This window comes from Mixophyes fleayi, chromosome 8 (assembly GCF_038048845.1).
Source record: "Mixophyes fleayi isolate aMixFle1 chromosome 8, aMixFle1.hap1, whole genome shotgun sequence".
Lineage (NCBI taxonomy): Eukaryota > Metazoa > Chordata > Amphibia > Anura > Limnodynastidae > Mixophyes > Mixophyes fleayi.
Genome location: NC_134409.1, coordinates 100,285,400 through 100,402,228, shown reverse-complemented (window position 1 = coordinate 100,402,228; position 116,829 = coordinate 100,285,400). Strand labels below are relative to the sequence as shown.

Sequence of the window (116,829 nt, the reverse complement as noted above, 5' to 3'; positions counted from 1 at the left end):
CTTCATGCAACTTTTTCTTTTTCCTTGGTTTGTCCAGTGAGTGTGTTTTTTAGCGGTTCTCATAGTGATCGACTGTTCACTACTTTTAGGTTCACATAGACTGCATTCAGTGAAAGGCAGTGCGAGTACAAGCCTTACAGAGGCTGCCTGCTCTCTACTTCAATCAAAATACTTTTAGGAAGTCACCTATGATCAAAACTTTATCTTAAATATTTTCACTTCTGTTAAGCTCTTGAAATGTTTATTTGCTAAAAGTGGTTAAGAGAATTTAGATACTATGTGCTTAAATAAGAGTAAAAAAACCTGCAAATTTGCTTATCCTGCGCTCCTTCAGATTTGGGAAAGGGAATTGGGGTGCAGCCATTAGACCCTTGGGGTTGCCTAAATCCCCCCCTCATTTTTGCAATATCTAAAATAGGGAAGGCGCATTGGGATGGGATATGGAAAGGGGGAGGGATAAAACCTGTGCCAGTAGAATCAAATGTAAATCCTGCACAGTGTTGACCCTATATAAAAAGAGTGTATAGGCAATATAGGCATTCAATGTGCAAACAAAAGTTCACTAGTAATGCAGGTTTCCAATATAAACATCAATACCATTTGGTTGGTAAATTCAATGTTGCATACTAAAAACAGTGTCCAGATTCAAAAGAGTAGCATGTTCCTAAGATTCCCCTGGTTTCTCCATGGTGTCTCAAGCAAGAAAAGAGAGAATAGAGAGGGACAGGAGCACCAATGGTGTTATAAAGCTTGAACATTTATTCTAATAAACAATTAAAATGAACTTGCATTACCTAAGTGCTGCAGTGCGCATATAAAGGTTTCTTCTCCATCTCTCTGGCTCGGACGCTTGCGCTGGTATTTCGGGGTTAGATCTCACGCTTTCCCCTTACAGCTTGTCAGTTGCCTCCTCACCGCTTGGCGTCTCAGCTACTTCCGGATTTTTGTTACTAGGTTACAGCCTTTCATTCTCATTGACCCTACGCGTTTCATCATGTGACTTCGTCAGGGGATAACCAATGAGCAATCTTATACCTCTTATATAGTGTCCAAATGCTAAAACATATGGCTACTATTCATTAGGCAATCAGCGTGACATCTACTAAAAACAATCTGCCAATACAGAGAATAAATTATCCCTTATAGCCACGCTTGTTAAATAGTTACAAGAATAATGTTCGTACATGAAAAGCTTCATCTTGGAGAGGCCAAACATTCCCAATATCATATATATATATATATATATATATATATATATATGCAAATTTTATTAAAATATCAAATTTTTGAAGGTGCAGATGTATGAACCACTCTTAAGGGCTAGTATGCCACTTAGCAATATAGAGATAAAGTGGAAAAGCTTTAAGAAATGCTGGTATATATATATCACTCTTGGGGGCTAGGTTACTTGTAACAATGTAGGAATACATTGGAAGTCTACTCATCTTGCCAGATATAAAAATATTAAAAAATGTTTTTTTTGTTTTTTTTTATTTTTAAGTCAAAGAAATAATAACGACCACTTATGAATATATGAATGACTACAAAAAGGGTTTCAGTTCAAAATCTATATTAAGCCCTGAAGGTGTTAAAGTGCCCAAAGTATATATCCATTTAGATTCCTCTTTTTTTCATGATGATGCGTTTTAAAAAGGTTTGACAGATTGTGGGTCTCCAAGCTAATTCTAATATGTGTTGTGTTCATTTATCCGTGTTTTTAAATTCCTAAATGTCCGGCCCACATATTGAAGACCGCAGGGACATATTAGAAGATATATGACTCCCATGGAGTCACATGTAAGATGGTCCTTTATCAGGTATGAAATGGATGTCATTCTAGATTCAAATTGAGTTGTTGGTTTTGTGCTCATATTTTTTGTGGTCTTGCATGCTTTACATTTTGTGTAGTGGACAAAACCTTTTGTCTGCCGTTTCTCTATAAGCCAATTCCCTGCAGTTATCTTCCCTACTGATAAATGGCTATTCACCATTTTTTGTTTTAAATTCAGGGCTTTCCTAAAGATGATTGTGGGATTTTCTGGAAGGAATTGAGAAAGAACTTCATCTTTTTGGAGGAGATGCCAGATGGTTTCTCACAATCCTTTTTATCTCCCTCACTGATTCTGAATATTGTGTTATGAAGGGAATAGAGATTTGTCCATCTTTGTTGTTTTCTTTGTGTTCTAATAATTTTTCCCTATTAATTTCACTTCCTCCAAAGCTTTGACTTTTTCATAACCTTTTTCGTAAAAACGGGACTTCAGGATTTCTCCCTGTTTTCTATAGTCTGTACAGTTTCTTCTTATACGGGTGTGAATTGTCCTTGATGGATATTATCTTACCAGTTTGAATAGTGATGGCTGGTAGTAGATATAAAACTATTGCAATCAACCAGCTTGAAATGCGTCTGTGTCTCTATTTTACCATTTTGGATATAGATTTCCAAATCCAAGAAGATGACCCTCTTTACTTGTGTTGGTGACAAACTCTATATTTCTACTTGGGGTATTCATATTTTGAATGAATGAACTAGATTCATCTTACACATATGAATTACTCACCTTGGCAGTACGCTTATCCTGCAATTAAGATTAAACAATCGGACATAAAATAGGATATAAGATCAGATCCCAGGATAGAGGATCTGCCAGTACTTGGAACTGATAGTCCCTTGTTTTCTGTGTGTGGCTTATTTATATGTTCTGTTACATTTATAACAATTGTAACAAATGCCAATTTATATCCTACAACATGCATTAAATATGATACGGACACGCCAAACCTAAATGCTAGAGATTTATTTCTAGCTATATACTTTCACACAGTTGATACTACGAAATTGAGGTCTCAAATTGAAATTGCACATAAGTGAGGATACGTTATTATTATTATTATCATTTATTTGTTAGGCGCCACAAGGTATCCACAGCGCCGCACACAGTACTAACAGTAGACTATACAGGGTGAAACAATACAGCACAATGAACAAAAAGTACCAATACTTTAGAAACTCCGGCCAGTCATATGCAGTAAAGACGGAGCGGAAGAACAGGTATGGAGACAGGAGGGGAGGGGGCCCTGCTCATACGAGCTTACATCCTAAGGGAGGGTAAACAGACCAGGCACAAGAGGAGAGAAGGGAGGACGAGCTAAAGGGAGAAGATGGGGGTTAAGTAGATGGTTGATAGGCTTTGAGGAAGAGGTGAGTTTGAGTGCACGTTTGAAGGAGCACAGAGTAGGAGAGAGACGGATGGAACGAGGGAGGTCGTTCCAGAGATGTGTTTAATATTTGTAAGCTGGAGGTTTATATCTAGCCATACAATCCCACACAGTTGGACTACAAAATCAAATTCTTAGACTGCAATTGCACATTATTGAGGAGACTGCATATATGCAGTGAGATAGAGATATATATAAATATATATTAGTCACCATGTTTAATTGGTGATACTCACTTATATGATTACTTTTGCCCCCAATAGTATGTGATATAGACTTTATTGGGTGTAATCGGTTTTTATACACAATCTTTTTTCATTTTTATTTTGCTGCAATTTTTAGAATTTATAATAAAGGCTAAGTTTTATATATATTTTTTTCAACTCCCCAACATAATTGAATGTTTTGTCATTGTGGAGTGATTAGTGCATTGCTTCTGAACCACCCTCTTTCTCTCTCCCTTTAAACCTGTTCAATTTATACAAGGTACATCTGAACCCATGAAGCCTATAACTGTTAACTGTTAACTTAAATACAAAAGGCTGGGAGTGCGCACCTCACTCTGTAGCATATGGTGGAGGGTGAGTGCATCTGGCTGTAATCTGTCAAGTTGTATCCAGACAAACCGAATCTACAGTCAGCATTACAACTCCTGACGCACTGCTTAACTATGGGATTGCTGCTCAGCTACATACAAGACTGTAGGATAAACACCCTTCAGCACCACTGCAAGGTAATATATATTATTTTTTCTCCTAAAATTATGGGCAAGCATTGCCAGTCCGATGCAGCAGGAAAGTTGGAGCATTTTGCCCGCTCTTCAACCACTGCCTCTGGCTTTGGAAATGCACTGCACTCGAAGCTGTTGCAGACCTCCACTTCTCCTCCCTTGCTGGTTCCTCTGGCTGACCCTGAGGTCACGTTACAACAGGTCTTACAGGCCATTGGTATCTCTGAAAAATGTATGATTGAAAAGAATAGGAAGGGTGCAGGTCAACCTCTCCCTTCTCCAGCATGACGCAGAAAATCAGGGAGAGAGTGGGGGAGGAGGAGGAGTCACAAGTTTGCCTGTTTACTCAAAATCTAACGGATACCGAAGGGTGTTTACGCTGAAATAACATGCTTGGTTGGGCTGCCTGAGAAGGCGGCAGGTGCTACCCCTGAGTCCTTCCTGGAGAAGTGACTGGTTCAATTGTTTGGTTTAGATTCATTTGTAGCCCAATTTGTGGTGGAGAGGGCTCACCGCATTCCAGCCCAGGCATCTCCACCTGGAGCTCCTCCCCGTATTTTCATAGCCAAACTCTACACTATTGTGACAGAGATGCTGTGCTGCGCTTAGCCAGACAGGCCCTGTGGAATACAATGGCCAATGAGTAGCGGTGTATCCTGATTTCGCTTTAGATGTACAAAAAAATAGACTATTACGAGACTTACAGATTCCATGCGCTCTGATCTTGCCCACCCGGCTGAGGGTGGTTTTGGAGGGGCGCACATCCTTTTTTGATATGCCCCAGGAGGCTACTGCCTGGATTGACTATCTGTCTGTTGGCACAAGCTGACAGATGATGCCTGATCTGTGTCGTTTGTTTCTCACCCTTGTCCTAGGGACAGTTTGGCGCTGAATCTCCCTGTGCATCATGTGTTGGAGCTGTCAGTCAAAATGCATCCTCTAATGTTCATTTTCTCAATGCTGTTTGATATCTGTTGATAAGATATATTATGTCAATGCCACTACAAGATGTAATGGGCTGGAGGGCCCATGGCTTTAAGGTCGATCTTTGTCTCAATTTGCCCCTTCCCTTTCCCTTCCTTCTTATCTCTTGATTTTCCTTCTGGTCTCCCTTGGGATCTTATCTCCTTACTCCGCTGATTGGCGGTGGGCTTGTCTTGTTGGTCCTAAGCTGTTTTGAGCTGTACGGGCTCGGCTGACGGTCGTGTGCTGGCTTGCTGAGTATCCTAAATTAAGTGTATTTAGGGATTAAGGTATACTTTAGTTTTGGGTGGAATATACATGGTGGGGGTGTGGGTTTTAAGTGACAAGGTTAATCATATTCCGTTTTGATTGTAGCTATCATGTTATCGCAAAAGTATCACCAATGTTTGCGTGTGCTTAAAATGATAGATGATGATGTATGCTTACTTATGAGGGTTACAGACAGGGGAAGCTGGGGATCTGTTACAATGGTATGTGGATTATGTATGTATACTGGCACATCTGAAGGAGTTAAGACTTCTCATGGAATGTGCGGTTTAAATAATAGTGTGAAACGCTCTCTGGTTATCTGCCAAATTAGGAATAACGACCCTGGCATTGTTTGCCTGCTTGAGACCCACTTACATGGTGAAAGAATACTCTCCTTAAAAAAAATCATGGGTGTGAAAGGCGTATCACTCCACTCCCACCACCAACTCTCCAGGGGTGTCTGTGCTGGTGCACAGGCGTCTTGGTTTCTCCTTGGAATACCTTCAGGTGGATTCTGGAGGGAAGTATGTCCTAATGAAAGCCATCATTAACTGGGCTCCAGTACTTCTCCTTGTGGTTTATATATATATATATATATATATATATATATATATATATATATATATATATATCCCCACCATACAAAGGTACAGAGGTACTAAAGAAATGTGAATTCATAGCAATGTTTCCAGAGGTGCCTATTATATGTATGGGGAATTTTAATAATGTGATGAATAAAACTGTTGATAGATGGCGGGAGCAAAGTGCTGTAGTTAATCTGTCTCAGCCTTCTCCGCCTTGATAGACGAGTTGGGCCTGGTGGATGTCTGGCTCCTGTGGCGTCCAGAGGCTGTTTAATTCTCCTGTTTCTCCATGTCATATAATGCATTCTCAAGAGTTGATCTTGCTCTGTTGTCCTGCTCTCTGGTGCCGGCTGTGCGTGTAATAGAATACAAGGCTAGAGGGATCTTTGACCTCTCGCCTCTCCTCCTGTCTATTGACTTTGCTATTACTAGGGGTCAGTCCTTCTAGAAAATGAATCCCTTTTGACTCTCCCTGATGGGCACGGGAGCGACATTAGTGACTCAGTGGGAGGGATTCTTTGCGGATAACTCTGAGCAGTAAGGCCTATGATAGTCTGGGATGCCTTTTAAGGGGACACTGATTACCGATGTGGCAGAAATCAAAGTCGTCTAGACATAGAGAAAATAAATTGGAGATAACCTGTAAATCATTAAAAGTGCAATATATAAATGATAGAAACGAATCTACAAAGCGAGCATGGTTATTAGTACAGAGGGAGTGGGTTGACTACATATTTGACAAATTCACGCGTAAGCTCTTCTCAAAACATGTGTAACATAGTAACATAGTTGATGAGGTTGAAAAAAGACACCAGTTCATCAAGTTCAACCTATTTTGGATTTCCTGCGATCCTGCACTTATATTTAAAATTGATCCAGAGTAAGCAACCGCCAATCTGTTTCAATTGTGAAATTCCCCCAGACTCAATATTGCAGTCCTATTTTTACCCTATATCCACTACTATCCTTCATTTTAATTAACGGTCATATCCTTGGATACACCTTTCCGCTAAAAATTTGTCTAACCCTTTCTTAAACATATCTATTGAATCTGCCATCACAACCTTCCCTGGCAATGAATTCCATATCTTGACTGCTCTTACTGTAAAAAACTCCTTCCTTTGCTGGTTGTGAAATTTCCTCTCCTCTAACCTTAGGGGATGACCACGTGTCCTGTGTATGGTCCTTGGGGTAAAAAGTTCCCATAAAAGTTCTCGGTATTGACCCCTAATGTATTTGTACATAGTAATCATATCTCCCCTTAGATGCCTCTTTTCTAAAGTAAACATGCCTAAACTGGCTAACCTTTCCTCATAACTTAATGACTCCATACCCTTTATCAATTTTGTCGCCCTTCTCTGAACCCTTTCTAGTTTCAAATGATCTTTTTCATAGAGTGGTGCCCAGAACTGTACTGCATATTCAAGATGAGGTCTTACCAACGATTTATACAGTGGCAAAATTACACTGTCTTTCCTTGCATCTAAGCCCCTTTTTATGCATGCATGACGATACTTTGTTTTCCCTTGCAGCTGCTGCTTGACATTGAGCACTATTGCTAAGTCTACTGTCTATGAGCACTCCCAAATCCTTTTCCATTATAGATTCTCCTAATATAATATGTAATATGCTCAGGTTGACAGAAACAGGAGGTTTTTGACATACCTGGCAGGGGTGGAGAAGGCTGACGCGGCTGTACCTGTCATTTGTGGTGATTGTGGTGTTAAGTGGTTTCTGATCCAGATATTGTTGAGGTCTTCTACAATTATTATGCTAACACATTGTTAGGCTGTTAGTGGTCAGGTAATGAACCTGCAGAACAGACTGGCGGAGGTCTTCACCTATAGCAGCCGCCTTTCCCATAGAGCTAGACGCGCTCACTCGGGCAGCACAGAGAGCAAGCCGTGGCGACTGTGAACACCGCAGCTGCTTGTAGCAGTACCCCCCCACCCCCTTGAGGAGGGGTCAGGAAGCCCTGACACCCTGGCTTTCTGGGAAACTGCTTGAAGAAGTTTTTAATAAGTATCAGCATGAAGAATGTTTTGTGGAATCCAGGCACGCTTCTCCAAACCACGGCGCTTCCATTGTACCAAAAAATTAATTTGCCCCTGGACTTTTTTTAGAATGAAGAAATTTTCTGTATCACAAATTCCCGATGACCTTCCACATTAACAGAGTGAGACCTCCGGGGCTAATTACATTTAAATTAACTAGAGAAAATTACAGGTTTGAGTAAGGAGCAATGAAACGTGTTTGGAATCTTCAAGGAGCGTGGGAGTTTCACTCTAAAGGCCACCGGTTTTACTTGCTTGATGATGGAAAGGGGACTGATAAATCTGGGACCAAGCTTTTTACAAGGTTGTCTAAGCCTGATATTACGGGTGGAGAGCCAAACCTTCTGACACACTTTAAAAGAGCAGCTCCTACGGTGTTGATCCGTAATTTTTGGGAGTAAAATGAGGCCTGTTTTAAGGCAGCGTGAAATTTTTTCCAGATGTTCTTCAGAATCGCAGCCGTAGAGCGTATGCCAGAGAGCTCAGAAGAGTTAAGCACAGCCAAAGAGTTAGATCTAGGATAAAAACCAAGATTTCAGTAGAACGGAGAGGTACAAGTGGAGGAATGACAGGAATTGTTGTAGGCGAACTCCGTCCAGGGTAACAGCTGACCAGTTGTTGTGAAAGTCAGTGCTGTATAACTGTAAAAATTGTTCTAAAGACTGATTGACCCTCTGTTTGTCCATTGGATTGTGGATGATATGCTGAGGAGAGACTGATGTTTGTTCCAAGGAGACTACAAAAGGACTTCCAGAACTGAGCAATGAACTGGGAACATGGTGGGCCACCAAACAGAACGTGTGAGATTTTCTGTGGTTTTACTGATACCGGGATGTTCGGCGGTTTTTTGGTTGTGGGCCTCAGTGAGGACAGCCTTTTGAAGATGGACCGGTACAAATAAGCGGTTTGCAGGTGTCTCTGAGGGAGCCAGTTTTTGGAATCTGAAGGGTTACCCCCAAGTCCTGCGCTAAACCGGCATGGATAATCTAAGGGGGTAAAATAGGCAGTGGTTTCGTAACCGACGCATGATGAGTAGTAAAGCTTCTGGATAAAGCATTAGCCTTAGTGTTCTTAGATCCTGGTCTATAAGTGATAACAAAGCGAAAACGAGTAAGGAACAATGACCAACGCACTTGTCTTGGATTCAATCGCTTTGCTGTTTCAATATATTGGAGATTCTTGTGATCAGTAATAACTGAGATGACATGGATGGCCCCTTCCAGCCATTAACGCCATTCCTCAAAAGCCCATTTGATGGCTAAAAGTTCTCAATTACCAACATCATAGTTGGCCTCTGCAGGAGAAGAAGGCGCATGGAAACAATCAGTGGTTACAAAGATCCTTCTGAGAGAGTACAGCGCCCACACCAATGTCAGAGGCGTCCACCTAAACAACGAAAGGCAGCTCCGGATTAGGATGCCTTAAGACAGGAGCAGATATGAATGCTTTCTTTAGAGCCTCAAAGGAACTGATAGCCTCTGAGGATCAATTACCAGGAACTGCACCTTACCTGGTGAGGGCCACAATGGGAGCCACCAAATCAGAAAACCCCAAATGAATCTGCGGTAGTAATTGGCGAAACCCAAGCATCTTTGTATGGCCTTCAGATTAACGGGTTGCACCCAATCTAAAATAGCTTGCACCTTATTTGGGTCCATAGAAAAACCGGCGGAGGAAGATATGACATATCCCAGGAAAGATACACTCTGGACCTCAAACTCGCATTATTCAAGCTTGACAAATAAATGATTGTCCCGTAACTTGCGGAGTATTTGTTGGACGTGAAGCCGATGTTAAGACAATGAATGAGAGTATATCATCAGAGTATATGTCATCTAAGTATACCACAACGAACTGATCAAGGAATTCCCGGAGAACTTCATTAATAAGATCTTGGAAGACTGCTGGTGTGTTACAGAGACCGAAAGGCATAACTAAATACTCGTAGTGTCCAGACTGGGTATTGAAAGCCATTTTCCACTCATCTCCATCCCTAATGCGAATGAGGTTATATGCCCCACGAAGGTCAATTTTGGTGAATATAGTAGAACAGTACTGAGCTGGTCGAACAGTACTGAGATGAGAGGAAGCGGGTAGGTATTTTTAACAGTGATCTTGTTGAGACCCCTAAAATCAATGCAGGGACACAGTCCACCATCCTTTTTGGAGAAAAAGAAGCAACCAGCTCCCACTGGCGATTTTGAAGGCCTAATAAAGTTTTTATGTAGGTTTTCTTCGACATACTGCTGCATGGCTTTGGTTTCAGGACCGGAGAGTGTGCGTACAGTCTCCATTTAGGTAATTTAGCACCTGGAATTAGGTCGATGGCGCAATCGAAGTCTCGGTGAGGAGGCAAGGCAGCCTTTTTAGAGAATACATCCCAGAATTCATGGCACTGCGGAGGTAGTAATTCAGAAGCAGTCTGTAACATTCGAAGGGGTAACTTTAAACAAGACTGAGAACATGAAGGCCTCCACTGGGTAATCTCCCCTAGTGCCCAATCGACTACAGGATTAAGAAGCCGCAGCCAGGGATGCCCTAATATCACCGGTACAGACGGGCAGTTAATCAGGTAGAAGGTCAGGGTTTCTGTATGAAGAGTTCCTACTGTTAGATGTAACGGTGGAGTTTCATACACCTTGCCACCTGGTTGTGATTACCCGTCTAATCCGCATACAATAATAACTGTACTGACGTTCTGCAAAGGAATTCCTGAAGACTTAGCGAATCAAATATCCAGAAAATTCCCGGCGGCACCGCTATCAATAAAGGCTGAGGTGTTGACAGAATGAGCACCATAATTGAATTGCACGGGAACCAATAATGCATTTCTAGAGGAGATAATCTGCAGACCTAGGTGGACCTCCTCTATATCCCCTAGGCCAAATCTTTTCCCGGCTTGTTAGGGCAAGTACGGGAAAAATGTACTTTGGTGCCACAGTAAAGACACAGACCATGAGTCCGCCTTCTAGCTTTTTCTTCCGCAGAGAGACGATATGCTCCTAATTGCATAGGTTCTTCTGGATCCAAAGGTGCAGACGTGAAGGCGAATGATGGACCAGACTGTGTCTTTCTCTGGTTTTCTCTCCCTGATCCGCCTATTGATTTTGATAGCGAGCTGCATCAGGCCTTCCAAAGATGTTGGTGAAGGGTACTGTACCAAAGCAGCCTTGATCTGTTCCAACAAACCCAGGCGAAATTGAGAGCATAGCGCAGGATCGTTCCATTCGCTATCAGTAGGCCAGCGCCTGAACTCGGCACAGTACTCCTCGGCAGAGCGATGGCCCTGTTTCAGGGCCCTAAGGTGAGCCTCAGCTGAAGCCAACCGATCTTGGTCATCATAAAGTAGGCCTAAAGTGTCGAAGAATGCATCCACGGAGAGAAGCAAAGGGCTTGCAGAAGGTAAACTGAATGTCCAGGACTGGGGATCACCTTGGAGAAGAGATATAATAATCCCGACCCTTTGCTGCTCAGAGCCCGAGGAATGAGGTTGTCAGGCACCGTCTCCGCACTGACACTTGGTGCAGGAGACGGACGCCTGCACCTTCCAAGCAACCATGTCATGTTGCCTAGCAGCGGGACGCTATCTCTGCTCACCTGTCTGCAGCCAGCATGTCTTACCGCCAAAATCTCCCTAACCCTATCAGGAGGTACCTTAGGGTATATAAGGCAGCCTCTGACACATGTCTAGTGCCAGAGTATTAGGTCTTCAGCCTTGCTCCAGCGTTTGTTCCTGTGTTGCTGTTATTTGGATTCTGACCCCGGCTTGTTCCTGACTTCTCCTTGGTTCCTGATTCTGGCTTAGACTGATATTTGGTATTGACCCGGCTTCCTGACCATTCTCCTGCTTCTGATTTGGCTATATCCGTTCCTCTGGTTTTGACCCGGCTTGCTGACTACTCTTCCATCCTGCATCCTGGTGGGCTCTCACCGTTGCCTCAACTGTTACCTCGCCAGCTGACTGATACAGAGGGCCGCGACCTGCACGTCCCTTGCATCGAAGTCCATACCTCCTTGCGGGGGTTCCTGATGAAAACCAGGGGCGTGTTAGACTCCGCGCCTCAGTACTCAGTAGCGCCAACTGCTGGCAGGTATCCTCAATTCCACCTAGTGATTCTGCCAGAGGTCTTAATCGGAAATAAAGCTTACAGCTTTCTTTGAAGTTTTGAAACAAGTTACTTTCCCCGTAAAAACTGTCTGGCAAATTCAATTTTGGTTCTAGAGCAGGTGCCAATGAATCTTGTTTGAACTTGTAAAGTCCTGGAAACGTCCTCCTGTGTCGATAACCGGTACGACAGCCCCTGGACCATCTGAGACAGGGCTTGGATCTGTCCTGCTAGAACTTGGGCTGGAGAGAGGTTCGTCCCATTTCCTTCCATGAAGAATCCTCTCCAGAATTTCACTGGCCGTTTATAGTGTTAGGCTGCTGGTGGTCAGATAGCGAACCTGCAGAACAGACTGGCGGAGGTCTTCACCTATAGCAGCCACCTTTCCCGTAGAGCTAGACGCGCTCACAGGTACTCGGATGCCCCCAGGACTTAACACCAAGTAGTGTAGGTACGTTATACTAAACTGCAGCTGCAGACTAGGAGACCGTAGAGATGGTAATGGATGGTCAGACGAAAGCCAAGGTCAGGGGTCACTAGCAGAAAGAGTAGTCAGTAAACACGCCAAAAGTCAAGGTCACTGGCAGAACAGCAAAATCCGAGGTACAGACTAAAGGGTCAGGGTCCAAGGAACAGGCAGAGGGTCACAACGAATAATCAGCAATTCAAGGGTCCAAAGCAGGTCAGCACAGTACACAACTGGAACGCTATAACCAGCAGGAGGCTAAGCCCTCCCTGTCTTATATACTAAATGCAGCCAATCAGAGCCTAGCTCTGAAAGTATCCACAGCTCCTGCTTAATTAAGGTAGGAATTAATTAGCCAGCAGGCTAGAGGACAAACTGCGCACGCGCCCGGCTTCTCTGCATTTCCGGGATGCGGCGCTGTGGGAATTGGCGTCCGACCGTTACGGCCTGGAAATGATGTCCCGGTCGCCAAGGAGAGTCAGCGGGGCAGCACAGAGAGCAAGCCTCAAGGGGAGGGTATGGTTACAAGTCGCAGCGGTGTTCACAGCCGCCGCGACTTGTAACCGTACCACCACCATGAGGAGGGGTCAGGAAACCCCGACACCATGGCTTTCTGGGAAACTGCTTGAAGAAGTTTTTAATAAGTCTATCAGCATGAATACTGTTTTGTGGAATCCAGGCACGTTCCTCCAAACCACGGCCCTTTCATTGTACCAAAAATGAATTTTCCCCTGGACTTTTTTAGAATCAATAATTTTCTGTATCACAAATTCCCGATGACCTTCCACATTAACAGAGTGAGACCTCCTGACCCACTTTAAAAGAGCGGCTCCTATGGTGTTGATCCTAGATAAGACCTCCGGGTCCTCCGAGACCCAGACGTCCTGGTCATCAAGGAGACGGCCAGGACGTCGGGCAGCACAGAGAGCGAGCCACGGTGGCTGTGAACAGTGCCGCGGCTCGTAACACACATACAAGTCCCAGGTTCAATACAATTTGGATGCCTTGCAGACATACTTGGGACTGCCTCTCTCATCCCGTGCTTTCTACAGATAGTAAGCAGTATCTAGATGCACCTTTCACCTTAGAAGAAATTGACATGGCTATCATGTCATTCCCCAATGGTAAGGCCCCTAGGGTGGATGGCATACCTATAGAACTTTATACCTATAGAACCTATTATGTATCCAGGTTGTTGGACACATTCAGTGAGCTTTGTGAGGCTGGTTTCCTCTCTTCTTCAATGCGGCAGCAATAGTGATTGTGCTACCTAAATCAGGGAAAGATCCATTATATCCCTAGTCTTATCACCCTATCTCATTGCTGACAACTGATGTAAATGTTTTGGCTGAACTACTGGCTCTGAGGTTGAACAGGGTGGTGCTGAAACTGATACATTCTGATCAAACGGGATTCATGCTAGGCAAGTCCACATCTATTAATTTTAGGAGGCTGTTCACCCTCCTGCAGGTGTGGTCGCCTCCTTTAGAGGTCGAAGTTGTGTTCTTGGATGCGGCCAAGTGATAAACTCCTGTATTCTCACCAAGTAGCACGCGTGTGCGTTAATGGTTATCTATCTCAGCCATTCCAATTGGAGCGGGGCACTAGACTGTGTTGCCCATTGTTGCCAGTGCTGTTTGCACTGGCAATAGAGCCTCTTACTTGTCTGATCCATCATGATAAATTAAAGGACTTAAATCGGCACACAGGGAGGACAAGGTGCCATAATACGCCAACAATATGTTGTTGTTCCTTTCGGACCATGATGTTTCCCTAAGAGCTCTCTTGTGGGTAGTTGACAGTTTTGGGGGTTTCTCCGGGTTAAAAATCAATTGGGGGTGCGTGGCTTGGTGGTCAATATAGCCGGCATCTATTCTGAGGGCTCTTCTCACGACCGTTAAAAAATAATTTTTTCCTGGCTGAATCATCTGCTATAACCACCACACCAACATCAAGGGACAACTGATTCCACAGGCTCTCACCCAGCGGGGGCATTTTGGTGAAATCCGGTTCAGAAGCCTCGTAATCACAGCTCAACAGGTCCCTCCAAGTTTTGGTTCAAAAGGCGCCCATCCGGCTTGGAGATTACCGAAAGATGTGGGGACACGGCTTGTAAAGACCCCCTTTAGCAGATCCTCCTTGTCGGTCTCAGGATCACTCGGCAGTTGTAGAGGCGAGACAGCTGGCGAGTTGCACCCACTCCGCTTCCACGCTGATGGTGTCCCAGCAGGCGCCCCCCTTATATGTACCACCACTGTCTGCCCATTCGGTCCACTGCTATAGAGACACAATATATGTTCCAGACACTGAGCGTAATCTGCAGTCAAGTTAGGGCTCAGTCCACGTAGCATCATCGCTGCACAGTGTACAAAGGTCAGTCCCGGGGAGTCTGTTCACATCTCCCTGCACGGAGCTCCGTTAAGGCATCAAGTCACACTACGTCTCGTGACCTCCTCAGACCCAGGGCAAAGGACACTCTGACCACAATTATAGAGGGCTATCTATTTTTATGTGACTCGCATATCCCACCCGGCAATGCCATTTAATTGTTTAATAGCCACAGACCACCACAATCATTGCCTCTCTTTTGTTACATCTCAGAGTGAAGACCTCTGAAATAAAGAACTATGACAGACAAAACAATTTTATAATAACCTCCTTAACGAAAGTGTTTTACTCGAGAGCATCTGTATTATACTCTGTCAGTTTATAAACAGATTCTTAACCAATAGATAGCTACTGAGGAGTTTGTCTATTGCAGCAATACTGCCACCTGCTGGTAACTTATTAGATCCCTTTTACTGCTTTTCAACCCAGAATTATTTTTGCTGTAACGCCGCCACCTAGTGCTGGTTCTACAAACTGTTTCAACATACGGGTCCCAACAAGTCCCACTTAGCCCTGTTCTCTTTAACTCAAGACCTGCTGCTATTACAAATGTAGCTATCACACCTGCTCACTGATACCCCTTGCAGGCCATATACATTTCCAACCAATGTAGTCCCCTAGCATTCAATTGCTGATATGGCCGCCTAGTCTACAGATGGGAGGAGGTGGCCAGTGACAATTCTTTTATTCTTCAATGCACTGCTACTGATTGATGATCGATTCTTTTGCAACTTATGGAAAATCATCGACTTCCCAACACTCTGACCTGCGAACGAACATTCCTGAAATCATCAACGGCCTCTGATATGAATGACATGGCCTCGTCAAATAACTCATCCATCCACATCTGAATCCCAATCAGCAAAGAACCAGTCAGCTGCCTCATCACCAGCCAAAGATCAACCTGAGTTATCACAGGTTCTGCAAATGCTCCGATCTCTAACAACTAAACAAGAATTACCATCTAAAAAAGACTTTGGGACACTGTGACAAATGATTTCTTACAGTTTGGCCACCAAAGTCACTACCTTTCAGACAGACATTGCACATCTAGGACACCGACTGGTGGCCCTGGAAGAGAGCAAAGAATTAGAGGAGGAATGCTTTGCCGCCTTACAAGCCCAGGGATGTCATATGCTGCCTGCAATATTTCACACAAAAAGATGAGATTTTGCAGAAAGGCCTTGAATTCAATGGCCAAGAGATTTAATTGTTCCAGGAGCTTTCATGGCACAACCTCCAACAATAACATATGCTTCATCCCCTTACAGAGGAATTACGAAAGAAAAACATCAAATATCGCTAGCGCTTTTTCTTTTCCAATTACAGGTCTCCCTTGAAGGGAAATCGGCTGTCCTTAGGGAACCATCATAAATTACAGCCTTTTGCTCCACTCTGGATATTCAACTAATCTCCCTCCCAGATTGGCAGGAGTCCTATTCGTGCCTGATCCTGGCTGAGGCCACACAGAGGTAGGAGAGAGTTCATCAATTGGGAACATATATATGAATTTGTGCTTCCCTTTTCTCTTCTCTATGAATACCTTTTCTAATTTGCACATGTAGAAGTGCCTAAAAATCTTCATTGTCTAATTGCCACTGAACCTCCCAGTACCCCCTGTACCGCACAAGTATTTTCTGGGGCATGTTTGAGCTACGCCTCTCCATGTCTCTCCGGAGCAGTCTATTTCAATTCTTCACCACATGTAGTTCTCTTATTCAGATGTTATCACCATTTGCAAGTTTATTCTTCCTAACCCCCTTTTCCAATACTATCTCCCTCCTTCTACAGATCGTTATGTTTACTGCTCCACTAGCCATGCTGTGTCTGCCATCTGTTACTTTTACATTCTGATGATGCATTATAATCTCAAGTGTGTAACCTTTAACGGTCTAAATATTCTAGAAAAAAAGATCCAGATTGATTAGAGATCTCAAAAAAGATAGACGTGGCATTCTTACAAGAGACTCATTTCAAACAAGGGTCAGAACCCCATTTACACAACCACCAATACCCTCATTCATTCACATGCAATAATCCTGATAGCAAGGCACTTGGAGTGGCTTTACTGTTTTCTAGGCGTTTACCTGTCAAAGATTGTCACCCACAAATTACAAGCAGGCAGAGGTCTGATAGTGAGTTGCAAAATCTTTCGTCAGTCGTTTACTTTGGTAAATGTGTATGCTCCAAATCATACCCAACCTGCCTTTTTAGAAACCCTTCTGTGGACCCATTAAGGGAAGGTATCCTCATTCTGGGAGGTGATCTCAACTGGGTTTGCCACCCTGCCATTAATGCGTCTTCAGGGGCAGGTAGACACTGAGGCAAGCTATACCGCAAGGTGAGATGCACCATGCATGAACACCAGCTGGTCGACACATGGAGGCTCAAACACCCCACAGAACGAGACTAAACATTCTTGTCACACCCACAAAACATTTACTCACAATTGGACTCATTTGTACTATCACTTAATCCTGATCAAAGAAGTCACAATAGGCCAAGTCACCTAGTCTGACCATGCTCTGTTATATATGTCCCTTTTGCTACCTCAGCCAGGTCACAGACCATACACATGGAGGCTGAATGAACTCTTGATCCAAGACCCTTATAGCAAGTCACAAGTTGAAATGGCAATAGATGAATATATATTCAACTTAACAACACCCTTGACGTCTATAATTTCTCTATGGGAGGCCCACAAGTGTGTCATTCGGGGGAAATTTATAGAACTAGGCACATTTATGAAAAAAACAAAAGATAGCTCACAGAGATACACTCCTTTAGAAAATTAAATCCCTTGAAATGAGACATAAACCTTCCCACGAGACAACCACCGTAGCCGAGCTGGCAGAAACAACAATGGCGCTGAACAAATTAATGTCAGACAAAATAAAGCTTAATTACTTCAAGTGCCGTAATAAGTTTTACCAGTGGGGAGACAAACCGGGAAGAATTCTGGCGCAAGCCCTGCGGGCTCAGAGAGCACAATTATTCATACCACACATTAAATCAGAAGTTGGGAAATTGTGTTACCTCATCTGACATAACTGCAACATTCCATGCTTATTATTCTAAACTTTATAACCTCACCAGCGAATCCCACCCAGTGGAACGCTCAATCAAACAGGAGCGTGTAGCCAACTATCTTAAACAGATTAACCCTCCCACATTAGAAGCAGAGAATATACAAATGTTGGATGCACCATTTTCCACAGGGGAACTAGAGGATGCAATTAAGATTGCGCCCTCAGAGAAGAGCCCAAGTCATAATGTTTTTACAGTACCATACTACAAAACCTTCAAAACTAAATTGGTCCCACTCATGCTTCAGGCCTTCAACTCGATATCCGCACAATTTCACTTCTCACATCATTCTCTGACAGCCCATATTACAGTTTTGCCTAAAGAAGGGAAGGACCCAGCGCTATGCCTAAGCTATAGACTCATATCACTGCTCAATGTGGACATAAAATTATATGCAAAACTTATAGCCAACAGGTTGAAACCACTCTTGCCTAAGATAATCCACTCTGATCAGCTGGGGTTTGCCCCAGGTCGAGAGGCACGCGACAATACCACAAAAATATTTGACTTGGTTCAGTTTGCTACATTTACCAACACCCCAACTGTTCTGCTGTCCACAGACGTAGAAAGAGCATTCAATAGAGTAGACTGGGACTTATTCCTGGGTATACTGAGTCACCTGGGTTTAGGACCATTGGGCCTGGAATGAATTCGAACCTTATATACACATCCGACGACTAGAGTCAAGGTTAATAAAGACATGTCGGAACCCATTGGAATTACAAATGGAACGAGACAGGGCTGTCCCTTGTTTTCAATGATTTTTATCCTATGTATGGAGGCATTAGCACGGCCCATTAGAGCAAATTCAGATATCTCTGGATTTTCTTGTCCATCACTGCAACCATCCATAAAAACCTGAGAGACTGGCTCCCGAAGGACTTTTCCCTTATAGGTACAGTTAAAATAGTGAAAATTAATTTACTACCTAGAGTCCTCTCTCTACTACACACACTTCCAATTCACATTCCCACCTCATGGTTCAATGAACTTCATAGGGCCATACGACTTTTTGTTTGGAAAGGTAGGAGACCCCACTTCAAACAGGATATTCTGCCTAAGCGCAAACATGCCAGGAGTTTACAACTACCACATTTCTCTACATACTACGATGCCGTATAGTAATTTAGACGCAAAAAAAAAGATTGCTAATATTTAGACACGATATATTAGCTGACCCAGTCAATTAAAACACTATTAAAACACTGACATTTAAATATGTCTACAATGAAAATCACGACACATATATTTACTACATATGTAAAACACCTAAACTAAACATACCTCCAAAAAAAATGAATAAGCCATTATAATACATACTAATACAAATCACGACCTACTTAATTCCTAACATGCCAAAATAACTACACAAATACCGAAATATGTATTAACATGACATACATAAATATCGACACAAATAAAGCAGACATCACCCAAAAAAAGGCATTAAAAATGACATATATACTATCCCGCAATATTAAATACCTACACCTATAAATCTTTCAACAGTATGCCCATAAGTCAAAATAAACAATGCATCCATTTTTTTAATAATTCAGGAATATAAGTCTCATTTTCTCAGTTAAATTAATTTTTATTTAGCAACACAATTATTAATGAAACAGGCCATTTAAATTGTCTTTTCAATAAAGTCACATTTGTTCAAATAAATGAACAGGTACTTGTAGTCCTAATACACTGATGACGTCTCCAAAATACGAATATATTAATGCCATCCTATTAGATGCATATGATTAACATAAAAATGATACATTTCGCGCCTCCGAACCCCTACTATAAAAATCTTTGGCGCGAATATGCATACTGCCAGTTCTACGATTCTGATGAGCTTGCTGGTTGTTGTGGTGGATCTGGCTTTGCTGACCCCGTTCCAGGTTCCTGAAATCGTGTTCCAGTGCTGCAGAGTATCCGTTTGTATAGCGGTTCATTTGCGACTGTATTCCAGAGCACAAATACTGCTTTTTTCAAAACAAAACAAATTTTTGAATCTGTAGAATGTCTAGGGAGCGTAGGAGGTGTGTTTCTTCACAGGACAAGTCTGAGGAAGATCGACGACTTCCAGACTCTAGTGAGGAGGAAGCAGTTGTCCTGAGTCCTGAATATGTTCCAGCGCCATCAACATCCACCATTCCTGAGGCAGAAGAGATGCAGGACATGGCTGACCAGGATTCGACCGAGGATGATGATGTTGGTGGTGAGGGCCCCAGTACATCAAATCGCAGACCCTGGTTTAGTGATGCTGAAAATAAAGTTTCGATTTCCAAGGTAAGAGGGTAATCTTTTTCTTTAATCTCCTAAACACCCCCCACTCCACCGCCCACAGACATCATTGTCAATGTCCATGTAAACCAGGCCTGTCCAACCTGCGGCCCTCCAGGTGTTGTGAAACTACAAGCCCCAGTATGCTTTGCCGGTAGACAACCAGTTGATAACTGGAAGGGCATGCTGGGACTTGTAGTTTCACAACACCTGGAGGGCCGCAGGTTGGACAGGCCTGTTGTAAACAGTCAGGTTTAATATAAAAAATGTCCTAGAAAAACCTACAATTTAAGTTACCTCAGTATTAATGCTCACATATGTTTACTTTCATTAAACTTCATTTTAATGTTGTTTAAAGCATATTGAAATATAATTTGCATATACAGTGTACATGTATAATAAAGTTACAAGCTGATGCACTCGACATCCAGGTATAGGAGCTTACATGTAGCAAGGGCTGGCATTTGATCCACACCCAACTAATCCTTAAATACTATTATTTCACAGCTTATGTGTTTTACTTCTATTTAGACTCCTATCATATACTGTCTACTATTCCAAAAATAACAAATAAGCCATAAACATACATCAAGCGCTTCCTCCAAACCACATAGAGAAATAATCTTCTTCAGATCCCCCAGGTCAATATTGCTGGATCTCCTGATCTTAATAACTGTATCACAGAGTGAGATCTATAAGATACTTATGTCATAACATAGTGTAGTATTGCTAAAACACAATTGTCGAACATAAAGTCCTTTCCACCATCAACAGTGAGGATGAATTCCCAATGTGTCACCCGTGATCACCACACGTTCATAACCCATATGGGTGTATGCTTACAAGAATTTCTGTTTATTCAGGCCTTCAGATCAAATCATCACTCCCGATGGTTGGTCATCAAAGTCAATTAGCCAATTAATCATGAGACCAAAAAACATAAGTGAATAGGATCTAGTGCATTAAAGCTTTTAATTTAAAGTTCATTAAAACAAAGACCGCCTCATAACTGAGGCAATGATAAATAAAAACAAGATAAAAGGTGGACTCATAACAGAGGATCACATATAATGAGCGCTGAAAATGTTAACAGGTCCTGTTCGTATCCTCCATTCTCACATTCTCCTTAAAGTCCACAATGCATTTCCAGGCTATAACCCAGGGGTAGGCAACCTGCGGCTCTCCAGGTGTTGTGAAACTACAAATCCCAGCATGCCTTGCCACCTATCTGCTGGTTATCTACTGGCAAAGCATGCTGGGACTTGTAGTTTCACAACACCTGGAGAGCCGCAGGTTGCCTACCCCTGCTATAACCCCATTTGGTATTGCACTTTATGGAGAATGTGAGCCCTCAGTCTAGGAGGCGGTCTTTGTTTTAATGTACTTTAGAGTAAAAGCTTTAATGCACTAGATCCAGTAATATTGACCTGGGGGATTTGAAGAAGATTATTTCTCTATGTGGTTTGGAGGGAGCTCTTGATGTAAGTATATGTTTTTTTGTGTCTTTGTATTGTGGTACAGAGGGATAGTGGCCCCTCCATATATTTATTCGGCAGCATACCAAGTGAAGCGCCACAGACAATTCCATTTTGTCTGAATTTATATTCCAATTTCTTGTAAATCATGTCTTTTTAATGTCACCATAGTGAAACATTATGAATTTGCAAATGTTTATATATATATATATATATATATATATATATATATATATATATATATATATATATATATTTGTTTTTTGGGTTTAACATGTTAATAGATTTTTATTTAAACTAAAGTAAAAAAAAAGATCTAGAGATGATTGATTTTCCTTGCAAATCGTTATTCCTCTGTTGAATCACTCTGTATGTCTCTACACTGGTTGCCTGTTTTCTACCAAATCCAATATAAAATACTCTTACTAACCTACGAGGCCATCAACAAAGCTGCACCAACATACATCTCCTCTCTTGTCACAAAATATCTCCCAACTCAGCAACTCCGTTCTGCACAAGATCTGCGTCTCTCATCCACACTCATTACATCCTCCCATTCCCGATTACAGGACTTCTTCCGGGCTGCACCCATTCTATGGAATTCTCTCCCTCGCACAATAAGACTCTCCTCTAGTCTACAAGCTTTCAAGCGTTCTCTGAAAACCCACCTCTTAAGACAAGTTTATAATATTCCTCAATCACCCTCTTAATCTCAGTACATTACCCTATTACCACCTGTTATACAACTACCCCTTGATCACCATTGTTGTGTGACAGGATCATTTAGCTTATGAGTCACTTTTACCTTTGCAGTCTGGCTGGGCCGACTGCAATTGTAGACTTAACCTCATGTGTCAAACTCCCATTGTCCAATAGATTGTAAGCTTGCGAGCAGGGCCTTATCACCTCTTTGTCTCTTTTACCCAGTTTATTAGTTTACTATGTTTGTCCCCAATTGTAAAGCGCTACGGAATATTTTGGCGCTATATAAATAAAATGATGATGATATATTGATTTAGTTTGGTCTTTATAAAGTCTAGCTGTTATTTCTGTAACCACATATGACAATGAAATATTTCCTAATATTTTCAGTTTCATGCAAATTTGAATTGTAAAATATTTTATTTTAGCACCCAAAAACTTTTTTTTTTTACGATATTTTCTCATTGACATTTACAGTACCTCTTGTACATGCCTGATCCACACATATAATCCATATCCACCTGTTGAAGAAACTTAATGCAGAACATGTAACTAATGATGCGGAGAACTAGGAGTGCCCGACTGGTTTGCCCGGTTTAGCAGTACCCTCTTTGAGGTGCAGAGTTTAACGGAGAGGAAGGTTTTCACCAGAGGCTCCCACAAGGGAGTATGGGCTTGGCGGCTCTCCAACCGCAGGTCGCGATCCTCTCAGAGGGCAACGGGCGAAACCTGTAGGAGAGTCTGAAATATTGACGAACAGGGGGACAGAAGAGGATGTTATGCAGTACTGGTTACTGAAGTGGTCCAGTGAATCTAGGCACAGCCTACAAGCCAGAATACAGTAGAAAGAGATTTTGCAGCGGCAGCTGCGGATGAATCCTGTGGAGCTTGGAAACGCCTTTGAATCAGGAACACAAGAACTAGACACGAGTCATGCTGGGCAAGAGGCTGGCATATATATATATATAATTTCAGTATAGAAAAAACTACTGATAATGTCACTATGTACACAAGCATCACGTCTAGGGTCTTCATTGGCTCAGGGTTTAATGATCTAGTTGCCTGCTGGTCAAAGGTTAATTCAAAGGATTACTCTGATAAGGTGTTACCACCTCACCCCCAACTGCTGAACACATGTTATGCTTAAGGAAACTGACCCAAACCAGTTTCCAAACAATGTCATTTTGATCATTAATCTTTTATTTTCCATAACTATTGATCGCAGGAAGCGATCGCAAAGCTGAAAGTAGTGGATTCAAGATGGTAATATGCAGATCAAAATGGCACGAAGCATGATACATTTCTATATCCTGAGCCTTATATACTTTTAATATATTATCATTTACATATAAACAATATCTAATACATTGTACTAATAAATAAATGTGGATTATTTACAAGTATAAGTGGGAATGTAAATGTGTGTGTGTTATTAACCCATTGCGATTGCATCATAACACGTGGCGTACTAATCGCAATCGCACGGTAAAACAATATTAAATCATTTTGGTTTACTTCATCCAGTTATTTGACTTTCACAGTACTTCAGCCACTTGCCTACGGTGAGAAGATATATCTTGAGAAACCACCAAAATATCATCCAGATACACCACAGCGCAGGAGTATAATAAATCTCTGAAGATTTTGTTTACAAAACCCTGGAATACCGCCGGAGCATTACAGAGCCCGAAGGGCATGACGAGGTACTCGTAGTGACCGTCCCTGATGTTGAAGGCGGTCTTCCATTCGTCTCCCTTGTGGATTGTGATCAAATTGTAAACTCCCCGCAGATCTAATTTGGTGAATATTTGGGCCCCCTTAATCCGGTCGAAAAAGTTCTGTCACGAGTGGAATAGAATAACGGTTTTTTATTGTAATAGCGTTTAAACCTCTGTAATCGATGCATGGGTGTAAGGAGCTGTCCTTTTTTCTTACAAAGAAAAAACCAGCGCCAGCTGGAGAAGAGGAAGGCCACACACTGGAGGTTTTCTGACACGTATTCCGTCATGGATTGGGTCTCGGGGATAGACAGCGGGTACACCCGACCTCTAGGAGGAGTTTTGCCAGGCTGGAGATCAATAGGACAGTTCTACACCCGGTGAGGTGGTAAGGTCTCGGAGCATGCTTTATTGAAAACATACGTGAAGGAGGCGTAGTGAGGAGGCAGTAACATCTTGGTGGGCCCAGAAGAAGAGGAGATACATGTTGCAGAAGCTTCACAAGAGCAAGACCGTGGGGAATGGCAAAGAGGACAACAGGCTAATATCTGGGAGGTCATTATGAGGGGAGTGTTGTTGGAGCCAGGGAAGGCCCAGGATGACTGGACTGGTGACTTGAGGAAGGATAAAGAACGACAGTGTCTCTGAGTGCAAGACTCCTACCTGAAGAGTTAGAGGCTTGGTTTGGGAGTAGATAGTTCCGTTGGCAATTCTACTTCCATCAATAGCCGTGATGACAGTGGGCTGAGAAAGAGATTCAGTAGGTAAGGACAGATGTTTCACTAAGGTAGCGGAGATTAAATTGCCGACCGCTCCTGAATCCAGAAAAGCAGAGGAACGAACTAGTCCAACGGGTCCAGAATGGTAATGGGAATTAGACAAGTAGAAGATTTGTTTAAGTTTCAAGAGGTTTCTGATGTCCCGAGCCTGAACTCTATGGAGTAGGTTAGGGCCTGGCGTTTCCTTGACTCTTGGGGTAGGAAGCAATCAGGTGTCCAGGTTCTGCATATTAGATACACAGATTGTTAGAAATCCTTAGTTGCTTTTCCTCAGGTGAGAGCTTGGACCAACTAATTTGCATTGGCTCCTCAGTGAGAGTTGGTGGCAGGAATCAGGGTTCCAATCTGATGGTAGGGCAACGAGGAGCAACTTTCTCGGAAGACCTCTTCCTGAAGCGAGTATCCACCTGTAGGAGAGCTTGAAATATTGAGGAACAGGGGGACAGAAGAGGATGTTTTGCAGTAGTGGTTACTGAAGAGGTCCAGTGGATCTAGGAAGAGCCTTTAAGTCAGAATACAGTAAAAAGAGGTTTTGCAGTGGCAGCTGCGGATGAATCCTGTGGAGCTTAGAAGCGCCTTTGAATCAGGAACACAAGAACTAAAGCAGAGATACAGGAGCCAGTACAGGAACACGTCTAACCTGAAGGAGAGATCTGAAGATCTGGCGACTTGGTAAAAGAGCAGGTGCTTTAAATAGGCAGAGCTGACAGGCAATTAGCCAATCAAGAGAGTGCAAGAAGTAATGAGAAGACCAGGGGTGTGCATGCTCAGTTCAGCCCAGCAAGTGAATGCACAAAGAGGGAAACGGGTGAGAACAGACCATAATGCAGGTTTAGCTAGTGCAATGTGTGACAGTAACCTACTTTTGACAATCTGTCAATGTAAATCTCAATTTTGAACATATTTCCCTTATAAAAGATTGCTTAGTGCAGTGGTTCCCAAACTTTTGCAGTTCGTGACATCCTTAGAATTGCCATAATTTTTTCAAAGCACCCCTCCAAAATTATTACCGAGTAGTCCCGTTTTATAAGTAGTTGGGTCAAAAAAACGTAATAAGTACTTAGGTCAGGACAGACATACTTATTTAGTTGTATGCAAAAATAATACACATAAATCCAACAGAAAATAAAATTTTTATATATTTTTTTCAATTATATTTCTGTCAAAGAATAATTTACATGTCAGAACAAAGAGAAGAAAAGAAATGTGCTATTGGAGGCACTCAGTGATCTTCTTGTTAATAAAATATCTAATTCTTTATTAGTTACACTTAAAATTGAGAATTAATCCCTCCTAATGCAATAACATAATATAAAAACAATAAGGTGACAACTAAAGTGAATTAAAATAGCAAAAATAATTGCTAAGCCCCGCTACTTTGTATGCTTAAATTATTATATCAATTAGTCATAAATTCTAATGTATTGTAGTATGAGTCACTCCATTGTAAACGTAATTGTCACGGTTCTCAAACAGAAGTACAGCTAGGAGTCATGAATTCGGTGAAAACACTCTGTGTTTATTTGCAGAGAGGTGATAACAACAGGTAATAAGGAGCAGTGATAAATACCAGGTTCCAGCTGATGTAGCAAGTAGCATGAATGTCCAGAAACAATCAGGTAAGGACAACAGGAAATGACATCACAGGATGGGACAACAATAACCAGCAATGTGAGCTGGGGGAAACAGGTTTAAATGGACCACACCCAGGTGCATAGAATGATTGGTGAACAGGAGGGTTAACCCCTAATGCACACAATAGCAGCACCTCTGGTGAGTGGAGGTACTGCCAATACAAAACAATAATAGGACAAAAAGGCAGGAGCTGCCATGCAAAGCAGCATGTAGCACATAAGCTGAGGGCAGATCGTGACAGTATCCCCTCCCTTAAGGGCGGATTCCAGACGCCCAATTATCAAAAATGTCTGAATTCATCGGAATCATAATCCAGAATTGGGGGCCCGGCAGAAAAGTCCTCGTCCAAGGGCGGAAAGGCAAAGGAGACCATGCCAGTTGCCAGTTCAAGAACTGCAGAACCTCCTCTTCTCTTACGTCCTCCTCTCTTACGGGACTTTCTCGGAATTGGGGCCTGAGCCAACTGAGTGGAGCACAAAGGTATCTCTTGGCCAGGTGAGATGGGTGGACCTGCTGACAATACAGAGGCCCCGTAACAAGGCATAGCGGGAGGTGTTGGTGAAAACTTGTTGATCACTGCCTCGACAAATAGTTGTAAGTCAGAAAGAATGGGGTGATCAGACTCAACAAAAGGGTTTGCCCATTCCATAGCCTCTCCTCTAAAATGTGTTAACAAAAACAAAACTTGCCTCTTTGGGTCACTGGCAAGGCTAGGTACTGAGGGGAAATAAGAAGCACAAAACCTCAGTAGAGCACTAAATTGAGAAAGGTGCCCCTCAAAGGTAGATGACAGCTCACACTTGGCACCCTTGGCAACGGATGGTTCGGACTTGGCAGCAGGCTTGACAGGAGACCCGGACTGGGTGGCAGACTTGGGAGCAGGCCCGGACTGGGCGGCAGCCTTGGGAGCAGGCCCGGACTGGGCGGCAGCCTTGGGAGCAGGCCCAGACTGGGCGGCAGACTTGGGAGCAGGCCCGGACTGGGCAGAAGGCTTGTCAGCAGGCCCGGACTGGGCAGAAGGCTTGCCAGCAGGCCCGGACTGGGCAGAAGGCTTGCCAGCAGGCCCGGACTGGGCAGAAGGCTTGCCAGCAGGCCCGGACTGGGCAGAAGGCTTGCCAGCAGGCCCGGACTGGGCAGAAGGCTTGCCAGCAGGCCCGGACTGGGCAGAAGGCTTGCCAGGGACAGCGCTTTGAGAAGCCTGAGGGCAGACAGCGCTTTGAGAAGCCTGAGGGCAGACAGCACTTTGAGAAGCCTGAGGGCAGACAGCACTTTGAGGAGCCTGAGGGCAGACAGCACCAAGTGGTAACTCGGGCTGAACCGCATGGACTGGCAACTCGGGCTGAACCGCATGGACTGGCAACTCGGGCTGGACCGCATGGACTGGCAACTCGGGCTGGACCGCATGGACTGGCAACTCGGGCTGGACCGCATGGACTGGCAACTCGGGCTGGACCGCATGGACTGGCAACTCGGGCTGGACCGCATGGACTGGCAACTCGGGCTGGACCGCATGGACTGGCAACTCGGGCTGGACCGCATGGACTGGCAACTCGGGCTGGACCGCATGGACTGGCAACTCGGGCTGGAGGGACAGAACCCCCTCTGGAGCAGACTGTAAGAGCAGCGCCCCCTCTGGAACAGTCGATAAGGGCAGCGCCCCCTCTGGAGCAGACTGGAAGGGCAGCGCCCCCTCTGGAGCAGACTGGAAGGGCAGCGCCCCCTCTGGAGCAGACTGGAAGGGCAGCGCCCCCTCTGGAGCAGACTGGAAGGGCAGCGCCCCCTCTGGAGCAGACTGGAAGGGCAGCGCCCCCTCTGGAGCAGACTGGAGCTCAGGAACAGAGACAGCGGCTGAAGACTCAAAACGGGACACAGCGGCAGGAGACTCGGAACCGGACACAGCGGCAGGAGACTCGGAACCGGACACAGCGGCAGGAGACTCGGAACCGGACACAGCGGCAGGAGACTCGGAACCGGACACAGCGGCAGGAGACTCGGAACCGGACACAGCGGCAGGAGACTCGGAACCGGACACAGCGGCAGGAGACTCGGAACCGGACACAGCGGCAGGAGACTCGGAACCGGACACAGCGGCAGGAGACTCGGAACCGGACACAGTGGCAGGAGACTCGGAACCGGACACAGTGGCAGCAGGCTCCAAGCTGGAGGCAGATGATGTGACCTCAGAGCTGGAGGCAGATGATGTGACCTCAGAGCTGGAGGCAGATGATGTGACCTCAGAGCTGGAGGCAGATGATGTGACCTCAGAGCTGGAGGCAGATGATGTGACCTCAGAGCTGGAGGCAGATGCTGGCACCTCGGCACAGGAGACAGATGCTGGCACCTCGGCACAGGAGACAGAGGCTGGCACCTCGGCACAGGAGACAGAGGCTGGCACCTCGGCACAGGAGACAGAGGCTGGCACCTCGGCACAGGAGACAGAGGCTGGCACCTCGGCACAGGAGACAGAGGCTGGCACCTCGGCACAGGAGACAGAGGCTGGCACCTCCGCACAGGAGACAGAGGCTGGCACCTCCGCACAGGAGACAGAGGCTGGCACCTCCGCACAGGAGACAGAGGCTGGCACCTCCGCACAGGAGACAGAGGCTGGCACCTCCGCACAGGAGACAGAGGCTGGCACCTCCGCACAGGAGACAGAGGCTGGCACCTCCGCACAGGAGACAGAGGGAATGGGTGCCTCAGGACAGGCGGCTGGAGCTGGCAGGTTGGGTCTCTTCGCAGAGAACAGGAATGCTGGAGCATAAACAGATTTGGAGTGCCGAGAGGAAACAACAGGAGATGGTTCAGTAAGCTGACGTGGTCTACGGACAGGACAGTCCTGCAGGAAATGTGCATTGCTGGCACAGTAGAGACACAGTTTGTTGGTTACTCTGCGCTGTCGCTCCACTTCGGTCAGATGGGGGCGTGGCCCACTTGTGAACCGGGCATTAGTTAAACTGCAGTTGTTAGTTAAATGCAAATTTGACATGGTATTATTGCAAGGTGTTGGCGGCACGGATTCAGCAGCAGACAGAGTTGGCTGGGTCAAATCAACAGCATTAGATTTCAGTGAAACCGTCTCTGATAGTCTCCTGAGTGGGTCCAAAAGCAAAGCGGAAAATCCGGCCAGCTGGGAGCGCAACAATATAATGTCCATTTGTAAGGTTTGTAGCAGGGGTAATTCCATGATTGATAAAACAGACATGTTGCAAAAGACAAATGAAAACTTGATTGCAGCAAAAAAAGTCCCAGCATAAAACAAAACTTTCACCTGACTCCAAAGCTGTTTTTTGTGCTGGTTATACTGTCACGGTTCTCAAACAGAAGTACAGCTAGGAGTCATGAATTCGGTGAAAACACTCTGTGTTTATTTGCAGAGAGGTGATAACAACAGGTAATAAGGAGCAGTGATAAATACCAGGTTCCAGCTGATGTAGCAAGTAGCATGAATGTCCAGAAACAATCAGGTAAGGACAACAGGAAATGACATCACAGGATGGGACAACAATAACCAGCAATGTGAGCTGGGGGAAACAGGTTTAAATGGACCACACCCAGGTGCATAGAATGATTGGTGAACAGGAGGGTTAACCCCTAATGCACACAATAGCAGCACCTCTGGTGAGTGGAGGTACTGCCAATACAAAACAATAATAGGACAAAAAGGCAGGAGCTGCCATGCAAAGCAGCATGTAGCACATAAGCTGAGGGCAGATCGTGACAGTAATGAGGTTTGGTTCTACTCAGTTAGTGATGTGATCGTTATATAGTTGGTATTAACCAAACTGACCGCAGCAGTTCCTTATATTGTAACGTTGGTGGATGGTAATCCTACATATTAACTCAATAAGGTCTCTCTCTATCAATTACTCTGCTAATTCGTTACTCTAATAGTGCCTTATCCAGGTAATCCTATCTGGTTGCTTTATATAACTATTGTAGGACACCTAATATAGTACTTGTAACTGCTGCAAAGTCTCAATCATCCCATTCCACAATCTTACACACACGCACTGATATATCAAGCCCAACAATGGTTAAGCGCTATCTATAGTCATTATTAAGTTAACCAAAATAGAAAGGAGTGAAGATATGCAGTAGTGAGGCAAACGCCAACGCGCATTTCGCTACTCGCTTTTTCAACGCAACCAGAAATGAGGAAGAATGAAGGTATATATGCAGTAAAACACGCCTACCCGTCTGACGTGTAACACTCCAATAGGTGGGGCCCCATGTCATGTGATTCCTATGATTGATGGTGAGTATAACCTATCCTGTTAGTGAAGTTAATGTTAACCAGCCCCCTGGAGTTGATCATTGGTAGATCAGACCTCCAGACTGCAGCATGTAAACAAAGGGATATATGAAGCATTACATAGAAGCCTATTGATCTTATTATTGATCTATATAATCCTACCTTGATCTAAACATAAAGCCAATCCCCATATAATAAGGTAAATATTTTTTAAGTGAAATTATAATAATAATCAACCAAAATATAAAATTAATCATAAAAATAAAAGTGAAAATAGATAACAATTGTGAAACTGGTGAACCTAAACAATAACAAATCAACAGATGTGCAGTATAATAATGCCCATATAGACCAAAATTTAAGAGGGCATTAATGTGTAACATAAAACTTATTATGTATTAAATTATTAACCATACCTTTTCCATTGACCACTATTGAAAGTCAATGACACAGATTATGTGTACCCTACATCAATAAAAAGTGATAAGATTAAATTAAGTACCTAGTACAATACTTCTGTACTGTCAAGGTATATAATAAACAATGTGATAATGTGAAAAGTGTGAATATTATCTCATATTGTGAAGAATAAATACTCAAAACCCAGGATAATATGGTTCTAATTTATAGATAGACCAAAAGATTATTGAAGTCATTCAGGCCATATGGAATCAGACTATTCATCATGAAGATTTGTCTAGCTTCTCGTTTATTATTATTATTATTATTATTATTATTATTATCATTTATTTGTTAGGCGCCACAAGATTTCCGCAGCGCCGTACACAGAGCAAACAGTAGATTATACAGGGTGAGACAGTACATAACAATAAACAAAAATACCAATGCTTCAGAAACTCCAGCAAGGTTAATGTACTAGCGGTGGAGTAGAAGAACAGGTATGGAGACAAGAGGGAAGAAGGCCCTGCTCATACGAACTTACATCCTAAGGGTGGGTGAAATGAAACAGACACAATGGGAGGAAGTTGAAGTATGGGGAGCAGGACCGGGAGGAGAGAGGGTAGAACGTTAGAAGAAGATGCTGGGTTAGGTAGAAGGTTGGTAGGCTTTGAGGAACAGGTGAGTTTTGAGTGTTTGCTTGAAGGAGCACAGATTGGGAGAGAGGCGGATGGAGCGAGGGAGGTCGTTCCAGTGAAGGGGGGCAGCACGGGAGAAGTCTTGGATTCTGGAGTGGGAAGTGGTGATTAGAGTGGAGGAGAGGCGGCGGTCATTGGCTGAGCGTAGGGAGTGGGCAGGAGTGTGAATGGAGAGGAGGTTAGAGATATAAGGGGCCGTAGACTGAGAGAGAGCCTTGTACGTGGTGGTAAGGAGTTTGAAAAGGATTCTGTGGGGAAAAGGGAGCCAGTGTAAGGCAAGGCAGAGAGGGGAGGCAGAGGAGGAGCGGCGTGAAAGGAAGATGAGTCTTACAGCCGCATTGAGTACAGAGCGGAGTGGGGGAGGCCAGTGAGGAGGAGGTTGCAGTAATCCAGGCGGGAGATGATGAGTGCGTGAATGATAGTTTTGGTGGCATCCTGAGAGAGGAAGGTACGGATGCGGCCAATGTTGCGGAGTTGGAAGCGACAGGCTAGAGCGAGGGATTGAATGTGGGGGGCAAAAGAGAGAGAGGAGTCTAGTGACCCCAAGGCAGCGGAGTTGGGTGACAGAGGAGATGGTGGAGTTGTTAACAACGATAGAGAGGTCATGGTGGGATTGGAGTCTAAGTGGGGGATTGACAATGAGTTCAGTTTTAGATATGTTAATTTTAAGAAAGCGCGAGGACATCCAGGAGGAGATGGCTGAGAGGCAATCAGAAACACGAGAGAGGAGGGAGGAGGAAAGATCAGGAGAAGATATGTAGAGTTGAATGTCATCAACATAGAGGTGATACTGAAGACCGAAAGAGGAGATGAGAGCGCCAAGGGAGGAAGTGTAGAGTGAAAAGAGGGACTCCAATAGGAAGAAGGGAGGGGGTGGAGGAAGAACCAGATGTGGACACAGAGAAAGAGCAGTTAGCAAGGTATGAGGTGAACCAGGCATATAGAGAACCAGAAAGGCCGAGAGAGAGAAGAGTTTGCAGGAGGAGGGGGTGGTCCACGGTGTCGAAGGCCACGGAGAGGTTCGAGGAGGATGAGTAGGGAGAAGTGACCCTTGGCTTTGGCTGATAGGAGATCGTTAGTGACTTTGGCCAGGGCAGTTTCAGTGGAGTGGAGGGGGCGATAGCCAGATTGGAGGGGGTCGAGGAGGGCGTTGACCGAGAGGTGTCTGGTGGGGCGGCTACAGACAATCCGCTCGAGTAATTTGGAGGCATAGGGGAGAAGAGAGGGCGATAATTCGCAAGGGAGGTGGGGTCAAGATTGGCTTTCTTGAGGATAGGAGAGATAAGAGCATGTTTGAATGAGAAGGGGACTATGCCAGAGGAGAGTGATAAGTTGAACAGATGAGCCAGGTGAGAGCAAGCAGTAGAAGAGAAAGAGCGAAGGAGGTGAGAGGGGATGGGATTAAGAGGGCAGGTAGAGGGTGGAGACGAAAGAATAAGGGAGCGAAGGTCCTCTCCCAATGTAGGTGTGAATGTGCACCAGAGCTGATTAATAGAGGGCGGAGAAGCGATGGTGGTGGCTGGAGAGGGATTGGAGGAGGAAATATTCAGTCTGATAGCCTCAATTTTGGAAGAGAAAAAGGTGGAGAAGTCAGAGGCGGAGAGGGAAGATGGGAGGGGGAGAGGGGGAGGGGGGAGAGAGGATGGAGTTGAAGGTGGCAAAGAGGCAGCGGGGATTTCAGGACTGAGAAGAAATGAGGGACTTAAAGAATGATTGTTTAGCAAGGGACAGGGCAGAGCAGAAAGAGGAGAGCATAAATTTATAGTGGAGGAAGTCAGCCAGGGAACGACATTTCCTCCAGAGGCGTTCAGCAGTGCGAGAGCACTTTTGGAGGAAGCGGGTGAGTTTGAAGTGCCAGGGTTGGGGAATAAGGCGTCGGCGGCGGATAGAAGAGGCCTGGGTGACAGCATCTAGGGCAGTAGTGAGGGATTTGTTGTATACAGAGGACACCTGATCGGGGCAGGCCAGAAAGAGCAGCGGTGATAGGAGAGTTTCAAGAGAGGAGGAGAAAGAGATGGGGTTAATTGCATCAAGGTTGCGCTTAGTGAGGGTGGCTTTAGGCAGGGTGGGAGCAGGGGAGGAGGACAGCGTGAAGGAGAGGAGTTGGTGGTCAGAGAGTGGGAAGGGAGAGTTGGAGAAGTCAGAGAGATTGCAGAGATGAGAGAAGACAAGGTCAAGGGAGTGACCAAGACAGTGGGTGGGGGAGGAGGTCCACTGAGTGAGGCCAAGGGAGGTGGAAAGGGCGAGAAGTTTGATGGTGGCAGGGTCAGAGCAGTTGTCAATAGGGATGTTAAAGTCACCTAGTATAATGGATGGAAGGTCAGAGGAAAGATAATGGGGGAGCCAGGCGGCGAAGTTGTCAGGAAAAAGAGAGGTGGGGCCAGGGGGACGGTAGATGACGGAGACACGAAGGTGGATGGGGGAGAAGAGCCGAATGGAGTGTACTTCAAAGAAAGAGAAGGAGAGGGAAGGTAAAGTGGGGATGACCCGAAAAGTGCAGCTAGGGGATAGGAGGAGGCCCACTCCACCTCCTGGACGCTCATCTGTTCTGGTGGAGTGGGTGAAAGTGAGGCCCCCATAGGAGAGAGCAGCAGGAGAGGCAGTATCAGAAGAAGTGAGCCAGGTTTCTGTGATGGCAAGAAGATTGAGAGAGTTGGAGATGAAGAGGTCATGGATGGAGGACAGTTTGTTACGGACAGACCTAGAGTTTACCTACTTTTTGCATTATCACATTGTTTATTGTATACCTTGACAGTACAGAAGTATTGTACTAGGTACTTAATTTAATCTTATCACTTTTTATTGATGTAGGGGACACATAATCTGTGTTATTGTCTTTCAATAGTGGCCAATGGAAAAGGTATGGTTAATAATTTAATACATAATAAGTTTTATGTTACACATTAATGCCCTCTTAAATTTTGGTCTATATGGGCATTATTATACTGCACATCTGTTGATTTGTTATTGTTTAGGTTCACCAGTTTCACAATTGTTATCTATTTTCACTTTTATTTTTATGATTAATTTTATATTTTTATTGATTATTATTATAATTTCACTTAAAAAATATTTATCTTATATAGGGATTGGCTTTATGTTTAGATCAAGGTAGGATTATATAGATCAATAATAAGATCAATAGGCTTCTATGTAATGCTTCGTATATCCCTTTGTTTACATGCTGCAGTCTTTAGGTCTGATCTACCAATGATCAACTCCAGGGGGCGGGTTAACATTAACTTCATTAACAGGATAGGTTATACTCACCATCAATCATAGGAATCACATGACACGGAGCTCCACCTATTGGAGTGCTACAGACGGGTAGGCGTGTTTTACTGCATATATACCTTCATTCTTCCTCATTTCTGGTTGCGTTGAAAAAGCAAGTAGCGAAATGCGCGTTGGCGTTTGCCTCACTACTGCATATCTTCACTCCTTTCTATTTTGGTTAACTTAATAATGACAATAGATGGCGAATAATCCTTGTTGGGCTTGATATATCAGTGCGTGTGTGTGAGATCGTGGAATGGGATGATTGAGACTTTGCAGCAGTTACAAGTACTATATTAGGTGTCCTACAATAGTTATATAAAGCAACCAGATAGGATTACCTGGATAAGGCACTATTAGAGTAACGAATTAGCAGAGTAATTGATAGAGAGAGACCTTATTGAGTTAATATGTAGGATTACCATCCACCAACGTTACAATATAAGGAACTGCTGCGGTCAGTTTGGTTGATACCAACTATATAACGATCACATCACTAACTGAGTAGAACCAAACCTCATTAAGTTTACAATGGAGTGACTCATACTACAATATATTAGAATTTATGACTAATTGATATAATAATTTAAGTATACAAAGTAGCGGGGCTTAGCAATTATTTTTGCTATTTTAATTCACTTTAGTTGTCACCTTATTGTTTTTATATTTCGCTATTGCATTAGGAGGGATTAATTCTCAATTTTAAGTGTAACTAATAAAGAATTAGATATTTTATTAACAAGAAGATCACTGAGTGCCTCCAATAGCACATTTATTTTCTTCTTCTCTTTGTTCTGACATTAGAATTTTTGTGTGTGAGTGCACCATCCAGTAACAATATTATGTATAGGACCAATAGTTGCTAATTATCTGGATATTCAAATAGCGATTACCTGGTGCAGTGGTACCCTCTCTTCGAAAGAATAATTTACAGCCAACTCACACTGTGCCCTCCTTCATTTCCACACACTCTGCGGCCCCTGCATCCACGCACTCTGCGGCCCCTGCATCCACGCACTCTGCCGCCCCTGCATCCACACACTCTGCCGCCCCTGCATCCACACAATCTGTGCCCTCTGCATCCCCTCACTCTGCCTCCTCTGCATCACCCACTCTGCCCCCTCTGCATTCCCTCACTCTGCTTCCTCTGCATTCCCTCACTCTGCTTCCTCTGCATTCCCTCACTCTGCCCCCTCTGCATCCCGGGGGCCAGGAAGTGAAAAAAACAAACAAAAAAAAAAACACGTACCAATCCAGCGGCTCCCGGGACCCAGCATCCTCCTCTCTCCTGCCGCTTGTCACTGAATGTCGGGCGTGAAGACGTCACGCCCGACATTCAGTGTGAAGCGAGGAGGGAGGATGCTGGGCCCCGGGCGCCTTCGGATTGGCGGATTGGAAAGTTTTGGGTTTGTTTTTTGTTTTTTTTTCCTTTTCTTGGCCGCGGCACTCGTGACAGCATAGCGGCACCCCTGGGAGCCGTGGTGCACACTTTGGAAACCGCTAGCCTAGTGTGAATATTATTTCAAAAACATTTAATGTGACAAAATCTTATTTATTGTGGTACATTTAGGCATACTGTTCACCGCAGCATGTTTGTCAACCTTTAACACAGTAATATTTTTTTTTCTTCTTAATTTCTTACAGTCAAAAATCAAAGTCAAGGCTCTGCAACCGAAGCATATGGAAGAAATCCACTGATACCTCAAGAGGTAATTGTACCTTATTTATTATTTACCTGTAAGCTGCTAATTATATACCCTCGAAACTAAAAAACATTATCATTCGAGAAACGCCAACTATAAGGATCATTAAGGCAACAGGGAACAACAGGGAAGTCATTGGACATTAAGAATCGTCTGGTTCTTCAGTTTCATCTGTGCGACGTATTACAAGTAGTACATTCTACTTTAAAATTTGTAATGTTATAACATATCTTGTGACAAATTTCCGTTGTTAAATAATAATATTTCCTCTCTTTGATCAGCTAAGAGAAGAAGACTTTTTGTCCAGAAAGTACCTGAGCATGGAAGTACTGAAGACACTGTGATGGATTTGGAGAATGTGTCCATTGAAGTCCATCCAACAGAAAAAGTCTGTACATTGGAAACTGAAGCCCACACAGCAACAATAGACACAGAGTACGCCACTCAACCTGTATCTGAGCAAGCCAAAGTTTAGTTTCCGGATACCATGCAACCCGAAGAGGTGGACCCCCCCACAGTTGAGGTCACGACACTACTGAAGAAAGATCAGAACAGATGAGCACACCTCCATCAGAAGCTAAAGTTTGAAATATCTCACCTGAACCAACACTTCAGGAGGAAGAAGGTCATGACTATGCATGATCACAGGAACAAACCACTTGTTTCTCTGTGATTCGCATGTTTCTGGACAATTAGAGACAAATTTTGGCAAATCAGAATCTCTTTGCCCAAACACTTTTGAACCAGGGAATGCATCAAATGAAACATTCTACAGCACTCGGAAATCTCCAAATGTCACAATATCAAAAGTGGGCAACTTTAAATGAAATGTGGATCGCACAGCAACATGTAGCAGCAGCGAGCATCGCAGTTTCCACAAGTCTGCAACTCATCGAAAATGACATGATGCAAACAAATGTCTAAGAGAATGTTACGAAGCATTACCGACATGCTCGGGTACCAACCTCGGAAATTAGCAATGAAAACAGATGAAACAGAAAGTGAACACCAGACAACTTCCACAGTAGAGCTGCCTCATCATTGAAAAGAGAACAATCTACAGGCCTGTGGCACAGCACCACATCAGGTAATTTCACTTGGGACCATACATATATCTTTCCTTTACTCCGTTATTTTTATTTTTATTTTGTTCATTTCTTTCTTTGACTGTCTCACCCCTATCTGGCCTCTCACAGGCTTCTTGTCTTGTCTCCATTTTTAATTACCTTCTAGTATGTGTATCGTTATTTTTCTTTTTGCTTACTATCTATTGACAGACATTGGAACTTCAATTCAAGACTGTGTATTAAAGAGTATTCTAAGATAATCTCTTCAACTCACAAGATATAGACTGTAGACAAGTTTAATTAATCAGCATATAAAAATGTAAGTATATTTAAATAAAACGTAGTTCTAGACATTGCTTTCAGAACTAAAAGTTATTATTTTAAATTGTTATCCGCCATGTTATAATCTTTTGTAATGTTAGCTAAAAATATATGATATACTAATTTTTTTGTTTTCATTCTTTTTTACAGATGTTACAAAGTCATTTCCACCGTGACAGCAACAAGTGTCTGACAAGAAACTAAGAAAGCTTCTAATTAACAACATATAAACTGAATATCATAATAAAAATAATATGCAATAACTTATATATGGAAAATGTCTACAAACTACAGATTTATCCTGCACATGTGTTGTTTGAGCCATTGAACTTGTATTTGAAAATCCTTAAGACCAGGGCCGGGCTGGCCCCGGGCCGCTCAGTCAGACTGCTATTAGGACCGGGGGGTAGGCCGGCTGGCCGCCCCCCGGATGCAATATACCACATTTTCACCGGCGGCCGCATCTGATGACATGGAATGCGGCCGCGTCAGCGCACAGGCGGCCGCATAACATGACAGGCGATGCGGCCGCGTCATCAATGATGTGGCCGCATCCCATGTCATACAATGCGGCCGCCTGTGTGCCCCTCGGGCTTCCCTCTCCCAGCCCGCGCCTGCTTAAGACACACTGAAATTAAAAGACACAGGCAGAAATTTGTCACCATCCTACAAAGCTTTGTTAACCCCTTTTAACTCGAACATAAGAAAGTTTTATGCAGCAAATAATCAATGTACAATATTATTAAAAAACACAAAATTATTATAGATATAGTCTACATGGCTAAATGTTGGTTTTAGTATCTATTAGTATCTATTGTTGTCTTTAAAATAAACAATCTTGGTTTTTCAAATTACACTGTCTGTACATTGAATTCATTCTTGGTTATATTTAATATGCAATTTATACAGTCATGGCCAAAAGTTTTGAGAATGACACAAGTATTGGTTTTCACAAAGTTTGCTGCTTCAGTGTTTTTAGACCTTTTTGTCAAATATTGCTACGGTATACTGAAGTAAAATTACAAGCATTTCATAAGTGTTAAAAACTTTTATTGACAATTACATTAAGTTTATGCGAAGAGTCAACATTTGCAGTGTTGACCCTTTTATTTGAAGACCTCTGCAAGTCGCCCTGGCATGCTGTCAATCAACTTCTGGGACACATACTGACTGATGGCATTCTTGCCTAATCAATGCTTGAAGTTTGTCAGAATTTGTGGGTTTTTGTTTGTCCACCTGCCATTTGAGGATTGACCACAAGTTCTTAATGGTATTAAGGTCTGGGGAGTTTCCTGGCCATGGACCCAAAATTTAAATGTTTTGATCCACGAGCCACTTAGTAATCACTTTTGCCTTATGGCAAGGTGCTCATCATGCTGCAAACGGAATTGTTCGACACCAAACTGTTCTTAGATGGTTGGGAGAAGTTGCTCTTGGAGGATGTTTTGGTACCATTCTTTATTCATGGCTGTGTTCTTAGGCAAAATTGTGAGCAAGCCCATAATGTATGACTGGCCAGAAGAGGAAGACTTGGGCATGAGTTGGTCAGTATAACATGTATTGCAATATGGGGAACTAACAATCCGTGTTTTTAATAGAGAACACAGCTTTCAGTAGCTAGAATATCAATATTAATGTATTTAATGCAGAGGGATCCAGTGGTTTTTTTCTTTACACAATGCCAGCCAGTTTTCAGTTCTTTGCATTTATTAAATACAATACTTTGTAGCCTAGATATAATATGTTTGTATATATTGTACATAAAATAATGTAACTAATTGTAGGTATACATAAATATATCTTTGTAGAACATATACACACTGTTATGACATTGTAGCATTCCATCCAGCAAAATGTAATGCAGAGGTAATGTATCCAATAACATTATTATTATTATTATTATTATTATTAGTATTTCTATTATTATTATTATTTTATTCTTTATTTATATGGTGCCACATGGTTTCTGCAGTGCCGTACAAAATACTAATACAATACAAATACAATACAAACTGTAGACCAAAATAGGTATAACAGTACAGAACAAAACGAGTAAAACCAAGACTCCAATAGCTCCAAGCATAGGAAGTACAGTGATGTTGTAGATAAAGAGATGGTATTGAGACAGAAGGGAAGAGGGCCCTACTCATAGGAGCTTGCATACTAAGGGTAGGGGAAACAGACAGCAGACACGAGAGGAGTCATTGGAGGGGAACAAGCGCAAGAGGAGCGCAAGCAGGGGAGTAGGAGGTGAGGAGAAGGATGGAGAAGGTAGGGGGGGTGGCTGATAGACTTTGAGGAACAGATGGGTTTTAAGAGTCCGTTTGATGGAGCTTAGAATAGACAGACGAATGGAGCAAGGGAGATCGTTTCAGTGGAGAGAGGGGCAGCATGGGAGAAGTCTTGAATTCTGGCATGGGATGAGGTGATCAGTGCAGAATAGAGGCGACGGTCAATGGCCGAGCGCAGGGAATGCAAATTAATAAGAGCTGCAGCATTGTGTAGCGGATATGTTAATATTAGTAGGCTAGTATACAGTTTCGGACTGGGGCATGAAGGGCCCACTGGGAGACTTCAACGCTAGGGGTCCACCAGAGGGGGTGTGGCCAGCCATCATAGAGGCGAGACCAAACACTAGAGGGGGGAGTGGTCATCCCACGAAGGACAGCTAGCACCATAGTGTAGTATATAAAGAGTGCACAGTCTTGACCTGCCCCTTAGATTAGGCAGAACAGTCCCCAAAAATCGGGATTGTCCCACTAGACTCAGAATAGACTCAGAATATTTGACAGACTGTCCTACCTGTTCTTGTCTGGATCCTGGAATGTTGAGGGCCCTATTTGGAAAAAAAATGGGTACATTTAGAAAATTCCAAACAGCCTCAGCGTTAAATCATTAGGACCCACAATTAATACTTAGGCCTTCCTCCAGCCCCAACATTAAATTCAATTAATAGCCCCCAAACCACCCCTCTTAAATTTATAGTCCCCACTATAAAATTAAATTGCCCCACCGTCACTCCACAAACAAAATAGCACCCATTTGTGAGCCACCACCTACCACACACACATTACATTGCCACAAGCCCGCTGTGCCATCACACACACATTACTGTGCCCCTTCATCACCATGCTGTGCCTCCTTATGATCACACTGCGCCCTCTATACTGCTTTGGCTCCCCTTCACACTCTGCCATGCTGCTTTGGCCCCCCTTCACACTCTGCTATGCTGTCTGTGCTCCCCCTTCACTCTCTGCCATGCTGTCTTTTCTCCCCCTTCACTCTCTGCCATGCTGTCTGTGCTCCCCCTTCACTCTCTGCCATGCTGTCTTTGCTCCCCCTTCACTCTCTGCCATGCTGTCTTTGCTCCCCCTTCACTCTCTGTCATGCTGTCTTTGCTCCCCCTTCACTCTCTGCCATGCTGTCTTTGCTCCCCCTTCACTCTCTGCCATGCTGTCTGTGCTCCCCCTCCAGTCTCTGCCATGCTGCCTTTACTCCCCCTTGCTTCCGTTCCTTCAATTACCTTTTCTATTGGCTTCTTTCTTCACTTCTTCTCTTCTGTCTTCTTGCTGATTCCTCTCTGAACATCTGGTGTGATGACGTCACGCCCAACATTCAGTGGGAACGGGGCAGAGAGTAGGGGCGCTGGCGCTGTGGTGACGTTAGTATTTTTTTTTCTTTTTCGCTTTTTTTTTTCTTCGCTAGGAAGTGGGAAGAATTCTGCCAGATACAGGAAATTGCCACACTCTCCCGGGAGTCCGTGAGACTCTCGCAAAATGCGGGAGTCTCCCGGACATTCCCGGGAGAGTTGGCAAGTATGCATTCATTGTAGTTAAAAGTAAATATTAATTATAGTTATAAGGTAACATAGATAATATTAGTTATATGAAAAAAAAATATTATTTGCTGCAATGTTAAATTTATCACATAAAAAATAACAATTAAATGTAATTTCTGTGTATGCACTTTGTAATTCCTGTTTTTTTGTATATTTTTGCTTTTGGTGTGCTGCAGAATTCTGGGAAGGGCTTAGGTGTGCTGAGGGTGAGAAAAGGTTGCAGAGCACTGCTATAGATCATAGAGTAGCTGAAACCCAGCTAAGTTATTCAGTGTACATTGTGGCACCTGACATACAGAAAAGGATCCTTCTGAATTCTATGAACTCCACAACATTACCAGAAAGTTCTTGTAAAACCCTAAGGGGCATATTCAATTGTTAGCGACTTTCGAAGTTCGAGCGCGTTAAGTCATTTTTTGGCTATTTTTCCTTATTTTCGAGCGCGGAAACTTCTCCCGCAATGCTAATCTTTTTTTTTTTTTTTTTTTGCCGAAACGGTGTTATCGCGCTCCAACCGTTTGTCAATGTTAAAGTATAGGCTGGATGCGAACCCTCAGCGGAAAATCTATTCAATTGTTTTTTAACGCTGAGTGTGAAACAGGCAAATCTGCAGTTTCATCTCGCATTTTGGTCTGCTCAAAGAAAATTTTTTTTTATTAAGTTAAGAAAAATATACATTAAACTGAAAATATAGGTGTAAAAGTTACCTAAAAACTGAGAAGTACTTAAAAAATTGTAATAATAATTAATAATTTTTGGAAAGTTCCTCCTTTAGAAAAAAACCATTTAGTGGTGCATGTATTTAAACTTTTTTATATAATTTTTTTTAAGGGGGGGGAAGTGGTTGTGCCTGACCTCAGTCAGCTCTCGGTGAAAAGTAGCATGTTATTTTTTTATTTTTTTTAAAACCAAAATCTTTTGCTCCCCACTCTATTTAGTCTTAGCCCTAGTGCTGGCAGGCTATTGATGTGCGAGTTAAAATCTTTGAAAAATTTGGCGTAGGGTTCCCCCTATTTTAATTGAACCAGCACTAGGCAAACCAGCCGGGGCGATAGGCACTATAGCAGGGGGGGAACGCAGTTTGGGTCCCACGGCCATAATGACTAAACACCCACAGACTGTTCAGCGAGTGTGGTCCGCTGAAAAATGTAAACGGGCCACCCCCCTAGGGACACCCAGCCCAGTGCCGATAGCACTAGGGCTCTTCCTACTACCCCTGGGCTGTGAGTAGTAGGTTAATAAATGGGAATTTTGTATGAAAAAAAAACAAAAAAAAAAGTTTGATTTGTGGAACTACATGTCCCAGCCAGCCATGTTGGCCTAAATAGTGTGGGCATGCTGCTACTTGTCTAACTACAAGCACCAGCGTACCCATGGCACCCAGGGCATGTTTGCACTTGTAGAACCACAAGTGCCAACATGCTCTTACACCCACGGCTGGCTGTGATCTGTAGTTCCACAAAGTAAAATGTTAAATAAAACCACAACACCCTCATTCCAACCACAAATCTTTCTTAAAAATAATAAAACCCCAAGAAATAACGTAAACACCCCCATGTACACCATAGATTTTAATTGAAAAAAACCCAAAACAAAATACTTACCATTGACGAACGCCTCAGTTTTATGATGCTTTACCTACACACACTCATTTATGCGAAGTTCCAAAAATTATTTGTACCTTCGAAGAAATGTCTGGCTTGCCCACTGTGCCACAAATATTTGTACTTTACAAATGTCCATGCTTGGCCAGTGTTCAAGAAATGTTTGTAAATGGCTAAAAATTTACCTCCTTGTGAAATCTTTTAATCTGCTGTCCGGGAGGGGGGGGGGGGGGGCATTGTTGCTTGCAGTGCTGGGGCCCTTCTTGATTGCAGTGTGGGGGCCCATTCTCTTGTGCAGTGCTGGGGCCATTCTTGATTGCAGTGTGGGGGCCCATTCTCTTGTGCAGTGTTGGGGCCATTCTTGATTGAATTAATTTGCATTCATTTTTTTATACTAAAATGACTGCCTTAACCACTCCTCATTTCAAACTCGCTAGGACCAATAATAGAGCGCGAGGGGATCGATGCAATATAACAATTGAATTGAGCGGGGTTTTTTTTTTTAAAACGCGCGCTCAAACAGGAAAAAATGAGCGCAGGTTTTTTGGGTTTTTTCGAGCGCGGGATTTTCACCCGTCTCGCTAACAATTGAATATGCCCCTAAATCACCATTCCACTTATCCCTCTAGTGGTGAGAGTATGTGTTTACATAATTTAACAGGCTTGGATGTCAGCAGAATCCATGCCCATTGTTATGGCCTGGAAACAGATGCTTTACAAATCAAAGGTTTAAAAAAAGTATGTGTAAAAAGATGAATGTATGCATATACACTGTATACATATATACTGTATGATGTAACAAAGAAAAAACCCATAACAAAGGGCAAATATTTTCTAACCCTGTGAACAGTAGATATTGCAGAGCACATTTGGGAGCACATTTTGAAAGTTAATATATATTGTGAAAGTAGAAAGGAGAATCCAGAATTATTGCAATTTTTCTAATTTATTTCCTCCAAAAGTTGAAACTATATTTACTGAACTGTAGTACCAAATGAAAGCCTTATCTGACATTAAAAAATAATGCAAAATTTGCTTATGAAGAAGAGCAAAAATGTAAAAAAGGTATTTTCAAGGCGAATGTGATCCGAAGCAAAAATGTGGAAAATGCTGGGTCTCCCAAGATACAGATTTTCATAGCCCTCTGGCAGAAAACAGGTTGAGGTTGAAAAAATGCCACAAACGTGGCCTTCAAGTTCAGTGGGAGTCAATAATTTAATGTTCTGGAGATGCAGTTGAGCTAAAGTGATTTATTAGTTTGAAGTTTTCTTTTTTTTATCTCATATTTCACTGCTTCTTAAATCCTCAATTGTATGTTGTATAACTAAAGACATTTACAATGGTGCATATAAATTGCATGTTCTTTATAAAATGTGTTTAGTCTGATCAAAAGGAACCTCTTTGAAATTAGGGTCCGAGTACTGATTACTGGGACCCTAGGTGGAAGATTGTTTTGTGTGGTTAAAAAGCTCTGCTAAATTGGAAACCTCTATATACACTCAGGAACTGATTCATGTTCGGATGTAAGCAGGCGAGAGCTGGCAGACTTTAGCCCGGGGGGCAAGCACACAGCACTGGCCCATAAGTAGCAGTCCATTCTTAAAGGATGGTTTTTGGTACAATATCTGTTTATCTATATAAAACGAGGCTATTTTAGTGTTGCTTAATCCACATATATATTTTTATGCCCAGGCCCAGAGCTGGATTAAGGCTCTGGGAGACCTGGGCACTTTAGACAGGGTCACCCCCTATGATGTAGCATGGTTATCATTTTAGACAAATACACAGGCAATACTGTGTGCACTACTGTTAGGTGCACACAGTTCTGCCTTCACGAGCAGTACACGGTGACATACCTCCCAACTGTCCTAAGCAAAACAGTCACTCAAATTCGGGACTGTCCCACCAGATTCAGGACAGTTGGCAGACTGTCCTGCTCTCTCCTACCTGTTCTTGTCACTGTCACCACTTGTGGCTGCTGGTTACTTTAGCTCATTTGCTGGTTGTCGGGATCCTGGAATATTGGAGGCCCTATTTGGAAAAAAAATGGGTAGATAAAATTTAGAAAACTCCAAACAGTCCCAGTGTTAAACCAATAGCACTTATGTTTTATAATTAGGCCTCCCTCCAGCCACAACATTAAAATAATAATATTCACATTTGCTAAATAGATCTCTGTCCCACCAACCAACCCTGACATTAGCTAGCAAACACATTTAATATATAAACCTATTTCCTTCCCTCCAAACAGCCCCAGCAATAATTTAAATAGCATTTATATTTAACAAATATTACCATTTCCCACAACAATCACAGGCATTAAATAACACATAATCACATTTAATAAACAGACTTCATTTTCCACAAACAGCCCACAATCAATAAATAGCTCCCAAACCACCCCAGCATTAAATTATAGGTCCAATTACCCCATTGTAAATTCATAGGTCCCACTATTAAATTAAATTGCCCCACCATCACCACAAATGAAATAGCACCCAATAATTAGCCCCCTCCTGCACTCCACGATTAAATTAATAGCCTAACTCCCTCCCACACTACATTCATTTACTGGCCCCAACACACACAATGCATTCATTTACTGCCCCCCCCCCACACCAACACACACTGCATTAATTTACTGCCCCCCCACACACACACACTGCATTCATTTACTGCCCCCCCCACACACACACTGCATTCATTTACTGCCCCCCCCCACACCAACACACACTGCATTAATTTACTGCCCCCCCCCCACACACACACACACAGCATTCATTTACTGGCCCACACAAATACACACTGCATTCATATGCTGCCCCCTCACACACACACTATTATTATCATCATCAGTTATTTATATAGCGCCACTAATTCCGCAGCGCTGTACAGAGAACTCACTCACATCAGTCCCTGCCCCATTGGAGCTTACAGTCTAAGTTCCCTAACATACACACACGCACACACAGACAGGAAGAGAGAGAGAGAGACTAGGGTCAATTTAGATAGCAGCCAATTAACCTACCAGTTTTTGGAGTGTGGGAGGAAATAGATCGTCCCTTACCTGTCGATGCCCCACCTTATTATTCTCAGCTGCAATCTGGGAGACCTGCCGACCCCATCTCAATGTCCTGATTTCTTCCCCTCTTGTTCTGCCTCTTTGGGGTAATCCTGCCTTTCCTCCTGAGATCTCCTCAGCCTTTCATAGTGCCTGGTCTACTGCGGGTGTTCGATTTGTTGGAGATCTATTATATCAAGGTGCCTTTATCTCCTGGGATGACCTGCGTTCCAAGTATCCAAATCTCCATCCTAAATTTTATGAGTATTTTTAGTTGCGTCACTTTGTGGGCTCTCTCCTAGGGGGTGCTCCTTCCCCCACTTCTGTTTCCCCCTTTGAAACCCTATGTCTCTCTTTGCCTTTGCATAGAGGTACGATTTCCTATATCTACAGCTTAATTCTTGATGTACTTTTCCCACCCGGTGGTAGATATGAGAGGGAGTAGGAGAGGAATCTGCCCCCCCGGAGGAAAATTATTGGGAGATCATAAGGGAACAGGTTTTCACCAGCTCTAGTTCCACTCTAGTCAAGGAGAACACATATAAAATACTCTATTGGTGGTACTACACCCCCGACAAAATTACTAAAATGTTCCCCTCTAGTTTTCCACTATGTTGGCGGGGTTGTGGCCAGATGGGATCCTTTTTTACATATTTGGTGGACCTGTCCCAGAATATCCTCCTTTTGGGACCGAGTTAGGGTCCTCCTCTCCTTCTTTTTTCCGTGTCCCGTCCGGAAGGACCCATAGTCCTTTCTTATTTGCTATCCCCTGATTGATGATAAGCAATCCGCAAAATTAGCTTCCCATATCCTTGCTGCAGCGCGATGTCTAGTGTCTAAATCATGGAAACAAGCTGAGCACCCCACTATGGCGACCTTGCGCTCCTATATTTGGTTTATTGCCTAAATGGAACAGATTACATATCATTTACATGATAAGGATGATAAATTCCACCAGATTTGGGCACCTTGGCTTTACTTATACTTATAACCCCTTAATTTATACACCATCTCCTTCCTATTATGTAAACCCCCTGTGGTCCTTATTGTTGAGCGACTCATAGGTGATCTGATTTTTGAGGTTGTCCCTCCTTCCTGAGTATTTGGGTAGTATTTTCTTATGTACTTTTTTTTTTTTTTTCCACCTTTGGCGATGACCAGTGTAATTAAAATATTCATTGTGCAGTGCTGCACTGATTGCATAGGGTGAGAAAGATTTAAGCATTCAATTTCCGTAATGTGCAGCTTATAGATAGCACTAGTTATCTATGGTTTTAAGAGAATGGAAGGGATGTTTGCTTGAGCTACACATTTTATTATGTCATTTGTACAAAATTACATCATATAAACTTATTTAGTTGCTTAATTTGTTTATATTTGCTATATATTATTTTCCATTTGTGAACATATACCGTGTGGGTTCATGTACAAGGATACTCTTGCCCCTACTCCGGAGCAGAATGCATTTATGGTACTTTATAAAGGCACCGTTGATGCATATGATGATCCACTGACTTGACTGTTTGGGGCAAGGCAGGAAGAAAGAGGGATGAATGGACTATCGCTGCTTAATTATTGTCCTTGCCTTAGCCTGATTGTCCTTGTTAATAGTTCTTATAATTCTTATGATCCATTTAAAACTTGTTAAAGATCCTTTGTATTAAATCTTATCTTAGGCTGGGTACACACTCAGAGGCGGGCTGGCGAATCTCAGCCCGGGGGGGCGCACAGGCGGCCGCATCGCCTGTCATGTGATGCGGCCGCCTGTGCGCTGACGCGTGTTTTGCGATGCGGCCGCAGGTAAGTATTAAAAAAAAAGTGCATTCACGGGGGCGGCCCGAACAGTGGTCAGACGGAGCGGCCCGGGGGACTGATGCCCCCCTGACCCCCGGGCCAGCCCGCCCCTGTACACACTACAGAAATTTGTTCCAGATGTGTTATCTATAACAATTTTACCAACGTTTGTTAAAAAAAAAAAAACAACCATTCCGATTCTTGTGTACATACTATACACGTTTTACATGATTTACCTTCAGTTCTGTGCTCTTCATCTGTCAACCATTGGCTGAATAGATGTGACTCTGTAAACTCTATGGAGGTCCTAGTTGTGAGTGTATACACACTGCAGAATTGGAATGGCATTGTTCCATCGTTGAACAAGATTTTTAGTTTGGTTTAAAAATCAAATGAAACGATATGATAATCTTTAGAATGATAATCGCTCATCATTGCAGTGTACATGCTAATGCAATATCGGGCTGAACAGTCGTTTATCATGGGATTGGCTTGATAATCGTCTGAAAACTCTGTAATGTGTATACAGCCTTAGGCTAGGTACACACTGAAGCATTTTCGTCCAATAATCAGGCAAATCAGCCGACATACGACCATTCGGTTGGAAATCGGGTCAGTGTGTATATTGACATGATTGTCGAAAGTCGTGCCAAAGTGTCGATTGTTGGCTCATTTGGTTTGTCGTACTGTTAAATATTTTCCGACCAATCCACCTAACGATCATGTAGTGTGTATAATGTTGAATTTGAATATTGGCGATTTTATGGATCCGCTCCTTAATATATTTACTCCCAGGTCTTATTTTTCTAGTTCAGGAACTGATGCACCTGGTTTGGTAGAATTAGTGTGGATAGGTCCAGGGGGAATTGGTCATAGGCGTTACTGGGAATTCTCCCGGTAGGTCGATGACCTAATGAGGCCACACGTGTGCTGCTTGACGGTTTTTTTTATTATTGCATACTTTTTTTTTTAAAACAAGGAAGATGGCTGACCCCCTCCCCCGGACCAGTGACCTTCCTTCTAGTGGCCGCGGATCTGAGATGTGTGGGCTATCCTGTAGGAGCCAGACATCACATGGAACGAAACATGTGACAGATGCCGTCCCATGTGAACAGAACAGAAAGCACAGGTGGAAGCAGATGACAGGTAAGTGTGAAGTGATGTCAGTGTTGTGTGTGTGTGAAGAACTGGGTGGCTGATGTAAGTGATGTGTGTGTGATGACAAAGGGGCTGATTCAGTGTTGTGTGTGTGTGAGATAATAAGGGGGCTGATGTTAGTGTGTGTGTGGGTGACGACAAGGGGGCTGATGTCAGTGTTGTGTCTGTGATGACAAGAGGGCTGGTGTCAGTGTTGTGTGTGATGACAAGGGGGCTAGTGTAAATGCTGTGTGTGTGTGTATTAAGAGGTGTGGTGGGCTGATGTCAGTGTTGTGTGTGTGAATAGGGTTGGCTGATGTCAGTATTGTGTGTGTATAGAGGGGGGCTGAAGTCAGTGCTGTGTGTTTGAAGAGGTGGGGGGGCTGTTGTCAGTGCTGTGTGTGTGTGTGTGTGTGTGTGAAGAGGGGGAGGCTGATGTCAGTGTTGTGTGTGTGAATAGGGGTGGCTGATGTCAGTAGTGTGTGTGTGTGTGTGTGTGTGTGTGTGTGTGTGTGTGTGTGTGTGTGTGTGTGAAGAGGTGGGGGTGCTGATGTCAGTGCTGTGTGTGTGTGTGTGTGTGTGTGTGTGTGTGTGTGAAGAGGGGGAGGCTGATGTCAGTGTTGTGTGTGTGAATAGGGGTGGCTGATGTCAGTAGTGTGTGTGTGTGTGTGTGTGTGTGAAGAGGGGGGCTGATGTCAGTGCTGTGTGTTTGAAGAGGTGGGGGTGCTGATGTCAGTGTTGTGTGTGTGTGTGTGTGTGTGTGTGTGTGTGTGTGAAGAGGGGGAGGCTGATGTCAGTGTTGTGTGTGTGTGTGTGTGTGTGTGTGTGTGTGTGTGTGTGTGAAGAGGGGGAGGCTGATGTCAGTGTTGTGTGTGTGAATAGGGGTGGCTGATGTCAGTAGTGTGTGTGTGTGTGTGTGTGTGTGTGTGTGTGTGTGTGTGTGTGTGTGTGAAGAGGGGGGCTGATGTCAGTGCTGTGTGTTTGAAGAGGTGGGGGGGCTGATGTCAGTGCTGTGTGTTTGAAGAGGTGGGGGGGCTGATGTCAGTGCTGTGTGTTTGAAGAGGTGGGGGTGCTGATGTCAGTGCTGTGTGTTTGAAGAGGTGGGGGTGCTGATGTCAGGTGTGTGTGTGTGTGTGTGTGTGTGTGTGTGTGTGTGTGTGTGTGTGTGAAGACGGGGGCTGATGTCAGTGCTGTGTGTGTATGTGAAGAGGGGGAGGCTGATGTCAGTGTTGTGTGTGTGAATAGGGGTGGCTGATGTCAGTATTGTGTGTTTGTGTGTGTGAAGAGGGGAGCTGATGTCAGTGCTGTGTGTGAAGAGAGGGGGCTGATGTCAGTGTTGTGTGTGTGAAGAGGTGGAGGGGGCTGATGTCAGTATTGTGTGTGTGAGGAGGTGGGGGGCTGATTTCAGTGCTCTGTGTGTGAAGAGGGGGAGGCTTATGTCAGTGCTGTGTTTTTGTGAAGAGGTGGGGAGCTGATGTCGGTGCTGTGTGTGTGAAGGGGGGGCTGATGTCAGTGTGTGATGACAAGGGGGCTGATGTCAGTGTTGTGTGTGTGATGACAAGGGGGCTGATGTCAGTGCAATGTAATGTGGGTTTGAAGTAGGTAATTTAATTTACCATTTAATTACCATTTAAATAATGGTTTGGGGGCTATTGTGGGGGTGAGTTTGGGGAGAATGAGATCTATTTATTAAATGTGAATATGAATTATTTAGTGGCAGTGATGGTTGTGGGAAATAGATATTTTTACACGTAAATGCTTTTACTACTATGACTATCTCTACTCTAATTTGGGTGGGAGGTAGGCTATTAATTTAAAGGTGGACTGCGGATTGGAGCTAATTATTTAGGTGGGTGCTATTTATTTGTGGGTGATGACGGGGTAATTTAAGTTAATAATGGGGCCTTTTAATTTAAGTTGAGGTGACAGGACCTTTAATTTAATGGTGGGGTAGTTTGGGTCAATTTATTGAATGTGGGGCTGAGTTTGGGAAGGAGGACTATTTATTAAATGTGAATATAAATTATTTAATGCTGGGATGGTTGTGGGAAATGGTTATATTTATTAAATGTAAATGCTATTAATTTATTGCTGTGGCTTTTGGAGGGAGGGTTATTTATTCAATGTGAATACTAGTATTTTAGTGTTGGAGCTGGAGGGAGGCCTTATTATTAAATATGGGTGGTTTTGATTTAACACCGGGGCTCGTTGGAGTTTTCTAAATTTCATGTATTCATTTTTTTTCCAGATAGGGCCCCCGACATTCCAGGATCTAGACAAGTGGCAAACTGAGCAAGAGACACCAGCAACTACATGTAGGGAAAGCGACAAAAATAGGTAAGAGAGACCAAGACATTCTGCCAACTGTATTTTTCTATATTGGAAGTTCCTCTGCACTATGTTATTAAATAAACACAAATATGTATATTGTGATGACATTTTCTGTTACTGGTTTACTACTGCTAAATTTAGTTACTCATATTGTCCTACTTTCTATGTATTAGTCAAACTGTACCCATCACTCATACACAGAGGAGGCAGCGATTATGTGGGTGAACCAGTAATCATATCACCCAACTATCCTGATTTCAGCTGGACAGTCCTTATTTAGAGCTCTGTTCCACCCAGGGATATGTTTGTCCCATGGTTGGGAATTTTGGGGGAAGGGTGATATGTAATGGGCAGTCTAGCACTTTACAGGCCTCTGGTGACATAGTCAACTTTGTACTAATCCCGCCTTCTTTTGTGTTCGACCTGCCTACAGTTGATATGGTCACACCCACATGAGGCCACTTTCAGAAATTTTTCCAGGGCCACTATACCAGAAAATATAGTCTGAAAATATAGAACTAGAGGTCTGAATAGCACTGAACAGGATGCATTGAAATGAATGACTGTTATTATTACTATTCCTATTTTACATAGCTACTACTAACAAAGTAAGCAAACTGGAAACAAAGGTAGAGGTTTGTATCAGAAAACAGGAAGATTTGAAAAACTGTCTGAAAGAAGTCAAGTCAATGAAGGATATGAATGTGAAGTATGTGCATAATGCACTATTGTCTTAAGTTGACAAGATTTTCAGTGAACTTGATAATTGCAATAACGCCGTGGTCCAGAAAAAAATCTGTTTTAAAAAAATGAGTTAGGTGAATAAATTTTCTTTGTATCACTGATTATTGACTAGCTATGTGTAGGATAAATGTCATCAGATACATTATACATGAGGAAATACTGGAGCAAAGGCAATATAGAATGGGATATAGTCTTATCCATCATTAATTGGGTTGTTGGAGCAAAGTCTTTTTGCATAGGCAGGAAAGCTAGCCTGCATAGACATGTAAAAACAATGCACAGGGTTTGACTGAAGTTAGAAGGAAAATTCACTAAGCTTCTCTACTCATTGTAGCTTAAGCTGTACACCAGAGTCCTCATGTAGAGTTGGCAGCAGTTACCATCTAAAATGCAAACGTAAATTGCATCCAAGGAAAGGACACATTTTACAGGGGTATTTTGAGCCAGGCTCATCTAAGCCGATCGTCATCATTATCAGTTTGTAACTTACACCAGTGGTCGAGCAACAGCAAGTTTCCCGTATGTGTGTCTAAATCTCAGTCTACATAAGTCGCATTTGCTGCAACACACCCCCTCCTCTTCAATAGTACAGGGCCATAAGTGCAAGATGTGACTCAGTCTATGTGTGGCCACAGTTATCTAGTGCTTTGTGGCCAACCGCAGAAGTAAAAAAGCATATTATATGCCAAAAACGCCACATGTGTCTACATGAGCCACAAGGCTCAAAACATGTGGCTGAGCTCACAAGTATTAAAAATAAGAACTGGTAAAAGATCAGACAGTCTTCCAGTGAGCCGCACATCTGCATTACTAGTTAGTTATTAATCCCCACTGGCCCAGGTGATACAAGTGAAGCAGACCATCCATGTTTTCTAGAATTCATAAAATGTGCCAGGACAACTCCTATCATCAATAACAAAGTCTGAGAGAGGGGATGTCCTTAAATTTGTGATTTAACAGTTTCTCTAAGCTAGATAAATAGCTATACAAATAATACATAGGCAAAAGCAATGCACCAGACAGCTATTGGAAATGCTTATAGACTGTTGTTTGCAATTGCACTGAAGAGAATATTTTAAAATTCATCCAAGCCTTCACATTGCTGTGTTTTTGACCCTTTTCCATGATATACTTTTCGAATTGTGTTCTATGTATGGTTATGTAGGTTTAGAATGCCGCTACTAGCTTTAAAATCCACAACCTATCTTACACTGACTACTAACTAATAGTGGGATTTGTTTTACTCTATGTGTATTTTACAAAATTTTAGTTTCAGTGTATAAACTAATTGCAGTCATCCCTGACTATTATACCTCCCCCCCTCCTCTAGGGAAAGCCCTGAATCTTGGGCTTGCAGGATGTTGTGGCACAGTGATACTAATAGCACATAGGTCAGTAATACATAGATCAATCATTGTAATCCACCAACTAGCCCTGTGAGGAGTTCACACTATCATCCATGTGGTTGTGTGTCCCCACACCCCTGTGCAACATTTTATTTAATGACCCATTTGATTTGCTCTGCTGGTGCATTGCCTGGTATATAATAATGTAGATATATTTGAAATCTTTAGAAAGACAAAATGTTTTCCTAGTGTTTAAAAGTAGAGCTAAAGTGATGGGAACCGAAGCAGCCGTCGCACTTCAATCCACTACGGTATCCGCAGAACAGTGGTCTTCTCATTGCACCTGTTGCAGTCAACTGAATCCAGGAAACACATTGCCTCCTGGAAGTCCCAGGAGGCAAAGTGCGACAATAGAGACCTGAGCGCTTCAGAAGTAGCAGCAGGGAGACTTCTGCCCTAGAGTTCAAACCTCTGAGCCAATTTCAGCTTAGAGAGGGCACTAGACCCCAAATCAGGGATCCTGGAAGGTAGTTTCAAAAGGAGAATTAAATAAAAATTGCCCAGACATTTGAGCCAGAGTGGAGAGGGAGCTTACGAATCCCTCACTCACTGGCCGTACGTGGACAGGGGGGAGAACAACCCCTTCTTTAACCACCCCTGAGTACAATATTAAATTAGGTGCATGGTCCAGGCTGATTTGTGTGCAAGATAAGTGAATCAACCTGGACAGGATAAAGAGACAGAGGGCTTGATTATCCCCTGCCAACCTGTGTGTGTGAAATGCCCTTTTTAGTAGGTGTAACATGTATTACCTTAGAGGGGTGCTGTTTGCAACATCTTTTTAATGAGGTATTTAAGAGCAAATAAACATTACTATTCTTAAAAATCCTGCTCTATTCCTGCAAGACACCAGTACCTATTATGTCCCTCTTACCTAGAGAGAAGAGCTAACGTTCTTCCAACCTCAGATGACCTGTGTTGAACCCCCAGCGTCAACATGCTTCCTGCAACCCAGCTGTCCTTATTGAAAGTAAGTGGTCAGGAGGATCCAGCCAAACTACCCAGCAAAGAGGCGTTGCAGCAGCAACACGCACCTCCCAGAAGCAATAACAAATATTATCTGAAAGGGAGTAAGAAATCCTGACGCAGGTGAATAAATCCTTCCAAATAAAATAGTGAGAAGAAATTAGCATTGCATACCTCAGTACATTATTGAGAAAAAAAATAGGATACTATTGTCCAATCCCCCATCCATACCCACATTCTACAGAGGCCAAACACTCAACTTTGTAATCTCTGTCCCTTATGGCCATCATAAATCGGGACAGCCCAGTGAGAATTGGCACTATTGGAAGATATGTAATTATCTAACACCTGGGAATTTACCAGTTCTGTAACAATGAGAGGACTGGACTATGTTATGTAGAAATGTATGTTTTTAGTGTTAAAGCAAATTTTCTGCTAAAGTTACATCTACTTCTTATGGCTAACAACTACGATTATGAGCTTGTAGAACAGGATGTAGAGGTCTTCACCTATAGTAGCCGCCTTTCCCGTAGAGCTCATTGCACTCACAGGTACTCCGATGCCCCCAGGTCTTACATTCAGCGTAGTACAAGCTTATGAAGCGCAGCGTGGGATAGCGGGTGATGACAATCGAAGCGTGGTCAGAAACAGGCCATTGTCTAGGATCCGAAGTAGGGAACGTGGTCAGGTACAGGCAAGAGGTCAGGGTTGGCAGCAATCAAAGGGAGTCAAGATAACTAAGCAGATGTCAGGGCAATAAGCAAAGAATCCAAAATCCAGGAAAACAAACAGAGGGTCATGCACAGAGAATAAATCCAAAGTTTTCAGCAAACAGACAGGAGTAGGCAAACGAACAGGAACTGGACGCTATAACTGGAAGGGAGACAAAGCCCTATAAACATAGATGGACCAATAACAAGTGAGAGGCACAGCAGGATTAAATCAGCTCAGAAGGCTGTTAATTACTAATTAAGCAAGTTTTCGCACGCGCCTGGCTGCCCCTAATGCCGGGACGCGGCATCTGCACACAAAAGTGTCCCAACCGTTGCCTTGGCAAAGGCCGGGTCGAAAATCATCATGGCCATCTCCATGATGCGGACAATGAGTGGCAGCGGCTTGAGGCACCGCTGCGGCTCATAAAACTATTAAGATGTTTTAGAGCAAGCACAAATGGCCAGAGGTTGAATGACTGATATAGATGAGAGGGGATAGAGGGCAGCCTTGTGAGTCTTTATGAATATAAACAGATATGTTTGTAGTCCACCTAATAACACACTGTTTAGCCTTAGTACAGTAATAGTATCCTATTAACAAAACTATCCCTCTGCCAAAGTTCTGCAATAGGACACATTCGCATATTGATACACAGGTTTTTTAATTTTCATATCTGTGACATATAAGAGGAAATGACATAATGAAGAAGTTAACTGTTGTACCAGCTAGCCACAATTTGGGCAGAATTTACTATCTATTTTCAATAATGAAATAGGATGGGAGGAGTTACAGTGAGTATGGGCTCACCTAAGCCAATATTGTTTTATTTTATTTGATAAGATCACTGGTCCCACTTAGAGAACAAGACAATAACCTCATTGGATTTTCGAAAACAAGATTGGTTTCAAAATGTTCAAATTTAAGTCAGCAAGATAGGAGATTTCAGTAATGGAATGCATGGAAGGGTAGAAGTATAATAACGGATGAAATAACATGCTATGTTCAAATAGTTACTGAACTCCCTATCTTAATCATTTAAAAAAAAGTATGCCTGGTAATTACTTTCATTTCTAAGTAAATTCAAAATCATCTTACAATAAAAAACATAGAATTTGACGGCAGATAAGAACCGCTTGACCCATCTAGTCTGCCCATTTTTTATCCTATTGTAACCTCAAACCCTAATTGATCCTTTATTCTTTGTAAGGATATCCTTATGTCTATCCCAAGCATGTTTAGGTTTCTTTACTGTATTACCCTCTACCACCTCTGATGGGAGGATATTCCACTTATCCACTACCCTTTCTGTGAAGTAGTTTTTCCTCAAATTTCCTCTGAACCTACTTCCCTCCAGTGTCAGTGCACGTCCTCATGTTGTAATATTTCTCTTCCTTTGAAGAACGTTTCCCTCCTGTACCTTGTTAAAACCCTTGATATATTTGAAAGTTTTTATCATGTCCCCCCTTTTCTTATCTGCTCCAAACTATAATAATAAAAGTTCTCTTATTTAATATTAAAATGTTTTAGTCTTTTTGGGTAAGATTTTTGCTGTAGGCCATGGACCATTTTAGTTGCCTTTTTAAACAGTCTCTAATGTATTTATATCCTTCTGGAGATATGGCCTTTTGAATTGAACACAGTATTCTAGATGAGGCCGTAGCAATGACCTATACAGTGGCATTATTACTTCTTTCTTTCTGCTACTGATTCCACTCCCTATGCTACCAAGCATCTGAATTGCCGTCCTCATTGCTTTGTTACATTGCTTACCTGCCTTTAAGACACCTGAAATAGTGACTCCTAGATCCCTTTCCTTCTTAGTAGTTTCCATTATAGTGCCTTTAATACTATATTTAGCCTTTGGGTTTTTGAGACCCAAGTGCATGATTTTGCATTTTTTGGCATTAAACTGTAGTTGCCACTCTCTTCACCATTCCTCTAGTCTACATAGATCATCAATTATTTGTTTTACCCCTCCTGGTGTGTCTATCCTGCTGCATATCTTTGTGTCATCTACAAAAAAGCATACTTTCCTCCAATACCATTTGCAATGTCACCAATAAAGATATTAAAAGGCACTGGTCCAAGTACAGATCCATGGAATACTCCACTGGTAACTTTTCCTCCATTTACTATAACTCTCTGTTTTCTATCCAGCAACCAAGATCTTATCAATTCAACCATCTTAAAATCCAATCCCAAACTCCTGACTTTATTTAATAGCCTACAATGTGGGACAGTGCCGAAAGCCTTACTAGTCTAGATAAGCTACATCTACTCCCCCCCCCCTTTATCTATTACTTTGGTCAAAAAGGTCAATAAGATTTGTTTGACATGATCTCCCCCCAGTAAATCCATGCTGATTAAGATTCTGTAAATTACTGTATTTGAGATATCCTACAACTCATTATTTTAAGAGTGTTTCCATCAATTTCCCTACTACTAATGTAAGGCTCACTGGTCGGTAGTTGCTTGCATCTTCCTTGCTTACACTTTTGTGCAGTGGGACTACATTTGCTCTTTTCCAGTCCTCTGGGACTACTCCTGTAACTAGTGGCTGGTTGAATAATTCTGTTAATGGTGTTACTAGCACCGATTTAAGCTATTTTAGTATCCTTGGATGTATCCCATCTGGCCCCATTGATTTATCCACTTTCAGTTTTGAAAGTTCTGTTAGGTACAAGTATATTTACAGAAGAGAAGGTCCTATCTAATTTTTATGAATATACTGGCAATGTAACTGTGGCCCATTTCACTCTCTTTCTATAGTGAATACTGAGCAAAATCAATTATTAAGATGATCTGCTATTTCCTTGTCTCCATTAACAAGACTCTCAATCTCTGTATTTAGTTTTATTATTCCTCCTTTTGCTTTTCTCCTTTCACTTATGTACCTAAAAAAAGTTTTGCCCCCTTGTGCCTTTACACATCTGATTACATTCTTAGCCTCCTTCTGTCTAACAAGATACACCTCTTTGGGCTAGATTTACTAAGCTGCAGGTTTGAAAAAGTGGGGATGTTACCTATAGCAACCAATCACATTCTAGCTATCATTTTGTAGAAGGTACCAAATAAATGAAAGCTAGAATCTGATTGGTTGCTATAGGCAACATCCCCACTTTTTCAAACCCGCAGCTTTGTCTTCATTATTCTGAGTCTGCTTATGTTTCCTAAAAGCCATCTATTTTGCTTTCACAAAACTTGCTACTTCTCTTGCAAACCACACTGACTTCCTTTTCTTTGTGCTTTTCCTAACCCTATTGATACAAAGGTCTGTTGCTTTTAGTATTGCACTTTTTAATTTTTCCACTCTGCCACAGAGTCACTTACACATTTTCCCATCTCTACAAAGTCAGCCTTCCTAAAATCTAACACCTTTGTTTTTGTGTGGTATGAGTTGGTCTCTGTCTTTATACTAAACCATACTGCTTGATGGTCACTGGATCCTCCGTTCTCTCCCACATTTACATCAGATATTCTGTCACCATTTGTAAGTATTAAGTCTAATATTGTGTCTTTGCGAGTGGGCTCCCTGACCATTTGCGTGAGGGATATGCTCCCTGCAAGGAATTCAGAATGTCCCTACTTCTACTGGAACTTGCAAAAAAAACCTCCCAGTTCACATCAGGTAGATTAAAGTCTCCCATGATTACTGCCACTCCAGTAGTGCTTGAATAATACTGTTTTCAAAGTAGTCTACAGTATGCTCAATTTCTTATTTTGTTTTATGTAGGATATAGGTATACATCTGTCCTTTATGCACTATGTATTTAACAATTATCCCTGTGGTGAGTAAAATCTCCTTAGAAAACCTCATTGCAGTAAAATAGTTTGGCTTTCTTTAACCTACTTATTTTACAATAAAATAAAAGTGCCAGGAATCAACCTGTGTATGTGGTCCATTCTTCCCTATACTTATGATGCACAGTATTAATAAGCTTCTACATACAGCGTCTCTGATTCACAATTGTATAATTTTAGAAAAGTTACTAGAAATTTATTAGAAATGACACAACAAATTCTCACACACAGCAACTGGACAGGAAAATATGTTTCCTAATACTTTCCTGTCACTTTTCCTCACTGAGATGAACTCCTGACAATGGCAGGAAGAGTACTTAGTCATTCCACATCCTTTTTACTTCTTCTGTTGGCACGCGGTAGGAAAACAAATCTGGTTAATGACACTGTGCTTTCTGTTCTAAAAAGAGCAGAAATTAGACTCTTCCTCAGACTGGCTGCAAAGTTCCCAAGCAGAACGGTTTGCACAACACAGGTAAGGACTATCGAAAAATAGATTGTAATATTATAAACATCCACACAGCTCAATATCACTATAGTCTCCATTTATATGAATGATAAACGAAGACTCATGTCTAGTTAAGTGACTTAAGTGTTGATTACCGTAATATATGCTGCATTTCAATCTTACTGCATATACCCTGGTCCTAGACAAAACATGACATGTTAAGGGAGGGAGAATACTTGAAGCTTAAATGGGGTTATCACATACAACCAGTTGTAACTTTTATATTACAAGATCATAGTTATAACAGTTTATACAGTTTTTAAAACACTTAATTAGCACATTTCTATAAATAATATCTTAGTTCTAGTAATATAACCTAAAATGAAACATGTTTCACAAATCAATAAATTACTAAATTGGTGCTTTGCCAAACTTTATACATACTCACATATTGCACATTAGGGGTAGTTATGTTCATTTGCCGGGTGTATTTCGCATTTTTTTCACTGTGCATGCGCAAAACAAACATATGCCGAAGAACGCAATTCATGATCACAGGTAAATTACAGACTTAAAGAACAGAACGGAGAGGGGAAGGGTTGTATGCACCTAGTCAATGTACAGAAAGGGCGTGCCAAGGTCAAGCGCACGCTGCGTCCGATACATGCTTTGGGCATCTCTAACATACGTGTTTTTCAATCGTATCATTTGTACCGGTTACAGGTAGGTGTAAGTGCTGAGTGATAGTGATGACAGTCGCGAATACATGATAGAACATGTGTTTGCAATCAAGAGCAACTGTAAAAATGCATTTTATGTACAGTAGACATTAATAACATCCTGATAAATGTGTTTCATAAAAAAAAGGGAAATTTTTATTTTTTATTAATGACTATATTATTAACAGGTGACAATAATTGAATCATTTATTCTGTGGAGATTCATATTGCACATATGTATTGTACATATCCTGCACTGTCTTTTGTCTCTCTCAATACAGCAAGTGCTGTATATGCAGAACGTATCTAGACCTGTATTCTAGTTGATTACGGACGGTCATATGCCTGAATTATGTGCGTTTTTTTCAAAAACGGCACAATAAGGTTGTTTTGCCTGCCTTAATGAATAAAGCCATATGTCTGGTAATATTACCATATTTATAGTATCAGTGTTAGGAACAGCAAAACCCTTTCTTATAATATAATTGTATTGTATTGTTGGAATCCAACTGCATATACTATCAGTTAAGTTTAATCAAAATTATAATTACAGTTAACTTGAAAGTAAGCAATGTACAGTAAGAAGAAACATCAAAATTGCTAGTACTAGGTGACACATTAAAAAATGAAAACTAACATAAAGAAACAAGAGGCATAATCATGTAAAAGCTTATCAGATTCTGCAAATTATAATTAATATAAAGGAATAAATAAAGACTAAATATATATTTTCCCATAGATTGTAAGCTTGCGAGCAGGGTTCTCTTACCTCTCTGTCTGTATGTATTACCCAGTATTGTTTTATTATTGTTTGTTGCCAATTGTAAAGCGCTACGGAATTTGCTGGTGCTATATAAATAAATTATGATGATGATGATGACATTTTGGATCCCGGTAACCGGAAAAAATGTAATCCAGGGTAAGGTTAGACCTTAATGCTTATGGTTTAATTCTGGAATTTGTTGGAACTCTGTATAACAAAACAGTGAATTAACTGTAAGTAAATCCCCTGATTAGAAAATAGTCTATCCTGAAAATGCTTTAATTAGCTTTGGAACTGCAATAGAAAGTGGGCAGACTTTTCGCCAGTTTGTTCTTTTCTGTAGCTATGTGTTACCATCTACGATTCTATAGATAGAAATGTTCTATATATGTATGTGTGTATATGTATATGTGTGTATATATATATATATATATATATATATATATTGCAACAGAAGAACAAGCAGGGTACCTCTCAGGATATCTGGTACGCAGATTTAAACGTTTTTGCACTTATATGGGTGTCATTTATATTGGTAATTTTGGGATACTATTCCCACACACCCCATAGGATAGTGGGGTTATTGGTGCTATTGTCCTCACTAAGAATACTACAGAGCTATACTATGTTTGCTTTTTCTGCATTTTTGTACTGATCGGTGGAGATCTGGAGGACTACAAGTACAGCAAAGACTACTCCACTATCTCCTAAAAGACTCATCGCTGTTTACCTCACGGTATGCATGTTATTGCTCTATTCCATGTTGTATATTTGATATATCACTGAGAGGCGCCCTGCTTGTTCTTCTGTTGCAGTAATCCAATCCGTCCGGACTAACCATCTGGCTTCAGGCTATCGAGGCTGCCACTCTTATAAGAGTCAAGTGTGTGTTTTTTATGTATTGTGGATACGGGACTCAATTGTTATATATCATATATATACAAATTTCATCTTACTAATTTGAAGTGGTTACGCTGTGGTGATTAGCGCCAGATATATCTTTTATTTGTGTATAATATATATATATATATATACACACAGGGGCGGATTGGCCACAGAACCTACCGGGAGTTTTCCCAGTAGGCTGATGGCCACAGGAGGCCGCTGAGTTTTTTTTTTTTTGGGTGGGGGCTGAAAAAAAAAATTGAGTGCAGCCCGATTGGGGGCAGAGGGCGGGTGCGGGACATGGGACCCCCCCAAACCGGTAGCCGGCAGGGGTAATTGTGGTAGTGGGTGGCTGGCCCTTCCTCTGGGACCAGCCACCTTCCCCTATGTGGTCACGGATATTGATCCATCCCCCCCTCCCCCCAGCGTAGCATCCTCCATTCCCCCTAGTGTCTGATGTCACATGGGACGTGCACCACGTGACAAGTGCCGTCCCATGTGTGCGTGGAGAGGAGTCTCCAGGGCTGCAGGTAAGTTTGAATGACAGGGGTGGCTGCTGTAATGTTTTATTAAAAGTCGGGGGGGTTGCTATAATCTTTGAATGACAGGGGAAGGCCTGCTGTAATGCGTTAATGAAAGAGGGGGACCTGCTGTAATGTTTGAATGATGGGGGTGACTGTTGTAATGTTTAATAGTGGCGCCTATTACAAGAATTGGGTGAAGGAACCTTTAATTTCATGCTGGGGAGGTTTGGGGCTATTAATTGAATGTGGTGCTGAATGTGGGGCAGAGGGTTATTTATTAAATGTGAATATTAATTATTTAATATTGATGATGGTTGTGGGAAATGGTAATATTAAACGTAAATGCTATTCATTTTTTTGCTTGGGTTGGTTGAAAGGAAATAAGTATTTATTAAATGTGTGTACTATTAATTTAATGTCAAGGCTGGTTGGCGGTTTCTAATTTTGATGTACTCATTATTTTTTCCAAATAGGGCCTTCAACATTCCTGGATCCAGACAAACAGTAACTGATCTAAAGAAATCAGCAGCCACAGGTGGTGAAAGTGACAAAAAACAGGTTGGAGAGAGCATTTTTTTGTTAAACGCACAGTACACATATTTATATATTATATATAGAGAGAGATTTGACTGGTAGTTTGCATCTCATGACATCAGGGAAACATGCAACAGTGTGTGAGGTGCTCATATGCTGCTCCTGTAGACTGATCAAATACAATTGTGCTAACATGTTTCTTAAACGTTTTAAACAAAGTCGGATATGTTTCTCTCAAGGGAATTTTGAAAGGATGTATTAGTAGACAACTAAACAAGTTTGAGCTCAGAGGCATGAATCAGTTGCAGATAATGCAAAAGGTTTCATGTAATTTTATAGCACATGAATGGCAGCTTTTGTCCTGCATTGCATTAGAAATTATCCACTGTGTCTTAAGTCATCACACCTAGTTTTTCCTAAATGTTTCTACAACCAAATTCCAGTAGTTGTAAATCCCACCTACTTTTCTGTTAGCCCCACCTACATTTGTTTTAATCCTGCCCACATGAGGCCACTTCAGTTATTTTTTCCAGGGCCACTTTAAGTTCCCAATCCGCCCCTGTATATATATATACTCTACAGTACTGATTCCACCATACTGTAAGAAAACAAAAAATAAGTTTCCAAGCAGCCAATCAAATGTGGCTAACTAGTGATGTGAATTGCTGCACCAGCACCCACAAGAGCTATGCCTCCTAAAAAGCATGTCTGCTGATTGGATCCACATTTAACTGTCGCAGTTATGTGAACATGCCCTTACTGAACTCACCTACACTTTATCATTACTCTTCCTTCTCTCCAGCATCTGGAGATGCAGCCTCGATATACAAATACATGTATACAGGCGTAGGAGCACACACTTTTTGTACGTATGCACAGTACGGAAATGTGTATCACATGAAAAAACAGATGTACTGTAAATTTAACTCTAAATGACCCCCTATAGGTACATTTTTATATAGCCACACTGTAAGATACTGCTCTCTGTGTAATGCCTCCAGTTATCTTATAGGAAGTCTGGTGTGCATAAGAAACAGAGCCTCTTGAATGATAGAAACCTTATCTCAATTCTGATAGTCTTTTAAAACTTGGCATGTGAAATTGTATATTTGCACAGTATTCAAATATACCTGCTGAGTGTAATGTTTTGGAAGCCGTTTAATCAAGTAATTGTTCATAATGTTATGACTGTTTTAAACTACAATAGAAACATCTAACTTATGTTATTTTAAAATGTTTAATTTTCTTGTTGTTATTAGATCTACCATTTCTATTTGTTCATATCTTCGATAATAATTAGTAAGGGCTCATTAACACCAGCACAGTCCTTTTACACGTGGTATGTTCAGTCTAAGCTACTTTTACCACTTATTGGCTGAATCATAAAACACACTGCAAACAGTGATCAGTTAATCATGTGAGTAAAGTGCTGACAGGACACAAGGTCATAGTGATTCTGAAAGGAACATGGACACAAAACAACAGGACATGCTACATCAGTGTTGGCTAACCTGTGACACTCCAGGTGTTGTGAAACTACAAGTCCCAGCATGCTTTGCCAATATATAGCAGCTTATTGCTGGAAGGGTATGCTTGGACATGTAGTTTCACAACCCCTGGAGTGTCACAGGTTAGCCAACACTGTGCTACATCCATGTCAATCCAACATTCACTCTGAACACGACTGTCTATAATCAGCTCTTAACTAATCATTACTTACAATGTCAGATAAGCAGTGTTTGTGGTGGTCGAGTATTGATGGGAAATCCTTCCCTTACCTTGTCTCCCAGATACGAGTCAGGTTCTTTTCTCTTTTGGATATCCGGTGGTCAGGAGATAAATACTTCAATGAAAGGGACAAAGATTGGTCACACAACTTGATTTTATTGAGAATGTGGTAAGGATAGTTTTGGTAAGCCACCGCGCCACTGACCCCTTCACCTCAATAGTAATGACAAAATAATGCGTCTGATCAGCATAGAGCACAATAGCATTTAACATATAACATACACCTGGTGAGTATAAGGCAGAATAAGGATAACATCTTCAATACACATTGTCTAATAAGGCACACTGGTAATCACAGTTACTACTTTTACGTTAACAATATCTGACTGGTGATGATGCAATAACCATCAATAATAACCCATCAAGACTCTTGCGGTCACTACCGCGCCCACAAGAGGGCTACTTCTTATTCAGGTGTTTGGGGTACCGTGCTATTCCCTATGGGTCAGGCGCCCCACTTTTAGCATCTACTGCTGAGTAAACTTGAATTGCAGCGGTACCACTAACACTGAATGTCACACCTTCAATATTAATAAATCAATTCTTAGGTAAATCACATAACATTAACATCATCTAAAACATTTGGTGCACCAATATTATCCCCGGTAACGTTACCATATTTTCCACTCAGTCCTGGGCTAAACTGTGCACAGGAATTTGGGTAGTGTTCCAATGTCCTGCAGAGGTTTCCATCAAGGGTTAAGTATTATAGTAGAAAGCAGGGCTGTTGCTCATTTCAGCCACAAGATGGCGCTGTTCTCTCAACAGTCAATGAATATCAGCACATGTGCTCTGCAGCAGGGTATAATGTCCAGATATCCGCGCGCGCGCGCACACACACACACACACACACACACACACACACACACACACACACACGATATCGCTGAAACGACTGTCTTAATTGTTCCCTGCAGCCTGTGTATAGGTATGATCTGGGGGAAAAGCTCTCACAATCCTTCCTTGTACAAGAATGCAATGTCAGTTTTGGATAGATTCTCTCATCACTCTTCCCTCTGACACTGGGGTGTGTACAATACACTGCAGGCTAAGGTTTTACCTTGAAAAAAGTTCTGTAGTTAGTGAATACTCTCTTTGGCGCCCCACTGCGTGTCCTCAGCTGTTCTCCGTCCGCTTTGCTGGCAATGTCACAGTTCTGGCAGCAGCTTATCTTCTCTCTGCTCGGCTGTACATCCTCCCCCTTGTTCCTTCTACCATGCTCTCTCTCTCTCTCCTCCTTCCTGCACAACCTCTTCCTGTTACTCCCCCAGCCAATCAGGGCCTTCATCCTCCTCCTGTCAATCACTCCTGGGCACAAGTTTTCAGGAGCACAATTAACCCCTTGTAGCCGTGCATTTTAAAAGCGTTTATGCACTCCTCTGTGCTGTTCAACAGGGCTTTGGGGTACCACATGTTCACCATCGCAGCTCAGCCTCCATGTACAAGTAAGACAGGGAAAATGCCCGAATTCTTTTCAGGAGCTACTGTTAGATGAATGGGAGCCTATGTGAAAAACAATATTATGATCCTCATAATATCATAGTACTATTATAATATTACTAAAAATACTACATATTTAAGAAAAACGAACTTTCGGAACAACATTAATCATATTGTAGGACAAGATTTTATTCTTCATATTAAATTATTCAGTTTTAATATAGTTTAATTGATTTATGTTTTCTTTCCAGTCATTTAGTAACCAATGAAATATACAATCTGAAAGTAATCTTTAAACGGTTTACTGAAAATGTATATCACTGCTATTTTTTTATTACGTCAATAATTTTTAATTCAAAAGGCTTCCATTAGGATGCTGGTCACCACTGGAGATGTGCAGCGTTGTGGCCCGCAGTAGGTGGGCCGATGCACTGTTCTGCCGGGTATTCAGCTGTGGCAGCTTCAAGTGTATGAATGAGAAAACATAAGCTTGGAGATTAGACTCAGGCATGCGATCACTAGTGAACTTGCTCTGGGTACAAACACTTGCTGGAGCCAGAGTCCTGCTGACTTTAGCTAACATAAACAGTTAAGAAATATAGAGTTGTGTCAGCTTGTTAACTTTGCCCTTCAGGTGCAATCCAAATAGACACGTGGCTTGTGACCTCAATTCCAGTTTTTTTTGTTTACAGTGAGTGACCCTGTGCTAGAAAGTTTGTATCTGGGGACACTCCCAAAGAAGCCAAAAGCTACCAAATTCTGAGTTACATTTCAGGCAATTATTAAGTATTGTCATTGTCAGAAGTCAGATCAGCCCTTAGGGCAGTTAGCATCTGGTGTAGAGTGCGAGCTGTTAGTGGGCTGTCCAACGTTCTGTCAGATCCCAGATGGGGAAGAGGAGTATGTGGAGGAGGGACTTCTGGTTCTGGGGTCCGAGTCGGAGAGGGAGAGCCTTTTGAAGTAGAGGGTGAGCTTGTCGCTGACTTAGACTTAGGTTGACAATTAATTGAAGGAGCCAAAACATTAGGCTTAAGCTTTTTAGGAGGCATGGGCATCTGCAAAGTGGGCTAAAACTGCAAGATCTGCTGATAGACTCCGCCTAGTGATCTGTTACCTAGGGTGCCATGTGGGAGGGATAGCCTACATATTAATTCAAAAGGCTTCCATAAGAATGCTGATCACCACTGAAGGTGTGCAGTGTCGTGTTCAGTAACGTTGCAGCAAGTGGGCCGATATACTGTAATGCCAAATGTACAGCTGTAACCGGAATAGTTTCTAGGCAGCTTCAAGTATGTGAACAAGGGAGCAGAAACATGCCGGTCCATAAACCGTGCTTAAACAAGACTGTAGAAAGCACTGCAGTGTCACATATGGTACAATGTGGGATGGTATATTACAGTTTAGGCCCTATGCAGGCAAAAGGGGTAGTACAAGTGGATACTACAGAATGGTGGGCAGCTGAAGACCTCTAGGGGCTGTGCCATCCGGCAACAGGGCAATCCTGTGTATGATCATCACTGCTATTTTTAATTACATAAGTAGTACAGTTTTAAAGGTTATCAAACAAATAATACATTGTAAGTGTTGCAGTGTTGGTTTTATATTTCCAAATAATTAATGTGTAAATAAAACCTTAGAAATACAAAATGTAGCTGGTTTACTGGTTAAGCACTAATGCTTTATTTTTATCAGCATCTTGAAAATGCTGGATTTTCAGGAAGTCTTCGCTCAATCTTTTGCTGCAGTTCTTCCCAGTAAACATTCACAATATGCCTGTGCCTACTCTGCAACATTTACTGTACATGTGCTTATTTGGTATTAAAGGAAATGGAGGCAATATCAACCTATTGATGGAATGTGGGGGAGAAACAGCAGGGGCAATTTACTGTCTTATGTCAGAGGTCTGATGCATAATTAAAAATTAGTGAGCACTTGCATGTGGCTCATATTTATTTTACATTTTTGCCTTTAGTTTTTCTCAGTTTTCTATAAGGGGATGGATTTAAGTATAAAATATTGAACTTAATTAAAATTATTCAAGTGGGTTTATTGATGTGCAATGTTTTGCAGATAGATCACTATGGGACGGTCAATTCTGATGCTTATGGCGATATTGATAAAGACCTGGGTAGCTTCACAGTCAACTACCCTGTGCCCTGAAAGATGTACATGCCTTCCTCTTCAGCGGCACATCCTGTGCTCCAATGCCAGCCTCACATCAATACCATCTGTATTACCCAACAACACAATAGAACTTCACCTACAAAACAACAACTTCTCGTTGCTTCAGCCGAATTTTCAACAGAATCTGTCAGAGCTCAGAGGCCTTTATCTGAGCAATTGTAACATCAAAAACATCCAGTCGGATGCTTTCGTAGAAGTTACTGGTATACAACACCTGTACTTGGACACCAATGAGCTACATGGATTTGAGGAGGGTGCATTTAGCAATCTGAGTAACGTGCTGTATCTACATCTGGAGAAAAACAAAATCGTCTATCTGCGTCCAGGTACTGTAGAAATAAAAATGGATGTTACTAGTGAATCCTCTGTTGTGTAAACCACGTCTTTCACCATTCTACCACATTTGATTTTTCAGCTAGTTTGAAATTAGAAATTAAAAGTTAAAAAAGCAAAACACTGCAATATATAGCCAGTCAGTCAACATTTTTCAGGTTGCAAGACTCAAATGAGCTTCTCTTACATAAAATAAAAATTGACTTTGTCTTTTACTATATCATTAAATGCAAATACATAATTTTGCATTTATGAACTATGAAAATAAAAGCCAGTGACTTTACAAAGCAGTATTCTGTAAACAAAATGTGATAAAATATTTTTCTGTTATCCATTGCAAACAATCCACAGCCAGTAATCACTGATTTACGGATGCTGATATTAGGCTGTATATTACAATGTGCTAGTCAGCCACCAAATATTCCTTTGTTCTATATTCAGAGAATTGAAACATTTGGAATCAGGTTAGAAGCAGATACATGCAGACAATTTTGGAATCTACTTTCCCGCTGTCTGCTATTTATTTTGTCTTATTCTTTACCTATGTGCATCATGCACCTTGCCTGATACTTTTCATCCATATACTGTTCATTTTGCCAGGTATGTTCCCCAGGCACTGGGGATATGAGAATTATCAAAGGTGTAACAAGGAATAGTAATTGCTACCTAGTGTAGATGAACTATAAATCAGTGTGCACGTATACTCAGACAGTTATTGAATACAGTTTCTCAGACAAGGGTGGTAACATTATATTTAATGAAGACTTGGGCAAAATGGATACAAGTAGTCTAACATATTTTTAAACAATGATTTTCTCTTCCAGGTATATTTTCAGCTATGAATAAACTTGTTGCTCTATATTTGAATTTCAACTTACTGACTGAACTGTATGATGGCTCCTTGAAAGGTCTGAACCAGTTACGTTGGCTTGATTTAGGGTTCAATTTGCTCGCCAACATATCTCGCAAAGCCTTTGATGATGTGCCCTATATTCGCAATCTGAATTTGGAGATGAACAACCTGACCAGTGTTCCTTCCTCCATTCGCCCTAGACGCAACCTTCAGATGCTGCGATTGAGTGGGAACAGAATCAGAAAATTGGGCTCTTCATCCTTTAGCAGAAACCTGAGGTCTGTCAAAGAATTGTATCTGGACAACATGGGACTGGAAAAAGTAACAAGCTTGTCCTTCAATGGAATCCGCATGCTTCAAGTGCTTGACTTGAGGAACAATAGCTTGACGTCTCTCCCTGTGTCTCGAATTAAGAGCAACACAAAAATCTATCTTACTGGCAACCCGTGGAGTTGTGACTGCTCCATCATTGACCTTTACATTCAATTATTGTTGAGGGGCAGAGCGGACCCTGAGCAGCAAGTGCAGTGCCAGAGTCCCAAGGCTTTCGAAGGCCGAAGTCTGACTACATTGAATGTAAGTAAAGGTTACACTTAAGTACAATTTTCACATACTATTTCTTATTTTAAAAAAAGGCACAAAAACCATTTTTAATCCAATTAATTTATATTTTATCAGCATTTTATGTAGTAAATAACATCTATTTGTAGATATGATTATAATCATTATTACTATCATCACCATCATCATGATTTATTTGCAAAAGAAACATGCGTGTTAACAAAAGCAATAACACATAGAGCTAAAGACCCTAAAATAAAATGCATGTTCAGCTGTTTTTATCATCAAATGTAACAGAGAATTTGGAGCACTTTAAAATCCACTTTATGTGAAATGTCATAGTCAAGCACAAGTAAAAGAGATGGTGTATAAATGCTGTTGATGTTAAGACTAATGCCATAGGAACAGGGGAGGGCTGACAAATTGTAGCCTGGGGGGCAAGAATCGACTCAGCAGTCTATTTTAATGGAAAAAAATGCAGGTGGCCCAGTGAACCAGCCCAAGGTAGCCCACTATGGGACCAGCCCAGCTTGCCCCTGCATAGGAAGCATAGTATGATTCATTTTATTTTTGGGAGGTGAATCTGGAGGATGTGTGTAAATATATTAGCTCTCACAAATAAAGCCTTCTCTCTTAGTGTTTTCCTTAAGTAATTATATGAATTTGATTTTTTGTGTTTGCTTATTTTTTTATTGTGTTGTTCTAACAATATGGTCATATACCAACTATTGGTATATTACCCTATTAGTATAGTACCCTTTAGTGCAAACTGTTTGATCATAGGAATTACTCATGTCATTGTTGATCCCATATAGCATAGTGTATGATGTCAGTGATGTAATGTGTAAAATGTTCTGTGATATCATCTGTGATATTATTAGTAATGTTATTTTCTCATATGATTTTATGAACGGTGTCATTTAAAAACAATCTTGGGGGTGGTGCTATAGAAGGATGTGGATTACATTTTCAAGATATTATCAATCTGAAGATATAAGTTGTGATCGTGGAAATGGTTTATTGCTATGCATTATAGACTTCCTGGCCTCATTTACACTTTGCAACAAAAGAAAAAAATGTGATTAAATTTGTACCTTGTCAAAACCACGTGGCATTGCAGGGGGAGACCATGTAAAATGTGCAGAAAGACTTAGAGTTGGGAGGAGGCGTGTCCCAACTCAACTCTAAATTGCAGTGTAAAGTAAAGTTGTCACGTATTTGTGTGCTTGATGCAAAAAGCAGCCAGTATTTTCCTGCATACAAAAGAAAAAAGAAACAAATGCATTTGCACCCCTTGCATTGCAACAAGGTTTGTCCAGGAGCAAATTTGCTCCCTTTTTGCTTTGTTCCTAACTCTAACTGAGCCAATCTGTCTTTAAGCCCATTGCAGGCAGCTTCTCTGTATCCCAAATGGTTAATGATAGAGTACAGTAACTTTTACCCAACTGCATAGATATGGTAAATTGTACATAGCCAAATGCTCAAGTTGTGCGAAAGGTATGGGGAAGATACTGGGGCTGTTCATTCGTAAGAGGTAATATGTACATTTTTGACATGTTTGTAGAGCTGCAAGAGTTGTGGCAGAATTTTAGTTCTTTTTTATATTAAAGCAAATTTGACACCTAGGGGTATCTACTATATAAATGCCTAGTGGCGTGTGTGAAAAAAAAACCAACAAGCTGCAGCGCCACCTGCTGGGCAAAGTTATACACTGACCTATATATTTCTTGAAGGAGAAGTGACAGTTGGGAGTGGTTGGTGGTTGCCGGGGGTGACAGTGGGGAGTTTTTAACACCTTAAGTAGCTTGATAAAGGATGTGGCGATTAAGATGAAGGATGAGGTGATGGAGAAAAATGATGAGGTGGTGACATGTGGACAAAACCACGTTAAAAAAGGGCGCTTGCGTCGGGAAGTAACGCTCTTCCCCTGAGGAGGCCTGGGCTAGGCCCAAATGCATGACAAGAACCTTTTTAACACCTTAAGTAGCTTGATTTAAATAGAATGCATGAGTATCATGCACGGGTTAACTTGTTATAAATATAACCAGAAAATGTATTTTTTTTTAGCAGATATTACACCTCAAATGCAAATTTTTAACTGAAGATGCCACAACTTCTACTCCAGTGAACCAAACTGAAGGCAAAGTGGAGAATTCATCCCCATCGGTGGCAGTTACCACTAGAGCAATTACGCCAACATACAAAACATCTACACCTACAACATCCATTTCCACTACATCAATCAATATACTGGAGGAGGATCCGTGTCTTGCAGATTATATATCTAACATTCTGGTGAAACCAATGGGTGAGGAGTCTCTTGAAGTTTCATGGTCAGTCTCCAGAAATTACAAATACTTCCAAATTCTTTTCTCTGCTGGTGAACACAGGGATACAGTGAACATTTCAGGTGGGCCTATGCTTGCCCATCTTTACCATCTTAATCCTGGTACAATCTACACAGTTTGCATTGTGCCCAAAAATATAGGCATTATGACATGTCAAAACCCCAAACCCAGGCAGTGTGCAAATGGTCAAACAGATGGAGTTCTTGGGCAGACATATCATGTCTCTTCTCTGCCCAAAACCATCAACTCTCCATTTGTGATTATTGGTTCTTCTGCGGCTGCAGTGCTGCTTGTGGCAGCTGTTGCTTTCATTGTATATGCTAGGCGCTCAAATAACTTTCAGTTCCAGCGTTACCATGATGAAGATGGAATGGACGGCATCAGGAAGCAAGAAACTGATCCAGACAAGTGGGATAATGCCTATGAGAACTTAGATGAAGATAGACATATATATGTCACTGCATCCAGCTTATGGGGAATGGATAATGAAAAACTAGACTGTACTTTAGCTGACCCACTACCCTTACCTTCAGCTCCAAAGTATGTTACTCTTTGATTCTCATTTACACTACACATGTTATTTAATATATATATATATATATATATATATATATATATATATATTTATTAAGAGATTTGCAGAGAATACTGGAACAGTGAATGCAAATACAGTTTACACTGGAATTTTCAACATTTTGGACATAGTTGTACAACTATTGGACTTGCTCAAAGAAACAAAGATAAGGATATTAGTGGTTAAAATGCAAGACCACAAAAACATTACCCTCTCTCCCAACCCTAACAGTCATAACTGGAGATCATCTGGGCTTAAAATTACATGGGAAAAACCTGCAAAATGTTTTTAATTTCATTTTATGTATTGCTGAAATAAAAGTTTTGCATGAAGCACATCTTTAGAGTTATTCTTTGGAGCGGATAGAAAAACACATTTATGACTTCTAACCCCTTCGATTTTCACAATCTATAAAATAACTTATACAAAGTTAAAAATAACCTAATTTACAAAGTGCAAAATGTCCGAAGCGCAGCACATAATGACTCGATTACCACTGATGTGCCTACAGAGGTAAAGCAGAATCAATATTTCATTTTGTGGAGCAATGTTATTGAAATTAGATAAAGGGGTGGAATTGCCAACTCTTATAGGCATTCCTTCCTGTCCACAAGGGGCTGCACCGTAATTTCTACTTTACAACAGGACTTGATTTTTGCACCAGCTCATAGCTGGTGGAGATCACTGCCCTGGCAGTTGCACTTTGGTGAAGTGGCACACTCTAGGCACAGTTTTCCCAATCTAAAAATAAGCTTCAATAACCAAAGCAATATGTCATAAAGGCACTTCCGGTGTCCCCTAACTGTTATAATTAATTTAAGCCATAAATGAGGCAAAACCAAGCAGTACTTTAGGTCAAAAACTGAAGAGTTTTATTCAGTTAAAGGGACGATACGAAAGTGGGTGGACTATTGATATGATGGATACACTTTTTAACTATCTCCCCACAAACCTAGGTACACTTTTCATTTGCAGATGGGCACCCCCAAAGTGGAGAATAAGCGTGCATCTGGAAGTATGCTGGTCAGATAATCTAGGTGTAACAGTGAAAGACTAAGGGGTTTTGCATGGCAAATTAGTATACCTATTATTGTTATTTTAATTACATTTTTAAAGCACTGACATATTATGTAGCATTGTACATTGAGGGGATCATGACTTGACACAAACAATTTACATAGAACGACATGAAACAGAAAATAAAGATGCCCCTACACAAGTGAGCTTACAATCTAAGAGATGTTGAGAACACTGGATACTTAAGATAGTGGAATAACATTTGGTTGGGAGAAGTGCAGGTGGCAATTGTTAGGCCACAGTATTATCCAGTAATAAATAATAAAGCAGTTATTGGTGGTGGCACTTCGATGCAGGTGGTGTTGTAACTGTAATGCCTCAGAGTATTACATATGTGTGTATGGTCCCTTTAAAAAAAGGGTCTTTGCAAGCTTAACAAACATAGGACCCAGGAGTTTCCCTGTTCCTGCTGCTCATTGGTTCACTGAGCTGTCAATCAAGGAGGGACATACTGAGAGTGAGATTACAGCCAAAATCCCACAAGATTTGGGGTGTGTGTTCATGCAAGGAACTTCTGTGGAGAGAAAGAAGAAGTGTGATGTGAGGTGCTATGTAAAGTAAACTGCAACAGAAAATAGACAAGCAAAAGGCTGGTTAGAGTTTAACAGCATCTATACTGACAAGTTTTCCTGACAGACAACACAGCGACAAAGATATCAGCAGCCCATTGTGCTGGGGTGAGTCTATAAACTATAACCTATAAAAGTGGGACTTTGTAATGTTTGAGGCATAATAGTAGTGAGAAACAACTGTACAGCTCTAAGTATAAATTTTCTGACTATATGTGGAACACTTGTATTATTAATCAGAGGAACTAAGAGAGAGAGTCACAAAATGATAGAATCTGTGTAACAGCGGGGCACTACAAGTCACAGCCAGCTTCAGGAGATAAAAGCACCTAGTAATTTAAGTTTTAACAGTACATCACAAGGGACTACCTCACTAGCAGTAAGATATCCTTGTTCCAGAACTGTAATTAAGACTGCCCACCAGTTAAAAGAATTGTGTTTGTTAACAACCACCATTTTGAGACAGTGAATGCAGCATCAAGGATCACACATTTTGTTTGGTACAGAGACTGAATTATCTGTTACAACTTTATTCAGATTAGTAAGATTAAAAGACTCAGCCTGCACTGGAGTACCATTTAAACACAAAAACAGTAACTTTGTTATGGAAACCAGTTTACTATTGGATACTGTGGAACTACAGATCCCAGCCAGCCCCGTAATGTTATTTGTCCTATCACCAGACTATTATGTTACAATCAGGGCCGGACTGGGACTAAAAATCAGCCCTGGCATTTACAGGCCCACCTCATTTACAGCAGGAAAAAAACTGAAAAGGGCGTGATCGCATTGTGTTGTGGGTGTGGACTACATGGGGCAATGATATATACATTCAAATAAAACATTACATTTATCACGCCATCTCCCCAGGCACATTATGACACCTCCAGCCCACTGTACTTATCTATGCTTCTGGTGCTGCTGACATCCATCAGGGTGTGAACTTCCTATAGAGTGAGCAGGGAAGCTCTTTGTCTCACGAGATTACCAAATCTTGTGAGACTTAGAGCTCCTCGGCTTGCTCTGCAGGCTGTGTCCTATCCAGGGACTGGGAGCAGCTATCCGCTCCCTCCTGCTAACCAGAGCTGGATTAACGGTTGGGGGCCTGAGTTATTTAAGACAGGGGGCCCCTATTATGTAACATGGTTATCATTTTAGACAAATACACAGGCAATACTGTGTGCACTACTGTTAGTTGCACATAGCTCTGCCTTCACAAGCAGTACAGTGTGAAGTGGGACTTACCTCCCAACTGTCCTTGTAGTCGGACCAAATCTCACTAAATGAGACAGTCACCAAAACTCGGGACTTCCCCACAGATTCAGGACAGTTGGCAGACTGTCCTGCTCTCTCCTGTCTTGTTACTTTCACCACCTGTGGCTGCTGGTGTCTTTAGTTCAGTTGCTGCTTGCCTGGATACTGGAATGTTGGAGGCCCTATCTGGAAAAAAAATGGGTACATATAATTTAGAAAACTCCAACCAGCCCTGGCGTTTAATCAATACAACCCATGTTTTAGAATTGGGCCTCCCTCCAGCCCCAACATTAAAATACTAGTATTCACATTTAATATAAATAGCTGCTGCTGATGATAAATAAACCTATTTCCCACCTTCCAAACAACCCTAGCAATAAATGAAATAACATTTACGTTTAATAAATATACCTATTTCCCGCAACTATCACTGCCATTAAATAATTCATATTTACATTTAATAAATAGACATTTTTTTCACAAACAGCTTCACTTTCAATTAATAGCCCCCAAACCACCCCAGCATTAAATTAAAGGTCCAATCACCCCATCTTAAATTGCTAGGCCCCAATATTAAATTAACCCACATCACCCCACAAATAAAATAGCACCAATTAAAAAAAATAGCCCCCACCTAAACTCCACCATTAGTTTAATAGCCTACATCCCACATTATATTAACATTCTCCTCCTTCCCTCATGCCTGAGTACATGCCCCCAACATATATTATACCGCACAGTAGTGCCCCCAAATCATATTATAAGACACAGTAGTGCCCCAAAATCATATTATACCACACAGTAGTGCCCCAAATCATATTATACCCCACAGTAGTGCCCCCAGTTGATATTATGCCCCAATAGTGCCCCCAGTTGGTATTATGCCCCAATAGTGCCCCCAGTTGGTATTATGCCCCAATAGTGCCCCCAGTTGATATTATGCCCCAATAGTGCTCCCAGTTGATATTATGCCCCAATAGTGCTCCCAGTTGATATTATGCCCCAATAGTGCACCCAATTGATATTATGCCCCAATAGTGCCCCCAATTGATATTATGCCCCAATAGTGCCCCCAGTTGATATTATGCCACAAAAGTGCCCCCAGTTGATATTATGCCACAAAAGTGCCCTCAGTTGATATTATGCCCCAATAGTGCTCCCAGTTGATATTATGCCCCAATAGTGCTCCCAATTGATATTATGCCCCAATAGTGCTCCCAGTTGATATTATGCCCCAATAGTGCCCCCAGTTGATATTATGCCACAAAAGTGCCCCCAGTTGATATTATGCCCCAATAGTGCACCCAATTGATATTATGCCCCAATAGTGCCCCCAGTTGATATTATGCCCCAATAGTGCTCCCAATTTTATATTATGCCCCAATAGTGCTCCCAGTTGATATTATGCCCCAATAGTGCACCCAATTGATATTATGCCCCAATAGTGCCCCCAATTGATATTATGCCCCAATAGTGCCCTCAGTTGATATTATGCCCCAATAGTGCACCCAATTGATATTATGCCCCAATAGTGCCCCCAGTTGATATTATGCCCCAATAGTGCTCCCAATTTTATATTATGCCCCAATAGTGCTCCCAGTTGATATTATGCCCCAATAGTGCTCCCAGTTGATATTATGCCCCAATAGTGCACCCAATTGATATTATGCCCCAATAGTGCCCCCAATTGATATTATGCCCCAATAGTGCCCCCAGTTGATATTATGCCACAAAAGTGCCCCCAGTTGATATTATGCCACAAAAGTGCCCCCAGTTGATATTATGCCACAAAAGTGCCCTCAGTTGATATTATGCCCCAATAGTGCTCCCAGTTGATATTATGCCCCAATAGTGCTCCCAATTGATATTATGCCCCAATAGTGCTCCCAGTTGATATTATGCCCCAATAGTGCCCCCAGTTGATATTATGCCACAAAAGTGCCCCCAGTTGATATTATGCCACAAAAGTGCCCTCAGTTGATATTATGCCCCAATAGTGCACCCAATTGATATTATGCCCCAATAGTGCCCCCAGTTGATATTATGCCCCAATAGTGCTCCCAATTTTATATTATGCCCCAATAGTGCTCCCAGTTGATATTATGCCCCAATAGTGCACCCAATTGATATTATGCCCCAATAGTGCCCCCAATTGATATTATGCCCCAATAGTGCCCCCAGTTGATATTATGCCACAAAAGTGCCCCCAGTTGATATTATGCCACAAAAGTGCCCTCAGTTGATATTATGCCCCAATAGTGCCCTCAGTTGATATTATGCCCCAATAGTACCCCCAGTTGATAGTATGCAACACAGTAGTGGGCAAAATAATATTACACCCCCCCCCCCGTTTCCTGTGTGGCAATCTTTCTCTTCTCCCCCGTTTTCTGACTGGCATCTTTTCTCCCACCTCCCCTCCCGTTTTCTGTACTTACCATCTCAGCTTCTTGCCTGTCTGCTTCTCTCCGCTCTTCGCCTTCCAGGACCTGTACTGGTCACATGTGACTAGGAAGTGTCAGTGCACAGACCGGCCCATCTGACCATCGGCCCTTCTGGCATTTACCAGAAGTGCCAGATGGCCAGTCCGGCCCTGGTTACAATACTATGGCTGGCAGATAAAGAGTATTAATCTGTGCAAATATTGTGCTGATAAAGGAGCAATCAGTTATTTACTGAAACTGCTTCATTTCATCCATTTGTAAACAGAATTAAAAACTGTTTTACTACACCTTTAATATCAAGTAAAAGACAGATATTGTGGGAAATCTTATTTTTAAGGGACAGAGAGCAGAGGAGGGGGACAGCGGGACAGAGGGCAGAGGAGGGGGACAGCGGGCAGAGGAGGGGGACAGCGGGCAGAGGAGGGGGACAGCGGGCAGAGGGGGACAGCGGGCAGAGGGGGACAGCGGGCAGAGGGGGACAGCGGGCAGAGGAGGGGGACCGCGTGACAGAGGGCAGAGGAGGGGGACAGCGTGACAGAGGGCAGAGGAGGGGGACAGCGTGACAGAGGGCAGAGGAGGGGCACAGCGTGACAGAGGGCAGAGGAGGGGCACAGCGTGACAGAGGGCAGAGGAGGGGCACAGCGTGACAGAGGGCAGAGAAGGGGCACAGCGTGACAGAGGGCAGTGTGCCTGGTTGGAGAGGGGGCAGAGTGTCTGGATGCAGAGGGACATTTTTGCATACAACTAAATAAGTATTTCTGTCGTGACCTAAATACTTATTACAATTTTTTGACCCAACTACTTCTAAAACAGGACTGCTCAGTAATTATTTTGGAGGGGTGCCTTGAAAAAATTTGGAGACTCTAAGGGTGCCGCGAACTGCAAAAGTTTGGGAACCACTGTGTTAACCAATAAAGGCATCACTCCTATAATACATTTGTCTTTTTTTGACACGAAAGTATTTAACATTGTTAGGAACCCCTCTAGCCGGTACAGCACAACCCGGAGTCTGCTCTGCCAGTTAGGTGTTCACTGGAGCCCCTGGTGGTGGGGACAGACTTGGCCGCAGACTAGCAGAGGGTCATAAAGTGCGTACCGGCTAGGGAGAACCCAGGAAAGCGGAGTGAAGTCAGGCAAGGGTTGAGGGCCGGCAGGAGACAGGGAATCCAATAAACAAGCCGAGGTCACGGGTCACTTGCGAGCAGGAACAGCCAAGGGCCGGGGTCACAGGCACGGTAGCGAAATCCAAAGTACAGGCTGAAAGGTCAAGGGTCACTGGCAAACAGGCAGAGTCAAAGTCCAAGCAGGGGTCGTACACAAGAAATCAGTCCACAGGTTGTCACCACCACAATACAGGAGCAGGTTAGCCGACAGGCAAACTGAACGCTATAACCGGCAGGGAGGCTAAGCCCTCCCTGCCTTATATAGTGACATGGGCCAATCAGGGCTTAGCCCTGTAATGATTGACAGGGTGGGGGGGCCAACTGAACCAGACTTGATGAGCCTGTAATAACAAATTAGCGCCTGCACCCGGCCTCAGTAGTTGCCGGGGCGCCGCGCTTCGTACACTCGGCGTCCGGCCGTTGCCTTGACAATGGCCGGGCCCGAGTAACAGGAAATGACGTCCCGGCCATCTCCATGACGACCGGGACGCTAGTATGGCCAGGAAATGAGTCGCGGTGGTGCCCACGGCCGCTGCGGCTCCTGACAAACATCCCATAGATTTTTCTGGCTAACACGGTACTGCAATAATAATTAAAAAAAAAAATTGCTACACATTTTAGCTCTATTAATTAAAAGCTGAGGCATCCTGTTGTTCATCTTTTAAATAAGCTTAGTAGAATAAGACCACCTGAAAAACTAACATTCAAATGTGTGTGTATGTATATATATATATATATATATATATATATATATATATATATATATATATATATATATAATGTAAACACTGGCGCTCAAAACAGTATTGTATATATAGATTAGTACAGTTCAAACCCACATAACCACCTCTTCCACGTAAGGAGGCAGCCTTCCTACAAAACTCTGGCTGGTAAGGCCGGAAATAAAAATAGAGAGGTGCAACTGAAGGATGGCGCACTGGTGAGGTTTAGCGGACTAGGGCTAAACAAGGTGGGAACAATTAAATGAGCATGAGGATCGAATATGGGTCTCTGGGTTGGTATCCAACAATCTATGTAATAAATCCAGTTCTTAAATCCAAATGCTAGACAGGATGGATAACCATAACAGACTCTAGTGTATAGAGAATTAACTCCAATGTCACAATATGCATATGCAATAAATGTTCAAACGGAGCTGGCTGAACCAGTACAACACAGCCCACAAATTTTCCAATTGTATAGCAGCTGAGGGAAGGAGATAGGTATGCAGAGTAATACAGTTTACCAAATAACAGTGTAATAGGTGGAAGCGTACCAAAAGAAAATATAAAACCAGCTTATCTGTATTAGGGTCTCCAAGAGGGAATCTCAGCTTCGTCTCATGTGTCAGGAACCGGTAAACCAGCGAGTGCAGTACGCAGTACTTCTTGGTCTCGGGCAGCCGTCCCCATACAAACACCGCAATCAAACTCCAATCAACCGAGATAGTGAAGATAAAGGAGCCATATAGTGTAGTAATTTATGTACAAAGGATTTATTCAGCAATAGTATACAAATGCAAACTCACATTGTGCAAAAACATAATAAGCTTATCTGTATAAGGCAGTAGGTCAGCTTGTACCAGTATGGATCCCTGGAGGGTTCTGTAGGTATTGCCGGTGATCTCCGCACAGAAGTATCAAGGTATATACACTAAGTGTCCAAGATGGTAGAGTGGCCTATGTCAATGTATACAGAAGATAATGGGGCCTCAATGCGTTTCGTCTCAAATAGACTTCTTCAGGAGGATATATGGAGTGCTCATGTACAGGGCTTGTTGTTATACTATGTGCGGTGGCCATTTTGCGCATGCGCAGTGCACGGCCGCAACCGCGCATGCGCGGAACACCCGCGGGTGTAGCAGAATGAGGGCTAAGGTGATAGTCTCTCTGTGTAAGTAGAGCAAAGACCCAGGGCGCTAATGGGACATGTCAGATGCCACATCTGAAGTTCAGAGGGACTCCTATAGATAACATTAAAACGAGTGCGGTGGCCATCTTGAATCAGGGCACTCAATATAGATCACTAGTGGATGGAGTCTGTAGTGGCCATCTTTGACAAGGGAATGTAAATAGATAGTACATATTGATACAGAATTGCATAGTAAAATACAATAATTGCATAATAAAACATAAATAAAAGGCTATGACAACAATAAAATATAAAAATATATATATATATAGGGCAAATATAACACACACTACCTTATGTAGATGGTGTTAAATAAAACAGATATGTAAAACTATACAATAAAAAAAGACATGCTAAAATGTGAATAGTAGATGCATGCAAAGTAGTGTGATGCCATCTTATGCAACCTGGGATCCCACAAAATATACAATAAAAAATGCAGTAAACCATAATACTATAAAAAAGGAGCAATTTCATATCCTTCATTAAGACCAGAGGGGGTAAGGGTATTCAACTGGAAGATCCAAAACATCTCCCTTTTGGAGAGCTTAGGCTGGAGATCACCTCCTCGGCATCCTAGGTGTACATTCTCTATCCCCTTGAAGGTGAGATGATTTGGATCAGAGTTGTGTTTTTTATTAAAATGTCTGGAAACAGAATGCGATTCAATCTTATTTTTAATGTTCCTGACATGCTCTTGAATTCTTAGTTTTAATGGTCTTTTCGTTTTACCAATGTATTTAAGACCACAGGAGCATTCTAATAGATATATGACAGAGGATGTTTGGCAGTTCATGAATTCATTTATGTTGAACTTTAAGCTGTTATCATGATTGTAAAAAAACTTTCTTTTCTGAGCTCGCAAACTTGCAGATATTGCAGTGACTACACTTGTTGAAACCCTTCACCGCTAGGAATGTGTTTGAAATGTTGGTATGAGTCTCAGGTAGCATGCTAGGTGCAAGGGCATCTTTCAAGTTCCTATTTTTGCGGAAGATAATGTCAGGTCTTGTAGGGAGAATGGTAGTTAAAATAGGGTCCATACGCAGAATCTCCCAGTGTTTGGAGATAGTCGACCTTATTCTATTTTCAAATGCGTTATAGTTAGTGATAAAGGGTATGCGTTCCTTTTGATTATCTCTAATTTTATATTGTAATAAATCTGTTCTGTTGATCCTCTCAATTTTCGTCAGGGCTTCTGAGATAAGTGTGTCTGGGTAGCCTCTTTCCTGGAAGCGTCGTGCATACATGTGTAGTTGTTCCCTACATTGTGAGTCATTACTGCAATTTCTTTTTATCCTATGGAATTGGGAGTATGGGATGTTTAATTTCCATTTTCTTACATGGCCGCTCTTGAAATGGAGATAACTGTTTGTATCTACCGTTTTAACAAAATTTCTTGTTTCAACCTTGTTATTAGTTCCTGTGAGAACTAGATCTAGAAATTTAATGCTAGTAGTATTTTGTTTGGCCGTGAATTTTAAATTGTAATTGTTGGTACCAATGTATATAATACAAAAAGACAGGGGGCGCCACACACAGTGTATTACATGTGATAAACAGTGTAGAAATATCTCCACAGATAGGTAATTCCCGTACCAGATATTCAGTTTAATTGAGCCAATATACAGATCTTTCTGACTACACTGGGAATCCACAGATGCGGTCAGAAAGATCTCTATATTGGCTCAATTAAACTGAATATCTGGTACGGGAATTACCTATCTGTGGAGATATTTCTACACTGTTTATCACCTGTAATACACTATGTGTGGCGCCCCCTGTCTTTTTGTATTTTATCTACAAGGCATGACACTTGCAGACAGGTGTTGAACGACTGGGGAGCTGCCTATTACATTTAAGTATTATATGTATTTTATATATATATATATATATACACACACACACACACACACACACATTTTTTCACTTTGGTCACTGTATTTTACTAAGCGCTCTGCAGCTTAAAGAATATTTTGGGTGTTATATATTACAGCACCCCCTAAGTTAGGTATTTACCTAGTGTGGGGGCCCTTCGGCTGTTTGGGTTATGACTCAGACTCCATCCTTTTTTTGGGTATAGCTGATTCACTGTGTCCATTAACAAGATGCATCCCAGCTGCAGGGATGCTTTCAGCAGCACCATGCCTGCATATAGCCTGGTGCTCCATGTCTGCATCACCGTAACATCTGATGCAGTGTATGCATATATGTGCAAACTGCCGGAAGTCCAGGGAATCTGTGAGAAATTCAAATGCATTACTGCAGCTAATCTGCTCCTCACAGTAGTCGTCTGGTGGACCTGGGTAGCCAGCCCTGTTTTCATCTTGCAGCAGACACTAGTGCGTCGCTACGACCTCTAGTGCCCCCTACCAACAGAAGACAACAAACCAGTACCTGTTCTAGATACAGGAAAGCACACAGGAAGAGGTGGAACTACCTTATATATTATTTGTGGTGTTTTTTGTTACCTGTCCCTACCTAACCTGGGAAAGGAAATTACCCATAGTTATGACTGCCATGGATTCAGAAGAAGAAAAACATTTTATGTAGGTTGGTTTTCTGAAAATTAAACCAATAAAATCAAGTAAATGTTTTCTTGGAAAATCTGTTCAGTTTATTGAACCAGCAAAGAAGCTTGAAATTACTTTTAGTTAAAATGTACACATTGCTATATATACTACACAATGACTTTACTGTGAAGAAACTCAAAATAGTAAGTTGTACCAGTAAGACATTTATTAGAGCAATTTCAAAGCATATACACACAAGTCTTGGTAAGGTGAAAAGCAGGCTCCAGTACATTCTTGTACTACAAATTCAGTTGCAGGGGACTAACGGATCTCAATAGTTCAAAAACTGTTGATCCTATACAAATTTATAGTTCTATGTTGTTAGACTTAATGACCTTTAAAAGGTATGCCTCTTAAAGTGGACAAGACAACACCTAGTGGAGGCAGCCTTTTTATGGGCTGAAACAATATAGATAAGAATACAAGTTATTAATTCACTAGGACTAGTGTCATGTGTCTTATAAATTCACTAGGAACTAGTGACAGTGCTAAGCTGACATTTTTCAGCCCACAAAATCGCTGCCTCCACTGAGTGTAGGTGACTGATCCACCTTATTTTATTTTTCACATATGTAAAGAACACTTTTATAAGCAGGATTTAGTATGAGCCGCTTTCAGTGCTATAGAATATATGTATAGTACATTTTTTTATGCAACTTCATGGTGTGGTTTAAATAAAAAATACAGCAATCCACTTCTCAATTAGTTACACATTCCCAAAGTCACAACGTAATGTCTTTTCTTAATTTTATATGGTCAAAAGGAGATATACACTAAAATGTAGGTCTACACGGGTAAGGAATAATTGTGAACTGAATAATAATAATAATAAAAAAAAAAAAACATTTTTAAGTATATACAAATAAAGTAGCACTCTGTATCCTTCAGATTAAAGGCAACATGATTCATAGTCTTAAGTACACCTTGAAAACAGTGATACAAAACAAAATAAGCTTTCAAGTCCAATACTTCTTTCCTTCCTTTAGTTATTTACCAGGGACAATAGTAAACAGCTTACCTGTGTTTTAGCAGAGTGCAGGTTTGAGCTGGTCTATGATAGTTGTCATTGTAAAGCCCTTGTCAATAACAATAAGCTTCTATTTATTTAAAGAATATACACAGCGGCACACACCAACAATGCATATAGTTCGCCAACTGATACTCAAAAGTGAAAGTAATGCAACAAAAAATAAGCTTCCTAATCAAGACTGTCTACATCCAAATTGTTAGCATTAAACATTTTTGTTTTACATGAAGTTTAAAATAATCCTCTTAACAGGGGATATAGTAACATTTTGTGTTGTTTTTTTTTGACACATGGCATCATAAGGATGTTTAATAATTGCCCAAATCTAGACTTTTTTTCCTGAGATCGAAACCAAGTTAACTGGGACAGCAAGTATTAATAGAGAAAGGGCTCTAACCCTCATCATATGTAAACAAACAGACTGGAAAAAGGGTTGTGGATAAGAGCAGGAGGAGATTAACCCCCAGAAGTATGGTCTGGAGCCTCCTATTAAAGTTCTTGTAAATATTTCCCTCCTGTGTGTCAGACATTGTGAATTGAATCATCTTTGTCCAAGGCATGATGGAAAGGTTACAAATTATGCAGAGTTTGAAGGAGGGTGTGCTGAGGAAGAGGCTGAGATTCCAGTGCACGGTTGGGTCTGCAAAAAGAAAGACATAGATTTAAGGCAAAAAATAGTCATTAATGAAAACGTTTGTATTTTAATTTTATTGAATCTGTCTTCACAAGCCTGCTGTAGATGCTCCAATGAGTGTTTTACATGTTAAACTTCGGCCAGACAAATTTAATTTAAGCATATAATCAGATATATATATATATTTATTTTATATAATTCCGCAGCGCTGTACAGAGAACTCACACACATCAGTCCCTGCCCCATTGAAACTTACAGTCTAAATTCCCTAACATACATAAATCGAGAGACTAAGGTTGATTTAATATCAGCCAATTAACCTACTGGTATGTTTTTGGAGTGTGGAAGGAAACCAGAGCACTCGGAGGAAACCCACGCAAACACGAGGAGAACATACAAACTCCACACAGATAAGGCCATAGTTGGTAATCTAACTCATGAACCCAGTGCTGAGGCAGAAGTGCCAACCACTACACCACCGTGCTGCCCATTTATACTTTAAATACACACAAAAAGTATACCATACTAACAAAATATATGCTTGCTTTTAGAATATATTAAATTAGTTCTACACACTTACTTAGAAATGAAAGCCAACAAAATAGGAGCAAGAGATTTCTGAAAATAGTCCTGTTGCACTACATGATTCAAAGTCATTAATGGTCCATACAAGTGAGGAATGACTTTAACCTTCTCCTCACTCTGCAGAAAACAAAACAAAAACATGAATACAGGCAAATTTTACAATAATTCTTACTTACCTAAACAAATCCTTTACTCCTTCATGACCAGAAGCCATTTTATAGTGGTCAGTTAAACTGAGAATAATTATTTTTGAAAGTGGCTGACCACTTTTGAAAGCCCCCTCATTTTAAACATGCCCCGTCCACCACCCCTTTTTATGGACAGAACATAGTGAAATACATTATTTCAGTACATTATACACAGGGAAAAAAGGCAACATTAGCAAGATAATCATACACTAAACTAAACACCACAACACTGGAGGGCCCAGATATATGAAAATAGGTTGGTTTCCTGAAAATGAAACAAACAAAATAAAGTACGTTTTTGCTGGGAAATCTGTTTAGTTTACTGAACCAGCAAAGAAACTTGACATTACTTTTAGGCAAAATATCCACGGTCCTGTATGTACTGCACACTGACTTTACGGTGAAAGAATTCAATATAGTAAGCTGTACCAGCATGACATTTATTAAAGCAATTTGAAAGCAGAAACACGTATACACAAATTCAGTAGGGTTGTGTTCAGCTAGCTCAACTGTAAATAGCAGCGTAAAAATAAAAGTGCACAGTATGTGTGCTTATTGCAAAAGCAGGGAGAATTTTCCATACATACAAATAAATTGCATACTTGCACTACATCATGGTTCATTCAGGTGCACATTTGCACCCTTAAGTTGAATTTTATCCTAACTTAAATGAGGCCCATAATTCACAATGTGCATGCATGTTAAAATCATAGATGCCCCCCTGTGGCATTTCCAGTGCTTCACTCGTGGGAGGTCTCCCATCTTAGTAAGGAGAGCCAACCCTGATTTGTGTGCAGTCTATCAGTGAAGCCTGAGATAAGTGGGGACATTTCTTCCAGCCCAGAACAGGGTACGACACAGGTGCACCCTGGGTGCCTGAAGGTGAATTAGAACTGGTTATAGGCCCAGAGGACTGGTTCTAGGTCCACTTCCTAAGGACACAGAGCTACTACTCGTCAGTTAGAGTCATACCAAAGGGGTACGGCCTGTAAGAAGAGGAGTCAAGGTATTTTTTTAAAAAAACAAACCCGTTTGAAAGAAGCATCAAAAGCATAACAAAAGTAAAGTAGGGGTAGGGGAAAATGACAAGGGACACAAGGGAATTGGAACAACATGCATGAAAGCTTAGGGGGAGATCTTTGATGAGTAGGTTACGGGACTGGAGTATGGAAGGCACTGAATCAGAATCTAATGTTCAAACTGAGCAAAGGTTGCTTGCTTGTGGAAGGAGGTCCTTTAAGGAAGAATACAGAGCAGTGTTAGTGATGTGTTCCATTGTGTTTGCCAAATACGGTGACACATCATCATAGCAGTGGCGGATCCGGGGGGGTCCCCCTAGCATGGGCTTGCTGCCGACGGCTGCACACTATGTGCAGGTCCGTTCTGCGGTGACAGTGTGCTGCCCGGTTGCTCTGATTGTGTTTTAAACACAATCAGAGCAGCCGGGCAGCACACTGTCACTGCCGAGCGGACCTGCACATAGTGTGCAGCCGCCGGCAGCCTCAGAAGGCAGAAAGGGGGCTGGGCCTAAATCGCCCCCGGTGCACCATTATCTAGATCTGCCCCTGCATCATAGAGGTAGAAGAGTGAGGTTTTTTCCAGAAGGCCGCTATCTGGCACATTGCTGCACTTAAGGTGTTCCTGAACAGCTTATGGGCCCATTTGCTGAAGTCTTATTTGCAGAGGAAGCAAAATATACTTTGGATCATGCAGTATCATGAAGTTAGAGATATTGGAGGCAAAGAAGACTTCATTCCAGAACAGCTGAAGTTTAGGACAGCTCCTCCAGATGTGCAGGAAAGATTCCGACTGATCAGTTTGTCCAAAAAGTGTTGGTCACACCTGGAAAGATGCTGAGGCGCTTAGTTGGGACATGGTACTGTGGTTAAAGTAATTTAAAGGCGTTCACTTTGATGTGCACATTAATAGAGAATTTCGCAACGCCCTCACTTATGTCAGACCATTTTCACCAGGCCCTAGGTCAAGCCAAGGTCTTGTTCCCTTTTCACTTGCTGCAAGTCTCTCACCATTTGACATAGGGAGATGAGCATTATAAAGCATGCATATAGGGCCTCTGGAAGAGTGGCTGTGGGAATGAAAGTGTTTCCTCCAAGTGGCTGGAGGAAGCAAGGCCAATACCCAATGTCCCAGTGCTTCCCAATGTAACACATGAGAAATACTTTTTCACGATTCTTCCTAAAGTTACTCTGATCTAATTAGTATAACCTAAAAAAGGTTCCCCTTTAAAACTAAATTAGCTGGACATAGTTAAAAGGGTCTAGAAACAAGTATTATTTAAAGTATTCCCTCTCTCATTGTGTTTTATAATTTTGTTGTTTTAACCAGAGAGTCTATGTCAGGTGTCCACTATTGTCAGCATTAGTAGATTCAGTGTAAACTAGATATAAAAGAGATGCTAACATGCAAGCTACTGTTAGATACATGCTACATTACATTTATCAGTGCTCACAGACAGGAGAGCAGAGACAGCTCTTCCTAGCAGACTCCCTAGGTCTCTGTGCTCTCCTTCAGTTAGGCTCATCTCTGATGACGTTACTACTATGATGCCACAGATCTTTTATTAATGCTGCCACCATACTGATCAGATGTCTATAAATGTCAGCTCAACACAAAGACCATCCACCACCTATGTATGTAGCATCTGCAGTACCTTTAAAAGTCCCATACGCATTAATAAACTGGTGATGAACATGTCTGGCTGAAAAACTGAACTGCCAAAAGCCTTTTCCATCAACCCATCTGAAGAGAAAAAAAAGGGAAAGAATTCATGAAAAAACAACAACAAAAAAATGTTTAGTGACAAGACAAAGGGTAATTGCTTCATACCGATAGTTTCTTCCACTGCTGCTTTTATGGCTTGATCATCCCTGTACACTGAGGAAATTTGGATAAATGCTTGTACTACCTTATCAGTGTCTTCAACATTAGTCTGAAACCAAATTAAAAAACATAAGTGTTTAAAAGTGTTCCTTAATTAGAGTACTGTGAAAATGAATCTGCACAAAAGACAACAAAAGAATAATACACAAGTTCTTTTACTTTCTCCAATATGACCTAAACAGTGTGCATGGCAAGTACATGAAATTAAGTTTCTGCTATTGTGGAATAAATGATGAAAACACATGAACACTTAGTTATATCAGTTATTTAGGAAATGTGTATGTCTTTTAAAAGTTTTATTTGTTGACGGATTATGTCTAAAAATGTACAATAAACATTAATTAGTAAGTATATTTTTGAAGGTAGTAATAGATTATGGGGCAGAAATTAGTGGGGAGGGGGAAAGGAGACAGAGAGGGGGAAAGGAGACAGAGAGGTGAAGAGGGGGTATGAAAAATAAAGAGATAAGGAGGAGCGGGGGGTGGGGGTTGAGGAATAAAGAGGGGGGGGGGGGGGGGGGCTCGATTTTGATACCCCTCTGGTCCAACCTTGCCTTCATGCCCGGACTATCACACTCCATGTATACCAAGGGGGCAGGCAGGGGCTAACTACTACAGCTAAATCATATTACCAGGACTCCAATATTTCCTCAGTTTTCAGAACTGGCAGATCGCTGTGAGTTTACAATGAGACAGTTCCATCAATATTTGCAAATTAGGCACCATCACTAATCGGTTAAAACCCAGCTAACATCCAAGCCAGCCACTATGTTTGAGAATCTATGTCTCTCTGGATTATCCTCAAAAGGACTCATCTCTGTACTGTACTCCCCCTCAACACAGATGTGAAGGACCGCTTCCAGACACAGCGGGAGACAGAGTTGGGGGCATCAATAAACATGGGCAGATATATATGAATGGACAGCACGCTGTTCCATAAATGTCAGGAAAATGCCAACAAATTACTTCATAGATGGTACTGTTTCCTCCAGACTACACACTATATATCCACAAACAAGTGCAGCTTGTTGGAGAAACTGTGATCACATTGGTACCTTCTTGACATATGGTGGACTGTCCCAAAATACGCCCCGTACTGGACAGCAGTCCTTACCTGTGTCTCAGCAATCCTTAGTAGCCCTATACCTGCTGACCCCAAACATATATTGCTGCCCATATATTACTACCACTGCCAGACCTCCCCTCTCATGCTCACAAACTTCTCCGGCATATTATTAGTGCAGCCATCTGTCAAATAGTGGCCTCCTGGAAAAATCCCACACCTTCAACACTTCAAATGGTCTGTGGTCGACTTTGGCACATTTACTAGATGAAGCGTATCACCAGCATAATGAGGGGCTCCTTTGTGTCCTTTTATAAAGCCGTGGGCTTCTTACCACAACCAAGCTCTGCTTCAATTTTAACAGAAACCGGACCCGGAGTAAGATAGCTAGAACAGACTATTCCCTTCTAGTTAACGCATGAAATTCCTCCTTAACCCCACACTTCCTTCCAATCCACTCCACGCTCCCACCTATAATCCTGTACTATGCCCCTTCTTCCCCAGTTCGAATTGTTAAAAAATTACATCTCTGTTGTACAAGATCAATAAGAGGATTTATGTACTTACGTTAAATCCGTTTCTCTGATTCCGTCTGGGGGACACTGCTTACCATGGGTTGTGGAGGGAGCTTGGGGAGTTGGCACCTAACTAGTTAACTTTTAGTACTGCCGACAGACCCCTCCCCTCTACAATCCCCCTGCCCCCACTTGTTCAGTACATTAAAAAGCCCAAGGAGAAAAGGCCAGTCAACAAGAGCACACAGAAGAAAAGCAGAAGGGAGGGATCGCAGTGTCCCCCAGACACGAATCAGAGAAACGGATTTAACGTAAGTACATAAATCCTCTTTTCTCTTTCATCCAGTCTGGGGGACACTGCTTACCATGGGGACGTTCTAAAGCTGCCCCCTAAGGGTGGGACTACTCCGAAAGCCCCGCTCGTAAAGCACTACGAGCGAAATTTGCATCCGCGGATGCAAAAACATTAAACTGGTAAAATTTTGTAAAGGTGTGGACAGAGGACCAGGTGGCTGCCCTACAAAGCTTGTCTGCAGAAGCCACATCTCTCGCTGCCCACGACGCCCCTACCGATCTGGTGGAATGGGCCGTAAGTCTCTCCGGCACAGGACGGTTAGCCTTTATGTAAGCTTGCTTGATGGTTGCCGTAATCCATCTTGCAATGGACTGTTTTAAGGCTGGCCAGCCTCTCTTATTGGCATCATAAAGAACAAACAGGGAATCAGTACGTCTAATCTGAGAAGTTCTTTTGACATAAATGCGGAGAGCCCTAACCACATCTAACTTTTCCATAGACTGTCGATCCGAATGGGAGGTAGATGAGAAGACCGGAACTACAATTTCCTGGTTCAGATGAAAAGCCGAAACTACCTTTGGAACGAAGGAAGGGAGGGTTCTTAACACCGCTCTGTCCTCGTGGAAAACCAGATATGGGTACCGACAAGACAGAGCTCCTAATTCCGAAACTCTACGTGCAGATGCAATAGCCAAAAGAAAGAGGACCTTCCAGGTCAACCACTTCAAATCTGCCAGAAGCAATGGCTCAAAAGGAGGCCCTTTAAGCATATCCAGTACCAGGTTGAGATCCCATGGTGCTGTAGGCGGAACATAGGGAGGCTGAATATGCAAGACTCCCTGGAGGAAAGTCCTAACATCTGGTAAATCCGCTAATTTCAGGTGAAAAAAAACTGAAAGAGCCGATACCTGGACCTTTAGAGAACCTAACCGAAGCCCTACTTCCAGGCCATCCTGAAGGAAAGCCAACAAGCGAGGGAGACGAAAGGAGGACGAGTGACAAGTCCTATTTTCACACCATCTGATGTAGGCTCTCCAAATCCGGTGATAGATGCGAGCTGAAACAGGCTTTCTGGCTCGCATCATAGTGTTCACTACGCTGGAGGAAAAACCTCTAAGCTCTCCAGAGGCTGGCTTCAACAGCCATGCCGTTAAACTGAGCTGAGGTAAATTCTGGTGACGGAAGGGACCCTGCAGAAGGAGGTCCGTCTCGAGACGGAAACCCTGTTCTTCTGCCATAGAGTTTATGTCCGCGTACCAGACTCGGCGCGACCATGAGGGAGCTATTAGAAATACTGGCAGAGCGTCCTGCCTTACTCGTCTGAGTACGCGAGGAAGCATGGGGATCGGAGGAAACAGGTATCCCAACCTGAACTCCCATGGCATTGTCATAACATCCACTGCCACCGCTAAGGGATCTCTTGCCCTTGCGCAAAACCTCTGAACCTTTCTGTTGTGTCTGGAGGCCATGAGATCTATGTCCGGGAGACCCCACCTCTGAACCAGAGACTGGAAAACTTCCGGATGGAGTGACCACTCCCCCGGCATCATCTGGTTTCGACTTACGCAGTCGGCCTCCCAATTTCTTATTCCTGGAATGCATACTGCCGATATTGCTGGAACATGCTGTTCTGCCCAAACCAGAATTTGAGCTGCCATTTTCATTGCAGCTGCACTCCTGGTTCCTCCCTGCCTGTTGACATATGCCACGGCCGTGGCATTGTCGGACTGAACTCTGACAGGATGGCCATGGAGGAGGGACTGGGCCCCCCGGAGGGCCAAAAGAATAGCCTTCAACTCTAGCATGTTTATTGACAGGGCTGATTCCTGAACCGACCAAAACCCCTGGAGCAGGAGGTGCAGGATTACCACCCCCAACCTTTCAGGCTGGCGTCCGTCGTAGCTATGATCCATGACCATGGAGCGAAGGACCTGCCCATTGTCATGTGATCCTGAATCAGCCACCACTGTAGTGATTCTCTCGTCCTCGGGGATAGAGAGATCCTTTGGAGATCTAAGCGTAGGTGGGATCCTGACCATTTCGTCAACAGATCCCACTGAAAACATTGAGAATGATCTCGACCAAAGGGGATGGTCTCGAAGGAGGCCACCATCTTTCCCAACAGCCGCATGCACAAGTGCATTGAGGGGCTGGGAGAAGACAAGACCTGAGTTGTTATGTTCTGAATAGAACTGACCTTCTCGATAGGAAGGAATACCCTCTGCTGGCTGGTATCCATAATGAGCCCTAGGAAAACCATGCGTTGACACGGAACCAACTGGGATTTCTTTAAATTTATTAGCCATCCATGGCCCTCGAGAACCGCTAAGGTGAGGGATAAGTGATGACGTAAGCCATTTTCTGTGGAGGATTTGATGAGCAGGTCGTCCAAATAAGGCACGACCTGAACTCCCTGAAGGTGAAGACATGCTGCCATTACTGACATGATCTTCGTGAAAACCCTCGGCGCTATTGAGAGGCCGAAGTGGAGGGCCCGAAACTGATAGTGGAAGGATCCCACCGAGAATCTTAGGAGGGACTGATGGTGGATCCAAATGGAAATGTGAAGGTATGCATCTTTTATGTCTATGGACGCCATAAACTGATCCTTCTCTAAGGCGTTTATTACCGACCTTAGGGATTCCATCCGAAATGTGTCCACCCGTAAGTGCACATTGAGGCCCTTTAGGTTTAGGATGTGACGAAAGGAGCCGTCCGGCTTCTTGACCAGAAACAGGTTTGAATAAAACCCCTGTCCCTTCTGGAAATCTGGGAGCCTGCAGATAACTCTTTGAGAAAGAAGAGAGGTGACACAATCCTGTATCGCCTGCCTTCTTGATGGATCTCGGGGTAGCGGAGTTAGGAAGAAACGATGTGGGGCTGGTCCCAGCAAGTCTATCCTGTACCCCTCTGATATGATACCCCGGATCCAAGGATCTTGGGAGGACGCTGCCCACTGTTCCTGAAACAAAGACAGACGTCCCCCCACTGGCGCCCCCTCCGGAACAGAGTGGTCATCAGGACGCAGGCTTCTCCTGGGTCTTGGAGGCCTGGCGCCTAGCTGCAAACGAGGATCTCCCCCTGGCAGAGGAGCCTCGAGAATTGGGCTGTCTGCCTCTAAAGGACTGTCCTCTAGGTAAGGATGTTCCCCGAAAGGGCTGACGAAAAAAGCTGACCCGAGGGTTCCGGCTCTTGCTAGGGAATACTGGCAAGGAAGTGCTTTTGCCTCTAGTCGCCTGGGAGATCAGGGTATCCAATTCCGGGCCGAACAAACCTGCTGCTGAAAAAGGAATGGTTTCTTCCCAGGATTTCAGCCATAACGTTCTTCTTGCTGAGATAGAGGCAGCCTGAATAGAAGAGGATACAGCCGCTGTGTTCTGGGCCGCCTCATAAAGGTACCCCGATGCCTCCTTCAAATGCAAAGCCAGGGAAAGTAAATCAGAGTCCTGTAATGCCTCTGCCAGCTGGTCTGCCCATGCTTCCATGGCTCTAGCAACCCAAGATGAAGCAAATGTGGGCCTAAAGGAAGAACCCGCAGCCGCAAATATATATTTCAGCCCGGATTCCACTCTGCGGTCATTAACATCCTGCAGAGATGCAGAACCTGGGGCTGGGAGTAAAGTGTGTTTGGCCAATCGGGCTATTGGAATATCCACTTTGGGAATACTCTCCCAGCGAACCACATCCTCTTCCTGCAATGGGTACAGGGAAGAGAACCTTTTGGGAACAGTGAATCTTTTATCAGGCTGTTTCCAGGCTCCTTCTGCAATATCCTTAAGTTCTACGGAAGGGGGAAAACGGATAGCCTTTCTTTTGGCCTTCTTAAAAAGATTTCTGTCTCTAGGAGTAGGATCCTGCGGTTCTGGGAGGTCCAACGCTTGTCTAACTGCTAAAACCAAATCGTTAATAAATTGGCTTTTAGAGCTTTCTTCCTGTCCCAAAGGAAGAACCTGGTCAGGATCAGAAATTAACTTCCCCCTCTTCCTCTGAAAACTCCTCAGAATCTGACAGGACCATAAGGGTATTATCAGATCTGGGCCGCTTTCTTCTAGCATGGCGGAATGTTTGGGGATTCAAGCAACTGGTTCAGTTTATCCAAACCCTTTATAAATGCTGCGGACCATGGCGGGTCTGTAGGGACAGTGGCTTGGTCCGTCTGTAATGAGGAAGGTCCTGGTAAAGACGTTCCGCTAGAACCAGAGGAAGCAGGGAGGCCCAACGGTGTACTTGGATTATTAGCCACCGACGTTGCCACACTAGACCACAATTGATTGGATTGAAAAACCATCTGTGCTAAAGAGGAAACCGACTGCGTCAGGAAGGCCACCCAGGTCGGCTCCTCCGATGGAGGGGCTGAAACCTGTTGGGTTTGCGCAGGGGGGACCCCCACTTCAAACAGAGCAGAGCGCCGACGGGTCCTTCTGCCCACAAGGTAATTTTACATGACATTTTCAACATGTGAAATATTTTGCCATAGGGCCCTTTCCCTTATCTGACATTTCTAATAAAGGAAGGCACACCAAACACACAGACTAGAGAGAGAGATATAAATGTGTGGAGAGAAAAGAGTAAACTACAAGAATCAACTGATCTAAATATAAAAGTTGTACTTGTAATATTTTAAAACACAAAATAATACATAAGCAGGTAGGAGAACTATAATATAAATCTACTAGCCCACTTGTACACAGCAATATCAGAAAATGTGTTTAAGTAAATCAGATACTCAGCCCATAGGCCAAACAGGGGAGAAGCCCAACAGCAGTTCCTGGTGCCTGCTCCCTCAGCTCTGTTCTCTCTTCCCGGGCTTCTCCTTGGTGCCAGAAGACTGGGACAGACCATCTCTCTCTCTGGAAGGGGGGGGGAGGGAGCTCTATGGATTAACCCCCCCCCCCCTTCAGTAATGCTGCTTCTGCAGCGACTCTGTGGCCAAATAGAAAAAAATAAAAAGAATTCTGTGGCAGAGTAGTGGAGACCTCCATGGGAGGTCTCCGCAGCGGAAGATACCCGATGCCCCCTCCTATGCATGAGGGGGATCCAGGTATAGCCCCCTTTTGCCTGCAGCGCCTCTGTGCCCTTCCGAAAACCAAGATGGCCACCCCATGAAATATCCGATAACCGGCGCTCTATGCCTGCAGTGGCAGCGCCGGTTATCTGGTTATCCTGCGAGACCGCTTGTTACTCCCAATTCAGATACCCGTTCTTGCTGTCCCTGTCAGTGAGAGTCGCTGACTCCCAACTGACAGGGGTGTGCCTGCCTCTGTTCTGCTGTGAGTGTGTTCTCTATAGTAGAACACACTCCAGCACTGCCACCTGTAAAAAAAGGAATAAAAAACGAAAAGAATGAAATAAAAGAATAAATTTACACTAAGCACTAAAAAACACTGTCCAACTCCGCGGGCACCTAAAAAAAACTGAACAAGAGGGGGCAGGGGGATTGTAGAGGGGAGGGGTCTGTCGGCAGTACTAAAAGTTAACTAGTTAGGTGCCAACTCCCCAAGCTCCCTCCACAACCCATGGTAAGCAGTGTCCCCCAGACTGGATGAAAGAGAAATATAGTTAACTACTTATTTTAAAAGCAATGTGAGAGTATTATATACCTCGTATTTATAAGTATGTATGCTATGTCGCTACTATTGTACCTCTCATGAACTTTTGTAACATATTTTCCTCTTCAACATATGATGTTATTAATAAAACGTACTATTAAAAAAAAAAAAAAAAGGAGGGAGGGAAGGAAGGGGGTATGAGGAATAAATGGGGAGCAGGGGGGGGAGGGAAGAGGAAATCAGGGGAACATGAAATGAGGAGTGGATAGGAATAGAAAGTATATATCCAGTATAAACACACAGAGTGTGGATGTGAGTGTGAGTGTGTGTGTGTTTTTCTAGAATGACACAGATATACCTTACAGCATGAAGTCTCTCAGTCCAGTCAATCAAATGAGGGACCCAGAAGCTGCCACAAGTATGCTGAATGAGATTTTGACTTTGTGGTTCAGGGAGGAAGGAGGGGAGCTTAATGCCTTTGAGTAGATTGTCCAGTTTTGTGTTCCTCTAAAATACCAGCAAGCCCAAATAGCATCACATTTAAGTTATCTTGTAGATAGTATGTAATATTTCCCATGTATGTAATATGCCAGACAAAATGTTTAGGAACTGGAATAGATGGAGAAGCTAAAGGTTTCCATTTTTTCTTTTTAGCATTGAGAGATTTTGCAGCCATTAGTATATGGGAGATCAAATCCTGTGGGGGGCATGGAGAGCAAGAGCAAAGGGTATGAATATCTGAAAGTAAATCTCTTGTTCTTTACCCAAAGCAGTGTGAAATAAGCAGCATATAAAATTGATTACCTGAGCTACAATTGCTGAACGTCTGGGGCCCATCCGCAAGAGCTTTTCTGGTGAAGGAAAGCTGAGGAAAGCGGATGCATCAACAGGGGGAAGAGGAGTTGAAACTGGTGTGGATTCCTTAAAGGAGACAAATGTTGTTAAGTCTGTAAGTTGCAACTTACATAAAACATTTCTGCTAACCTAGAATAACCTGACTGTTGCTTAAAACCCTGTAATTGAAACAGTCTATGGCAGTGGCTCCCAAACTGTGCACCCTGGCTCTCTGGGGTGAAGCAGCGCCTGAGAGGCGCTGCCCTCCGTCTGTCATCCCTCACTTGTCCACCTGCCGGCCAAAAAACAAACAAAAAAACCTTACTAGTACGGGTGCGGTGGCACCCACCATCCTTCCTGCTCCCATCGCACTGACTGTCGGGCGTGACATCATCACGTCCGACATTTTCAGTGAGTAGCGGCGCAGATAGGAGCCTGAACTTAAAGAAATGAAGACAGAACAACAACAAAAAAACATAAGAAAGAAGGCCAAGTAAACGGTAAGCAAAGGAACGGAGGGGCAGCAGTGGAATGAAAGGGGCAGTTTGATAAAGGCACAATGTAATAAACGGGAAACTGGTAAAGGGGCCTAAATACTTATTAAGTTACATTGATCCAATTACTTAAAAGACAGGATTATTATTAGCAATTATTTTGGTTTAGGGATGCCTTGAAAAAAAATTATGGAGATAATAAGGGTGCCTCGAACTGAGAAAGTTTAGGAACCACTGGTCTAAGGACTTACTTCTAAGAACTATCTGTGAAAACACCACAATATTTAAAACAAAACACCACCAATAAATGAATAATAAAAAAAAAAAAATGTATAGAAGTACAAAAACATACATACATCCAGTATCTCGAATGTTCAAAAACCAAAAAGAAAAAATTATACACAGATATGGGCAAATATGGTTTCTTCCTAAAGTCGCTATGAGAAGCACTTCTAAACAATTTAAAATAGGCGAATGCAGGTTGAGACAAGGATATGACTCCTTATCAAGATATCTTAATTCTTAAGTATTCCAGAGATCTATATCTTTGTACACAAACAGATTTGTAACACGAGTTACACAAATTATTATTATTATTAATATTTATTTATAAGGCGCCACAAGGCATCCGCAGCGCCGTACAGAGACAAACAAAATCACAATACAATGGGAGACAGCACAGTACAGTAAACACAGCAACTCAGTACGCTCAATGCACAGCTAGAGAGGGCGGGGAAGGGGGAGGGAGGATCCGCAAACGACGGGGCCCAAGAAGGAGGGCGCGAAAGACAGGGAGACCCACAGGGGGAGGAGGGAGCGAGAGTGGACGTGGGGTGGAAGACCCTCGAGGAGGAGGGCTAAGTAGCTGGAGAGCAGAGTTAGAAGTGGTGGAAACAGGAGGAGAGATGGCCCTGCTCAGAGGAGCGTACAATCTAAGGGGAGGGGTGGACAGACAGAGAGAGACGCAGGGGAGAGAGGGAGAGTAGGGGGACAGAGGCAGAAGATAAGGTAGGAAGTTAAGTGGGAGATAGAAAGGCTTTAAGAAAAAGGTGGGTTTTTAGGGCCCGTTTGAAGCTGGACAGATTAGGGGAAGTTCTGATGGAGGGAGGGAGCTTGTTCCAGTGGAGGGGGGCAGCGCGGGCGAAGTTTTGGATACGCGCGTGGGAGGAGGTTATAAGGGGGGAAGAGAGGCGACGGTCAGAGGCAGAACGGAGAGGGCGGGATGGAGCATAAATAGAGAGGAGGGTGGAGATGTAGGGCGCAGTGGAGTTGGCGAGGGCCTTGTAGGTGAGTGTGAGGAGCTTAAAGAGGATTCTGAAGGGGAATGGGAGCCAGTGAAGGGCTAGGTAGAGGGGGGAGACAAAAGAGGAGCGGCGAGAGAGGAAAATAAGCCTAGCTGCAGCGTTAAGGACGGATCGAAGGGGATCGAGATGAGAGTGGGGGAGGCCAGTGAGGAGGAGGTTGCAGTAGTCCAGGCGGGAGATGATCAGAGAGTGGATAAGGCATTTGGTGGCATCTTGGGAGAGGAAGGGCCGGATGCGAGCGATGTTGCGCAGCTGGAAGCGGCAGGATTTAGCAAGAGAGAGGATGTGGGGGCCAAACAAATGTTTATCTATCAACATCTACTGCCTTGAGGTTGAGTTATAAGCTGCTCTCTGTGGAGTATCCTCCACAGTTTCCATACTAGGTAAGCCCTATGAGAATAAACCAGCCATGTCCCACTCTCAAATTTAAGACTTCTGCAGATCTCACTTAAATTCTCTACATATCTATCTCCCCTCACCTGTATACACAGCAAAAGAAAGGTATTAGAATGGCAATGGACATCTAGGATGGGGAGGGCATGCGCCTTTCTTGTTAACAATTTTGAGTTCTCAAAGTCCCTTAATATTGTTTTCAAATAACACATTTTATAAATTCCCTAAGAATTTATTTACTAGACATCCGAAACCAATAAGTCGATCCTTTATCGTTTGTTAATGGAATAATATCTACTCTCTACAACATATTATGCAAGGTTAAACAACCAGTTATTCCTAAACATGAAATTAGCTGGGAGGCCAACTTGAATAGACCACCAGATGAGGAGTCTTTGTTTACAACTACAGAAGGAATTTCTAAATAGCCAATCTACACTCTTAAACAGAAAATCCATACATGGTACAGTATATTATAGGTGGTATCTGCTGCCAATCAGATTGCATATACGGTTCTCCAAAGACCTGTGGTCCTACTTATACTGCCTGCCAAAAGATGGAATTCAACAAACGAATAAATTACCAGTAAACTGACCTCCCATATATTGAACACAGCCAAGTACAAAGTGGCCAGTTTCTAGAAATATAATGACTATTTTTGAACCTACTTACTCGCAAAACCTGTCATCTGGCTGCTACTGAGAAAATCACAGAATATTTAAATAAATAAATAGCTTTCCATAAAAATACCCAGACATGGTGTTCTTCGTTTACACCACAGATCTACCTCATGTGATAATCCACTCGATGTCTCTCAAACCTTTTCCTGTAAATGAAGGTTCTGGCCAGTTCAACTTTGAGTAAATGTTAATTATCGATACTTTCCCTTTTCGATTTATTATTATCTTCAGACTACTAGTGGCATCCCCAATGTTCACACCTGTTATCCTCCCCCTAGACTAATCTTCCCTCACTAATTACTTTTTATCTGAACTCTGGTAGAACAGTAATGCCAATGTACTACAGTTAAGTCTCATTAATCAAGTATGTTCACTGCTTACAATTGTCTATTTTCAGATATTTTGAACTACAATTGTACATGTTTGTGTATTGGGATTTTCTGTATGCTTTTATATGTAAAAAATAGAAAGAAAAAAAATCAATGTGGGTGAAGATCAAATTAAAAATAGCTACATTTTCAGATATTAAAAACACACTTTAATCACTGTTTAATTGTGGTGCAGTCATATGTATAATTACATGTTGAGGAATTTTCTTAGACTTCTCGTTTTGTTCAATTTCCTCAGCATCCTCTTCTCCCTCCTCTTCGTCACCATCATCCTCCTCCTCTTCCTCCTCATCATCATCATCGTCGTCCTCATCATCTTCTTCGTCATCATCTTCATCATCCTCATCATCATCTTCATTCTCATCACCTTCATCATCACTAAAGACAGAAAATATAAATAAGCAGTTTTCAACTTCTGGAGTACAAATTTACCGATATTCCTAAAATTAAAACACACATGGATATTAGAAGTTGTATACAGGTATATTAGGCATTGTTCCTCATAGTACAGCAAAAAAACAAAACAAAACCCCACAATTCTTGTACATATGTTAAATCCATTTCTCAGATTCCATTGGGGGTCACTGCTATCTTGGATTATAGAAGTTCCTGCCATTCTATATCCCCTCCCCAACAGGAACCTCAGTTATTTAAAGAAGAAAGTACCATAGGGTAGGATGAAAGGATTATGCAAGGATAACAATTACACTTTTGGAACACTTATACTCGATACACATAAACAGTACAAATCACAACATAAAGGACGGGCATGCAGTGTCCCGAAATGAAATCAGAGAAATTAATTTAAAGTATGTACAAAAATCCTACTTTCTGTTTGTTCCTATTGGGGGATACTACTCACCATGGGGACATCCAAAGCTGCCCCTTAGAAAGAGTACGCTAGCATCCTTGCACGCAAAAATGTGAAAACTGTACAGTTTGGTAAAAGTATGAACTGAGGACCAGGGGGTAAATGTATGAAGCTGAGATTTTTCCTGCGGGTTTGAAAAGTGGAGATGTTGCCTATAGCAACCAATCTGATTCTAGCTATAATTTTGTAGAATGTACTAAATAAATGATAGCTAGAATCCGATTGGTTTTTCAAAGCCGCCGGAAAACTCTCAGCTTCATACATTTACCCCCAGGTGGCTAACAGACATAGCTGCTCAGCCGAGACTCCATGCTGCACAGCCCAGGATATACTTCCTGATCCAGTAGAGTGAGCAGAGACATTTTCAGGAACTGGTTTTCCTGAGTAGGTGTGTGTTCTAATCCACCTGGTAAAGGTTTGTTTTGTTGATGGCAACCTCTCTTCTGTGCATCATAAAGGACCAGATCTGTACTCCTATTCAAATAGATCTTCAGTGATCTGATCATGTGTAGAAAGTGAAGCAAATCATGATGCACTGCAAATATAGACTGTTTCAGAGAAGGGACAACAATGTCATGGTTGAGGTTAGACCTTAAAGTGTTAAACTTAACACTGACCTTGTCCAAAGACTCAAATGGTGGGAGTTGCAAAATAAGTAACAACAAATTCAGAGTCCAAGACGCCGTTGGAGGAATACACAGTGGTTGTACAAGGAGTACCCCTTGAAAAAAATGTCTGAACTTCTGGGAGAAGATGGACAGTGCTGAAACCTGGACCTTAGGCAACTGTCCAGACAAACCATCCTATAGCAAAGGCAAAAGACGCAATAACCTGAAGGTTGAAGTAAAGCCTTTTCTTTCACAACAAGAAATATACAATGTCCACAATACTCAATGGCATTTCTTCGTAGATGACTGTTTTCTGGCCCTAAGCATAGGTCTGAATAACCAAAAGACCTTTTGCTCCCAGTATCATGTATCAAACAGTCACCATAATAAAACCAGACAAATTAAGTCATGGTGCAAAATGGGCCCTGATTCGATCTGGGGCCAAGAGATTGGGCCTTAGTGGAAGTCTCCACATTAGACCTGCAGCCATTCTTAGACTATCAGTATACCATGATCTTTTGTCCAACCTGGAGCAACCAGGATCACCGGTGCACTCTTTCTGCCTTTTTTAATCCCCATGGTCCCCATGGTAACATGGCTGGCGTTGGAAACCGGTAAATTAGCCAATAGTTCCGATGAACCGTCATGGCATCCACCAAGAGCGCCTGTGGATCTCCAAAATCTGAATTACCCAGCAGTTCACCTTCTTCTTATGAGGAGAGTTCCGAGTAAGAATCCTCACCAAAACTAACCTGGAGTGTAATCTGGAGTTTACTAGGTGTTTGAGCTGAGGAAGATTCCAGCAACTTCCCCAGCGAGGTAGACATCCGCATTCAATCCGATAACGGATTTTTAGAACTCTTTAGTCCAAGATGGCTCAATTTGTGTCACAGTAGCAGGGTCTGCCCAGAACTGAATTAGGGAGAGAATCAATCCCAGTTGGCTTAACTGAGGATATAGAGGAATGATTGAGCCAGGGATCTTGTCCAAGTAGGCTTAGTAATCTCAGAAACAAAAGAATAACAAAGAACAAACACTGTAAAGGTGGCTCCCGTAGGCAGTCCAGTGACAAAACGCTGGACATTTTCGAAAAGCTGTTTCTAAGGAATGGTATGCTCAAATGTCACGAAATGCAGAAACTTATGTCCAAAACTGCAAAAGTATTGAATCTGTAGAAGTTTGTGAAGGTGTGCACCCAACAACAGGTGCCCGCCCCAGGACAGCTTTTCAAGAGCGGCTCCATGCCTCGCTGCCCAATTGGCACCCACTGGTCTAGTGATAGCGCTGTCACATATTCAGGGTAGGGCTGTCCTTCCCTGATGTAAACCTTACTAATTATTGAAGTAATTCACCTGGCAATGATTTGCGTAGAAGCTAGGCATCCTCTCGTATGTATGTCGTAGAGGATCTACAGGTCATCAGTCATATACAAATCCTTGGTTCTGTCCACATAGACTCTCAAGGACCTAACCACATCCAGAAATCGAAGTGAGCCCTCTTTCTCTGGAGACTTAATTCATTATTCAGGTGGTACTTGGCCTGAAAGAAAGGCTTGGTCCCAAGCACTGCTCTGTCCTTGTGAATTATGAGAAATTGAGATTTCTACAGGACAAAGCCCTAAGCTCAAATTCTTCAGCCAGAAGAGATAGCCAACAGAAATACTATATTCCAGGTAAGGAATTTCAAATCTAGCAAAGCAACTGATTTAAAAGGTGTGCTGTTAGCACCAGATTGAGATCCCACACAGCCACTGGAGGATTATGGAGGCTATACATGCAACACTCCTTGCAAAAAATGGATCCGAAGTCTCTACCAAGCTGTATTCACATATGTGAACTGAACTTCTGAAGTAAAATGCTGGTTCTCTTGACTCCTATTGAAGGTAACATCTTATTTACTTACATGATATCGGGCTGTGTGGAACAAAAATGGGATGAGAACGCCCTAAGCAGCACAGTGTTTTACCATCGGGTGAGAGTTCCTCCTATTGGTTTATATCATTTGGAGAGGTTCTACGCTGTTGAATCTGAGAGTGCCTCACACACACGCATAGAAAACAAGATTTGCATCAGCACTGAAGAGGAATAAATGCGGCACCTCTGCAGCCCACTTCAGGTATCCTCAGCTGAGGGACACTAAAAAAAAATAAAAAAATAAGTGCAGCCAAAGAAAACTGTTCATCTCCAGGAGGGACTAAACAAGACGGAGGTTCAAGAAACAGCCAATGGGGTATAGAGGGAGAGAAGCTTCAGTTTTACCAGTGCCCAATGCTCCAGCTACCTATATACCTCCATGTTCTCCAATGTCACCCACAGATGACAGATAAATAACCATTGTCAGCAGTCAGTCAGTAGCAAGAGGTCTTCAACATTAGAGTGAAGGGAAGCCTCATATGGACGCTGAAACAATCCAATGTAGTTTTATAAATAAAAGTAAAGCTTGTGGAAGTGGAGACCTTTTTATTACATTTTTTCCAACCTCTTACTGGCAGTTGCTCTCTCTCTGCCAGCAATATCCAAATAAAATACATAATAAATTTATATGACAAAAATCACATCAAGTAACATGCAGTAACAGGTATGTAAGACAAATATTTATATATGAACAGTTATTTATATAGCACCTATATATTACACAGTGCTTTACATTTATTTAATCATGCACATCAGTTCCTACCACATGGACACACAAACAAGGGCTAATTTCATCAGCAACCAATTAAACTACCAGTAAGCCTCTGGTGTGTAGGAGGAAACTAGACCACACGGAGAAACCCAACCAAACACGGGGGAACATACAAACGCCACACAGATAGAGCTTTGGTCGGAAATGAACCCAACGCTAAGATAGCAATGCTAACCACTGTACCAATGTGCAAACCAATAGTATAACAGTGTCCTTTTAAGAATTTTACATAAATTGTGAGAAAATTACCCCAAGTCATATTCTGAAACAGCACTTGTAGTAAGTTCTTTGAACAAACAAACCAATACTAGCATATCAATTTTAAGCCTCTTCATTCAAAGCTGCAGTGATAAAAGTTCACACTAAACAGAGCCAAAAAATGGCCACAAACAGGACAAGTGATAATTGGTGGCCATACTGGAGAATATCCTACTGAACGATGCACAAACTGGGTGAGCAGATTACTTCAGAGTATACTGGTGCCCATTAGTGTAGTCAAAAGACTACACTAAAAATCACATTTATTTTGGAGCCAATTGGTATAACAAAAGGAGTTTTCAGCCAGTTTAGCGTTTGCTAACCTTCAAAAACTCAGCTCAATAGCATAAACATCAGTGTTCTTCCCAGAAAATTTTGCCAGCCATGTGGTATCAAGAAGCAGCCGGGTGGGGACAGTTATACTTTGCAATAATAATGAAGGTTGGAGGTTATTGCCCACACATGACAGGACTGGTGGTCAGTGGTCAAACACACACTGTTGGCTGTAGTGCTCACATAGTGCCTGTTCTAATAGGAGAAACAATGGTTTATTCCATTACAACAGGGCTCTGTTGGGCTCCAAGAGCCAGGTGGCAAGTACAAACAGCCGGGTGGAGCACCCGGGAAATAGGTGCTAGGGAGAACACTGAATATTATAGCGTTACTGTTCAAAATCGTAAAGCATTTTCCCTAGGACTGCTTTAAGAAATGAGTTCTAGAAATCACACATTTTAAAGAGGCAGTCTAATTTTTGCAGCTCTCCCGGCTCAGACACAACTACCTTTAGCTGCAGTCGGGAGCTCCGACTCACACTGAATCACACATTTTCCCAGCAGAAAAAAAATGAGCTCACAACAAGTCACCCATAGTTGTAGTGAAATGCAATGAATAGACTATGGATAATCAACAGTTTCAAGACAGCAATTTGCTTTCTAGAATAATGGCACAAAAATTAACAATGATATAAGATATTTTCTTTACCTAAGCGATCCCAGAACTGAGGCCATGCTGAAGCCATCCAAAATTTCCTGAATGTGCTCGCAACCTTCTTCACCAAGATTGTTTCCTACAACACAAAACATACAGACAAATATTGCTAAAATCATGAAAATACAATAAAAATCATCACTTTACATTTTGTAGCCTGGTCCAATATCTCATGTACAATCACTGTAGCCTACAAGCTCACCATTTAAATCCAATTTTTCCAGCTCAGATTTGTCTTCCACAGATTCTGCCAATGCAAGAGCTGCATCACACTTAATCTCACAGAAGGAGAGGTTAAGTTCCTACCATGAAGAACAAAGGCAACAGAATTATAACATGCATCAAGTATAACAAGCAAAGGATGGTAAGACTGTGAAGATATTTAATGATTAGTAGAACATAATTGGTATTCCATACATGTGGAATATCGGATGGCACAAAACCTAAATCCTTAGTAGATCCTATAGGTTCTACTACATTTAAGTAGCTCACCTGTGTGGCTGACTACTAATAACTACTAATTTTTCTTCCACAACTACAAGGAAAGAATACAGGAGTATGTGATACGCTAAGTAAATATACATACACAACCCTTCTGGATAAAAATAAAAAAAACAAATACGTAGGAAGCATGTTACATACCTTTAGTTTATGCAAACCCTCTTTCAGGGCCCCAGCAATGGCAAATGCTCCCTTGGAACGCACCAAACAGTCCCCAAAATTGATATGTTCCACTTGTCTTAGGGTCTTCAGTGCCTGTTGGGAGGAAAACATATTTATATAATGCACAATGTAAAATAATAATTGTGCACAATAATGCACAATGTAAAAACAAAAAACAGCCCCCCTCCACCCCAAAAAAATAACCCACACTGACAAAAGGGAATGTTAAAGTACAGAATACCAGAAGTGACACATAAGCAGGTTATATATATGACAAGGACAAGAAAGACCATTACCTCAGCCATAGCAATTCCTCCTTTATCTGTGAATGTATTATCATTAAGGTTGATGGTCCTTAGCAAGGGGTTGACTTTAAAAGCTTCTGCCAATGCAGCAATTCCAGGATAATTAATACCATTCTGAGGCATGTGCACTTCCTCCAATGTGCCAATTAACTAGGAATATAAATACAATTAATACATTGATGTAACACTACAGAATATCTATTCTACTGAGAAACTGCTGTCTTATTACGTAATACAAACGTACATACCCGAAATGCCTCTGCCAAAGCTGTAGCCCCATCATTCTCTAAACGATTTCTTCCAGCCACAAACACTTTGAGAGCCAGAGGCTTACCAAGTGAACTGGATTTTTTGTGGCACTCGGTCAGAGCCGCTGCCAGAATCTGAAAAAGCACAGAAAATGTAATATCAGTGCAGTTCAACAAGAATATAATGCTTACTGAAGTGCAAATAAAGTAAACCACTACTTATATGCATATATAATTTATCCAAACAGAAGACTCTTTCATTGGAAATAAATTAAGCTAACATCAGTGAACGAAAACCAACACATCCACCGAGATCTGGGTACTGCGACTACAATTTAAATTTCAGAACGCTTAAATCATCATCATCATCATCATCTATTTATATAGCGCCACTGATTCCGCAGCGCTGTACAGAGAACTCATTCACATCTGTCCCTGCCCCATTGGAGCTTACAGTCTAAATTCCCTAATATAGACACACACACACAGACAGACTCATACAGAAATCCAAAAATTAACCAGTTGCAATTCAATAGAGATTAATTTGTATTTTTTAAGTTTGCAGTTACACAAGGGCCATGAGGATTAGTTCACTAGGAGGTGAATCAAGAAAAAAACTGAAAAAAAACCAAAAAAAAAACAGTAAAGACAAGGATATTCTGCCACCTCTAGTCTAGATATAGTCTAGATATATCCAAGCTTCAATAGCTAAATGGATTTTGAATATTCGTTTAAAAAGTAATAAGTACAACAGAATAAGTAACAGCCAACCATAACAGTATAAAAATTGAGTAAACCAAACGAAGAACCTAAATAACACAAAAAAGAGTAGAGCTTCCGCTAACAAGACAGGAAGCTATACATAAAAGAATAAGCAATGGATTAACTATATAGTACATAAATGCCCTTTTTCTTTCCCATAACACTAGGCATCATAGGAACCATGACGAGATCCTAAAGTAAATCAAAGGGAGGGTGGAATATTGAGAACTAAATAGAAACAGCAGAAATCCTGTTATACAGGACCTTTAGCCAATACCCTTGTTAGTGACAAATTCCACCTCAAAACTTGGTGAACAAGCTGCAGCTTTATAAAGCTGATTTGCAGCTGTCCAGATGCAGGTAAAAAATTAACATTATATCAGATGCTATTCAAGTACAGAAATTATCCATCAGACTTAAAAACAGACTTATCACCAGGTCCTCTAGCATTATTCTTCTGTTTTAATATAGTACCTGGTTCATTCCATATCAACTGATCCAATTTTCAATTACTTTCTATATTTTATTTAACTCAACATTCTTAATTGGCCATCAAAGCGGACTAGAAATCTTAAATTAAATTTTTTTCTCATCTAGGTTTTTCATTTACAAGGGTCTAAAAATTAAAAAAAAAAATATGCAAATATTGGCACTTGCGGTATGCAAAAACCCAATTTTAGCAGGCCAGGACTAAGGTATTTCAATATTTATAAAAGAAAACATTTTGTTCAGTTTAACAGGCTTGAATTTAATTTACCACTATTTGACTATCTTTGAGGAAGTTAACATTTCAAGGTCACAGCCTCAAATTTAAAAAATTATTTTCAAACAAACATTATAATAATATAGTAATTTTGTTATATGCCACATTAAAAAAGGTTCATATCTGTGTCTATAATTTATCTAATGACTTGGTGAGGTGGATGTGCTACATATTCTGTTTGAGTGTGTATCACTCATCAGAATGTTAAATTAATGATAAATAGAGCAAAGTTAAGAGATGATTAGGATAGCAAATCTCAGCGATTTTAATGTATGGATAGCAAAAAATAATGTGTACGTCTGCACCTCCAGAATGCCATTTAAAAGAATGCAACAACTGTCCAGGAACAGATCAGATCAAGGAAAAGCTGATAGCTTTGCAAGATATGACAGAAAGTGTTACATAGAAACAGTGGGTGTCACTTCACAGGTGCAGTTTTGCAACATTTACAAAAACTGCTAAAGATTTCACTGACACTTTCTGTAAACATCTATTTACATTGAAAACACATTCTTTATAGCTCTACAGCAAATAGCGTCTAAAACCATCGTAAAAGATAAAGATATTAAGGAGAATGAGGCTGTCATCAGTTAAGACTACTGTCTTCCAGGACGAAGCTCAGTCCTTTAATTGAAAGATCAATCAAGTAAAGTTACATCCTTTTGCAGTCTATTACAAGGATGAATTACAATTTTGCCCCATACGAACACTTTAAAAAGCTGGTGTGGATCAAAAAAGGTGATGGAACCGCTTTGTAAACAGGAAGCATGAGGGTAGACCTTGGTCTTGTAAGCCCTAAAAGTTGAGACCTAAAAACATTATCCTGGGAAAACAGTTGTGAAAATCAGTTGCAGGGAGGTGCTCGTCAGATTCCAGTGGGGCTGCCAAGATGTTTTGGACATAGTCCTCATCTTTTCTTTTCACTTGAAACGCCCACCATTACCTCATGATCGACTGATTTAGGGACCCAGCTGTACTCAGATCCCCATGGTCCAATCACCGCTTGAGGCTGTGATTGAGCACAGCTAGCACAGATGATGCAAGAGGTAATTTAGTCTAGCACCTGGTACAGACATAATTGTGGACCAATAATGTTAGGCGCCCAACACCCCTCGTCTTGGACATTGTCCCCAGAAAATCACACATGTCCAACTGTCTGGAGGAAATGGCTAAATATATACTACTCTGTTGCACTCTAAATGGGCCAGAAAAACTAAAAAAGCTCTACTTGCTTTCTGTTTCTTGCTTAGCTGGTGGCAAGGGTAGAAAGACGGCAAAAAACTTCACCAATTAGGGGGTGAATAAGTAAGTGAGCAAAAGTCAGTCCTTATTGGACAGCACCATTGTGTCCCCCAAGAAGGCTGGACCAATGTGGTAAAGTGCTGTACAGGACAGGGAATACTGCAGGGCTGTGCAGTGGTGACCGACTCCTCCTCAGATTAGGCTGCCAAAAGGTCCACTTGAACAGCAGTCCCCTTCACTTTCTATTCAAAAAGCTTCATGAAACATAAGATAAACAGAGCAAGTAAAGGCTCCTGTGCACACTCCCTATGTAAAGCACCGGATAAAGAACTGAGGACCAGCATTATAGGGAGTAAAAGGAATGAGGTCTTTTCCTATGATGTATGGAACATAACCCACCGCCTATGTCCTACTGCAATAGGGAAAACATTTTAAGAGTTTCCTATATTTAGTTACCTTTCCGCCACCAATGCCCATACCACAGTTATTTAATTTTAGTTCTTGCAGTGTAAAACATGTGGAACTTTTGATCAGCGCCTCGACTCCGCGCACCCCATCTGGTCCAAAAGCATTGTCACTCAGATCAAGTTCCGTCAGCTGGGCTCTGGCACTGATCAGCGCTTCCCCTAGAGAAATCTATGGGAAAATAGATGGCGATAAAGTCATGCTCAAAACATCCTACTCTAAAATCGCAGGAAATTAATATGGATGAGAATTAATAAATCCACAGTCATTAAATACTGTACTTCGTATTAGAATCTCCAATGCTAAACTAACCTTTTGAACAAGAAGAATCAACCTGTCTATTTAACTTATTGCAAATTTAAGACCTTTAAGAACATGTGGCTTGGAAAAGGTGATCTGATTTAGCAAGTCATAACTTAGCATACTTACCAGTGCTGGTGGAATTTCAGTTCTCAATCTCCCAGTAAACATATCACTCCAATGACATCGCTGGTAAGAAAATGCAACATTTTCAGAATTACCAACAACTACTAATTAACATCCCAAAAATTTAACATATCAACTTAAAGCAGCACCAGACCCAAAAAACATACATTGAAAACCTCAGGAAAAACATAATTCATATTTTGTATAATCATAAGTTTTGTTTATCAGAATAGAGAAATCAAGATGGTCATTATACATGCATATCATATCTACATATCAGACACCACATAATTTCGAATTTCGAATTTGCTAATTTCGAAAACAAAACATCTCAGATTTTGAATTATTAATTATTGAATTTTTTATACCGGCACACTACAAGTGCACATTTTAATTAATAACTAAAATGTTCTAACAGCTGTAACTAAACATTTCCAATCTGAATTACAATTTAAGCCCTAGTTCTAATACATGCATCCTCTTCTGTATACCATCTTACCTTGATATCCGGTTTATTTTCTAAAGCCTTGGCGATGGCCTTTGCTGCTTCCACACCTACAGTGTTGCCTTCCAGACGCAATGCCTGCAGCCCCTCAAACCCCTCAATTTCCTGGATCACCTCCTCTGCTGTAAAACAAGGAAATAATTTTAAATTTTAAAATACAGAGAGATAAGAAGTGTGAGGCATACTGCTGCAATAAGTGAAGTTAAAAAAAAAAATAGGGAGAAAGGGTTACTTTTAAAACCATATATTAAAATGTAGTTACGACAATGGAAGACATACTGTATATTAGCAAAAGTGAATGCTGCTCCACAACAAGATTTGGAGGATCCAACGTCACACCCTAGAAATGATGCTCACATTCACACAATATGAATACTTACCATCTTGAGCCGTGTTAAGCTTCAGAGTTCTGCCTTTAAAGCTCAACTCTCCCCCACCCACTTTGGTCTTTGCCAGGGAATCAGCCAACTGTGATATGTCTTCAGATGCCATCCTCTGCACTGAATGATTAAAAGAGAAGAAATGGAATAAGTGAGACTCAAACCCAGAACAACAGGTTTTGCTATGCCAGCATATATACAATATAGGACAGCTCCTTTACACATCAGTTTTAAAATAGAACTCATTATCAAAGTGTCAACAATAATTACAGGTTGATGACGTCTGTACAAATCTATCTAATGAACCAATACTGTAAAAATATAACACAGGGAAGTTAGGCTTGCAGGGGCAATATCACCTAGTAGGACCAAAATAAGTCCTGCAGAATTTATCTTGGCAGGACAGGCTGTACCTTATTAATAAGTTTACTCACATCACTAATTGTATTTATATTTTGGAATTGTATACACAGGTGCTATTTTAAAGTGCTCCCAAAAGCATATTAAGTGCACTGATGCTGGTAGTCCCAAAAAATTAGTAAAAGGGAAAAAACAATCACACTGTCTCCTATGTGTTTGTTTAGCATTAATTTTGCCATTGCTTACCGAATTGAGAAGAAACACACATTAAATATACAATGGAGTTTTATAGAAACACTCATTTAGTGCTCGATAAGAGTTTGTCAGAATGTATATAACCACACTGAATGTTGGAGAAGCTTTGAGACACATGACCGTGATGTAGAGATGATATGAAATCCAGGACAATTTGGACTAACTATTACCGTAATAACGGTAGTAGTTTTAACGCAGCGGGGAATCCGTACAATTGAATATGCCCCCAAAAATGTATTGCTGTAAGAACTATAAATGAGCTCTTTATGCTCTAATTATCTCCTGCACAGGCTATTGCATTTTCCCTTTTTTATTGGTCTTCCCCTAACCACCCTTACAATCTTCTGAATACATCGGCTAGATTACTTTTCCCTGGAAACTCTCCTTTACTGCTGCTCCGCTCCATCAGTCCCTACCTTAATTTACCTGTATGTTACCAAATTCATTATAAAATGCTTCTATTACCATTCAAAGAGATTAACAAAAACTCAACATACACATACCTCTGAACAGTTAAGGGTAGATTCAATTCCCCGCGTTGTCATACATTATTATCGCTACTACGGTAATTTTAACACGGATTTTAAACATCAGCACTGAAATTACCAAAGTAACGGTAATAATGCGCAGCTATTACTGTAGTAACGGTAATAGTGCGCGTAATTGAATCTACCCCTTAGACATGCAAAATGGGGACAAAAGCAGCCTCGCCCACTTTGGGGCACAAATCTGGCCACATGTAAATCCAGCTCCTTTCGAGGTTCGTGAATCTGGACTGTCCCATCAAAATCAGGACAGTTGAGAGGAATGCATATATTTAGTCACTTGTATAATTATTTTCCAGCTTCACCTATTCTCTATGCCCGGAATTTGTGCCTCTCAATCTTCACTTATTACTTGCTCCCACTCTGTAATTTCCTCCCTTCTAACTACAAAGACTTTCCCCTAACCTCCAAACATTCCCTGAATATTCACCCATTCAGACAATTTTATATCATTCCAGAACCATATTCTTAACTTCCATAGATTATTCTACCTGATTAGCAACAACCTGCACAGTTCACTCAAAATGTATATTTATTATCCTTCTATACTCAAACAACCTACTAACCCGTAAACCAACATTCCTCTATGACTAGATCAGATAGCCCAGCTAAGCACGTTCCCACTGCAATTTGGCTGAACCAATATGTGGCACTAAACAACTATTTTCCTATATATTGTAGAAACGGGCCTTTCATACATCTTTGTTAGTCTGTTAATACCCACACTTGTTTTATTACCGTATTTGTTTCCAAATATAAAATGCTATGGAGTATGCTGACACTGTATAAATAACTGCTGTAAATAATGAGCTATTTGCTGACCCATGGTTCTATTGCTGCACTGTGTAGGGCATGATGTAACTTGTAGTTCCACAGCAGCTGGAGCACCACTTGTTGACCTGTAACCTCTGTAGTACAGCAGTGGTGGATAACACAGACGTTTGCATTGCAACTGAGTCACGTATATAGTGATTTATTTACTGTTATCACCATATTACAGAATAAATGGACTGCCAGACGGATTGGCAGCCTGTTCCCGTTGGTGCTGTATTATAATCCCACGATAGTGCAACAGCTGGAGAGCCAGATGTTATGTAATCCTAAATCATAAAACAAAATCCGACAAAACAGACTGAAAATCGTTTATCATACTCATACATACTATTTTTAACTAGACCGAGACTAAATAACATTTAATAGTATTAATAGGTACTTAAACTCAATGTATGGTGACATTAAATTAAATGCATTAAAGTCCATCTCACAATGTAATGTGCCATTTTAGTGTCCTGGTAAAGGACTCGCTGTTAACTACACACAAGAAGAGACTAATGACAGCGAGGGCAAAGAGATTATCCCGCCAAAATCACCTAGATGCTGAAAAAGAATGAGCCATCATTTACACTACCTGAAAAAATAAACAACACAATATTTTAAGCGACACAGACACGCCACTATCTCACCGTTTTCCGGTCGTCAGGCCCGTCACTCCACACGTTGCTTATGGCGAACCGGGTTTCTTTTTCTTTTTTTTTTCCTCTTTGAACCAGCAGATTTCCTCACAACGGCTGCGCCCACACTGAGTTATGGAACTTGTAGTTCTAGAGACTGTGTATGTTTAATACAACGAAACGCTGTAAAGCCGGTATAATTAACTACATATCCCGTAATGCTTTGCGCGGTCAACAAATGGAGGTTGGACGTTTTGGTCTATTGCTAAGCTTGTATTGAAATATATGGGATGTACTGAACGGATGATCACAGGAAATCGGGATGATTGCCTGCAGTTAATTTTTCTGTCATTAGATGGCACTAAGTTTTCTCTTACCCAATGTTTTGAATAGAGGAAAATCAACACATAATAGTAACTGTATTTAAAATCATCATCATCATCATCGTATATTTAAAATAAAGTAATGTTTTATGTTTACGATATGGTTCATATTTTAAAAATGTAAAAATAATTAATTCAATTTGAATATTCATACATGTAGGTAAAAAATAACAAACAAATGTAATGATTACAAATTTACATGCAATCATGAAGGTCTTTTAATTATAGATATACACAAGTATACTATTCTATGCGTTTCTTTGGGAAGAGGGCTATATCTCTTTATTAACGTGGGATGATGGCACTACCATTGCAAGGTGGGCTAAACTCTGAACACGTTAATACATCTCATCCCCAATTTTGCGAGTTCTCCTTAGTAAAGAGCTTACAGCGCGCCGGGACGGAGGACTGCACTGACAGGTAAGTGCTTGGGGGGGTCCTCGCGGGGGGTGGGGGGCGGCAGACAGCTCACATTGGGGGCCTCGCGGGGAATGGAGGGCCCCTTAGCCCAGGGGCCTCCATTCCCTTAATCCGGCCCTGATGATGTCCAAACCAAATTGGGTCTACCCATTCTGAAATCTGGCATTATCTATAGATTAAGCATTTTCTGATCTCTCAAGATACCGGAAGTCATTCATGCTGAAACCGTAAGTCTGCAAGGTCCCCTTGGAACACACATGGAGCGCACACCGACTTCCGGTTTGTGGGATCCATAGACTATGAAGAACTTCCTGTTCTTCAATCCAAGCCTGTGTGTTCCAAGGGAACAGTGCAGACTTCCGGTTTCGGCGTGCCTAACTTCTGGTATCGCCGTTGTAAGGGTAAAATTGTATGATTATTGATTTAATATCTATCATGTATTAAGCTTTAGAAACTAATATGTTATGCTATAACCTTAAAAAAGAAATTAGCAGATATTGTACTCAGAATGAGAAGAGAAACAGATTGAAGCCTTGAAAAATGTTACAACAAGATGTTCTCAGAGAACATGAACAACCCAAGGATGCACAACTGAACGTTCTATATAAAGTAACAACAAGACTGGTGGCAGAATGCCTGAGAAGAAAAATCATAAATAAGAAAGATTTGTTTAAACTTACAAGTTGCAGAGTACGCATAATGTATAATTAGCTTGTTGTTTTCATGTTGTTTTCATAATCTACTGTCTTATAATTGGTTGTTAAGCTTCTATACCTCTACTATTCTACTGTATAAACAAAAGAACCTGAAGTAAGCTCTGGTTGGAACAGAATCAGAATTACTCAACATTATGTCATACATGTGTTGGGTGTTTTTCTGTTCACCAG

The 116,829-nt window shown here is 42.0% G+C and overlaps 2 protein-coding genes across 3 annotated transcripts; one reads left to right on the top strand and one right to left on the bottom strand.

Moving 5' to 3' along the window:
- Positions 1-59,961: 59,961 nt before the first annotated feature.
- On the top strand, positions 59,962-73,526 carry LOC142100149 (uncharacterized). Of its 2 annotated transcripts, none has more exons than XM_075184099.1 (4): positions 59,962-60,043; positions 68,740-69,179; positions 70,011-70,615; positions 72,671-73,526. In XM_075184099.1, the coding sequence occupies exons 2-4, from the start codon at positions 68,750-68,752 to the stop codon at positions 73,502-73,504; spliced, it is 1,869 nt and encodes a 622-aa protein (XP_075040200.1). In that variant the 5' UTR covers positions 59,962-60,043; positions 68,740-68,749; the 3' UTR covers positions 73,505-73,526. The 2 variants fall into 2 exon arrangements, with proteins under 2 accessions (XP_075040200.1, XP_075040199.1); XM_075184098.1 differs by having other exon boundaries at positions 72,668-73,526.
- Positions 73,527-84,529: 11,003 nt separating this feature from the next.
- On the bottom strand, positions 84,530-115,269 carry RANGAP1 (Ran GTPase activating protein 1). The gene is made up of 16 exons (XM_075182998.1): positions 115,152-115,269; positions 112,529-112,648; positions 112,143-112,270; positions 111,647-111,706; positions 111,209-111,388; positions 107,986-108,120; positions 107,729-107,887; positions 107,412-107,525; positions 106,972-107,071; positions 106,764-106,848; positions 101,552-101,738; positions 98,071-98,187; positions 89,792-89,894; positions 89,616-89,704; positions 86,752-86,873; positions 84,530-86,177 (listed from the first exon to the last, which is right to left on the bottom strand). The coding sequence occupies exons 2-16, from the start codon at positions 112,638-112,640 to the stop codon at positions 86,108-86,110; spliced, it is 1,761 nt and encodes a 586-aa protein (XP_075039099.1). The 5' UTR covers positions 112,641-112,648; positions 115,152-115,269; the 3' UTR covers positions 84,530-86,107.
- Positions 115,270-116,829: the final 1,560 nt, after the last annotated feature.

What these genes read in the sequence shown, in the direction of transcription:
- LOC142100149 (XM_075184098.1), top strand. Translation starts at nt 68,750, where the DNA reads ATGGGACGGTCAATTCTGATGCTTATGGCGATATTGATAAAGACCTGG. An exon ending in AATCGTCTATCTGCGTCCAG is followed by an intron (nt 69,180 to 70,010) that starts GTACTGTAGAAA and finishes TTTCTCTTCCAG; the next exon opens with GTATATTTTCAGCTATGAAT. An exon ending in GAAGTCTGACTACATTGAAT is followed by an intron (nt 70,616 to 72,667) that starts GTAAGTAAAGGT and finishes ATTTTTTTTTAG; the next exon opens with CAGATATTACACCTCAAATG.
- RANGAP1 (XM_075182998.1), bottom strand. Translation starts at nt 112,640, where the DNA reads ATGGCATCTGAAGACATATCACAGTTGGCTGATTCCCTGGCAAAGACC. An exon ending in CTTTGGCAGAGGCATTTCGG is followed by an intron (nt 107,888 to 107,985) that starts GTATGTACGTTT and finishes TTATATTCCTAG; the next exon opens with TTAATTGGCACATTGGAGGA. An exon ending in AGGGTTTGCATAAACTAAAG is followed by an intron (nt 107,072 to 107,411) that starts GTATGTAACATG and finishes TCTTCATGGTAG; the next exon opens with GAACTTAACCTCTCCTTCTG.